This window comes from Indicator indicator, chromosome 5, assembly GCF_027791375.1.
Source record: "Indicator indicator isolate 239-I01 chromosome 5, UM_Iind_1.1, whole genome shotgun sequence".
NCBI lineage: Eukaryota > Metazoa > Chordata > Aves > Piciformes > Indicatoridae > Indicator > Indicator indicator.
The window spans coordinates 23,310,616-23,454,794 of NC_072014.1; the positions used below are offsets into that span (position 1 = coordinate 23,310,616).

Below are 144,179 nucleotides of genomic sequence, written 5' to 3' on the forward strand. Positions count from 1 at the left end.
TAGGGATAATTATTTTGATTTTTTAATTGCCTTTTAATGTTTTCCTGTTAGTGTGCACACACAAAAATAATCAATACATAAGTTATTGAAACTTTCGTACTGCTTAAAAACCTTTCTTAACAGTAGCACTACATGATGTTCTTCATCTATTCTTTGAGTACCTGTATATAGTATTTACCTAGCACTCAGATTAAGCAATACTTTTTGTGAACTAGATATATTTTAAAAGCGCCATCAGCATGTAGTCACTTACTGATAAAGTGCAAATTCCATTTTTGCTACTTAATGAAATAGAAGGACTTTTTTTCACTGGGAATATAACAAAAGAATAGACAGCTTTTTGACTTACTCCTGTAAAATATTTTAATTCTAAAGCAGAAGAATAACACACTTACAAAACATTCTTGTGTCTGAGAGCATCTATTTATAGATTAAGCGTTGAATACCAAAATGAGAATATGTATTAAAAATGCTTCATGTTACATTTTCTCTCTTTTGCGTTTCTTGTCAAGACTATATATTTTGTGGAGGGGATGGAAATATGATCACACTCATGATGAAAAAGATTATGGATGCATGCTGGGGTATTTGCCATATTAAAATATTTTCTTGCTGGACTTGATTTAAATAAAAATAATTGTATTTAGTTTCTATTCTTTAACAATATATTTATTTTGTACTTCAGAGACATTCTGTAACAGTTTCTGAAACTGATCTATATATGCATTTCAAAGGGTTATTAGTGGTTTGCTGCCAGGTTTTTGTGCAATAATTTTAAAAAGGTCTTACTACTTTTCTAGTACAGAGTCAATTATTGATTACAAATAACAGTGTTAACTTGATGCTGAAACCCTTCAAGGAATGTTATAGTAAATAAAAATTAATGAAGAGAGATGATGAACTTCTGTTCATTGCTTTTCTCTCCTGTTTTGTCTCCTGTATCTTAGTTTTCTGTCAATGTGTTTCAGCATTTCCCTCTCCTATTTGTTCTTATGTGCAGTCAAGGACTATTTCCAAGGGTGGAGGGAACCCACACAGAAGTTTAAAAAAATCTATTTCAAGGTCTGATTGCAAAAGAACACTTCATCTTTCACTTGAAAATGGTGAAGTAGAGGAGGGGAGGGCCTTTTCTAGTTTCTATCTGGGACTTACATTCTAGGTTTCACTGTGTCTAAAGGAACAGACTTGAAAATTGTAACTTACTCCAAGGATTCTAGTGTTGTGTTCATTGTCACATTCGAAGTCTGTGTTGCAAGTGTTCCTATACAACATGCTGATCTGTAACTGACACAGAGAGGTTGCACTGTGAAAGGAATCTCCTTTTGTGTACTTTGGGTGGGAGTAGATTATGCCCACATACTCAAAGCTTGGTTCTCTCTGCTAAGGAGATAGATAAGACAAATTTAATCTCCATCTGTGATAAGACAAGTATACTATAGGACAGGACTACTGTTTCAAACAAATTGGTGGAGTCAAATTACTCTGGTTTGGAGGAAAGTTCAAATATCTGTGTTCTGTTGGGATTCTTAGATTTTTTTTTTTGTTTGTTTTTTTACTACAAAACTTTGCTGCTCTATGTTACTTAGTCCCATACACTAAAAGTGCATTGCCCTTTCATGTGAACTGCAGAAGGGAAGTACCAGCTTATGTAACAGATTAAAACTAAAAATGCCTTGCTTCAATTTTAGGGTTTCTTGTCTGTGTAACTGAACTTGCTTGATAATTACCCGAAATGTCTACATGTGCTATAGTACTGTGAAACTCTTCATTGAGATTTTCTGTTGGCAATATTGTTGAGCAAAATTTTCTCTTTCTCCCTTCTTCCAACATATATATGTAAGACATTTTAAAATCTTGCTATTGTGTATCTGGAGACTTATTTTTTTCTTAGACTCTATTATTAAATTCTACCCAAAAAAACTCTTGTTGATGACCTCTATGTTTATTGATTGTTCAAATGAGAATACATTTCTGTTCCAGTAACAAGTAAGTATTTCTAGCAATGTACTAGCCCACATTAGTAGTGAAGTTTGGTTGTGGATACCTTACATGCAGAGAAAGCAGAATTTTGGGAGGGATCCAAGAATACTTGCAGTTAGGGCAGCCTGTATCACAGATGTCTTCCAAGAGAAGGCAACTAGTTATGCCATAGCACTTATAATCCCTTTGCTTTTGAAAGGCAGTCAGTCAGGGTATTGCAGTAAACAGAATCAGTGTTATTGTGCAGACAAAATAGCAGACCCCATTAAAGGTGTGCTGTGATCAGAGTCCAGGCTTTTCTAAGTAGAGGAAGGTGAGGGGAAAAAAGAAATAGTAAAAAATATCTCATTACAGATGATATAATTTTTATTTATTCTACAGGAGAATAAAATTTAAGATTACAGATGTACTTGGAGAAGGGAGTAGTTTTGCTGGAGACCATCACCAGGTAATATTTGGAAATATTCTTGTGACAGAGTTTTTAAGGCCAAGATGAGCTGAAAGATGTTAACCCACTGGATGCCTCCAGTTTTTTTTGACATGTGTTTAATATCAGTGCTCTAATTTTTCCCAGCTCTTTGTGATTTGTGACCTAGCATACTGTAGAATACAATACAAAGATTTCTGTGCGGGTGCTTATTAGCACCCAAAACGAATGTTTTGAGTCATACCTGCTTAGAATCCTCTTTTCATACACAGCTGCTGAGAAGCTTCAAAGTATTATTTTAAACAGAAAAAAAGAAAATATGCTGTTAAGCAGTAGGGTGTACATCCTTGAATGCTTGATCAGAGTTCTCCTATCAGGTGTTGGACAAGTACAGTGAGATCGAAGTGTAACTGTAAATGACTAAATTGATGATTTGGTAGCCAAGCAGAAGGGAAGAGGTGTCTTACTTTGCAGAAGAGAAAATATGTCTTCATTTGCCTATGTCTGTGTTAACAATGCAAACCTAAAGTCAAAATAATATGTTTGGACCGGAGCTGCCATCTTCATGAGAGCTAGCGTTGAAGTGAAAGAGTCTGTGAACACTTCGTTCCCCAGTCTCTCTATCACCCTGGAAAGACCACTACAACCGTTAATGGACTTAGTTCTTCCTAAAATATTCAAGGTACTTAAGAGAATAAAATTAATAGGAGAGGGAAGGAGAAGGGATGAAGAAAAAGCAATCTGCTTATCTTGGAGAATTAGCACTTCTTGAGGAGAGGCAAAAGGATATTTCTGCTCCTCATTTAATGCACAGAGTAATCTTCTATAGGTAAATTATCAGTTGAGGAGTACCTTCACATACTTCCCAGTTGAAGGATGTAATTTAAATACACCTTAGAGCAACTGGTGAAATGGATGATGAAGCTGTAGGGAATTTATTCAGAGTGGAAGAGTAAGCATTTCTGAAGAACATGGTCTCTTCTTGTCTTGCATTAAATGTGACCCAACTCTGAGTAAAAAGTGGGCCTAAAGATGTGGGGGAGGTTGGACTGAGGAACAGGAAGCTTCAAGATCCATGTAGTCAAACTTCTCCAGAAAGACAGAACTTGCTGATGGATGATTCTTTTGATCCTTCCATTCAAGAGAATAAACTGAAACACCAAAAATTCAAAGCCTTACTCTTTGTTTTCATTGGCACGATTCTTCATAGTATAGCAGACTGTGTCATATATTAATTAAGTATCATATTCCCTTAGTATGTAGCAAAAAATGGAGACAGATCACCATATGAAATATTCAAATGTGTTTACATAGCAATCAAAGATTTAAGCTTATTATCTGTCTGCATTGTTATGCAGCTGTGGTATCCAGTTGCATCAGACTATATGAACTGTAAAGCTGTAAAAAGTCTGTCAGTTTACTGTGAACATAATGCTCATTGTGCCTATAAATGGTCATTAAATATTTTGTCAGTCTTCAAAGTTTCAACTTAAATTTAAAAAACAGATCAGTTGTCAGTACAGGAGTTCTGCTTCTGCTGTGCCGTGCTCAGAGAATGGGGCATTGCATGTTTAGTTGGATGTTTTCTTAAATCTGCTGTTCATACTGAACTTGAATGTTGAACAAATGGGTAATTGTTAAAATGTTTCAGCATCTTTAAGTGTGAAAGATGTTGAACAGTATATAATTAGGTGGACCTAATCATTTATTCATTAATGAAATACTGTCATGTAAAGTATACAGTAGCCTCGATTAGAAGCATTCCCTTATTAAATGGACTAGGACAGCATCTGAGGATGACTACACCATGTCAGTGATTCATGAAATAGTAAGATGTTCCTGGTTTAGTAGTTATGGCACCTTTGCAACTGTCTTCAGTCATTTTTAAGGTGTAAATTCAAGCCTGCTCTAATTTATGAATGAGAACATGGTGTGTTGCTCTGTAGCTAGCTTAAGGAAGTAATTAGTTGTATCCTATATGTGAGTTGAAATTTAACTTTGTTATTACAAATTCTGGACTTGATGCAGAGATTGCTGCATGAGATAATACGGTATGACCACTGCACAGGGCTAGTTCGTCACTATGGTACTCTATTTTAATGTGACTGTGAGATACCTGAATTGTTACATGTAATAATGGGGGAGAAAAGAGTGTACTCTTATCAGTACACTGTATTGAGTTTGGCTGAGCTGGAGTTAATTGTCCCCAGAGCATCTTTCATAGTGCTGTGTTTTCCCCTGTCCATCTAAGGGGAGTGAGAGTGGCTTTGGTGGGCATCTGGCCCCCAGCCAGGGCCAATCCACCACAACATACCAGAAAATTTTGTTAGTTTGAAGCTGATGCAAAAGCAGGAAGAGGAAAATATAGGACATAGTGATGTATTACAAATAGTGAGATTTAACTAAAAAGACAAAACATGGGGTTATGTGAGTACTTACAGAAGTCTGCCAGCTGACAGTTTTCTGTTCCAATAAGGATTGGAATGATTTGAAATACTGAAACTAAAATCTGTGGATAATTGTTTTGTACTTACAAGTCAGATATAGACTCTAGCATTAAAGTGTTGTAGAAGTTTTTTGCAAGTGTCAGCTGTGCACAGAGAATTTAGTTAATTACAATATAGTATAGCTAGAGAGCAGATGTTTCCACCTCTACAGAACTGATTTTGTCATGTTTAGTGACTAAACAGAGTTCTTAGTCCTTGTGTCCTGTTTTTTATGAACACATTTTAATGTAGCAGGGGGTTCTAGTATTGCTTACCAATCTGTAACAAAGTATATCAAAAAGCAAAATAATGCAGCACCCTCTCTTGTACCACGTGGAGGGTAATGGCACTTATTTAAAGTATTTTCTCTGAGCACTAAGCAGGGCTGACCTTGCTTAGCCTGTGGTATTTGATACTGTCATAGCCAGAGCAACAAGAACAGGCTAAAATGCAGTACATACAAGGACATTTTCACAAGTGACAGAACAGTTAAAAGAATGAGAATGTTAAGGAATGGGCTTGCATATGTGACAGTGAACATCCAGAGGAGTAAAAGTGTAGAAATATACAACAAGCTCAGGGCAGGGGGAGAATTAAGTCCACAGAACCTGCACTTGGAACAGCTGTTGAATCTGGCTAAGAGTGGCTATTTGCAAGTACATAGTGTACTAGTGCTGGTATACATTAACCACTAGTGGTTAATATATTCCTAGTTGAAAAAATTAATAAGCTATAATTGGGCTCAGAACTTCATTATTTGCCCCCAGCTAATGTGTGTACGCCCGTTTGTTTACTCTCTCTCGTTTTTTGTTTTTTGTTTTTTTTTTTTTACCCCCTTGTGTGATCCTAGGTAAGAACAAAGACTTGATGGCTACAGTCTCACTTTACAGTAGTAAAGCAAAGACAACTGAATTTATTTCACTGCTTCTTAAGGCTTTCTTATAGCTCTGATTTATCAAAAATACAATTTAAAAAATCTTTCAAAATACTTATGCTGATTGCGGTTTTCTGCGTGAAACACTCAAACTAAACAGGAAGATGGGGGAGGGAATATGGAGAGAGCTGCAATTGGGCACCTTGGTTAAACAGCATGATTGATCCCATCAGCAGACACTGTTCCATTTCTTCAAGTGCTAAAAGCTAATTAAACACTTGTGTTCTGTAAACTGAAGTGTATTTGACTACACAAATGTGGATCACATCAGAGGACACCTGCAGCTACAAAGTGCATGTACCAAGCAAGTCTGTCTCTAAGGTATGCATGCCAAGCTCCTGCAATTCTAAACTCTAGTACCTAACTGATAAAAGCAAGGGCTGAAGAACTGGATTGCAGACTTCCTTTTTACATTGTAGGGGACTGAGAAAAGAGATGGGCACCCAGGCAGCTGCTCAGTTAGGAGCCTCACTTTCAAGGAGTACAGTTAACCCTAATTAAAAGCTAGAGTACTGCTAGGGTTTGTTCCTGAATGGTCAGAAGTCTGTTGGGAGACAGCTGAGATGCAGTCAAGCTGCTGCTGACACCTCATACAGCTGGCGTGTTTTAATCATCTCCAGAGAGCTGAGGACAGAAAGCTCTGAGGCACTTTATCTGGTCTCCCTTTACCAAGTGTCCTGGTTTTAACTTAACTGGCAGCTGAGTCCTGGCAGTCCAGTTACAACAGAGAGGTTTTCTCCTTCCTTCCCGCCTCCCTCTTTTGTGGTCACTAAGATAAGGGGCTGAAAATGGAGTAAGGAAAGGTGTGCTAGACCATATTGTCAGGAAAGGAAAAAGATGGATCTTCTTTTGTGTAACTATTATATTAATTTAAAAACAGTTTGATGGTGATGTGAAATAAAGTTGCCTTTGTCAGTAGGGAAAGCAACACAGCAGAAATCAAACCAATTATTTTGTCTCAGTAAAAAGACCACACAAACCAAAACAGTTTAAAGCAGCAGATACTTTGCCCTGAGTTCTGGCTCTTTAGATTGACAATCTAAAGGTGGAAGGCAGTCTGGACAAGAAGGAGAATAAAACAAGTTATAAGACTTTTCTAAAACATGTCAAGAAAGACTAAAGGAATTGATTTGGTGTAGCGTGTAAGAAAAACCCAACAAACAAACAAACAAAACCCAACAAACAAGCAAACAAAACCCAACAAAACACAAACAAAGAACGAACTCTGGTCAAAGTGACAACCCTGTTTCAACATAAAAAAGCTACTACACCAGGCAAGTGATTAGTCATCGTATCTTCAAGCTTGTCTGTTCCAGCTTTAGACCATAATTGAAGAATGGATGTACTGGGTGAAACTGCTATTTGGCTTTTGACAATGGTCAAAAATTCACGTGTAGGGAAAACTAATAAAATACACAAGTAAATCTTGCCCTAAGCCTGCTTAGCCTTCAACAACTTTTAGCTCTGAGAATGCCTAAGTGATATTTATGTGTATTTCATAGTCTCAAATAATCTTGTTCAAGAACTTGGCCACTTATTCTCTCAACTGTAAACTTTGAGCAGTGACAATACTGTGTGACAAAGAGTTCTTTGACTTAATGCAACCTAATCTAGTAGGTGTCCCTACCCACGGTGAGGGATTTGGAACTAGATGACCTTTAAAGTTCCTTCCAGCTCAATCCATTCTATGATTCCATGATTAATGACACTCTTTAATCCTTCTTCTGAAAGGCACATTAACTTATCAATCCCCATTCATGCTCTCTATGCCATTGATGTTTCTACATAAGGAGTTGTGTCTTAGGCTTTTGAGACTTGTACACTTTTGCCATTTTATCTGTCAGATGTCATTGAGATTTGTCAAAACAAAAATGTAGGTCTGAGCATGCCTTAGAATTCACCCTCTTCCCAAGATATCGAGAGGATTTTTCTCTTAGTCACATTTATTTTCCAAGTCTGTTTCCCTTTGCAGTTATTTGCTGTAGTGAGTCACCTGCAGGATACACCTATCTTCTGTACAAGATCAAGAGTTTGACAGAAGTTTGTTACATGTCTGAGGTAATAAAAAACCCAGCTGAACAGAAATTCTAAATCTTACTTATTCACAGATATGAACATCTTGCAATCAGATGATCTCTTCAGTTCTCCAGTCAGAGAAGAGTGTTTAAAACCTTGAGGATATGATGCATAGATTGCTTAGTGTGATAGTTGTTTCTAGTTTTAACTTAAAATAATGAGATTTCATTGGCAGCTGAAATGTGCCACTTTTACATGTAAAATTTCAATCCATTTTTTGTGATGGGAATTTCAACTGAAATCTACTAGGAGCATACTATGTTTGGTTAGAATTGCCCATCTAGTATGTCCAATTCATCCATCAGCAATTTTCCTGGGAAGTTACCAAGGCACAAATAATATTGCCAACAGTGAGATGAGAAGCTTAAGAACACCAAAAAGAAACCCATGCAAAGCAAGCATACACGCTACTTCCCACCTGAGCACTCCCACCTGTTGTTGCTCCCAAAGGGATCACAAGTGAGAACTCTCTGTGGTAACACAGGTGCCCTGCTGGGCAGAGCCATGTTCCATCATCCCTGAGTGAATGAACAGGACAGGCTTGAAGACGGCTGCTAAGGTCAGCCAATAGTTAAGATTATCAGACAAATAAGAGGAAAAGTCCATGGCTCTAGGTACTGACCAGCAGGTTAATGACTAGACACAAACCTGGATACAGCAGGAACTATAGCTCAAGTGGGGACAAAACATTACAGCCTCAGATAAAGAGCAGCTCCCCAGGAAGGGGACATCACTGAATACAGCCTCCCCAGTGAGCTCTCTGAAGAGCTCTTCTCAGGGTCACCAGCTGCAATGCCTGGCCTTGAGCACAGAGAGCCAAACCCACAAAACGAGGATGTGCCTAGGGCCTTGATGCCCTGCTCTGATGGAAAGTATGCCCCTGAGTGGAAGCAGTTACAAGAGAGTAATATGTGAGATATGCTACAGTTCATCCATGGAAAAACATTTTTCTAGCAGGTGCTCACCAGTCCTTGTACGAAAAGCAAGGAGTTGTGGGCATGTTACTAACACTGCTGTGGTTTTCTCATCTCCTTTCAATTCCCATCCACCAACGGAATGCAGTAGGCTATCAGGCTGTAACTCATACTCCTCTCCCCACTTTAAAAATCGTATTTCCACTACAGTCCATCACTGTAAAACTGATGCAGTAAAGCATCAGTTGAATGAAGACCATGGCACTTGTATGATGAACACTTTTGCTTGTAAATACAGGTATCTGTCCAGAATTCTGGAACAGGGGAATATTGGTGTCTTTAGTCCAAATAATCTAGCCAAGTCTGCAATCAACCATAGTGTTTTCCCCTGAACTATTTCTACTGATTCGTTATTAGCTTATTTTGCATTGCAATGTTTCACTTTAAAGAGTTAAAGAAACATTCTTTAAATGAACTACCTTTGTGGCAGTATATTTAGATGGGGTTTTTTAATGCCTTTTTAATGGTATGTTAAAACTTAATGAATGCTGAGTAACAGTAGAAGCCCTATGGAAGCACATATGGCATCTACGTTAATACTGAATGAATGCATAATGATCAGTAAAATTCTGTGATTTCCACATGAATCAACAGTGATGAGCCACTTAGTGTTACACTCAATTACATAATGCTTAATTTATGTAGCATTGTTTGGACATTATGTTTAAAATGTCTTTAGTAAATCATTGAGAGTCTAATTGAGCCTCCATTTCAGTGACAAATTGCCCTGTAAACACTAAATTCAGTTTTTTACACAACAATTAATTTACGTTGAAGTCTTCTTGCAAAGGGTCAACAATTTGATATATTCTCACTGTTACTACCTCAAAAATGGAATCTTACTATTAAAACTTGTTAAGTTATATCTGTTCCATTCATTACGCAGCAGCCAGATACTAGAAATGCATTAGGTCCTTGAACTCTGGAAGAAATAGTAATACCTCAACTGCTTTCTCTATGATTTCTGCTAAGCAGTTCAGAAGACCTGTTCAGGTCAGTGTACCTTATCCACTTCTATGCAGCAGATTCAGAAGAGTTCTCCACAATGCCTGCTTCACTGCAGTGTCACACCACCTTTCATGTGGGAGAAGTGGTGGCCCTTGAGTATAAGGGCCAGGAATAAAAAGGAAAGGTGGTGGAAGGCCCTTCTAGCACATCTATGGAGTCATAGCACAGTAAGATGGACCAAGAGCTTTTGAAGAGTGGCCATGCCACCAGTCTGCCAGAGGTAGCCAAAGAGGTGGTGAGGCAACCTACATCAAATGCAAACATTGTCTTTTAGCTGTTCTTACATCCTGTGCAGGACTGAGAAGCAAACATCTATTCCCATGGCACTGATTGCCTAACAGCCCCTGCAGAGGCATATAATCTTGGCTTACTTCCAAAACATTACGAAACCATGAGGACCCACTACCTCACTTCATCTTTCCTGTTCTACCTTGTAGCACACTGAACACATGCAGCTGGTTGCATAGGCCCTGGGGCAAAGGCTGTAACCCTCTACTGACATCTTCCACAATAGCTGCTGCAGCAACAGAATTGGGAGTGAAACACAGCAGAGACCTACCAGACTGACTCCAAACGAAGACTAGAGATGTGCATGTATCTGATCACAGTGAAAAATAATACAAGTAAATACACTTTGTAAGGGAGAACTGGAATTAAAGTATGCTTACTTCAAACCTCCCTAAGAACTTCCACTCAGCTTTCACTTTTTTCCTGAGATGCTTTTAGCAGATAAGCTCCTGATGAACTGTTTCAATGAGTGTCTGCTTAAGTTGTTTTTGGAGGTGTTCCATAACAGGTCTGTTAACATTCATTCAGAAAGTAAGACTGGTGTTGCCTATTTTACTCAATCAGCTCAGTTACTTGTCTGACTTCTCTCTCTCCTACTCCTGCAGAAGAGGTCTTGCACTCCATTTTCCCAAATTGGTCCTCCTCCCTGGTAGTTTAGGCCAGCAAGGTCTTACCAAGTCTTTTGAACTTTAACATTCTTCCTCAAATACCTGTTCAAAAGTAAGCTTGAGAGGTCTAGTTTTAGGGGAGTTTTTAGTTGTGAGATGTTGTCTAGTTCAGTTGCCTCAACATGGACTGGAAGAAAAGAGAACTGGGTTTGGTGACAGAATCTTATGAACTATTTACAAACAAAGCCATCAATGTATTTTTAGTGTCTGCAAATTTCCTGCATTAGCTTCTAGCACTAGGCAATGCATCCAGCAACTTTAGACAGGATTTACCATCTGTGAGTACACAAAGCTATCATTTTAATTTGCTGTTCTTTTTGATCTGATGTGAGATTATCTGGTTAACTGGCAAGGCATCTAGCAAACAGTTGACCAACAGCTTTGTTAGAAGATCTATAGATAAAGAACTTGATAATGATCATAACAATAGCTGCTCTCATTTCTCTTCATTTCTGAAAAATGCAAATTTAGACCTTTAATAATTGCAGCTCAGGATTTCACTTCTGGCAGTAAAGGGAGAGAGGAAAAAAGTCTTTCCATCCTAAAATGGATATAAAAGAGGCTATCAGCTTTTAAAAAAAATTCACTACATTCTTATTAGAAGAATTTAATAAATGAAGCATGAAAGAGAAAAGATACTTATGGAGAATCTTTTAATTTTGCTTTAAGAAGTCCTTTTTGGTTTATATTGGTAATTTCAATGCTTCTCATGATTCAGGAGTTCTATGCTATATTAACTTAATTCATCTTGAATTTGAATAAAATACTGGCTAGCTTGCTGGGTATGCTACAAAATGCAAGTAGTGCTTAAACGAAGTGTTTTGAGATATATAAAATAATCTGAAGTATGCTTCTTTTCAATGCATGCCTAAGCAATATGGTGGTGTAACTACTTGTAATTTGTTGCATAGCTAAATATTTGTAGAGCCTGCCATGTAATAATACTTTTTAAATTTAGAGGTAATGAGGTTATAATTCTACTGTAGCCTTTGGAATAACACCAATATAAGAAACAGTACAAGAAAATAATTGAATGTATGCCTTGAGCTACATGATGACTGTACAAACAGACTTCATGGCAAATTAGATTTCCTTGACTAATGTTGTGGTTACAGTGATATAATTCATGTTTCATAACTCTGAAGAAATAATGGAGACATTGTAACCAGAAATGTGTCAATTTGAATAAATTTATGATGAATTGCTTTGGTTCTAAAAGCTCCCAATATGTTGTAATAGAAGCCTACGTTCTTCAGAGCCAGCCAAACCCTCTGTAGAAAATTGAATGGGGTTTAACCCATTTAATTTGTCAGTTAGGAAGTTTCATGTATCACCTTCAGCTACACATTCTGGCTTTAACATGATTTCTTGGTCAGAGGTTTGATACTGGCTCTGAGGCCATGGCTTGACAACATGCTAAAATGGGCTTGAAGCCTTGAAGAATTGTCACAGGAAGTAGAATCCTCAAACTCATTCTGTTTAAATTTTTTTAAGAGATTTTCAGTGGATTGAATTTTTACCAGTAGGCTTTTTGCCACATCAGATATTGTCTGTCCTCCCACAACATACATAAATTCAACACAGAGACGTGAAACTGCTATAGATTCTTTATCGTGTGCTGTGGCTAATTTGACAGAAATGTCACTGTGTGTTTATTCTTTCTGTGGAATGGGCAGGTCATCTTGAGTGATCCAGTAACACAGAAATTGAGTCATGAGAAAGAATACCAACTCCTGTGTCTAGTGCAGCTTTATAAAAATCCTGGACTTTATGAAAAGGGAGTGGTTGTTCTTGGATGATAAGATGAAAGTTCAAGCGGGTAAGAAGTCTGAAATTGCTATTGTTTTATAAAATAAGTTCAAAGACTGTAAAAGCAACAAAAAGTATATTGCTTTCTCATATTTGGATTCTCAGACAATTACAATGGATTGAGCTATATTTGTGGAACTGACGTTGGGCACTGAAGGTTAAATTTAAAAGGGTTGAGTGGCTATCACGATTTTCCTAATTTTAGATGTGATCTCTGTTGTACTCCTGCTCCTCAAATGACAGGCATTAAATTTATTTGAAGCCAGATGCAAATTACTTATGAACTTGTTCAGTACCTAGCATTTCTCTCATTTCCTCTCCCACCCCAAGGGAAATTTTGTAAGACTTTCTGACTTTTAAGTCGAATTTGCAGGGCCACTTTGTGTAACACAATTGTATGGAATGATTTCATACATTATTATTCAGGTGTTGTGTAACGTCTCCTTCATAAATACACAAAAGTGAACTAGAAGGTTCCTGACTTTCAGTGTTACAAAATTGTTTGTCAATTAGGACTATTAGGAAAAAAAAAATCACTTTTTAAATGAAGTAGAGTATCTACTAAATAACTTCAGAGTACAACTTCAGTAAACATGAAATCAAAGGAAAAGGTACTTTCGCTAGCTCAAAGGTGAAATCTGGACCAGATTTAAAGATGGCTTATTGTCAGGAGTACTGAAGTATTAATACATTTTACTTTTGTCATTTTTAGAAACAAGAAACCTTCATTAATAGTTACAAAGGACAGCCTGATTGGCCTGATTTTGGACTTGGAGTTTGCATTCCTCACTCAGCCACAAATTCCATTAAATCTTGAGAAAATCACTTAGTAAATTATTTGCATTGTCTAATTTTCAACAGTGAGCTGAGATGCTGAAATCAGAAGACAGTTCTTCCTAGGTTTCCCATGTAGTTAGAGGAAACAAAAAGTTATTACGGCATGGCTGTCAGTGCTAAAATCCCTATGTGTTTTTTAGTTGATCTCTGGAGTCTTCTGTTTCTTTCCAAGCAAGTTCTATGCCTTTGTGATAAAGGGCCAGCCTAATTTGGTACGGTGTCTCAAGTCAGGTACTCCAAATACCAACTTAGGGTTAATTTTTAAACATGTTTAGGCACATAAAGATGTAAACATTTACTTACCTGCATGAAGGGAATAAATACATTAAAGTGTTTGGTGCACTGGTGTTGTGATAATTAGATTCATAATAAGTGCTGAGACTGTTGTTGTTAGGGTTCCTGGATTACAGACATTTGCATTAATAACCTTTTGATATAGTAACTTCCAAGTTGTTAGCAGAATGCTTTTAAAATGTGAATGGTAGGTTGGTTTCTCAAAGGGGTATTGAATACAGCATTCCTTGAATGTAGATTTCTTGGAAACGCTCTTGAGAGAACCCTGTGGGATTAATTCATTCCAAAGAGTACTAAATGTCCTACCAGGTGATGAATTAAAATGGTGGCAGATATGTGTTAAATACAGTGGCACTACCTTAGGAATTCCAGCTGGCCAGATAAGCATTTGTTTGTACTACTTTCTATCATTTGGGAGGAATGCAATGACTCCATCATTAAGGTTCATCAGAGCTTTCCATTTCAGAGCCCATTTTCAGGGCATTTGAAATTGCACGTGCATGGGCAGATTGATTTGGAAATTGCTGCAGTGAGGGATGGTGCAAATTTGGGAGTGCAAATCTGAGCTAAGTTATTCTAGTGATTTTGGAAGAGAGAAATTCCTCCTCCCCTTACATGTATGCAGATCACATCTTAAATTTGTTACTATTCCCCAAATTAGCAAAAAACCTCCTAAGATCTAATGAAAGCTTCCAAAACCCAATTCTATATGTCAGAGGTTACTAGACTTTTATTTTGTTTCCTAAAGTCATGGATAGTCTAATGCAAGCTGCATGTTACAGAAGCGGAAAAGAAATAGTATGAGTGAAAATCAGGCACTTAAGTTCAAGTGTCATATTTAATGTCCAAGGATATCTGAAATAGCCACACTGGGCTGTCACAAGTCACAGAGGATTAACAGGAAAGCCTAGCCTTCTAGCTAGAACAGGTATCTAAACTGGTATTAGATGCCTGCATTTATGCAAACAAATTTCTATACATGATTTTTTTTTTAATTCAGAATTCATTTTGTCTTTAGATTTCATGTGTAACTGATAACAAAAGTGGGACGCTGCCTGCCTTGAGTCTGACCAGGTATGTGAAACACAAGGAGTACCTCATAGCACAGTCATCTGCAGCCTTCCCTCCATAATAATTACAAGTTTGTATGCAGTGTTCTGAAGGTATGTGTTACAAATAAAGGGGTGCAGGCAGGGAATTAATAAAACTACATATTATTTTATTAATTTAGAAATCCCTCCACCTATGTAACTGATATACAAATTTAGAAAAATATTATTTACAGTTTCATTGCTCGGTTGTACAATATCTCCCAGAGTACAGGAACAGGTACAAATGGTTAAAGATCAGTATTTGGAAAAAGAACCCAAAAGCAGTATACTGCCCCTACTAACAAGAGAAGGTATTCCCCAGAAACTTAGGCAGATTCCAAATATACTCACAACGCTGGTTCCAGTTGTGGGTAGTCCTCCTAGTGCCTCTGTTTCTTGAGGAATCCTTCTGGACTGCAATGTGTGGTCCACACGTGGGGGGGAGAAAATCCCAGGAAGAGCCTCCAGTGCTCTCTAGCAAACTCATTTTATAACAGCTCCTGGCCCAAATGTCCTGTGTCGCAAATGCCACAGATCATATTCCACATGCCAAAGAAAGGCAAGAAACTGATCAGCATCAGATTCTGCATTGTCCCAGGCATGTGCTGGCCCCAGGGGTCTGCCCCTCAGATGTGACTTGAGGGAAGAGGCCCAGGTGTCAGCCGACACGGCCTTGTAAGGGGAGGGATGTGCCTTCCTCCTTACCCCTCTTCCCATGCTTCCTGATCTTCACCCCCATCCCGACTCCATGGGGGCGGATTTTGGATGCATTGCCACAGTATGTAAGGTCACAATTTATATTCCTTGTGTGAGGCAGAGCAAAAGGGCTGTAAAAGGTATGAGCAGTACTCTGCTGTTGTGAAACATCACCTGTTAATCTAAACATTTTATCACTTAAGTGATGTTTAAAGTTATCCACTTTTCACTGTAGTTATTTCAGAGGAACTAATCATTAATTATCACAAATATTCAAAAGGGATTAATAAGAACAGAGAAAATTGTTAAAATAAGCCCATTTCTTCCATTGCAATACTATCATTACAAGTGTTTGGCACTGCTAAATCAGTTCCCTGAGACTTAAAATATCACTTCCACAAATAACTGCAGCAGTGTACTACCCCAGATGCACAGAGTGGTAGGGGTTGGAAGGGACTTCTGAAGATGATCTAGTTCAACTCCCCTGCTAGAGCAGGATCACCTAAAGTAAATGACACAGCAACATGTCCAGGTGGGTTCTGAATTCCTCCAAAGATAAAGACTCCAAAATCTCTGTGGGCAACCTTTTCCAGTGCTCTGCCGCTCTCAAAGTAAAGATTGTTTTCCCTGTGCTCATATGTGTTCCAGTTTGTGTGTGCTGCCCCTTGTCCTGTTATTGGACACTATGGAGAAGAGTGTGGCTCCAGCCTCCTGACACTCACTCTGTAGATTTATAAGCATTAATGAGATCCCCTTTCAGTCTCCTTTTCTTCAGGCTAAACAGCCCCAGGTCTCTCAGCCTTCCCACCTAAGGTAGATGTGCCAGTTCCCATCATTTCTGTGGCTCTCCACTGGACTCTCTCCAGTAGTTCTTTGTCCTTCTCGAACTGAGAAGCCCAGATCTGAATGCAGTATTTGAGAAAAGGCCTCACTGGGGCAGAGCAGAGGGAGAGGATAACCTCTCTCGACCTACGAGCCATTACATGGTTCATTCATCCATGACTACCCAGAATCACAGAATGTGTGGGGTTAGAAGGGACAGTTAAAGGTCATCTAGACCTACCCCCTGCAATAAGCAGGGACATCCCCAACTAGATCACGTTGCTCAGAGCCTGACCTTAAATGTCTACAGGGATAGAGCCTCCACTACCTCCCTGGGCAACCTTTTCCAGGGTTCCACCAGATCATAGTAAAGAGCTTCTTCTATTTATTCCAGAAAACTTAGATCCATTACATGAAGACCTAGCCACTGTAATCCATACATATCAAATATTCAACCTGGACTATTACAGTTCTTTCTAGGACAGAACTTTATGACTTATAGAAGTTAAAGGTTGACCAGTGCAGATCACATCAGCTAATACACATCTTATTATAGATTACAGAATCACAGAATGTTATGGGCTAGAAGGGACCTTGAGAGATCATCTAGTCCAACCCCCTGCCATAGCAGGATCACCTAGACCAGGCCACACAGGAACTCATCCAGGTGGGTCCCCTGGGCAGCCCATTCCAGTGTCCCATCACCCTCACAGTGAAATAATTTTTCCTCCTGTTTCCGTGGAACTTCCTACGCCTCAACTTCCACCCATTGCCCCTTGTTCTGTCATTGGGCACTGCTGAGAAGAGCCTGGCTCCATCCTCTTGACACTCACCCTTCACATATTTTATAAACTTGAATGAGGTCACCCCTCAGTCTCCTCCAAGCTGAAGAGCCCCAGCTCCCTCAGTCTCTCCTCAGAAGGAAGATGTTCCACTGCCTTAATCATTTTCATGGCTCTGCGCTGGACTCTTTCAAGCAGTTCCCTGTCCTTGAACTGAGGGGCCCAGAACTGGACACAATATTCCAGATACGGCCTCACCAGGGCAGAGTAGAGAGGGAGGAGAACCTCTCTTGACCTACTGACCACACCCCTTCTAATACAACCCAGGATACCATTGGCCGCCTTGGCCACAAGAGCACATTGCTGGCTCAACCTTCCATCCGCTAGGACCCCCAGGTCCTTTTTCCCTTCACTGCTCTCTAGCAGGTCAGTCCCCATCCTATACTGGTACATGGGGTTGTTCTTTCCTAGGTGTAAGACTCTACACTTGCCCTTGTTGAACTTCATTTAATTTCTCCCTGCTCAGCTCTCCAGCCTGTCCAAGTCCCTCTGAAGAGCAACACAACCTTCTGGTGTGTCAGCCACTCCACTCAGTTTGGTGTTGTCAGCAAACCTGCTGACGGTGCTCTCTGTGCCCTCATCCAGGTCATTGATGAATATGTTGAACAGCACTGGTCCCCATACTGACCCCTGAGGGACTCCACTACTTACAGGCCTCCAACTAGACTCTGCCCCATTGACCACAACTCTGACTTCTTTCCTTCAATCAGTTCTCAATCCACCTCACTACCTGATCATCCAGACCACACTGCCTCAGCTTAGCTGCAAGGATGCTGTGGGAGACAGCATCAAATGCTTTACTGAAATCAAGATATACCACATCCCCTGCTCTGCCATCATCTATCCACCTGGTTATGTCCTCATAAAAGGCTATCAGGTTGGTCAGACATGACTTCCGTTGGTAAAACCATGCTGACTGCTCCTAATGACCCTCTTGTCCTTGATATGCCTAAGGATAAGTTGCTCCATCATCTTTCCAGGGATGGAGGTGAGGCTGACCAGTCTATAGTTGCCCAGGTCCTCCTTGTTAAGCTTTCTTGAAGATTGGAGTGGTATTTGGCCTCCTCCAGTCTCCAGGCACCTCTCCTGTCTGCCATGACTTACCAAAGATGCTGCTGCTGAATGATTGATTTCATGCAGCCTTAGTGTAAGAGAGCAGAAGACAGTATGTCACGTTGTCTGACCTACATCTCACAAACCCTATATGCCTCCTAGTCAATACTATGCTGCATCTAATTATTTGGTTTTAGCTACAACCTTTCAGGAATCATAAGCTCATGGTTTAATTTTATTTGATTGATTTAAAGGGTATCATTCTTATTCCAAAATCTGCACAGACTTTAATTCTGTTGTTGTGTTACAGTTCAAGGCAAAATTCCAGAAGGGGGATGTTCTGGGCCGAGGACAAAGCTGTCACAGGGAATCACACAACTTGCTATTCAAATAGCAAACACTGTTGTCAAAGCTAGCAGTAGAATCCATCCCTTAACTCAAGTTTCTTACAAAAGTATGCTAAAGCAGTCATGCTTTTCAATAGCAAAAAATGCCAAGCCCAAACCGAACACTCCAGAAAACACAGTGCAAATCTGCTTCTTGACAGGAAATGCAGAAAAGGAAAATCAAGTCAGGAGAAACATCAGAGTGGTTTAAGTGCACAGAGAGGCAGTTACAGATTAGGTTGAAAAGCAGCTTCTGGAAACAAATGAGGCTGGTGGGAGTGATTTAACCTGTTGGAACATTTTCTTTATCTGCCATAAAAGATACACATTTTAGCAGTAATTCTAAACTTAACATTCAATGCAAACTATAATAATAGGAAATACTCCTCACAAAATATTCAACCACACATAATTTTCAGAGAGTTATGCTCAACTACCAAGCAGTTAGCTAGTGATATCTCTACTTGTGCTTATTGGATAAATTTGGCTCTCATGAAGTACTGCCCAAAGTTAAAAAATGAGCTTCTGAAGCGCCCAAGAAGGTTCAAGAATGCAGAGCTCATTGCATCAGGGCCCCAAGATGTTGCCAATATATTCTAAGTACATTGAGGTAATAAATACACATAAATTAAAAATTCTGACTTTTATCTTGGGGCATGCATTTTTTACTGGAGAAATAACTATTTTCTTAACATGATCCTCTGCATCATTAATTTAATGCAATTTATTTTGGGGTGCTTGTAGAGAAAACATTGTATTGGTAGACAGGAAGCTTGGTTATATCCTTGCAATGGGAAAACTAGCAACTTCTGTGGCTTCAGTCTAGTACTTCAACAGAGAATTATTTTCTCTGGTACTGTGGCTATGACAAGATGGTGTAAAGGTGTGATATTAGTTCTCTTAGTGTAATCATATTTAAGAAATTATAGTGAAGCCTTATATAGTGAAGACATTACATGTATAAAACCATACTGAAAATATCTTGATAAAAGCAAGGGGGATGTGTGGAAAAGTGAAATAAAAAAATCCAACAAAAGCCTTTACTGTTTTCAGAGATAATCACAGACAGTTTGGATTTTTCAAACGTTCACTTTCTCAGTAATAGCTGTGAAAGTTTACTCTAATTAAAGGCATAATTTTCTCATATTAATCAAGAGCAAAGGCTTTTGAGAATGAGCGAGCTTGATTTCCTGGAAGTGGGGTGCATACTGAATAGCTTTAATCCACTGGGGTTTTTTTTCTCAATATGTATTTTTTATTTTACTTGATAAACAGCTGGACCTGGCTAGGGCTAACAAAGATTAAATTAAAAGATAAAACAAAACTACAGAGTTGAGAATTGAAGAATGCCCACAAAGTTAGTTTTAGGGAAATGTTAAGTCTTAGAACAATGACCACTGTGCTGTGGAATCATAGTGAGTATATAAAAACAGACTAGAAAGATTTAGGTGTATTTATGAGAAAAAGGAAGTCAGGTCACACAGTTCACGAAATATTTTGGTGTCAGGTCTTAGCAGAAATCTCTGTCTTTAATATTAACACAATTAATTGTTCACACATGACTGCATTTGTACTTGTTCAAAGAAAGAGTGCAGTTGTGTAAAAACTAGCTGTGAGCAATGAACAAATCCAGTCAATCATCTGACATTATGAAATCCCATATATATTTGCCAGTGTCTCTGTGTAAGAATGGTTAGTCAACTTGGACTTGCACTTCTGCTGCTAGCAAGAGGACAAGGAAACCTTTCACTGAAAATAAATGTCCTGCAAAGTCATCTGTGACTCAGCCAAAACGAAACCTGCGAATATTGCTTCCATGTCAGAAAAATCTTTCTCCAGAACTGAAATTTTGGCTTGTGTGTGATGATTCCTTCAGCTGGTTCAGGAAAACAGCAAAGCACACGTTCTAAAGCATTCTGTATTTTCATCAGTTTGACATCTCAATTACTGTCCTTGAACAGTCAGAAGGTTTCTACATACAGCTGGTTTTAGTGGGGGCTGGGCTTTAATTTTTTAACTTTCTATCAAATTGAATTATTTGATTTTACCCACTCTGCTTGGTCCCATCATTAAACTGTTTGTCATACAGTGAGGGGCTATTTTTTTTTTGCAGTAGGATTGACACTGATAACGGTGGCTATGGAACTGGCTCTTAGGATTTTGTGTACATAAAGCAGGGCAGTGGCTGGCTTTCTCAGTGGCACAGGCTGCTGAGGAGGAGCCCAAGGCACAAGTAAAAACCCTTCCACTTCTGGCTCTCCTGGGAGCTGGGGCTAAACGTGAGTCCTGGGCCCAACTGGGCAACCAGCTGCCTAAAGAGCTGTTCCCTGGCCTCGTTCATGCCTTCTTTCTCCAAGGCATAACCATAAATTCCCGACCTCACCGAGGGATGAAGCAAATTAGTTAATGATTTCTCAGGCGCTTAGACAAGTGCCAGGCCCGTTCAGCAGCGAGCAAGATGCCGGCGCCGGTCAGCCCGAGAGAGAAGGTTACCGGCCAGGTCCGAAGCCGGGCAGCGTTACATCTCTGCTCAGGCCAAGGGGCGAAGGTATAAGGCGGACAGTGCCCAGGCCCGCTCTAGCTGCCTCCTGAGAAGAGGCATGGTGGCACCCCTTCCTCATAGTAGCATCGACACCCCTCTCAGGCCCGGCCCGACGCTACGAGCTGGCTGGGTGACACCGAAGCCTCGGGTCCCCAAGTCGCGCACCTGCCAGGGCCCACCTTGCTCTGCCTCCAGGGAGCGGAGCGCAGTACTGCCCTCCGCCCCAGCGCCGTGCAGGGAGCCAAGAGGGCACGGCTCGGCCCCCTCCCGCCCCGTGCTTCCTCTCCATCGCATCACGGAGCCGGCGGCCGCCCACCCCCGCCGCCTCCCGCGCACGTGTGCCGGGTAAGGCGTTCGGTGCTGCTCGCCACCCGGGCGGCGCTTCCCCCCGCCTCCCCCATCCTCCGCAGCAGGAGCGGAGTGCAGCCTCCGCCTGACACGCCCGGCAGCGCCGGGGCCGCTCGCCGACGTGCCTCCCGCGCCGGGCGGCCGCGCAGCCAGGACGTCGCCGCCGCCGATGGCCGCGCCACTGCCCGGTGTGCCGCGCGGCGCAGGACGGACGGCGCAGACCGCGGGCGGCAGCCTCCGCGGCGCGGCGGGTTCCCCCTGCCCGCTGCCCCTGCCCACGGCGGGGGACCCACCGCCCTCGCCCCCCGACAGGTAAGGCCAGAGCCCGGGCGAGCGCCGCCTGCCCTGCCCGCTCCCTCAAGGACCCGCCTGCTGCCGTCTAGGGGCTGGCCGGCTTCCTGCGGGCGGGAGCGCAGGGCCTGAGGGTGCGAGTGCCCTACGGCTTGGTCGCGGCGGTTTGGGGAGGGGGCGAGGCACAGGAGGGAGCGGCCTGGCCCAGGACAGGCCCACGCCTCCGTGTATCGCAAAAGTTGTTTCCCGGCCCTGGAGACACTTCCCTCAGCTGCGGATGCATTTTCCCCCCCGTGGATTTTTGTTTTGCTTTGTTTTGTGTTTTTTTTTTCCCTCCTGAGGTTTCCTAGTTAGAGGTGAACAGAGACGACGTTGCCGAGCCTGCCTTGTAAAAGTGAACCAAGCCACTACTTTGTCATTGTAGTGTCTTGCTTATAATGCTCGTGAGTGAAACTGCTTCCCTGTTAGGGATGCCACTGTAATAGCTGTCAGTGACATGCACTCTGTTTGCTACCCCTCAGGCTGTTCTTAACGGCATTGGTCTCTATTCTAGGTAAATGAAACTGTGAGCTAGGTTTTTCATGAAGCGTCTGAATTTCGGTAGACTGAAGTTGACAAAATCTTAAAATACTGCATACAGGATTTTTCACTCCTTAATGTTAAATATCACTTTAAATTAATGTTTGGTGAGGATTTCCAGAAAGCAAAGCGTCTTCATTCTGCATCGCTGGTTTTCCCCACGACCAATTAGTATCTGAAATCTGCAATGATAATAATGAAGGTAATGAAGCTAAATAATAAGCTTGGAGTCATCAACTTGCACATGTAGAAAAATGAGTTTATGTGTTGGCAGACTCAAATAGTTGAAGTGCTTTGTGTGGTACTCTGAATGAAATCAAGTAGACAAAATGCTGTTCAGTATTTTATGTGAGAAAATGACGCACTGTAATGTACACAGCAGTCTAAACAACCACATTATTAATGTGATACTTAAAATCAGTGCATAACTGAGCTCTTCAGCAAGTACAGTAGTGATTATCTTCACTGCTCTTGCAAATGCTGCTTAGTGATACTTCTGACCCAATCAGATTTAACTAGCCAGCAACTACTAAGACATTCATTTTAGATGAAGCTATGGAGATTCTAATGCAAAAGTAATTGAAAACAGAAATTAGTGTATTGCTTTATACTATTTTGTCTTGTCAGTTACTTTGATTCCTGATTCTGGTGAAGAAAGTTTCCATTTGTTTAAAATGCAGTTGTGATGTCCTCAGGAAATGCTACTGAGAAGTTACATGCATCCACTGTTGTAATATGTGTACACAGGGAATGCCATGAACACAGGGACAACAAAATATTTACTAATGTCCTTAGGAGCCAATATAAATATATCTGTGCTCTTGCTCTGCAAACTTACACATATTCAAACAATTTTATATTCAGAGCTGAGTACTTGGATTCCTTTCAAGCAGTGTTAAGTTCTTGTACGTTAAATTCAGCCTACTGATTAAAATAAATAGCTGTACAAAACCAGCTAATTGCTGCAACCAGGAAGTATCATGGTGTTAGTGTCTTGTAACTTCATGCATTGTATTTGGATATTGCAATTTTAACAATTGTTACAGTTACCACTTGATATTATGTATTTTGTTGAAATAGGAGAAAAAAGAAAGATGACAATATTTTGGAGATCACATCAATTCCAAATCCTTTTCCTGAGCTGTGTTGCTCTCCATTTACATCAGTTTTGACAGCCAGTCTGTTGCCCAAGGCAACTTCAAGAAAAAAGCAGGTAAGATGTATGAATTATTATTTAATAAATTCTAAATTGGTTTCATGAAAGTTTGAGGGAAAGCTCAGTTACTTACAAAGTTATTTTTTCTAATAAAGGTGTTCTATATTTCTGTAATTTGGTGAAATTTTCTCTGTAGGTCATTGTAGAAAATGAGGTTTTGGAATCTGAGTTAAGATATGATTGTTCTTTCACAGTCTGCTTGTGACTGTGCAAATTTTTTTGGGTAAAGCTGAACCAGGAACAAGCAGGCAATACTTTATGTTCTTAAATGAGAAGTTCATTTGTTTCTTCCCTTCCTCCCCACCTCCAGTTACTGTAATCGATGCTATAGCACAGAGGGTTTTAACAGTCACTGAGCAGCTTCTTTTGTCTGAAAGTCTAATTTTGAATAAAACCAACACTGATGAAGGAGAAAATTCTGTGTACATGGCTATATTTTATGTGCATGTGTGTTTATCTGTGTATGGCTGATGCTACTTTATTTCCAATAATACCTGAAATTGTAAGCTAAAGAAAGTTCTGAGTGGGCTGACAGACCTGGAAGTGCTCTGTCTTAGTGTTGTTCACACACACAGTGTATTTGTTATCCTGAACAGGGGTAAAAGTTCAAGAGGAAGAGTTTCCAATTAATGGAGATTACTGGTGTTGAAGATCGGGGTCACTCTTTGAAAGCTTACTTATTTCTGTTTTCTTTTCTTGAGACAGGAAAGAGTTCTTACAAGGAATACCTGTGGGATTAAGGGTACTATCTTATTCACATTCTCTTTTTATGATGGTCTGCAAGATCCCTGTCTTAACAGTTTTAGAGGTGATATTCAAGGTGTAAGAAATTATATCCTTGCTGCTTATTCAGTTTTAGATTTGCATGAAGAAATTGTCTGAAAGTTGAAGTTTCTTGTAGTCATATTAACTTTTCTGAAGCTGATCAGCCATAGCTGTTACTCCACACCTGCAAGCAAACTTCACTAGCAAAGTCTTGGCCTGCACTTTAAGGAGGAACCTTCTCCCTCCTTCTCCAGTCACATGCAGTGCAGTCTGGAAAACTGCACTGATTGTTTGTTATCATATTTTGCATGTTCTCTAAAATTAGTTATGTCTTTCTGGACTACTTTTATTGCCTTTGTTTCTTTCTTTCAACAGCAATACTAATCTGAAGTGTTTCTGGTTAGTGTGTAAATGTTGCTAATACAGTGGGGTAGAATTGTGCTAGTTTCTTGGTTGGGCAAGGTGAAAGAACTGACTGTCTGCAGAGGCAGGAAAAACAGCCAGTTGGTAACATTACATTTCTGAATGTAATGATGAAAAACATTAAAACACTTAGTTTAAATTACCTATGTTGCTGTCTTAAACTGCACTTGTGTTAATCATTGTGCTTGCAATTGGAAAGTAGATTTCCTAAGCATGATTTAACACACAGAGGTCAACTATCAGCTCTTATGACCTATCGTTTAAAATCACTGACTGACATGATCAGTTAAGCCAGCTAACTGTTAGCTTCAGGCTTTCAGGAGCTAAACCTCATAGCTTTGCTGGCTTCACTTGTTTCTTCATGTAGGCTCTTGTCATGCCTTCTGTGACAATTTCTCCTTCCTTCCATTTCTCCTGGTTTTCCATTTAGGAATGTATGGCTTTCTCTGGTAACAGCAGGATCAAAAGCGAGTGGTATACTGAAGGAAGTGACTAAAATAATGATGATAGTCTATTCAGAGCTTCATCCATTTTCCAGTTCTTAGAAAAAATGAGAGGAGTCTTCCTGTTATTTTCTGGAGGCATTATAATAAACTCATGTTTTCTGTCAAAAAGCCTTTCACCTAGGTGTCTGTTTATGGATGCACCAAAAAAATGGTACTAGGCTAAGCAGACCTTTTCTCAGACTCAGCATAATGTTCTTACATTCTTTATCTAAAGTTACTAAAGGTTAAGGCCAAATGGCAACCGTTGAGTTAAACTTTTATCTTTGACATTCAGATTGAAATCTACTATGTTTATAAAATTACTTAGATTTAAAAAGGAGAGAGAGAAAATGCTAAGCAGGTATGTAAGAAGAAGTGAACTGGCTGTGACTTTGACTTCCCACAGTTGGCTGTGGAGGCTGTGCTTGGAAATGTCATGTTTCCACCCTGTATTCTTATTTTGCCAACATTGTAACAGCTCTGTCTGCAAATATACAATCCACATACAAAAATTTTATTGAATATAGCCCCCAAGTTCATGACTGTTACTGTTACAGTTCAATAGTTTCCTAACTCTAAGAGAAATCAGCTACACTTAAGCACTTTTTTTTTTTTTTTTGGGTATAGTGTTGACAGATGCCAGAATTTTTTCCATTGCCTCTCTGATGATCTGCATATGTTTTCAGTGATTCTTCTTTTAGATTGCTTTCTTTCTCATTTGGTTTCTTCTGTGTTTTTAATTTCAGGAATACTAAAGAAAAATTTCAGAATTCCTGCTTATGTCTAGTAGGTAACTATTCTTAAAATGGGTGTCTCTAAAACAAAAAGAAAAAAAAAAGGGGAAAAACCCAAAAGGTAAAATATAGGGAAAAAAAGAAAAAAATAAAGTTATACTTTTTCTGGCTTGTTTTTCTCTCCAGAAAAAAAAAAAATTGGATTTCCAAGGAGAAGAAGATCATTTTCACAAATCTCAACTCTTTTATCATAGCACCTGTGAAATCTTTCCTCTTCTGAATAGACTATTAACATTATTTTGAATTCCTGTTTTTCAAAGCTGAACTTCTTACTATCTTCTGATGATCTTTTATCAATAGCCTTTCAAACCATTGCACATGCTATTTAAACAGCACATTTGTTTGTGGGAAGTAAAATTATAAAAGGAGATTGGTGAAAGCCACTTAGCAGAATGATGAGTTGCCTCTGTGCTTGGGAAGTAGGACATCTGTGTGTCTGAACATTATTTGGACTGCCTTATCGACAGAGCTGTCCATCTTCTTTCCCCCCCTGCAGTTTGGAATAATTTTGTTTTGTATCCTCACAGACTCACATATTGACAGTAATTAGAACAAACTTTATTTAAGAGGCAGCCTTGACTTCTCTGGTTTTAAATTAAAGAATGAAACGAATCATAGAATGGTTTGGTTTGGAGGGGACCTTAAAGATCAGCTCTTTCCAGCTCCTGTGACATGGGCAGGGATACCTCTCACTAGATCGGGTTTCTCAAGGCCCCATCCAACCTGGCTTTGAACACTTCCAGGGTTGGAGCCTCCACATCCTCTCTGGGTAATCTGTTTCAGTGCCTCACTACCCTTGTGGTAAAGAATTTATTCTTAATGCCTAGCCTAAATTTAGTTTCTTCCATTACCCCTTGGTCAGTATGTCCTGTCAGTACATGCTTTTGTAAGACATCCTTCTCCAGCTATCCTGTAGCCCCCCTTCAAATATTGGAAGGTCTCCCAAGAATCTTTTCTCCAGGCTGAACAACCCCAACTCTCTCAGACTGTGTTCATAGGACAGATGCTCCAGTCCTCTGATAATCTTCATGGCTCTCCTCTGGACCTGCTCTAACAGCTCTGTGTCATTCTTGTGTTGGGGACTCCAGACCTGGGCACAGTACTCTGGGTGTGGTCTCACAAGAGCAGAGCAGAGGAGGAAAATTGCCTCCTTCAACCTTCACGCTTTTTTTGATGCAGCCCAGGATACAGTTGACTTTCTGATCTGCAATTGCACATTGCCAGCTCATGTCAAGCTTCTCATCAAGCAGCACCTTCAAGTCCTTCTCTACAGGGCTGTTCTCAATTCACTCATTACCTAGCCTGTTTGTGCTTGGGACTGGCACAACCCAGGTGCAGAACCTTGCACTTGTCTTTGTTGAACTTCTTGAGGTTGTCATTGGCCCACTTCTCAAGCCTGTTCAGGTCCCCCTGGATGACATTCCTTCCCTCCAGCATGTTGATTGCACCACACACAGCTTGGTATTATTGACAGTCTTGCTGAGGGTATGCTCAATCCCACTGTCCATGTCACCAACAAAGACACTAAACAGCACCAGTCCTGGTACTGACCATCCCTCTTTGAGTATGATCATCAAGAAAATTCCTTATCCATTGACTGGTCCACTCATCAAATCTATGTCTTTCCAGTTTAGAGACCAGGATGTCATAGGGGACAGTGTCAAACACTTTGCACAAGTCCAGGTAGATGACATCAGTTGCTCTTCCCTTCTCCACTAATGTCGTTTCCCTGTTGCAGAAGGCCAACAGATTTATCAGGCATGATTTGCCCTTGGTGAAACCATCTGGGCTGCCACCAATTACCTCATTTTTCATGTGCCTTGGAAAAGTTTCAAGGAAGACCTGCTCCATGATCTTGCTGGGCACAGAGGAGAAGGGAGGGGAAATGATGGGGGTCAAATTAAGAAGCAAAATTCTAGGCAGCACAGTGACAAATTTTATTATTCTAGAGAGTGAAGTAGGAGCTTGGAGAATAGAAGGAACATGCTTGCACTGAGCTGCTGAGAACATGCAGACTTGTGCCTCAGATAACCTGTTCTCAGTGCAGCATTTCATAAGGTGTCTCTGTGGAGCTGATGCTACAGTATCACACCTGTGTTTGGGAAGGTGGAACTTTGAGATGTTTCCCAAGTGAGAGTGAAATTATGTATTTAACATCTTCATCCTCAAGTGAATAATATGGAGATGAAATCAACAGCTGTGCGTGTGGATGGCAAGGCGACTTTCTGAATTGCATAATCCGCTCTGTAAGAAATCATCATTTGGCATCTTTGGAAGAAGTGTAGGAGGGAGTTGGGTGCATTTGGCATGCATAATGTTATAGTTATATATATTCAAATTAACTGAATTTTATGCTTCAGGATGGAAGATATTTATTTGCAAAGGCCGAAAAACCCAGCTTTTCCCTCATGTCCAACACAGCATGGTTGACTAGGTGCGTGGTGAGAAATATTGCATTCCTCTGAGGAATTGATCTTTTGCTGTTATTAGGTACAATTTGTGAACTCATGCAGAAAATCTAATTGTGTCTTAGAGTATGAGAAGTGACAAGGAACTGAAAATATAAAACACTTTGTACTTTTGTTTCTAATTATGATCAAAATGGGTATTAGTATGGAAAACTGTTAACTGTAAGAAAACATGTTCTGTTCTTTAGTGTACTTTTGGTTCTCTTGGTCAGATGAACTAAAAATAGGTTACTATGGTTTTATGAAAGCTTAGTTTTTAAGTCTTTTTGAAAACAAAACCAAATTATTTGCACTGGAGTGACAGTCCTTGCCTTGCTCAAGGATAAGCCAAAAAGTGTTTCATCACAAAAGTAGTTCAAGGTAATTAGTGCCTTGTTTCTTTAAATTAAATTAGAAGTGCAAAAATAAAACTGAAGTAAGTCTCAAGGTGAAGAACATTCAAATCTCTGGAATTTTATCTTGCCTCTTTTGTCTTTCTCCATATTCTAAACAAGTAGATATTTTTATCATTTAGAAGCCAAATATACTCCCACAATGTTCTTTCCAGGAAATCAATTGTATAAAGAGACCTCAAATACACATTTGATTGTAGTAGAACATCACTTCTCTTTTTGCATTAACAAAGATTTTCTGTAAAACTCTGTGACAAAGAAGGACTGAGAGGAACTTAATGACAAAGAACAGATATTTCTTTAAATGTGTGCTATTCTAAGTTTATTAATAATATTAAGCATTAGTTATAATTGGACTATCGTTTTACAGCAGTAGTTTAGCATCTACTAGAATGCCCACTTGAAACCTCATTCTTAAAAATTTTGCATATAGTTCTATTAGCAGACATAAATGGCTAAGTATCTGGTACTTAGACTTTTTCATGACAATTTTTTTTGGCCAAAGTACCTATTTTCTCTTTACTTTTAAACAATGCAAAAATGAAAGAATTTTTTATGGAAATGTATTAATTAATGCAATTTCCAAACAATTTCCAAGGGTTAAAATACCATTTCCAACCAAAATGTGACATTAGTTGTACTTTGTAATTCCAGTCTTTTTCTTGAAAAATTTCTTTCCAGGTTTCCATACCCTCCTTTATCAGATCTCAATCTTTTTTTTTCCTTCCAGCTCCTAAGCATATATCTGGGTTTCCTGTATCTTCCCCTTAAATTACACAAAAAAGACTTTGATTTTGAAAGGCAGAAGGGAAGAGAAAATGTCTTTCCAATCAGCTTACAAATTAACAGAACCAAATTAAAGAGATCAAGGTTTTAATGTGAAATCTCCAGTATAAGACTTGATTCAGCTGGACTTTTGTGGTGCCTCATCTAGTGGTCTTCTGCTCTAGTTACTGTGCTGTGTTCTTCATTTAAATGGCTGTATCCTTCTACCAAGTAGATTAAAATTATTTAAAGCCTTACTAAAATTTGGTGTTTTAATGTATGTACCTTTGTACTTTGACTAGACACTTCAACAGTATGGCAGAAAGTCACAGGTCTATAGAGGGAAAAATTAGGAGGCAGAATTGAACTATCTCTCATTTTAGCAATACAGAATATCTCCTGGTTTATATTGAGGTGGCCCAGCACCAGCTCTCTGATACATTAACCTGGGGAGCCTTCAGAATAATCATCTGTGTCTTTTCTTTTTGTATTTTCTTTTATCTTCTTTACATTGATTAATTTGTAAATACGTCTTTCTTACAGAGAAAAGAAATTGCTTTCTTCCAAACTTCACATCACTTTCAGTGTTACTGCATATCAACTTGGTACTTTGTTACTGTCCAAAAACAACCCAAGCAAAGACTCTAAACAGTCTAGCCTCACAAAAATAGCATGGCTTTCCTTTTTTTTTTCTTTCCTTTATTTTCTTTCCTTTCTAATGAGCAAGAAAACAAGGTCACTCGAACTTTTCTGGTTACTAAGATATTGCTTCTGCAAGCTTGTTGTTTAATTTGCTTACAGCAGGAAAATATTAAGCTTAGATTTTTACTATTTGTAGCTATATAAAATTAAAAGACAGTATTGTTAAAGATTGTGGTAAACATTTTGTCAAATTAGGATTATTTCAATCACCATTTTGAGTGTTTTGGGCTTCATCAGGCTGGAAGTCAAAACTGAAGTTTCTTATCTTTTCTGTTAGGACTGTTTTCTCAATACAAGAAACTGCCTCTTCTGTGCCACGCGAGAAGTTACATTTGGAACAGGAAACCTCTGATACACTGCAGTAGTTCTAATTCTTTCTATAGAAAACCTTTTCTGTAAATTTTGAAACCTTGATTCTCCAAAAAGCAATTGTTTGATGCTGATCTCTTGTATTCTGAGTTGACTACCTGGTGTTTTTGGTGCTGTGAGACCTTTATAGTACTATGCAATTATGAGATGGCTAGAGCAGACAACGACAAAAACAGTCTCCGCTTCTTCGAATATATAAGAGATTTGTTGGTTAAAGCCAGCTGAAACTGTAGGAACTATGGGGAACTTCTGCTCTGATGTTGCTGAGTCACTTTTGAAAATGTGATTTTATTGAGTTTGACTTTAAAAGATTAAACTCTGATGAATGGAACTTGAATCCTCATAATTTTCAGAAGGGAATAAGGTGTGATAGATACGTACACTATTCTGGTTCATAATTATTCCAAGGGATGGGTGCATTTGTTTAGACTGGAGAACTGAGGAGTTTAGGTCGTTTTGTAGCAGCTCCATACCTGCCATAGACAGATTCATGATTAAATTAATATTTCATTGACAGATTTTCTTTTCAAGGTGGCTTCAGTGGAAGCATTGTCAATAATTGATACTGTGGTAAGTGGGAGATGCAAGATGTCAGTATTATTAACAACAGAATGCTATTGACATTTTCCGTTTACTGACCACTGCCTGAACTGTCTTTAGGTTGAAAAAGATAAGCATTCCCAACTGACTTCCAGGATCACATTGTCTAGATTAATGAGAATAGTATTCAGTAACATTCATAATTTCTATCAATTATTCTAAATTATAATTCGTATTGAAGAAATTATGTGGGTTGGTGTTTAAAGGCGTTATTAAGCTAGAAGACCCAAATTCTGTTGCTTCTTGAAGCAGTTATCCTCCCAAAGCACTGAAAGCTTTTCTGTTCCCTTACAATCTTGAAATCTTAAATGACAGTGCTTTTAAGCATGTACATTTCCAGTTCCAAGTTCATGTTTGTACATGTGTGAGAGCTCCACAGATAATTTTCTTGGTTTGTTGCAGTTTTCATTTTCAACCAGATAAAAGGGAGACCAAGCTTTATGCATTTTTGTATTTATTTTGATTTTTTTTTTCTCCATTTCATTTTTTTCTTTGAATTTCTGGTTTCGTAAAATCTCTGTGCTCTTCTTCTGCTCTGCTTTTGTCATCTCATTGTCCAGTTTTGTAAATACCTGCTTTGCTTTGTGTTCTACTATTTTTATAACATAAACCATTTCATAGTCAATGTAGTAGTGAAGGAGATGAGAGCAGTCAACAAGGAGTAGCTAAATTACCTGAAATGCTATGGGCTTGGTAAAGCTGGCAACTTAGATGTTTCTCACTGAACGTTTACGACTTTGACCTCTTTTGAATTAAAAGCTGTGTAACAGATGGTGAAAATACCAACTGGTTTACCATATATCTTACAGTACTTTAACATAAAATGATCAGAAATTTTGATTTTTTCATAGTAAAACTTCATTATCCTAGTGTTGGGGCATTAACATTGAATGGAGTTCAGGCTCAGACTGATGTTCTATGAGTTATAATTTATTCAAATAAGAACTTGAGAACTATAGAGACAAACAGGGGAATATCCACATCCTTCTGTGCATAAATTCTGCTTCAGTAAGACTAATTTAGATTTTGCATGAGCAAAGTGTACCTCTGCATAAACATCAACATTAAACCTGGTTAGCTTTCACCAGGTTGAATTAACTTGATCATACATATAAAATAGTCTTAAATATTTGTGATCGGTAAAACAATTTTATGTGTTGTACATACGTATCTTCTTGTAAGTTATTTGCAATAGATAGCTGAGGACTTACTTGTTCTTTCACATGATGATTCCAGAGCCACTAGTACAGTATTGTTGTTTGGGCTTTTTTCCCCAATTTTTGCTTTGTGATCTTTTTTCCCTCTTTGCAGTTGTAATGTTTATGCTGTTCTAATGCACTGAAGAGATCTGGCTAGATTTGTAACAGAAATAGGTCCAACTGGACTACTAGGACATAAAAAAAGGACTTCTCATGTTTTAAGTTGCCTCCTTAAATCTCTTCTGTGCTTGACTTGCCTTTGATTTCAGGATGAAGTTTCCCTTGTGTATGAAAAAATACAGAAACTGACAATAAACATTGAGATTACCCCCCTCATTGTTCTCTCCACCCTATTTCATACAGTGTGATAGCAGACAACTGATATCTGTGTCTTGACATCTGCAGATTACTTAGATTAGTATCTTTAGGATAAGAGCAGTCTTCTGTTTGGTACTTGCATAGCAGGAACCATGATGGCCAGGCAGTGGAAGGACATCGGAATCCTGTTAACAGTTGGTGTTGATCTTGTGTGTGTATGCGCATGGAGGCAAGAATGGATACAGCTTCCAGCTGGGGATTACAGGGCTCAGGGATTCCAAACTTTTGTAGCAGATGAATATTATTATTATTAACAAGATGGAACGTATCTCTAGTAAGTGGTAAAATCCTGCAGTGATTAGTGGGAGGTGACAGCTGGCCACTGGCTGCATTTTACATGTTTGACTTCAACATGTTTAATACTTATGAGGGAATTAATGCCTCTATGATTACTGTTTATTTGGGAATGAAGATAAAGGGAAGCCTCTGAGACAGCATACTTAAGTGTGTCTCTCACGTCAGAATCCTGATGGGAGTTACCTGAAATGGGAAGATTAAAAAACCGTGCTAATCAGGCCAAAGAAATTTTTCAAGAAGGGCAGTTGTGGGAGGAGGAATTAAGAGGGGGAAGAAATTAGACCTCTCTACTCTAGTAACAGCATGAACTTTCTTCTGTTTCAGTCACAGAGCATTCATTTGCAGCAAGTCAGCTCACATTTCAGTGCACCACATAGCCCACTAGTGTACATGGTATTTATTACTTAAGGCTCTAGAGAGGAATGTATATTGGTTGTCTTAGAGGTGTGTCTGTGTTTCTATTTAGGGTACTGATGGATTGTTCCTGCCTGTTTCTGGTATGTATGCATATGCTGCATACTGGTATGTCTATCTTTTTGCTTCCTAACTTCATATTATATCCACAGCAAAAAAAGGTCCATTACCTTGGATCAGAATTGGATTTTTCAATCTTTGCGTTCACAGGCTATAGATAGCCTTTTTTGTATTTGTTATGTTACGATAACTTCTACTACCACTAAAATTAAGACTTGAAGTTTATGAACAGCTGTGAGTACTTGATAATGGCACAGAAATGGTATCAACTGCTGAGAAACAGGCTGGAAGTTTGCAAGGATTTACTCTTAAAATCACTAGAATTTACTGTTGTGTAGTGAGAGGGAAGCCCATGCAATGTGAGAGTTTTCTTATAACTCAGTTGACAGCACTTTGTTATCATTGCACTTTTCAGTCAGGCTTGAACTGATTGATCGTGAAAATAGGTAGCTGAAAACTGCAAGGAGTATGTGTAACACGAGTTTAAAATCTCACAAGTTTGTGAGGAGACTTGGTGAGGATGTAAAACTTCATTATGCTCTTTGATACTGCAAAATTTAGAGCTACACTGAAGAGTGGTGTTCAGCTTTTTGCTGTTGTTCTTGCAATGTGAACCCTTCCATGATCAGTTGAGGGGGAAATATTCCTGTTAGCACTTCAGCCGTAGCTAGCAAAAGCTTATGTAAGGATAGACTTTATGGAAAATCAGAATATATAACTGCTGTGTCAACCAAGCTGCACAGAAGACATAAGTTATTCTGAAGTAAGAGGTCTTTGGAACAGCTGAATGATGAACTCATCATGATTGGTGGTTGATGAAGATTTATCAAATCCTGAATGAGTTTATAAACCAGAAAGTACTCAGCTTGTCAGGCCCAAAGGAGAGACATTTCTAGGATAACTACAAAGAAGCAATGTCTAAGTTAGTGGAGAGGACTGTGTAGGTGTAGACCTTTTTTTTTTCATAGAGGTATTGTGGAAAGGTAATAAAAAATACTCCCAGTCTTTGTATCTGAGGTTTGTACATTGGTGCAAATCTTATATGAATATCTTTTAATCTCTTAATAAACTGTTTCAGCACCATAACAGTTTTGAAGTAGGGATTATACTTACCTAATACAAAAATCACAACCTGTGAAATTATTTGTATAGACATGCCTAAAATTTAAGAGAATATATATTTTTGTGACTCTGAGATAAAACACTTTACCAATTCAGTCCCAGCAGTCTCAATATACAGTGAGTCAAAATACATGAATTGTGGAGTTCTGCTTGCATGAGGAGTGGAAAGACAACTCAGTCACTTTGAAACCTTTCTTTAGTGGGGTGATTTTTAAAAAGAGAGAGTTATTTGCCACATGTATGCAGCTATATCTGTGGAAAAACAAAACAAAACAACCCCAAATAAACAAACTACAAAAAATACATTGATGGTATTAACTGGCTGTTCTTCTAGTGAAGAGACAAAGTGACAGTCTGTGCCAAGCAGATAGAAGCACTCTCTCAAGGAAGTGCAGGTAGTACCACAACTTACCTGACTTTACAGAGTCAGAGTCATTTTAGTTGGAAAAGATCATTAAGTCAATCCATTATCTGGCCGCAACAAGTGTGATGCTAAACCATGTCCCTTAGCACCACATCTCTGCACCTTTTAAACACCTCCAGGGATAGTGATTCAATCACCTCCCTGGGGAGCCTATTCCCCTCTGAGTGAAGAAGTTTGTCTAATACCCTATCTAAGCCTCCCATGGGGCAATTTGAGGGCATTTCCACTGGTCCTATCAATTGTAACCAGGGAGAGGAGACCAACATCCACCTCACTACAGCCTCATTTCAGGTAATTGTAGAGAGCAGTAATGTGTCCCCTGACCCTTCTCCTCTCCAGTTGAAACAACCCCAGATCTCTCAGCTGCTCTTCGTAAGAACTTTTCTCCAGACCTTTCAGCATCTCCATTGCCCTCTCTGTACCCACAGTCCAGGATCTCAATGTCTTTCTTGCAGTGAGGGGCCCAAAACTGAACACAGTATTCAAGGTGTGGCCTCTTATGTTTGACTTCTGTAATAACCTTTAATCTTGCATCTTAGCTTAAAGAAAAAAACAAGTGCAAAAAACAGCATCAAAGTTTTTTAGAAACCTGAATGAATTTATACTCTGTAGAATTTATTTTCATCTGCAGAATTATTTTCATCTGATGAGTCTGATATGTTCTTGTTAACCATAAACACCCATATTCCTGTGTTATGTCTAGCAGAGCCAGGAATAGGTCATCTGTTGTGCCTTCATCTACAGTATCTTAAGTACACCACTGACCTTCCTCTACTAGCAAGATACCTCTATTCCATATGTTATAAAAACCTTCTTTGGAACTACTAACTCTTATTAAGAACTTTTCAGTTGTTGCTGACTCCATTTAGTTACACTTTCTTTAGTAGCAAGAAGTAGAAGTGGTTTACATTTTGAAGGATCTAAAAAATACCTGCACAGTGTTTACAGGACTGTATCTGGTACTCAGTGACAAAAGTAAGAGTGAAAAGTTGCATGAACATAGCCATTTTACACAGCCCTTGAGTAAGTGATCTGGATCTGATTTTCTTCCTGTCCACCAGCACCAGCAAAATTCTTTGCGAACCTGCTAAGGACAAGTCAAATCTTTTTGCTGTAGAAAAAAAAAATAAAGTGATAATAAAAAAAGCGGTTTTATATATATTTCCCTGAAGGCATAATTGGCTTTCAAAGCCTTTCTATATGTCACGTTTATCAACAGAACTCTTCTTGGCTTTCACATGGTAAAAGGATTCTGCAAGGCTTGCACTTAGAACTTGAGATGTATTTTATTTTCTATTTTATTAACTAGGTATTTGTGAAATGTAAGAGATGAAAGTATTCTTCAATGTAATTTTTATTACTCTTGGGTGCAACTGATGTGTACTTTCGTATAAGTAAATTACTTTAGTATTTTTTGTTTTAAATCAACTATTATCTGAATATTGGATTTTTATTAGAAAGTCAAACACAACACTGAAGTTTTTGCTTACTTCCTAAATAGGTCTGTATATCTGATTGAAGAAAATATAGATGCAGATAATCTCAATGAGGAAAATAATCCCCTGTTTCACCTTGCAGACAATTAGGTCTATATTATTCTTAGAATAAAAAGCCACATGTGCCTTTCAGGAGCCAAGGACCTTTAATACCCAGGGGTAAGGAAAAATGGCTTGGGTTATTTTTGTTTCTTTCCCAATAAAACCACTAATGCAATGCACCAAGATTTACAGTTAGCATTTTTCTGTTAAGATCCAAGGTAAAAAGGTTACAGAGAGAGTTTTTTGTTCTGGTGGTGCAAATGTGCATATCTAATGTTGAAGTGAGTAAGATGCCTACAGAATCAGGCTACGGTACCACAAGTTGTTTTCAGAATTTTAAAGCAGAATTTTGAAGCTATATTATAGAATTTTGAGAACCTACTTCCATAGGAAATAAAAATTGTGTGCTTAAAAGATAAAAACCTTGACATTTATCATAGCTGTCGCTCATAGAAAAAGATGTTAATTGCAAATGTTACAGAACTAATGCTTTAAACTTGATTCTAGAAAAGGTTTTTGTTCTTCTGAATACTCAAATTTCGTAAGAATTTTGGACTGGAGCTTAAGAGAGAAAATAAATGTAAATAATGTCTGAAACCTAGAAGAATTGTTGCTATGGATCTGTTGCTGCTATAAACTCAATGTAAAATGAGTCAAAGTTAAAACTGAGTATTTCTGAGTGAAGGAAAGGGGTAGTATCTGCGGTGTCTTAACTGATTTTATGGCTTTATTAAAAGCTCTTGTTTTAAAGCTAACTGGAAAAGGATTAAATGGCTGTCTCCAAACAAATTCTCTTTGTGACTTGGCATCACTTTGTTATCAGATCTCAGTCAAGGACAGCAAGCTTTGAAAGTTTAGGACAATATTTATCTTTACTTCCTATTCCTTGGCAGTATTTTATTACTATTTGAGAGCTACAGGTAGAATGCATGTGAGTTCCAGGTTTTAGTTTTTGAGGGGGAGCTATATGTACTCTTTTTGTAATTATAGTGTTCTTATTCAGGAAAGTGATTTAACAGGAAAATAGATATTTTGAATCCGTGGATTCTGAGGTATCTTACTGGTACCAGTGACTGGTTATGCAGATGCTAGTTAGTACAAATAATTTTCTGTGGAATTTCTGCAGTCTCCGTTTATGGTGAGCAACGTTTCTGGGCAAACTTCTTGTTCAAGAGTTACAAAAGAAATATCCATTATAAGAGTTTTAACATCTGTATAACAATTTGGTCTACAACAGGATTATTGCTTAGTCATGCTGCATAAAAAGAGAGTACTGTTTTTCTGCTATTAAGCATGTAATGAGACCTTTTAAAAAATTATAGCTTGCGTTATCATATAAGCAATGCAAATTTTTACCCTTGTTGACAAAGAAGGAAAGAAAAAACCCTGACTTTCTCAGTAGAGCCACATTGATGAAACCAGGCTTGTTTATGCAGATATTTGATACATAAACTGAGTAAACTGAGTGTGGGTGATCAACAACTTGAGTTTATAAAACAGTCTTAAATTTACTTAATTTGAAGCATTTTACATGCCACCTTTTCAGGCCTTTGTTGCAAAGGTAAAAATGGCATTACTTCAAGTAAAAGGAAAATTTTGCTGCTGCTTTGAATAACGGTAGTGAAGAACAACAGAATTAAACTCTATGGGTTCAGTGCATCTTTTCTTATGTTTAGTTACTTTCCTGAAAACCTAAGATCAGAAGCACTGAAGAATGTTTGCTGGAAAAAGCCTGGAAAGAAAACCCCAACACTGTAACCAGCGTACAGTGCTAGAATACAGTCTTTTAATGATTTGGGGTTTGTTTCTGTTTTGGCAGTGAAGATAAAGTTCTGAGTGATAGAAATGCCTATTTTTATAGCCAGAGATATCACTATGGGCCTTTCCAAGGACAGAAGATGAATTTTCAAGCTCTTTGCTTGGCTGATTTCTAGTTAGTCCTTCCTCAGTGTCTTCTCTAATTGTCTTTGAGTGGGACCGGGTTCACATGAACAGTGACATATACTGCAATCTTAGTCTTTTCTTTGCACTGACTCTCTAGTGTTTGGGTTATGAAAAGTTAGGCTTGAAGCAATATTCATAACATATTATCACCTGGATGAAGATTGATGAGTTCTGTGAAAAGCAGACATGAGTTTGTCTTCAAGAAGAGTTACGTTGCCTGCAGTTACACCACTAACTCTGCAGAAATGGGTATGGCATCTAAATTAGTCTTGTAATTCTGACTTTAATATGGGTTGGCAACACATTTGCTTAGTGTAAATAACATTTGAAATAAAGAGGTGTATATTTAATTTTTTACTTTAAAAAACTCTCTAGTGTAACATTTTTTATTTTCTGATACATGTAGATTAAAAAAATCAATGTAATATTCACAAATATATGAGTACATAACTGAATATTTGTTACTGTGCTTTTTCCTCTGATACCATAATTCTGTATCTTGTGCAAGAAATTGATTTTTCTTACAGGTTAATGTAGTTTTTTTTAATATAAAGTATTGTAATTGCAAAACAGAATACTAAAATATGCCTCCGTAGAATGTGTTTATACTATTCCTAATGGAATATTGTTTGGGTTTGCTTCCATAGGCTTTGTATCAGCCTTGAACACAACATGCTTTTTCATCATCCTCTCTGGCTTAACTTTGGCTGTTCTGACAATATCTTGAACACATGGGGTTTTCTCATTTTCATTGCAAATATCTACTATGCTTTGTCCAAAGTTAATTCATACTTCTGTTTTAAAATGTACTATGATGTACTTATCACAGTTGTCATGCTTTATTCTTCAGTAGTATATTTTTAACTAAAGCTACTGAGACTTGTTTAGATTCCAAGGAGTCTTTTAGCACTGGCAGAAAAATTGCTTGCTTAATCAGCATGGGAAATTATGCATATTGAGCACTATTAGAACAAGATTTATAGTGTGTGTATAGACTAGACATATGATTAATCCAACATGGTTAGAATGTCTTATCTTTTGTATGAGTAACTTTGTATTCCTCTAAAAATGTTCTTAAGAAATTAGATTTAAAAGGTCATAACACATTCAAAATATTGTTCTACATCAGTTAAAGACCAGTCCTTTATTCAAGATAAACACCCACAAGACTAGCAGACCTGTTGTAGGCTAAGTAGAAGAGTACTTACACACCTGACATTGGATGAAAACTGTATAAATGGTGAGAGCTGTAGTTCTTTCTACAGCAGCTCAGACCTTCATTGCCTACTAGCTCACATGGTGTTAAAAGCCTTGGGTTCATAGGATGTATTGCATGTATTGCAGATTAATCATTTCCAGTGACTCTTGAAAAGTTTGCAAAATGTCTTTTAAATGGAAGAAATATTGATTAGGAAATGAGGGTGTGATTTAGATTGCTCAGATCTAGGACTAGTATAAGATGCAAATTTCAAGATTCTCTTGCAACTTTATTCAGTCTGTTTTTCTGGCTTGAAATCATGTGTGGCTTTAATCAACATTAGCCTAGAATTCAGTCATCTGTCAGTATTAAGTTACCTACTTGTGATAGAGGCTGTTGTGATGCTAGAGATTCAAATTGTGGATGCTAGGGAAGAAGGAGGGTGGCAGACTAGCATTTTCTGTCACTATGGAAGAGGTTTGGTTAGGTCCAGGGTCTGTTTAGGAGAGACCTACTGAGAGGGCCTGCTCTGAGGAAGTTATTGCAGGACTTTTCCCTTCCTGATGATGTTGACCAAATAAATCTAGATCTGATACTATACTTGAGAAGGATTCTAGGGCAAATTTTTGCTTTGAATATGTACACTTTATACTGAAGCAGGCACCTAAACTGGATGCTGGGATAGCAGTTTTATACTGGTTGGCCTGTCATATTTCCTGCTTTGAATAACATGAAACCAGTAAAGCATCCTACCACTTTTTGTGTTTAAAATGATCCCGCATATATAAATGAAATAAAAATTGGACTAACTTTAGCAGCCCCTGTAGTTCAGCTACTGAGGTTGAGAGGGAGTTTTTTTTTTATCCTGTGGCATGCCAGTTCTAGAAGCAATCAAATTTGACAGAGTATTTTATACACAAAATGGTCAACGATCTTGGAATTCAAAATGTATACAGCACTATGCTGTATAGTTTCTTTGAAAGGTGGATAGGGATGCATGTATGTGTGTGAAAGGGTGAGTAATAAGTGCACAGAGCTTTAAAAAAAAATTCTTTTAAAATCTCAGTTGTTTAATATACTTGGTCATTACTTGTACCTTGTGTACTTTGACAAGGTTTAGTGGCACAATTAACATTGCACTCTCTCCTCTCTGTTTTCAGTTCTCAAACACATCTTTGATGTTTTTCAGTTTCTCTTGCCTTCTTTGAGCATCTAACATTCTTCATACAGTAACCAAGGAAATTGGCAGTGTTTAGTGCCTTACTCTGCTCATAATCCTTTTCTGTTGGCAGAAATCCTTTGGGAAAAAAAAAAACAGCTTTTTCATCAATTGAAAAAAGTGCTTGGCCATTTTCTAGCTTTTGTACTTTAGTCTCCTCTTGGATAAATTAGGCTTCAAGAAGTCAGGACTTGACCTCCAGACTGCATTATAGCCTTCAAGTATATCAAGAGCTATTGCTGAATAGTTATTTCTGCTGGTAGTAAAACCCATACTGATCATGCTGCATTGCTGTCTATGCAGGGACAAACTCAGCAAACTGCACACAAGGTGTTGGCATCAGTCTTATGGGAAAAATCAAATTTTCCCTACTTGCTTTCTCTGTGTTTCTTTCAGTGTGCTACAATACTTAAACAGGTACCTGAAAAATTTATTTTATTTACTTTTTATAAATTGAAGATATATTAATGAATACAAAGAAAATTCTTCACATTGCACCAAGAAATTATTCATATTTTAAGCTTGCTTTCTTCCCCATGCTGTTGCTATGGGTACTAGCCATGCCCTCTGCTCCCCCAGTCCTTGTTTTTCTGCCTGAGGGTCAGTAGCAGAGGCAGGACCAACCTAACAAAATGCCAGCTGCCTTAAGGACCTAAAAAAAAAGTAGTTATGACCATATGATCATGTATTATATTTACATGGCAAGGCTTTGCTAGCAGAATGGCTACAGGAGTGGCTTCTGTGAGAAGCTGCTAGAAGCTTCCTCTGTGCCCAATAGAGCCAGTACTAGCCGGCTCCAAGCCAGTGAAAAAGAAGGGGGAGGAGGGGCTCCAGGCACTGGAGCAGTGTTTCCCTTGAAGGCTGTGGTGAACACTATGGTGAGGCAAGCTGTCCCCACGCATGGGGGGTGGGGGGGGGTAACATTGGAGCAGATATCCACCTGCAGTCTGTGGAGGATTTTATGTGCAAGCAAGTGAATGACCAAAAAAAGCTCTGAACCCATGGGAAGCCCAGGCTGGAGCAGGTTCCTGGCAGGACCTGTGGTCCCATGGAGACAAGCCCACACTGGAGCAGGTTTGCTAGCAGGACTTCTGATCCTATGTAGTAGACATACTGGAGCAGGACTACACCCTGTAGAAGAGACCCACACTGGAGCAGTTTGTGAAGAACTGCAGCCCTTAGGAATTACTCATGTTGGAGAAGTCTGTAGAGGACTGTGTCCTGTGAGAGGGAGTGTGAGGTGTCCTCCCTTTGAGGAGGAGAGAGTGGTGGAGACAGTGTGTGATGGACTGACCACAACCCCTATTCCCCAGCACCCTGTTCCACTGAGGAGGGGTGAGGAAGTAGAGAATTCAGGAGTAAAATTGAGCCCAAGAAAAAGGGAGGGGTGAGGAGAAGCTGTTTCATGATTTGGTTTTATTTCTCATTATCTTACTCTGATTTTGGCTGGTTTTCTTGTGATAGTAACTGCTGAGTGATCTCCCTGCTCTTATCTCAATCCATGAGTCTTTCATTTTATTTTCTCTCCCCTGTCCACCTGAGAAGGAGCGTGATAGAGTGGCTTTGTTAGGCACATGGTGTCTAGCCAGGGTCAGACTTCTGAACCAATATAATTCCATTTTAACAATGGAAATCTTATCCTTGTTCCAGTCCATCTTGGTCTCTTACAGCTGGTAGTGACTTCCTAAAGTTTTTGTTTTGAGGTTGTGCTTGTTTGGTTGCTTTCAGCCCTTTATTTATGTTTATGTTATTTCAAGGCAACTTGTTTCTCATAGTTTACAAGTTACACAAGAACAGATTTATTCTGGCACAGTATAGTGCATAGTGGGTACCTAGGGAACAGTACAAAGCAAGGAAAGTCAGACTTCCCCTGAATACATACCCAGCTTCTTGAGCTCGGATTAGTTGGCTCTCATCATACTTCTCATATTCCATCCTGTTTCTCACAACATTTTGTCTCCTCTCTCTTAGAGATCCTAATGGCCAACACCAACATGATTTGTTTCCTTTCTATTTGGCACTACTGAAACTGTTCTGAAGGACTGAAACATGGGAAGAAGTGTTCAGCTGACACCCTTAACACTTTTCCTTTATTTCCTGCTAAAAAAGATACTTTTTTTTCCCCCTCCACCGTTCCTCAGCATACTCTTAGTTCTTCACAGTCTTTTTCATCACTCCTGTTGCATAGTGTATCCTTTCCACCTCAGACCTTTGCCCTAACATAGCATTGTGCTTTTTTCTTAGACTACTTAGGCTGCTTTTTGAATTATTTAATAATTTTCTCTAAGAGGTTAGCAATTAAATGGTGTCTAGACTGAACAGCAGTTGGGACCCTCTCCTTGTCTTGATTTAGCCCAACAGTCAAGCTTAACTAGCTCATCACATTATCCATGAGCCGTGTATACAAGCCCTCAATGTTGTCATTTTTCCATTGATCCTACTGATTGTAACTTGTTGGATTTGTGACTGCCACCATCCTTTTGGGCATGCTGTTTGGCAAGAATTTTAGGATGATCCTAATACAAGACTTTTAGGATGATCACACAAAATACATACATTTAAGATGTGTGAACATAGTTTTTGTGTGTTGAAGAGAAGCAGCAGCCAGACAACTCATATGAGCTCTGAATGCAGGGCATCACAGCATGTGTAAAGATGGGAAATGTGCTACTGACCTCTCAGTTTTTCTGTATGCCAGATGCTCCTGGTATTTTTTTTTTTATTGTTACTGTTACGGTTTGAAATCTGTAATAATGTGACAGTATATAGTTGAAGATTTTACATGGTTTGAGTAGACTTACTAGATTTATTGCAGGATTTACTCTTTATTTGGATTTTATGATTTGGCTAGAGGGAGCAATGCCATGTGAATGAAATGAAAGACAAGTTGAAAAGTGCTGAAAGTTAAAATGTTCTGTCAGAATAACTATTCTGCAGCAGTTAACCCTTGCTGCTATATACCATCAGTGACTAGAAACAGATACCCAGAGACAGTACTGGGCTGGAAGGATGTTGTAGTATGACCCAGCAAAGCAAGTTTTTCAGTCTTAACACCGAATGAGAAAGTGCTTCAGCATTCTAAACTGTTTACTTATTATTAGTGGGTTAATCTTCATAGCCTCTGGTCATTCCTTGTACCGCTCCAGAAATTCCAAGAAAATTTCCAAACTGTATTTTCTTTAGCTAAAAAATCTAACCTTTTATTTTAGTTTTAAAGAGTCTACATTATTTTCTTCTTTAGTGACCTCTGTGGGAATACATAGGTGACAAAGGTGATGACAAAGGCACATCTTCTACTCGAAGATGTGTTATAGTTCAAGCAAGAACTTCTGTATAAAATTGTGAAAGGACTTTGTGAGAAAAAAACCCGTACTTTTTCAGTTTGTTTGTTTGATTGATTGTTGGGGGGTTGTTTGTTTTTTTTTTGGTTTTTGGTTGGTTGGTTGGTTGGTTTGGTTTTTTTTTTTAAGATTTATTTTAGAACTGCTGCAAAGGAAATACAAAACTGATTGGTCTCTTAATGGTGTCATTCATAGACATGGTCTTTCTCAGCTTCAGCAAGAGATTTGCTCTGCTGAAAACACTGCAACATAGAGTGAAAAACTTGGTAGAAACAATAGGTACTTCTTTTTATAGCTGGTATCTCTTCAGAAACATAGAGTGCAGCCAGAACAGTAACAGATTTGCTTTCTCTTGAGCTGGAACACAGCATTCTATTTGCCTCTGACAAGCAAGAATATGTTGGACAAACTGCACTATTAAATACAGAAAGCCTCATTTAAATAATGTTAGTGCTTGGACATAAATAGGGACAAGCTATTTAAACATGAGGCTGATAACATTCTGCTCTTAACTTTGTTGTACAAAGAAAACAAAAACCAGAAGTATATTTTACTGTCTTTAAATTTCTTTCTCCCTTGATCTTTATACATGACTACTTTATAAAGTAGGGACAAAGAACACTGGTTCACTGGGAATATTTTTCATTTTCAATTTTACAAATTCTATTTTTTTTTAATTGAAATACTGAATTTCCTCCAAGTCAGATTCTTTGAATCTTCTATTAGGGTTTTCAATCCCCTCCCTCTTTTTAAGTACAGTTAGTCTAACTGGATACTTTTCCATCAGTAGAAGGTTTGGCAGTTTAGGCTGTGTGCCTCCTGTTACTGCCATATAAGTTACACCTCCAGTGTCCTCAGTGTATGATGAATTTTAACAATGTAGCTGTTAAATAATTCTCCAGTTACAGCAACTCTTTTAACAAAGTATCATGTAATTATAGTTGTCATACCTTTAACAATAATCTCACTTTCTAAAAGTAGTTGTAGTATGAGTTAATTGTCCAGAATGTGGAATTTTCTTTCTCTAGACCTTGCCTTGTGTTCATTTTTATACAGAGAACTGAACTGTTCTGTAACACTTTTATTACTATTTATAGTGGTATTTTGCTTCTTTTGACCAATATTGAAAATGTTAGCATATGAAATTTAGGATTAATTAATGATATTTATATTTTAACTTTTCTGTTTTCTTTCCAACTTTGTTTCTCTTCAGTTTTACTGACGTTATCTCTTGCCTGTCAGCATTGTCCTCATTCTGCCATTTTTCCTAATACCATAATGTGATTGTCATAACCTTCATTTGAAAGAACTTTGCTGGTATATTTTTGCACAAAGCTTATTATAATTTGGAGATCTGCATAATTTAACCTCCTTTTTTATAATACAATATATTTACACATCTAAAGCAGTAATCATATGAGAGAATAGTGCTTTACAAATATTAATGAGTTAAATCTGTTGCCCTGCTGTACAGGAGCAGTTTTCAGTTCCCCTGCCCCATTTTACAAAAAGGAAACTGAGGGACTAATACTGACTTGACTAAAGTCAGATGGCAAATACATATATTAAAACTAAGAATTACAACTTTTATGCCTATAGATAATCTCAAATATACTTCTTCACATTGCTCTTTAGTTAATTTGTGTGGTTTTTTTGTTGTTTTGTTTTGTTTTCATTCATGCAATGGTCAATCTTTTGTGGATTAGATAGGGCACAGATTCCAGACTAAGAGTGAGGGAGGGGAGTGTCTGCATGGGCTACAGAATATATACAATTGCCATAATGTCATAATAAACTATCAGAAGAATACTAGAGAAAATAAATAGAAATTATTTTAGTTGATAATGTGCACATACTGTTACCATGAAATTAAACTTTTTTTTTTTTTTTAAGTATCTTCTAACTATATTTCTAAAATCTTCATTGGGTTTTGAGTCAATAAATTAATGAATTACTAGAGAAATCTTTAAACTGTATGCTGGGGTATTTAAAGGACAAGTCTTGCATTCACACATGATAGTAAATTTTACTAAAAGGATTATGTTCTTAATCAGTTGTGAGTTTACTTGTACTTAACTTTTTCTTTTATAAATGCAAAATTTTGCTGATTCTCTCTCTAGAAACTAAGACAGACTGTTGCTACAAGTCATAAAATAGTTCAAAATGCTAGAAATGTCCAAGTGCAATCCAAATACACTCCAAATTCCCTTATCCTCTGCCAGTATCAATAAACAAGAAAAGTTTTGTCTAACAAGGGGCAGGGTTGGAAGCTGGAGAACAAAGGCAAGTAGCCTTTCAACACTGAAGGCAGAGGCTAGCACAGTATCAGGCAGGTTCTCAGTGGTAGTGTGGCACCTTGGAGCATAAGAATTTTTAAGGTTTTGCATACAATAACTGCATTTATCATAAATGTGTCTGAAATTGTAATGCTGGTACAAAATTGTAATGTTTTGTTGATGGGGAGAAATAATTGCATAAATGATAAATTAAAGTTAGGTGCTTGTATATCTAGAAATAAAAGTTACCTGATTATTTCTATTGATTTTTTTTAAGATGCTGACCACCTACTGCCTTGAAGGCTATATACAAATATTAAGAATTGTCTAAGTGCCAGGTCATTTTGATGTAGTCACCTAAACACTGACTCCACGTCCTGAGTGATTCTTTTTCTCCTGGATCTACCTGGCATTTTTTACATTAGGACTTGGTTTGAAATTCCTTAGTGCGGGGTATGGTCGTTCCATATGTTTGTGCTGTTTCTGCAGATTGGAATTTCCAAAACAGATGGCTTGAAGATACTGAAGAATTAGACTTGGACATCTCTTTAAATTCTATAAAACACATTAATTACTGTAGTGGAGATGACAGTTGAGTGTAGAAGACTTGAGAGAGTGTAGTCCAGGCTTCTCTTGCTCCTCCCTCCTCCCACAATGATTACCTTATGCGTTCTTAAATTTTATGTATTCTTTTAGTTTCCGATATTTTTTTGCTCCTTCTAATTAATTTTTAGTATAAAAGTCAAGGTGTTCTCTTTCCTTTTCTGTGCTAAATACTTCATTATATTTGTTGACATTGTTTTTTACATTCTGAGTTCAGATGATCAATGAAACAATAATAGTTTATTGTGAAGCAACACTTCTTATCAAAATAATTTTTTGAAGGAAAAAGACATATTGCACATACTTCTGGGATATTGATTGATTTGTAATATACTGAAAAATGGAAAGAGGATGCTTAAGAAAGCTGTACCTCCTTACCTGCTCTCATGGGCAGTGAAAATGATCAATTCTTGTCATGCTCAGCTTGATGCTTTTATATGAAGATGTTGGAGCTGCCAATTTCTTACCTCCAACAGCCGAAATGGAAGCTGTCTAAAGCCTCTTATTTATAAACTAGACAAGCAAGAAGTTTTGAGCACTACTGAGGCAACTTTTTTGTCTACTTACAGGTATAGTGAAGGGAAGTTAAATAGCTGGAGAGTGTATGGTAATGAAAACTGTAATGGCAGCTTGTTCTCGATTAGCAGCTCTTTTCTTGTGTCCTACTTCTCAGACAGATTTTCAGGGGAAAGAATGGAAGAAAGTGGCCAGCCTAATGCATGATGATAATTGCTAATAAAAACATAGTAGTCATCAATCAGGCTTCCTCATCTTTGTAGGAGATCAGCATAACTGCATCTTTAGTGTTATCCTGCCACCCTTTATTTCTTGGAGCGTCCTCTACTTCCGGGAAGAGAAGTATCTATTGCAACATATTTTCAAGGAAAAAGTAGGTTTGAATTTATCCTTTATCATCTGATCCAGTTCTCTTGGAACATATGTTTCCTGCAAATCCTACAAGAGGCTTTGCTTCCAACACAGCAGAAAGCACAGACTGAGCAACTTTTTCTAATTAAACCCCCCCTCAAAGGTCACTCTCACTGATGAGATCTACACCATCACATTCAATTCATTAAACCAAAATTGTGACAGAAGTTCAGAAGGGCCTATTAGGTAACTGTCTGTCTGTTGTCTTCTGCTGTATTTGAACCCCTTACAAGGAAGAGAAAAAGGGCACAGCATTTGTGTTTTATAAGGTAGCACATGCCATGGCTGTGAGGGGTTGTCTTAGACTTGTACAGGATTTATTTCCCTGTACTGAGAAAGCTGATTGAGAATACTCATAGAGAATATGAACTGAGAGGGTTTTTTTCCATTGCTTTTTTTTGGTGTTGCTTTGTTTTGTTTTAGCTGTGCTCCTGTAGTCCAAGGCCACCACCAAGGCTTTTCACTCCCTGAGTTGAATGGCTGCAGGCAGCTCATTATCATGACTTGTGTTGCTGTCTTCAGCATTTTAAAAAGTCTTTTTCTATTTCTTCAGCAATATGAGGTTAGTCATCTGCACTGTGACTCCTAACCCTTTTAAAAAGAATTTCTGTAAAAATCATCTGTCAAGGGCCTCAGCATGGGCTGTACGTGCTCTTGCTCTAAAACAAGCTCACCACCTAACTTAAATGAGTACCTGGAGGAAACTGTAGTTGCAAGTACATGCTGGCAGGGTCCCTAGCCAGCATGCTGGTGTGGATTCTCACACAGATTTTGTTTCAAGAGTATTGAGAAATAGAACAGTTCACTTGGAAGGGTCCTACAACTATCATCAAGTCCAATACTAGGAAAACCATTTTCATTCTCTCCTTTCCCCTTCTCTACTGTCACTCTCTTTTCTGGCACATCAATCTGTAAAATAATTTAAATTCAGCTTAATATAAACTTGCTGGAGGGGGAAGTGGAGCTGCCCCTGCCCCTCAGTGCTACCCAGAGTTGGACACGTGTTAAGGTGATAAGATGTTGCTTTGTCTACTCGCCTGTATAGCCCTCCATCCCATTCACAGCATACTCTCTCAGAAGCCTCTTAATTTCATTTTTGAATCCTTGTAAATGCTGCAAGAATTTAAATAATTCATGCTGGTTTATCCTGAACTGCAGAACAGCCTTTCTGTGTGACTGGAGTGGGAATTTCAGTAAGTTGTCTGTGTGGAACAAGACGTCACTGCAAGCAGGCCACGTTGATACTGGTCTCACTTGCTTAACAGTGGGAACAATGGCATAGCATAGACATAAAGCCAACCATAGCCATCAACTATGGCTGCTTTGGCAGTATTGATCTTCAAATTCAATATCAATGTGGCATTTTTGCTGTTTGTATTAAACGTTAACTACTGGGCTGTAGCTAAATCATGTGAAAACTTTGGATTGACTTCCTCCAAGGTGTGCCAGTTTTCCCATGAAGATTTTGCTTTGAGGTGACTCATTCATCACCAGAGAGAGATTTTCACCACTTTAGAAGTGTGATTTTAATGTTTGCTGTATCCTGGATATCAGTGTTATCTCAAGGAAGGTTGAACCTGATGTGGAACTCTCATCATTATTAGCTAAAACATTGTCCTAAGTTTGACTAGAATAGGGTTAATTTTCATGAGAATCTGGGTGGGGGCCACACCCGGATGGTCAGCTGAGACAGCCAGTGTGGTATTCCATACCATATTGATGTCTTGCCTGCAATACAAGGGAAGAGGTGGGTAGGACTCACAATTCAGTAAGGTGCTGCAGTCAGGGCAGGGCCAGGCATCAGGTGGGGTGAGTGCTGTGCTTTATATCACTTGCTTTACATATTATTTCATTAGTATTACTGCTGTTCCTGTTGTCTCTTCTCTCTTTGTGGTGTTCTGTTAAACTCTCCGTATCTCAATACCCACAGTATTTTGCCTTTTCCTCCTGATTCTCCTTCCCATCCCACTGGGAGTAATTAAAAAAAAAATTGGATTTTTGCCATTAGTGGGAGGGCAGCAGGTGGCAGAAAATAGAGTTGCAGCTCCATGCTCACTTTCCTACCAACTTCAGCACAAAATGGGGAAGGAGCTGCTGGAGCATGTTAGGGCAGCAGTATGTTGAACATTAATTGTTTATTAGATGCTTGAAATGAGCATGTGTTTAGTAAGGGAGTAATCAAGGACTAACTGACAACATGCTCATTTACCTTCAAGTAAGAACTTAAACTTGTTTAGTGAAGGGTTTACAGTGGTATTTAGGTTTTGTGCATAAAGTTTGTGTGATCGAACAAACTGAGAGGAGGACTTTTGAGATAAATCAAAAACATCTTGGACACCCTTTGTCTTGAGGATGTTTGGCACAGACATGGTGGGCAAGGTATTTCATCTGTGTTGAGTTCCTTGATGTTGTGGCCAGACTGTCACTAGCAAGCAAGCTGCTTCACCTTTTCATTTGTATAGTACACACCAGGCACTGCATCAGGTTTGGACATTCAGACTTCTACTGTTTTGGGAGAGAGGGAGTAATGTTGCTTGCTGTTACTTCACAATACTGGAAAATGTAAATATTGGGGAATAAATTCCATTCTTACAGATGAGTTCATATATTCACTTCCTAGTCTCTTGACATTGAGTTGTTTCTGGGTGAAAATGCTTGCTTGAAAATACAAAGAGTAAAAAAAGACTTAGAGATGTTTAACGTTACATCACATCTTCTGTACTTACTGCTCATGTTTACCTCCCTGTTTGTTCAGATACCTGATTTATTTTAGGAACTCTGTTACTATTCCAACACACAGTACCACAGACAAGAGTCTATCCTTGTGTCAGGAGCCTAAATAATTTTCACTTTTTCTGTTTTGTATACTTTTAAAAAGTGAGAAATAGAGGAAATCCAACAGAGTGTTGAGTTTCTTGACTCCTGTGAGGAGTATGAAATTATTTTCTGTTCTTATACAAAAAAGCCCTTCTTTGTTGACTTTGATTGGATCAGTCACTGTGCAGAGCTTTTGAAGATAAAGTACTAGTGATTTGCATCAATTCCACCCAATTCACTGATTTGTTTGATTAATTCTCCTTCAGAGAAAGAAAGAAAATACAGGAAAAAACATAACCAGTGCCTTCTTTCAAACAGTCAATATGCAATAAGACTTTCTCAGCCCCTAAATGTAAGCAGGCTTAGCTTTGTCTCTTCGAGAACATAGTGGACATCCATTCTGCAGGACTCTAAAATGTGGATCGATGTTGAAAAATAAAATTTTAAAGCAAAATTTAAAAGTGAAAATGACAAGGATGTTATGAGAGTTTGTATTGCTCCCCCTGCCCCTTCCGTTGTCAAAATTTGAAACAGCTCTGTAGCATTCCCTGTTTTTACTGCCTGTAGGATCGTGAGCACCTCAAATCTGATTGCTGTTCTCTAAATTAACTAACTTTATCAATTTTTTCTCCAGTTAGAGTTCTTGATTCTCACTATTTATCCTCTGTGGTTTCTTCTTTAGCTTACATAAGAATGTGTAGTTTCAGTGGGTTTATTCACCTGTCCGTTTTTTTAAAGTAAATGCACCCATCTGTCTAGGGTCCTGTGGCAAGCAGCCAAGTTTAGAAGTGGGATATGCTTTGCTCAGCTGTTTTACTCTGCATTACTCCATTGAACTAGAGAGAAATGGCTGTCTTTAGTATTGCATCCTGTGTGTATAGGTTCTTGCCTCAGTCATGAAGCTGAGAGTGGGACGTATTTGGATTAACTGAATCAAAGATTACACTTCCAGATGTTTAACCTTTTTTGTTCATTGCAGGTAATTAAAGTGTATAGTGAAGATGATACAAGCAGAACTTTGGAAGTACCAAGTGATATAACAGCCAGGGATGTATGTCAACTGTTAATATTGAAGAACCATTATACTGATGACCACAGCTGGACTCTGTTTGAACAGCTTACCCACTCAGGTTTAGGTAAGACTATGCAATACAATGGCATAGAAGTAAATAAGGTGTTTGGTTTTCATTTTCATGTAGAAGTGCAATTGTAATAGAAAGACTTGGATGCAAAATGACAGGAGGGCTTGTATGAATTTCTTTGTTTGGAGGTTTGTTGCTTCTGTTTCTCTTTTTTTGAAAGCATTGCTATAAAGTACATTTTGTTATAGTACATTTTCTCACACTGCTTGATCTGCATCCATAAAAGTGATTTGGAAGGCACTGACTATTAAGGTTTTCCCTCATTCTTCCTTGCTTTTCTTTGGCAGTTCTTCCTCTTTTATTGGTGTTTCTTGCTTATCTTTAGTGAGACTTGGATTGTTTTAATTGCAAATAAAGTCTTTGTTCTTCCCAAAACATCTGAATGAAATCTTTGACATCAAAGGCAGAACATGGTTACATAGTGCTACTCTGTCTGGACAATATGCTCAGTCTTCAGAAACAACATCAGAGTAGGCTGTCAGTATTTTCCTTCAATACAGTCAATTTGGGTAGATTTATTGTGGACTCTGGGAAAGGACTACTTAAAAAGCGTAACAAACCCATTCTTCTAAACTTCTAGTTAGGTACCAGTGAACTGTTGGATTGACTTTATGCATAGTATTTTAGATTGCTGGAAATGAAATGCTCAGAACTCCTACATCATCAGTGTTCCTCTAGTCTTTTTCTATTGTACAGTTAAAAAGGTGTAATCTGTGGTATCAGAACACAACTATAACTTCTGGTCTCTGTTCCTTTTTGTGTTATATGGGTGTAATTTTGCACTATGAAAACACAGTGAGACAAATTAAATATAGGGAGAAAGAGGATGTTTGCAGAGATGTAAAAAACCCACAGAACAGAGGAAAGACTTCACTCAGCAAAAGATGAATTTTGAAGCTCGCTGCTGGGATGTAGTATTGAACTGATACTCTAGTCTGACAGTCTTACTTCCTTTTACAGCACTACTATTCAGTACCACATTGTGTTTGATTTTGATAGGGAGTTATACCAGAAGAAGCTACTAGGAGACAAATGCTGTAAAAATCTGGTTTTAATTTAATGTCACTCAAAGTTCCTGTTTTATTTTGGAACTTTGGCACTGTACTAGAGTTACCAAAGATAGTACTTCTTCTGCAACCTCAAAGGCAGTTCCAGCTGTTAGTGCACAGTGTGTCTTAAGAAAGAGGATATTTTCATCCTCTTTCTCAGGGTACCTTTCTATATTCTAAAATACATAGAAAAGTCCTTGAGTGTTTAATTGTCAGAAGAGACTGCTAGGGTACCTGGTAACTCCAGTACTCTTGATTTTAGAAAAAGCACACACCACTAACTAAAAACCCACAAACAATCCACATGCACACCATGGATATTTGTATATGGCTACAAGCTGTTCAACTCCCTTTCTGTGTATGAATCTAGGCAATCTGGACTTGGGCATTTGTGTAAAGTAAAGTTGACTGTGCATCTCTTAACTGTATTAACAGATGTATTTTAAAAATGAACTACAAAACCACAAACCATTTTCTGCCCTTTTTTGCTCCTTTATCCTACAAAAGCAGCCACAAACAGTTTTCAGGGTTTTTTCCCCTGTGCTTTGTAACATTTCAAAGATATTTATAACCTTTTGTGCTGAATGTATCAGTTGTAAGATGCTTCCGACTTGGAGTAAGGTCAGAGTTAAATCTGAGTTGAGGCTGTAAATGACTGACTGCTACAGAAGAGAAGGGATAAAAATGGCTTTAGACAATACTACTATATAAACAGTAGAGATATTTTCTATATTTTATAGTGTGGTTGGTGATTAAGTAGTATAGTAGCTATTAAGAAGATACTTTTGACAAACTGTGCCGGAACAATAGTGGCATTGTTTCTCCAGGTTTATTTATTTGCATGGTACAGTTTTTGTCAAACAGTGTTTGCTTCAGTCTGAAGGAATCCTTGGAAGATTTCAATATCAGGTTGTTAGTGAAGGTGCTTAGTGAAGATTGTGAAATTTTCCAAATTGCTGGCATGCAGATCTGAAGGCCTGAATTTGTCATGTAGTCTTCTGATTGCTCCAGCTGCTTGAGGTGTAATTTTGGAAAAAGGTGAATTGTTAATGTAAAAACTAGAACTATTTTCTAGATAACTACTTTTCAAAGAATGATTTAGTTTTGGGCTATTTGCTATTTATTATGTTGTGTTTTACCCATGGAAATTGGGACAGTTTTCTTCTGCTCCCAAGTTAAATGAATGGGTATAAAAAGAAGTACATTGAGTGTGTGTGTCTATGTAAATTCCAGTATGATGGGGATTAATAATTCATTCATCAATTAGGGAACATTTTCTTTAATATCTAACAGCTGTCTGAATACTCCTGAATTAGATATAATTGCATGAATTGTTGAAAGCTGAGCATAGTGTTCTGCTTTTAATCAGCACAGACGTTAATTACATCATTGGAGTGTGCTTTCATGTCATTGTGGAGATATCTGCATGTGAAGGTTAAAAAAGAATAACAATTTTAAACTCCCACCTAAAAGAAAGCATAAGCCCAGAGCCTGTATATTCCAGTTTTCACAAACTTGTGCCATTTAGTGTGGAGCTATGTTTCTGAACATAAAGCATGGCCGTGTCCTAACTGCATTGCATGGCAAGTGCTGAGCAGGTGGCATTGACTCGGGGTGATAGGGCTCTATCTGCACTGCTTTCCTGAGGTCTCAGCCAGCACACCTCATCTGCCTGCTGTGGGACACCCATGCTGTGCACACCCCACTGCTGCTGCCTCATCTCCTGGGGTGCTCAGCCTTTCTGCCAAAATTTTGCAACAGCCTGGGCTCTTCGTCAAATATCTGAAGCATGACAATTATTACAGCACTATAAATCTCAATGTATTTCAGAACTGTATGCTTCTAGTATATGTCCTCTTTGTTCCAGACTATTGAATTAAACAAAATTCGTGGATGTTTTTCACCTTGTCTGAGATTATTGGAAGCCTTGCCTTCGATAGCGCCTAGATTTGGATGATACCGTGTCATCCTTACCACCAGCTACCTTGGTGCTGGAGTCCTATAGTTCCACGGCAACTGCCTGTAGAGGGCAGGCTGTGAAAACAGAACAGTTTTCCATAGCTGTTCTCTTCAAGGAAAGTACTGTCTTAATCCTGAAAGGCTTGCTTTTTTAGTGAGAATTTTTTATGTTAACTGTAAACAATTCTCCATTCACTTCTGCAGCTTGACTTGTACTAGGGTCCTTCTTTGAGTAGGTGATAGTGCTCGGCCAAACACACTGTTGTCGTGTTTCAGCCTCTCATTTTTACTCACTAATTACGCTCTTCTAGGCAGCCTGTGTGAAAGCTCACAAAGCACTGTCTGTGCAACAGTACCAGGCAATGGCTTTTCTGGGATTTACTTGGTTTATTTTTTTCCCCTGCTGCATGGCTAGAGAGGAGGTTACCTGAAATGTGTTCTCTCATCCACTTCAATGTTAAATCTTCTTTCATGTGCTTTAGTTACTTTCTATACTTAAGGATACTCTGTTTTGGAATGTAGCAGATACTCTTCATGTTAGAGGTAGTAGTAATAAAAACATGGTAGAGAGGAAGGTAGAAACTTTGCAGCCTAGCTGAAAGAGAAAAGTGATCTAAACTGAATCAAAGTGCAAATTTTGCATGGCAATGTTTAGGAATTTGATTACGGGGCTGTGTTTTGGAGAGCAGTAACTCAGTGTTTCATTTCCTTCAAGAGAGTAAGTTGAATTAATTGCAAAATATTCTGTGATGTGACACCTTGAAAATAAAGAAATACTAGCATCCTTACCCATCCATTGGGGCGATGCAGAATGTCTTATTTTTGTACCAAGAAGTAAGTCCTGAGGAAATGGTCACAATGGCAAGCATTTAAGACTTTTAAATGTCATCCCAGAGGAGTACTTTTTCTCTCTAAAACTGAATGGGAAAACAAATGCTAGTTTTGAGTAATAGTTGTTTAGTCTCTTTACTTTACCTGGTACAAGATGTTAAAATGCTCACTTTTCAGAGTTTGTTTTGTTTGATTTCCTTTTGTTTTGTTGTTTGCCTTTTTTTTGTTTTGGGTTTTTTGTTTGGGTGTTTTTTGGTTTTTTGTTTTATTGTGAGGCTTTTTTATTTGTTCTCTGAATTGCTTTGGGTGTTTTTGTTTGGGTTGGGTTGGGTTTCTTTCATTTGATCTGGTTACAAAATGTGAGCTTCATGTGGCATCCTTAGTCTCTGTCTTTGTGAGCTCAGGAATGGATTAAATTCAATGAAGAATGGAGTAAATTAAATGTCAGTCTGACTTTTCCCTCCTTTATCTATAGATTATGAGAGTGCTTTGTTTTCTGCTATTTGTAAGCCTGATATTTTCCTGATGAGGTGAAATGTATCTGTATGAGTGTATCGCCTCTAAATTTGATACCTGGAAACTTCTTGAAGAGGTTTATGGATTTGCAGGCTACAGTAAAGCTGTAATCCACCAGATTGGACAGTGTGGAATCATGAAGTACTGACTGGTAAAAGAGGTGGTGGTCAAGGGTTAGGGCTGGGCTGGTCTTTAAACGAGTGACAGATGCTCTCTTCCAGCCCCTCTCCCTCCCCCAAAGAGAAAAGGGGCTAAGGGAGAGGGACTTATCAATTGGAAAAGAAAAGTAAAACAATTTTAATGAAAATTAATAAAAAGTATGCAAATGTATAGTGGTAGAGTGGGGTTGCTAGTTGGACCTGATGATCTCAAGGGTATTTTCCAACCTGAATGATTCTAAGATTCTATATACAAACCCAATATCAAATCCAAACCCCGGATGGCAATTAGTCACCATCACCACTGATGCTGTGGGTAGGCACTGGCGAAGCCCTAGACAACTCAGTGGCAAATGGGAACTGAATTCTGAAACTGGATTTAGGAACTCATGGTTCAGATCAAAGGCAGAAGAGTCCTCTTTGGACACTGGCCATTGAAGAAGAAAGCTTGACCCTCATGATCCCTCAGATTTGTACTGAATATGACATTTATGGAATGGAATACCTTGCTGGTCAGTGTTAGGGTCACTTGAACTGTCTGCTCCTCCTTGCCAGTGTGGCATTTTACTTACTGCAGCCCCAATGTGATTCACAAAATTCAGCAGTGACCTTGGCCTCCATACCAATCCTTGGTACCAACTAGAAAGGTTCTCTATTTATTAATGATCTGGATGAGGGGATTGAGCGCACCTTCAGTAGGTTTGCAGATGACACCAAGCTGGGTGGCTGTGTCAACCTGCCAGGGGGTAAGGAAGCTTTACAATAGGGTCTGCACAGGTTAGACTGATGGGCCAAGGCTAATTGTGTGAAGTTCAACAAGGCTGAGTGCAAGGTCCTGCACGTGGGTCAAAACAACCCCATGGTAAGCTACAGATTTGGGGATGTGTAGTTGGAAAGCTTCAACTTGGAGAGGGACCAAGGGGGTATTGAATGATAGGTGACTGAATATGAGTCAGCAGTGTGCCCAGGTGGCCAAGAAAGCCAATGATATCCTGGCTTATATTAGAAACACTGTGGCCAGCAGAAACTGGTGATCATCACCCAGTACTCAGCACTGATGAGGCCACACCTCAAGTATTGTGCTCAGTTCTGGGCTCTTCACTGTAGGAAGGATGTCGAGGTGCAGGAGCACATCCAGAGAAGGGCAGTGAGGCTCATGAAGGGCCTGGAGCAGATGACCTACAGAGACTGTGTGAGGGAGCTGGGGTTGTTCAGTATGGAGAGGAGGAGGCTGAGAGGAGACCTCATCATTCTCTACAACTACCTGAAGGGAGGTTGGAGCAAGAAGGGAGCCAGCATCTTCTCCTCGATGACAAGCAACAGGACTAGAGCAAATGGTTACAAGCTGCACCAGGGGAGGTTTAGGCTGGATATTAGGAAATATTTCTTCACAGAGAGGGTTATCAAACATTGGAATGGTCTGCCCAAGGTAGTGGTGGAGTCACCATCCCTGGAGGTGTTCAAGTGGCCATGTGGACCTGGCACTTAGGGATGTGGTTGATTGTTGACTCTTCAGTGCTGGGTCAGAGGTTGGACTGGGTGATTCTGAAGGTCTATTCCAAACAGATACATATTCTGTGATAACATTTGCTTTACAAATGGCATATTAGAGAAAGGAGCATTAGAAATACATTTCTGACACTTGAGACAGGCTGGGTGAATGGTTGAAGTAGTTTCTTGCCCCATGTGTCACAGCAGAAACTGCTTGGTTTCTACAAGGGAAACATGCATTTGGCCAAGAAAGGGAATAAAGCCTTCAGCTGCCCCTGTAAAAGAATAAGAAAAGACAAACAAGAAACCCCACATGTGACCTGCGGGGTGGAACAGTAATTTGGTGTAAAATGAACCTGATTAATGGGCTGTGTTCAAATTGCTCGTTTTGTGTTTTCTATTGATTTAAATTAATTTAAATATTTTTATTATTTGACCTTGATGTTTTCACATTCTACTTTTAGCCTCTTGGGTCCAGGCCACGTTTTGGATTTCTTTAATTTATTTGGTTTGGGTTTTTTTTTCAGGAAGAGCTATAGAAGACCACGAATTAGTAATGGAAGTCCAGTCAAATTGGGTAACGGAAGAGGAAAACAAACTGTATTTTAGAAAAAATTATGCCAAGTATGAATTTTTTAAAAATCCACTGGTAAGTCCTAACATTTTGTCTGTGAAGTGGTGCAATTTCTGTTTCTGCAAAATACTCTTTTCTCTTACACACAGATAGGCTGGTAATGCAACATGATTCAAAAGGTGTGCTTGGGAGGGAATATGTAGGATATAGGAATATATTGTAGTCATGTAACTGTAACTGTTGGGCAGTCCCTTTGTTGCAATTGTAAAACATACTTTTTTGGGTTTGGGTGAGGGAGGCAGATTTGGATTTACCTTTTTTGAAGTTTGCCCATGGACCTGTGACAAAATGAAAAATTTTGAAATTGAGTGGTTTCCATCAAGTAACAACAAAATATAAAATGAAGCAGTGTGAGGAGGGGCATCTGTAGCAGAGATGATTTTCTTGTTAAGTGAAAAAGAAATCTTATGGCCCAGAACTGCCTCAGGGCAGCTTCTCGCAGCTGCAGCTAAATGACAACTGACACAAAAGGCCTTAAGCGGGCATCACCTATTAGGAGTCAGTGAAAGTGAACCCAAAGTTTGGTGTATGTAAGGAATGGAAAGGAGTAAAAACAACTTGTAACTCAAGGATGTTGCCAAAGGTTAGTGCTGCTGATTCAGACCTTGGCTGATGGCAGAAGCCGTGGAGGCAGTCCTGGCTTAGCAAAACAAACTCACCACCTGGTTGCTCAAATGCATGGTGTATTTGGATCACTCCTAATGCTCTTATAAAGCCAACTTGTTTCAGATGTCAAAGGGAGAAATAGCAGAAATATATGAGGACTTGAAAGTGAGAAATGGAAGGAAACTCAAATTACCTACCTGTGAAAAAGATGAAAAGGTAAATATTAAGATACCAAAACATATAAGTGATCGGAGGGGTATTTTTCTTGCTCCACATAGTGGAGCTCACATAGTACATAGTGACTCCTCCAACATGGAGGTACTACTACAGTAGTGAAAAATTCTAAGCTTGAGATGGTCTATAACTAGTAGAGAAGCTTTCAAACAATGTGTGTGTTTGTGTGTTGCTTAACCAGTGAATGGAACCAGCTGTGGAGTGTGGCAGACATGTAGCTGTGACTAGCATCAGCAGTTGCAGCTAATCAGTGTCCTTACTGTTCCTGTTGAGTCATTTTCCTGGGTACTGTGGTCCCATGTGTAGCAAGAGTGCTTTATCAGAAATAAGTTGATATGAATTAACTCTACCAGTAGTTCAGTTTTATTAAAAATGAAGATCAAGGGAATATTAGCTTCAAACTTGTCCAAGCCTAGCAATAACTTTATTCATAATGGTGAAACTCATGGCTGGTTTATACCTCCATGACTATATTGAATTCTCCAGCTGCAGATCTGGCACATAAATTACCCCTTAAGCTGTCTCTGGTAATGAAATTAGTGTTTTAAATATGCGCTTCTTAGCCATAGTCACATTTTGATGTTAATTCATATTCATGTCATACAAAATGAACAATTAAAAAACCCTGAGAGAGCTTGCTCTCCATTAATGGAAATTCTTCCAAAATATTTTACTAGGTTTCTAGGGTACTGAAAACAATAGGAAACAATACACTTTTCAGCACATTGATGTATATCCTCCCTACTTTGTAGCATATTGAATCCCCAGGTGAGTTTTATATGTCAGTAGCAATAGAAATTACTACTAGACAAACAACATTGAGGGCCAAGTACTAAAATATGACTTGGTCTGATGTGTGAAATTCTCTTGCTTTCGAAGACCATTGATATTTTCTCAGAATTCTATCTTTTTCAGAAAATAATATGTAGGATGTCACAAATTTAGAAATGATATTAAGGTAAGCTAAATTATTGGATCAGAGAATCTGCAATGTTTTGCACCACATTGAGAGCTTAGGTCCAAAAGAGAGATAGTGAATTTAATATTTATTGCTGTGGAACTTTGATACGAATTATTATTGTTACAGAGATTTTTTCCAGATCATATGATATCTTTTCCAAGTGAGACCAATGCAGCTGTAAGACACTCTGGGATATTACAGGTATGCAATCTTTGAACTAAATTTGAATGAGGGTAAGCCAGCACAACTCAGAATTTCCCATTGTCTGTGCTATATGAAAATAGTTCTTTGTCACTGCTGGATCTAGTGATGGGTTTTGAATAGCACAAAACACGGTTAGTAATTATTTTTTCCTTAAGAGTTGTGAAATGATGTGTCAAATTCAGGCAGTTGTTATATGTCAACACTTAGAATTTCAGAGTCAACAAGTGCCAAACCAGACAAAAGGCAGTAAAAATGGTTAATACCTTTATTGGGTATTTCAGGTGAAAGACCCTGTCTCTGTAAAAAGGGGAGTGCTGCAGAACTCGGCATATACTTAACAGCAGGCCTTTGTAGAATATTGAGGAACTGTTAATGTAATACAAATGGATATTAAAAAGAACGAAATGGTTAAACTTAATGAGTAGAAAACTTAGACTGACTAGTATGATTTGTTAGCCTGAAGGGTACTGCAGTCTTTGAAAAAAATATGGTAGGTCACTCAGCGTTAGTCATCTTAGGCAGACACGAGATTTTAATTTACAGTGGGAGTAATTTCATAGAATGACCATATCAGAGATCATCATCTTACTCTCAAAGAGGGGAAAAATGAGTAATAAAGGTGGAAACATTCACATCATTCTTATTTGCTTGTCACTAGAAAAATTAATTAATAGAAGAACTTTCACTGATCTTAAGACAACAACCCTGCATGTGAGTTTCAGGGGTAAAGAATGACTGGAAATGCGGCATAGTAACAAAACATATTTAAGGTAGAACTAAAAAAAAAACCCCAGAAATTACAAAAATTGTTTTGTATCTATATAATAAATATATAATCAATACTTTAGCATTCACTAGTAAATGAAAAACAGTAAAGAAGTAATTCTCAAAACTTTCTTGTATATTAAATAGTTAAATCTGTATAGAAGTGGATGTTAGGAGGTTAAGATTATTCTAAATATAGCAAAAAAATGTTTAAAATTAAATATAATTGGCATGTGCCACATATGGTAAATAATTTTTACAAAGCTGAATAAAAACTTCTTAACCTCAGAAGAAGCTGCATATCTTAACGAAATGATTCATTTTTGCTACCTAAATAGCAGATAGATTTTTGCAGTCCAATGTAAACATTTAATTTAGAAAATCATGGTTGCTGTGTTAACAGAACTTAGTATTTTTTTGCTAAAAACGCAATGAAATACTTAAAAAACACTTTGGAAATGTTTTCCATATACTCTTACACAGAACTTCCTTAAGCCCATATTGTGACATGTAGAACATGTGCAGAGCTTGTGGGTAATATTAAAATTCATTCAAATATATATAGTGCATCCCATTCTGATAGCTTGAAAAATTTGTTACAAACTTCCCTCAGTTACTATTTTGTGTTTTATTGTCTGTTTAGTTTTGTTTAATGAAATAAAACTTATTAGGCACAAAGCAGAGAATACCTTTGAGAATTGTGCTGCCGTATGCACGTTTCAGCAGAAGCTGAAAGTTGTTTACAGCGAGTTGCTATTTCCTTGGAAACTTTCATTAAGACAAGTTAATGGGCTTGTGTTATTATTTGTGATGTGCTTGGTCAAGTATCAAGAGAGACATTAGTTTTAACAACTCAGTGCTTACAAGTGATTAAAAAATCACTTCTGACAGTTTTATAGCTTTTTTGTGAATTGAGCTGTAAGCAAGTAAAATATTTATCAAGTGTGTTTCTCTTGATTTTCATACAAGGTGAAATAGTGAGTATTTTGGTTGATGGCTTTTAATCACAGTATTTAAATAGCCTCAAAACTATGAAGATGGCTTGTCTTTTACCCATTTACCGTGTGCCAAGTAAAATTACCAGTTGTGACATATACTGAATGTCTATGTCTACAAAAGAGAAAGGCTTAATCTCTGCCATGAAGATCTTCAGCTTTAAAAAAAAAACGTGTGTCACTTTATTGTTCAGAGTGTGGCTGCTCTGGGGTAAATGCTGTGTTTACATGTCTTAGTGGTAGGCAGTATGGATCATTTTGAACTTGCTTTAGGTTTTTTTTTCAAATTGAATCCTTTAAAACATGCAAAAAATGGATGTAGTATGAAGATTTTAATGTGAGCCCTCTCACTACAGTAATGAAATATCTGCTATTTTCAGAATTTGGAGGGGGTTGGTTGGTGGTTTGTTTTTTTGAGAATTAGCATTTTTAATAGATGGTCAACAAATTAATCCACTTGATCTCACTGGATGTGAAACTCTTGCTAAATGTTATTTTAAATGGGTCTTGTAACTTGTTTAGAACATTGTCTTCTTATTGGAGCAACTCTTAGATGAATTAATGTACATACTAGATCCTTTTGTATTCTTATTAATGAGAGCATTTCCGATGACTAGACTGCACAGCATAGATAATATTGACAGAATGGAGTCCTGAGTTAGTAGATGAAATCTTTGCCTCACTGAAGTCAATTAATTTTTTTTTAAATTACTTTGAAGGGTCAAAATTTTATCCTATATTTCTTTCCTTTTCTTTTTGCTCGTGAATAAAATTTCTTTAATTTTGTAATTATGGTTTTTAATCTTTAATTTTATTTGTAGGAGCTTGTTTTTCACTATGCACTGTATCAGTGTTGTAACAGTGATGCCTTCAAAATAGGAGGTTGAAGTTACTTGGGTAATTACACTTCTTTCTGCTTTTGCTTTAAGAATAGATTTGTTTCCTCTTCTCCTTTCTCCCTGTTTCATAGATGCAGTTGATATTCAGGTTCTATATGTAGACTTGCCATTCAGAGTTCAAGTCTTTGACTGACCAAATTTTGCGGCTTGTTACTAATAACTATTTAAATATAATGCAAATACATTAAAAAAAGGTGTTATAGATAGCACATATCCAGGCCATCTCCTAGAACAATGTAAAAACCCTTGCACCTGATGTAGAACATACTATAGAAGGGAGCATATGTCCTTCCTAAATAAACATAAAAATGAATGTTATATATACAAAGGATTACAAAAACAAACACTCCCAATTTTGTGAAAAGTGGAGTTACTGCAGAGTCTTTTCCTTTTGCCCTTTCTCCGTTGCCAACTCTTGCCCCATGTTTTTCAGTTCTTCCCATTATCTGCCATCACAGATTTAAGATTCAAGCTTCCATTTATTTAATCTCTCTACCACAGAAAGTATTGTCTCCTATAGAGAGCCAGTATCAGTTCTTCACTAGAATTACTCGGTACCCCCAGAATTTATCAGCAGATCCAGGGGAAAGTCCTGTGCATTCCCAGTAGCACTGGCCTGGATCATAACTGGCTGTTATCACGTCTTCGAAGATATCAGTCATCAAATGCAAGGATCATCTAGTTGCAACCCCCCCTGCCGTGGGCAGGGACACTTCATGCTAGATCAGTTTGCTCAGAGCCTCATCCAGCCTGGCCTTAAAAACCTCCAGGGATGAGGCTTCTACCACCTCCTTGGTTAACCTGTTCCAGTGTCTCACCACCCTCATGGTGAACAATTTCTTTCTAATATCCAACCTGAATCTATCCATTTCTATTTTTGCTCCATTCCCCCTAGTCCTGTCACTACCTGACACCCTAAAAAGTCCCTCCCCAGCTTTCTTGTAGGCCCCCTTCAGATACTGGAAGGCCACAATAAGGCCTCCTCAGAGCCTTCTCTTCTCCAGACACTCCCTTCCCTCCAGCGTGTCTGCCACACCACACAGTTTGGTGTCGTCGGCAAACTCAATGCCACTGTCCATGTCGCCAACAAAGATGTTAAACAAGACTGGTTCCAGTATTGATCCTTGAGGGACTTCACTTGTCACTGGCCTCCACTTGGACATGGACCTGTTTCACTGTAGAGGGCAAAGGGTGCAAGCTTCTTTCTGCATATTATGTGACCAACAATCCCTTGTCTGCAGCATACCATCATTTACCTCTCCTTACTTCTTCTTCCTATATTGAGGACTTTTCTTATTCTTCTCTGCATAAAGAGGGATCCATTTCCCACTATAATAAAATTGCATATAGCTCCATTAAAAAAAACAAACAAAACCTCCAAAGCAACAACACCTCCAGCCAAAACCAACCCACAGAAAACCCAACAAACAAACAAGGCAGAAAACGTCCTTGGTGTTTTTTATTTCTTCTTTTTTTTTTCCCCGTTTGTGTTTAGTTTAGATGTTTGTTACAGGCATTCAGTTCTCTGAAATGCTTTTATTGCTCATTCCTTCTGACAGTTAATGGTCTTGACTACAGCTTGTTTTTGTTATATTTTCTCACATGGTTATCAGCTGTCTTGGAAAGAAAAAGATGAATCTAGGATTGCCTTTTTTCCTGGTATTATTGCTGCTTTATTTTAATTGACAGTGTAGATACAACAGTGACTGTTGAAGCCGAGCTTTGTATTGCTCCTCCTGTTTGCTGAGTAACAAAAGCGTTCTTCATGGCAGCTCTTCTGGTTTGTAACCTTTATGGCAGAAATTGTGGGGAAGACAGTTGTGAAGTCTAGGAGCCAATCACTCATTTAAACTTCAGAAGAGATACTAAAGGCTAAAAAGATGCTCTTTTGTTTTTACGTACATTAACTCTTGTAGATTTTCCTAAAGCTTCCATTTGACTTTGTTTCTATGGTTAAAATACTTATTCAAATATGTATTTTCTATATTCACCATCAGTAAGCTTGTTAATATGTGGCAAATGGGAAGAGTACCAGGCTGGAACACCTACCAGGACCTCCTGGTCTGCTTCAGTGTGGACAAAATAGCTGAAGCTACATTTGCACATGGCTGTGTGCTGTCAGCTCATATAGGTAGATATATGTATTCTTACCGTAATTTAACTATTCAGGTGAACAGCAGTGAAGCTATTCACAATGCCTTCCTAGCTTGGGCAAGAGGGCTCAGCCCTGCTGCTAAATGAAGCTTGCCCATGTGGGTGCATTCCAATCAGCTGGATTTAATTAGCTCAGGTTGGTCTACAGGTGGTACAGTGGATCTGACTGGAAGGTGGGAAAAGAGGAGTAAACAAAACCTCATGTATCTTGGTTCGGCTGCATTATTTAGTGGCCAAAGAATTTTGGTGTATTTCCAGAATGCTGTTCATCATTTTGCTGCAATTTGGTCCTTGCCCGGTAATCTGTTGCTTTGTGTGCTCAGATGAGATTTTCTGCAAGTGGCAGTATACAGGAGGAAAATGTAGCAATGAAGTCTGCATATGCCAAACAGAAAATCCTTTGTTCTCTACCTCTATATAAGCCTAGATGGTATTTATGATACTGCAGGCCAGCCTGGGGCAAGGTTCATTGAAGAGCTTTGAAATAGTAGAGATTCCTTTGCTTATATGGAAATTGAAGAATTCTAGGTTAGTATGTTTAGATGAGAGTCATAGTTCTGAGTAGTTTTACTGGAAAAAAAGAGCAATAACAATGAACGCATCACATGGAATTAGAATAAAGTTAGCAGAGTTGTCAACTTTTGCGGACTGACTGTAAGTGTGTACTTGGTCTTAGCAAGATAATAGCTGACTAAAAAGAAGCCATTGAATATCCTGAGTGGAGGCAGGAGCTGTCTTAGTGATTGGCCTAGCCTCTTCTGGTTTTAGTTCAATTAAAACCCCTAAAACACTTACTATAGTATCACTTCTGCCCCCAAGACCTTAGTTCCCTACTTTTGAAAAGATTAATATCTACCTGACATGCATGGGTTTACGATTTAGATTTTGTGGTTTGTTTGCTGAACAAACTTTTACTCTGATCAGTCCCCTTATCTGGTTTGTAACACAGAAGCAAGGGAGTGATGGCATTATTTTTCTTCTGTTGGTAGCATTGATTTGCATTTATGTGTAAATAGGGTCTGAGGCATGGGATGAGAGCTTTTTACACTGATTTCATTGCTAAAGTCAATGTCTCGCATAACTAATACTGTCATTTCAAACCATATGGTCCATATCAATATGTAACTTGCTTAGTGTACTTTGGAGTTGTGTAACATTCTACAAAGCTTAAACCAGAGGTGCTCTTTACTAGGATTAGATGCAATCATAACTGAATTACTGTGGTGTGATAGTGGATTTAGTGGTTTATTCCCCTTATTCCTGTCTGAGTATGTTAATGAAACAGAATGCTGGTTTCAGGTGAAAAGAAAAATGCGTGTCTGATACTTTCTTTCAGATGTTCCTAAGCTCTGGCACATATCCTGAGATTCATGGTTATTTGCATGCAAAGGAGCAGGGAAAAAAATCATGGAAAAAATGGTACTTTCTTTTAAGAAGATCTGGTCTTTATTTTTCCACTAAAGGTACATCTAAGGTATGGGGAAAAAATGGGAGAGGGAGAACTATAAAGTTAGAGCATATGTGTATATATTTATCACTTGTTGTACTTGTAACCAAAGTTTGAATTTCAACTTACAGTGATAATAAATAGATTATTTTTTCCCTTTTTATACATAATATGTAGAGGGTTACTGAGATATAAAATTGAGAAAGTATTGTCTTAGAAACAGTAATTTATTTTTTCCTGATAACTTTGTTTCATTCTAGTTAATATTTTTCCCCTTCAAAATGGATTTAAAAATAGTAGTTAAAATTCTGAAGTGTAAGTAGGTACTCTGAAGGGTGGACACAATACTTCATTATCTAAAATAGACAAAAACCTACTAATAAAAGGAATTTACAGGAAGATTTTGAGAGTTCTTAAATTTTGTCACTAGACAGTTTTTAATTTAATTACTTCACTTTTTCATGACAGTAGTTTAGGCTTCATTATATCAGACAGCATACATTGGAGTTGAGACACCTTCTAAATAAAACACTTTAAAAATGGTTTTATTGTTCTGACTTTTATATGTTTAACTGCTAGAGTATTCACTAAGCTGTTTCTCTATCCTTCAGTAAGTTTCTTTCGTTTGGTGCCTGACTTAACCTCAGATGATGAATATAATGGTTATGAATAGCACTGGACAGTAATTACTACAGTACCTTGTTTTTCAGATTATGAAAGTATGTTTTGTTTTGATGTTTGAAATGCATGCTGCTCTCAAAACTTGACTTTTACTCTAATATTGTTGTGGCTTGAATTAATGTATATTTTCCTAGAAATTCTATCACTTGTACCTTGATTTTTCTCCCTCTCTGGAAGAATGAACTCTTTGATTAGAGTAAAGTGTTTTTTCCCTGCAATATAAAATTAGTATTGAGTTTTCTCTAGATTTCCTGCTGTCTCAGTTCAAACTGCAGAATGGAAGACTGTATTTTGGAACAGGATAATCAATATAGTCTTCTGAGCTTCTTATCTGGAGAGGTTGGCTAAAAATAGTCTAACTGTATTACATTGCTCTTCTTTATAGGAGCCAAGACATCTGCAGTTTTTCTGCGAATTCAGCAATAGTGATATGTACATGTCTTTGACAGGCAAAAAGATTTCTGGAGCACCAACAAACTATGGATTCTGCTTTAAGGTACAAACTTACTATTCTGATACATATTAAAGCAAGCCACAATAGGTAAGCTTAAGTTTCTTTAAGGCTTTTGAAAACAATATTCAGCTGTCTATTATAAAATAGGAGAATTAGTGGCTTTTATTTCAACAGGTATTATCTTCAAGATATGCATTAATGCTAAAAAACTGTGCTGTGGCCTTCTAGCCTAACAAATCAGGAGGAACGAGAGACCTGAAACAGCTCTGTGCAGATGATGAACAAAGTAGGACCTGTTGGATGACTGCAATTAGGTTGCTTAAGGTAATTTTTCTGTGCCAGGTTAAGTTCTTGCTTAAGTTTACTGTGTGAAATTTGATACCATGTGTTAGGAATGTGATGTAATTCTAGGTTCCTGTGCAACAGAAATACCCAGTTTGTACTCTGAAGTCTTATTTTTCTTCATCTGAACAAACACAGAGAGACCAAATTATTGGAATCATTATAGGGAATGGGACAATGTCTCGAAGCCTCAGTCTTGCAAATACTTACCATATGCTTATTTTTGACCAGGTTGAAATCAGAGCTTGTTGAGAAATGTTGACCAAAGGCAAGAATACACAAGAAGGGAACTTTATAATGTGTTTTTAAAATGTGTTTGTGGCAATAGGAATAGGTCAGTTGGTCTATTAAATGGGTAGTATTTAATGCAGAGTGTACATATATATAAAGGCAGCAGCATGATGTTGTGCATTTCCTCATCCTAACAGCATTTGTCCCTGGTCTGTTTTTTTTTTTTTAATTTTTTTTGTAGCAGTAAAGAAAAGCATGTGTTATCTTTTACACCTTGAAAAAAAATTACTGGCTTAGGTTTGTAATTTAAAATGCTAACCACGTTATTTTCTGGTTTTAGTATGGGATGCAGCTGTATCAGAATTATGTGCAACCATATCAAGGTAGAGGTGGCTGTAGCCTGTTGAATGTAACACCTATGGTACGTACGTTCCACAGTAGCTGCATGAATAAATACATTGTTTCTGTCATCATGCTATTTTTAAGTAAATTATGTCAGCTGTACTACTGATCTGATCTGCAAAGCTTTGCATGTGCGAAAGCTTGCTGAAATCTTTAGGGCTGTCAGGCTTAAACAGAGAGCTAATGAATTAATTTACTTTCTTAATACAAATGGGGTAGTTCAGAACAGTTAACAGGCTTTTCCCCTTTGTCAAATCTCTAGTAATTTGGTGAGTTCATTGGCTTATTGTCACTGTCGAAAAGAAGAGAAAGAGGATTTTGAAAACAGCTGAATTATAAATGTGTTAAAAAAGAAGCAAAATCTTTAAGGTTACACAGGCTGTGAATGATGAATAAGAAAGCTATAACAAATCCTTTTTGGTATACAGTAATACTTCCATTCTTTTATTTTTTAAATACAACATATTAAGTATTTGAGATAATTTTAGCTGCTGTAATACTGACTGGACTTCAGTGGAACACTATACCTGGAAGAACTGGGTTTTGAAGGAACAGCATCCTGTGCTAGGTCTTATGTCCATCCCTCAGTCAGATAGTTGGGATTGAATCAGGTTGTACCTTCCTTTAATGTGTTACCCCAGTCCTTTATGAAACTTTTGATTTCATACTCTCTTGTGAATGATTTATATCACTTCTTTTTTGTTTTGTTGGCTAAGTAGGGTAAAAATCACTTGCTGCTGGCACTTGCCACAGTGATTTCTATGTTGGATTTTTTTTTTAGCTTTTGTTATAGTTCTTCCTGTTAAAATGCCTAAATAATGCATTTGCTATTATAAGTGTTCACAAAAATAATTTTCAGTGATATTACTAATGGGCATTGCATCAAAACAGTGCTTAATACACTGACTGTGTCTTTGCTTTCTGCTATGTGAAGCTATTACAGTAGACAACTGCTGCTTTCATAAGGGACCTGGGAGCCATTACTGGTTCCCTCACCTCTACATTGATAAGTACATTTTATTTCATATAGCTTCCAACACAGGCAGAATCTATAATCAGTAGTAAGCACTGTTCTTCTAGTGTACAATTCATGAATTAAAAAGCAAATTGGATAAACTTGGGAATGAATTGCACAAATTCATGTTTCACATTCCTCAGTTACAACCAGCCGCAAGAGTTCCCTCCACTTTAGTAAAGATGAACATTTTGTCTTATTTTGCCCTTATTATTTTTACTTTTCAAAGGTCATTACAGGTTACAGCTACTCAGGCAGACCTTAGACTACCATGAACCAGAGAATTGCTGTCTTCTGTTTCTGGCTAAATTTGTGCTTACAGCCAAACAGAAACAAAACAGAGCTGCTTTGGTTTTGGAGTAGGAAGCTTTGCTAACAGTACAGAAATCTGAGACCTTGATGGTACGGTAGCACAGAGTGCCAGAATGTTATTTTAATTATTTGATATTCCAGTGCCTGGTAATATTTGAGTCAGCACCATTGAAAGTATTTAAAAAATGTGGTGCTTAGTGACATGGTTTAGTGTTGAACTTAGCATTGTTCAGTTGATGGTTAGGCTTGATAATCTTAAAGGCCTTTTTCAACCTAAACAGTTCTATGATTCTATGATTTGAGTCACTACAATCTGTATTAAAATTCATTTTGTAAAGTTTGGGTTTTGGGAAGAATTTTGGTGACTTTAAAGATTTTTTTTTTTTTTGGCCAAGCTTTAATGCTATTTATTCTATTGTTGCAAACTTGATCTTCACTGGAAGAAAAAGACCCAAATGTTTTTTATAACAGATCATACAGTTTTTTATTCTGTGATACAAGTTAGAAGGAGGTATTAAAATAGAAGTTAAACTCCATAGAAATATCTGGTTTTAGTGCTTAAATCCAGTAAACTGTGAGTGAATGTTTATATACATTTATGACATATTTATAACAAAATATGTCAAATCTTTGTTAATTTGATGGCTATTTATAAGAATTTTGTATTTTATCTACTTTTTTTTCTCTGTAACTTGGGCGGCTTAATAACAGTTTCCTGACTTGTTTTGACATGCAAAGGGCTAGTTATAGTTAAAAATATAAATAGAATTTATAGCAAAGCAATGCGTTTATCATCCATTACAGTAATGCAAAATGTCCTGCCAGCCTGTAAAATCGAGCTGTACAGCAGCATACTGAAAGGTAAAATGAGTTTGATGGGGCACACTGCAGATACTTGAAATGCCACTTACAAAACAATGTTTTCCCAGGAGCTCACTTTCAAATTATGGATCTTTTAAGAGATGCACAAACTAAATTTATTTTTCTTTGTTGCAGAGAAGCATTTCAGAAAATTCTTTAGTAGCAATGGATTTCTCAGGGCACAGAAGCAGAATTATAGAAAATCCAACAGAAGCCCTTTCAGTTGCAGTTGAAGAAGGATTAGCATGGCGGGTATAAACACCTTTTTGTTTATGAGCAGTATTTCCTGATTTTTGTTCATTTACTTTTTTAAACAAAAAAGCTTTGAAATCATGTTTTTACTTCTCTCTCATACAGAGACGAGGGTGTCTACGACTCAACTCACATGGTAGTCCTGTTGCCATGTCTAACATGGGTAAGTGTATTAAATCATTGCTACAGAAATGCAGTAGCTGATTCTTTCAATAAAGGCAAAACGTTTTTAATGTTCTTTGCTTCTACAGCTATACACAGATCTCAGTCATGGTTTCATCACAAAATTTCTAGAGAGGAGGCTCAGAGACTTATTTTGCAGCATGGACTTGTAGATGGGTAAGTTAATTCTTTATGTAACTCTTTTGAGATGTATTTCTAGTCAATAGCTACTATTTTCGTGTAAGTCTTATGGGGGAGAGATGGAGGAAGGAAGGTTTTGCACTTACCTAATAGAAATAAAAAATCTTTTATATAGTGCTGTCTGGGGATCAATTGGTTTCTATTTTATATCGTTTGGAAGCAATAAAGCAGTGATCTAACACTTTGATTCTGTCACTGACAGATTACTTATGTCCGTGCAGAGCCAGGCACTTGAGCTCTGTATTTGTACAATATTCTCTGGGAACTGTCAACTTTGGCGCTGGTGTCTTTTATATCTCTTATTAGAGCTGAAAGAATGAAAGAAAGCCTGAAAACGGTATTCTAAGATAAACTGTGCAGGGACAGTCATTGAAAAAAGTATGCTTTTCCTCCTGAAATGACTAAAAATTTCATTATTCCTTAATGGTAAACAATAAATATTAGGACAAGACTCCTGTTTTTCTCTAATTTAAATACTAATTTTTAAAAATTACAAAGCCAGTCGATATTTTATGTTCGAATCCTCCTGGGTTTAATTTATGTTTTGGGTTTGGTGGGTTTGTCGTTGGTTTTTTTTTTTTTTTTTTTTTGTGTTGGTTTTTTTTTTTTTTATTCTTACTGCTGTATTAGATGTAAAGTTGGGCCTCCTTTGTTCATTCACTGAGTAATTCCGTAACAGTCTAATTTCTCTGAATCTGTTTCCAGTTAAGTATGTGTGACATCAAATTACTTGGTTAAATTCTTTCAGTTCAAGGTAATAACAGTTGTAATACTGTTTTCTATATCTGCAGAGAAGACTCTAGGACAAAAATTAAGTGGTGGAAGGAAAGGGAGACAAAAATAGTCATACTCAGCAAGGATAGCCAGTTGGGCTCCTTGGTTTTTTGTTGGCTTTGTTTTGTTTTTAATTTCAGAGGTCTTGCTTTAAGACTGGCTAATCATCCTGAAACGGCTTCTGTAAACTGTGTTAGTTTTGGATTTGTTACATGAGAATAACAGGACATGGGGTTGAATCCAACATGAATTTCTGAGCAGTACATCATTCTAGGGCTGATGAATTTTCCAGTGTATGGAACACATACTGTTAACTGAAATCCAGTAGATTTGGCAAGTCAGGAGCAATAGTGTTTGAGATGAGGAAGTGAACACCTTGATAACGTTGGTTTAGTACAGTGTTGTTTATGTTGTATTCTTGGATCTGTTTACAGATAAGCATTATGATTTTGGTGAGTGTGATACTCTTGAATCAACTGTCTGGAATTGGTGGTATGAGTGCTCAGATGTCATCAGATCTGTGTTTAAGGTTACAATGAAGTCAGGAATACGTTACAGCATGTGACAAATGCTGTACTTTGTGACAGGCTGAAAGAATTAATTAGCACGCAAAATACAGAAGTTTTTTCATGAGAATAAGAAGATTTTCGTTTCTGGGGATGGGGACAGAGAAAATAATCCATATTGATCCTTTCAAGGTGATCCCAAGCAGGGAGATCTCCTGCATATATGACAGATATACCAATAACTATGCCATGTACACTATGTTGTTCATAATGGTTTCTAGAAGATAAAGGGACTGTTATGTAAAGGATATACGTTAGTCTCAGTATTTAGATAACCCAATAATAAAATTGGGGAGAGCTACAATCTTAAGGTGAGTTATGAAAGAATAAAGTTTTTGGATCTACTGTTCTGGCATAAAACCAGCTTTTGTCAGGAAGTTTATGTGGCAGCGTTATCGATTTCATACTTCAGTCCCTAAAGGACATTTGAAGACTTTTCAGTGATAAATGGTTAACAGGATTGCAAAGTGATTGGCATCAGATTGATGAATGTTATTACCAAAAGGCTCATGACAAAATGCAATTAGTCATTCAGAGAATTCCTTATAATTTTATGAAGTAGCAGTTGTTTGGAGTAATGCAGCATGTCTAAAAAGGTCCCTTCCAGCAACATTTCTAAGATTCTATAAGCTGCAACCCTTTTTTCGTAATAAAGTTTTTAAAGGTTCTTTGACAATTGAAGGAAGTCTATCATGATAAGATTAGAAAAGAGTAAAGGTCTTTTTTATGTGAAGGAGAACAAATATTGCTTATGTTAGCTGTTAAGGAAACAACTAAGTAAATGGACGTCAAAAGAAGTGATGAATGGCAACATAAATCCTAATCAACCTGTATTTTCTTTCCTACTCAATATGTTCACTTTGTGTATTGTTCGATGTGGATCCCAGTATTTGGGTGCAGAGACTTTATTTTAGATATCTGCAAAGAGACACATTATTATAGTGTCATTTTTTCCTGAATAAAATAGAATGCTACTCATTAAGGACAAACATACACAACATTTAAGTTTATTCAGAGGATCTATCTGTACTCTGAAAAAAACTCATTTATGTCCTGGAGAGGGTGAAAGGCCACTAGGTGGTGAGAGAGAGCTTGTTAGGAGAGCCTGAATGTTGAGAAGTTGATGTCGTTTTACTTGCCACGCGTTTACTAGCTGTACGCTGGATTGGCACATAATTGAATTTATATCAGAGCTCCGAATTAGACTGGATTTGGAATTTAAACGAATGTTAATGGTTACAGGCTCCAAATTCCATCATTCCATGTTGACTTTGAGGAAGAAATTAGTAGTTTGTATCCATTCAATTAGTGGAAATCCACTGTAAGCCCTTGCTTTGTTCTCCTGAAATCTTTTCTTTTCATGTAGTAGTTTTGTTCTCATTCCTGTCATGTGCTTGGGCAAAAGTAGGTGGGCACTAGTGCTCACTTTGTTGGTACTTGCAAGTTCATCTTGCCTATTTCTTTTGTATCCTGGAAGAGGAACATGCTTACCAATGTCTGTCTATTTCCTTTCCTGGCTTACTAGTTAGCTGTTTCTGTTTCAGACCTGCACAGCACAAACCAATCACACTCTCTCCACTACAAACCTGCCCTTTGTCCTCCAATCTGTTCTCTGCTGATATTCCAAACCCAGTGGTTCAATGAAATCTGTCTCTAATCATCCTTTAATTGTACCAAATTATTCTACCAGGGTTATGGCAAAATTATGTCTGTTGGTAACTTGGCCGGAGTAAGTTATCAGTGAATTAGTTGTAGTGATGTTGTTAGCCACTGAGAGTGCTGCGATTTGAATAATGACGCCATAAAGCGAGCAGAGTGTATCTCTCTCTCAGTGGCAATGTTGCCAATGTGCAGAAGTAAAGTGTGCATTTATGAATGCTGGCCAGATGTGAAAATCATTCTGGTATGTCTTGCATTACCTTTTCTGTAAACTTCCCATTGAACTACCTTTTGAATGCTTGTTTGCAATTTATGTAACTGTTGGGGTCCAAAGAAAAACTTTGTTCAAAGCACAAACTCTGACAGTGCTTTTCTGTCTAAAGAGATGTGTTGTAATTCCATGCAGTGTAAAAACTGACACCTACAGTGTCATTTGTTCTGAGAATGCATATTTTTCACATAATAGACAAGGTGAAGAAGAATTTCAGAAAAAGTATTTCCAGTGACACATTTGCAAAGCAATACTGATTAAAAGCATAACTTACGTAATTAATATTGGTTTTGCTTTTTCAGTAATATTTGCTGTAATTAATTTACGACAGTTTTAACTGGATGTTTAAAAAAGGCTTTCCAGAGAGATCTTACTGGGAAAATTTTCAATCTCTTTCAGGGTATTCCTGGTACGTGATAGCCAAAGTAATCCCAAAACATTTGTTTTGTCATTGAGTCATGGATTAAAAATAAAGCATTTTCAAATTGTACCAGTAAGTAAATTTTTCAGTTTGTACATATGTTGTAAGACAAAACAATTGAATAATTGTGACAGAATATTGATCGATTTGTTGGTTTTTTCCCCTTCTGCTGCTATATGGAAGATGCAAACATTAATACCTGTATCACTAAAAAGAATTAGTATTACTGAGTGGTGTTGAACATTTTTGAGCTCTGCTGTTTGATTTGTTGTAAAGTTTGACTAATATTACAAAATCCTAAAGAGTGTCTTGAAAAAAATGGACAAATCTATTTGAATTAAATAGAAGCAAACCTTGATGGCATGAAAATCACATGTTAATAAATGTCATATTGCCTTTTCATTTTCAATATCTGCACAATTTCTATTTAGACATCTGTTTAGGTGAACTGTCTACATTGTGTGTGTGTGTATCTCACTGACTCATATTCAGGAGGGTTTCTCTCGGTATTAGTTGTCAAACTGTTTTTGCTGACCTCTATTCTTGATTCATTTTATTGTGGTATATTCACGTTTTTGTCTTCTTCAAGAGGAAAATTTTATTTAAAAAAAAATATTTATTCTAGTTACTTATAGGTAAACTGAAATTTCCTGAACTGAAATCATCCTTCCGTTATTTTTCACAGAAGGTATCATGCAGCGCTTCTGCCAGAATGGCCATCTTTCCCTGTTACTCTCCCCAGAGATGGCTGTTTTCTTTACAGGCTGTTTTGCTGAGATGAGAAACTTCAGTATTATGTGGTTTAGGCACAGATGCCTGATATAACTGAGCAGAACTATATTTTTTTCTTTTATCCTCACAACAAACTTTCCTGCAGACCACATAGTACTCTAGCTTTCATGCTTCTTTCTGCTGAAGTTTCTAGGAGATTCTGCTGTTTCTCAGTAGAAATGAGCATAGTGGCATTTTTTTTTTATTTCTGGTGATCCCCTATGATAGTTGACAAATTTCTGTAGGCCTTACCTAGGGCTTGTAGCTGATAGCCTCCCCTAAAAAAGTTCCTGTTGAAGAAAACAAACATTTGGGAGGAGGAAAGGACTGAAACAGTGTTAGTTGGAATTGCCCAGGATTTTAATTGTGTTTGGGTATAAACAGTGGAGGAGTGCATCTAAAAGTGATCGGAATCCCAGATGTAAGAACTCTGTAATGCTAGTGACTGTGGACACTTTTGTATTTACTTTGAGATAACTGTTGTGTGGTTTAAAAAAACCTTCTGAACTTGTAACAAATGCTATATGATTTTTTAATTGTTTTTAAAGTAAAGCAATTTATCATGTGTTAATTACCAGGGAGGAAAAAACAAGCAAACAAAACAAAACAAACTGTAATGAAATCAGTTTAATCCAGAGAGAGAACATCAACGTAGAAACTGTTAGTTGCTCAAATGTAGGCATACCAAACAAGTATTTAAATTGGAATAAAATACCATAGCCAAATGGGATTTTATTTTATCCTGTTTTTCCATTTTTACAGTTGGAAGATGATGGGAAGCTGTTCTATACCCTTGATGATGGTCACACCAGATTTACTGATCTCATTCAGCTAGTGGAATTCTACCAACTTAATAGAGGAGTATTACCTTGCAAGTTAAAACATTATTGTGCGCGAATTGCTTTTTAACTGCAGCATTTGTCGTCTCATCAGAGGGAAAAGAAGATAGTGGAATACTTTTTTTCCTGTAAAAGCAATTTGTATAGTAAGAAGTTAAAAAAGCATTAAATTGTAAAGATTCTGTGTATAAGCTGCAAAAACAGAAATTATATTCTATATAGATCAGAACTTTGCTTTGTGATTGCAAACTTAATTAACTTCATGGTTTAAAAAAACCCACATTCTTCACGTTGTAATTCTTTAGTGTTGTCTTGGACTTATTTTTTCCACCCTCGCCCCCACCCCCCCCCCTTTTTTTTTTTTCCAACTAAGAATAAAAACATTAGTAATTGTGGAACTCCACAAAAATATACCTGAAGCGGCAATCTTTGTTCGTAGTTTTACAAAACTTTTTGTCTCTTCAAATGTTTCTCATATCTATTCATTACATAGAATAATAGTATTTACTGTGGTGAGGATAAGAGGCTGAACTGCACATTTTACTTGTAAATAAAATGAACAAATATTTTGCACTATATTTTTGAATGCTACTTTGAGGATTATCATATATAAAAAGTGAAAAATCATTAAAATTGCTTATAACTGATGAGTTTTATTGAATTATGCTAATACTGTTGTAATATTTTACAGGATTTTTTTCTCTAATGACTAAATTTACATCTTTATACAGAGCTAGCGTGTCACTTGGATGTTATATGTATAAACATACATAAAGTATCATGTGCATAACATGGTTTAGTGTCTACAGTCTCTTAAAGCAGAGGAAGAAAGAGACCTGTTAAGTATTGTGGCTTGTGGCAGAGTTGGGAAGGGAGTCAACTTCAATTACCCTTAAAAATAAAGATAATATTACAATATTTACAATACTTCCAAAGAAAGGTAAATATAGTAAGCTTTACTTATCGCTGAAAACCTGGTAAAGAGTGTATTTGCAGTCAATTCCTAGCTTATTTATCACAGAATAAAAATGTCAGTGTAGTCACCAGTCTTTAGAGATTACCAAACATCTAACACTCCAGCCAAAAAGAACTGTTGCAGTAGACCAAGAGAAACTGTGACCATAGCATTAGAATTGCTTTTGGTGTCTGTGTTTTTGAAAGAGAAATGATACTGTCGCATCCTTGAACAAAAACTGGAGCGGAATGGTGCTTGGATGCAGAGCGGCATCCCTGTCCTGATGCTTTGCTGTCCAATAGATTTGATCCTGTTATGACGGTTCAGGATGTGGCCTTGGATATCCTTACTTGGAGTAAAGGCTGGACTGTAATTTAGTGCATTGGGATAAGCCATCTTACTGAATATGGCCCCTCCCTCCTTGGGCTTGCTTTGATGTGACTGTCAGACATACCAGCTGTTTTGCTGTACGAGTTGGTGGGGAGAGAACGTCAAGGATACCTGGGCAAGGGATGGGGTAAGATGGACCCAAGACAGCATCACTAGTGTATGTGAGCAGAGAAGGTCATGTAGATGAAAGCGCTGAGATAGCATGGTAACTATAGCCTCTGCTTTTCTTATTGTGTGTCTGTGGAAGGCAATCGTAATAACATAATACTGTGATACTTAATTTACTGGCTTCATCCTCAGAACACTGACCTTTTCCTCTGGTATGCAAATACAGTTTATAAAGCTCATTTAAAAACCAGCTCTTCATAACATGTACCAAAGAAGCAACATATGTGGTGTGTAAGCTCATTACAGTAGGAATGCCTTGTAAAAATCTTCATAGTCTAATAAATTTAACTCTAAAATCTCAAATATAATTTCAAATTGTAATTACAAAAATATGGTTTTAATTAAAAGCTCTTCAAATTTAATAATATCATTACTTATCAGACCTAGTATTATTTCAGAGACTGGTATAGAATAAGGAGAAACATTCTGGTCTGCATCCCAGTTTTTTTGACCATCTTCTGACAAAAGTAATTGTCTACTGTAGTACATTTCTACTTGGACATGTGAAAGCTTTGCCGTAATTTGATTTGTATTTATGTATTTGCTAGTGTGCTTGAGAGAAGCTAACTGTGCAGTGAGAGAGTACCTGTCACCTTTGACCTATCAGAGAAGAAAAGAGAAGGTGGGGATTATGTCATATGGTAGAGAGATATCAATGATCAAGAAATTTTGCTGGCTTTTTCAGGTTTTTTTCGCAAGTGAAATTGAAAAAATGCCCCACACAGTAACATCAAAAAAACCCCAAGTAAAACAAAGTACTGCCTACTGAGCATGCTTTTTGTGCATTTACATGTTTTTAACTGGCAAGTATTCAACACATTTTTACTCTGTAAATTGTTGCTTCCTTCATTTTGATATCTTTCTTAATTAAAATCTAAAGAGAAATCTTGCTGAGAATACAATTTTTTTTTTTTTGTATGGTTGAGCATCCATTTCCTGAACTCTGTGATTGCTCATGACTATACTGTAAAACTGAAGCCAATGAAACTAACTAATTCTGATTTGGTGTTTGAATGACTTACCAGGCCTCCTCCTTGTTTGAATATTACTGAGGAACATGCTAAGTGATACAAGTGCTTGATGTACGACTTGCAAGATGATTGGTAGTAACCAATATTTTCTTGTCAGAAAAATGGCAAGTATTTTTGTGATACCACCTGTAAAGTTCTTTAGGGGTGTAATTAATGCTATTTAAAGAGAATTAAACAGAACTGTGGCTTCTAATTGGGAATACTACACTTTGGTGCCCACCTTCTCAAAGAAAATTGGCTAATCAAGAGTTGTTAACAGCTCAGGGAGAAGTAAGTGCTATTTTGGGCAAGTCAGTCTATCTGTCTCCAATTATTTTCTTCTCTACAAAATATGGACAGTTTTATATGTACCTCATAGAGCATTTAAGGACAGATTTTTTAAAATACTGCAATTAAAATCTGTATTATTCATATAGAGGGCTTTTTTATTACATACATAAGGAAGTGATATATTTTTACCTTTGGGAAAGTCAGAATCTAGAGTCTTAAACTTCCTGATGGAAAGTGTCAAAGCAACTAGGTTTGAAGCATGGTATTTGAAAAACGCTTTATACTTTCCTCAGACTTAACGTCATCTCTGTCTGTGAGTGTATGTGTGCAGTACAGCACCAGGAGGAGAAAACTTGAGATTGCCATGCAGAAATACCAGAAGCAGTATAGCTGTACAAGCCTAGCTTTCTATCTGGGGTAATTAGCCCCGCAGGGGTATACTCTGCAAGATGTGAGCTATTTCAGAGATTGCTCTAAAGCTCAGCATTGTATTTGTTGGCATGCCCTTTGTGCCTTAGTTTCCAATCTTAAAATCTTCTTGGCTCAAAGAAGATTAAAAGTTAATTCATTGGTGTTTCGTAATGCATATACATACACGACCAGAATTAAGGTTACATGGGCAGCCTTAAATGGCATTTTTAAACTTCTGAGTCTTTTTACTTAACAATCTTATTAAGTCACTTAATGAATTTTTTGAAATGTAGCAAGTCTTCAGTTCATCAAACTAAATGTTTTGAAAGAGAGCTTTAACCCATTAAATAAAAGAGGATTTACGTATGTAACTAAATACAAGTGGGATCTTTCAAGGATAATTGAACTTCTGTCAAATGTTGTCTGTTACATCCTGGTTTTAAGCATTTTGTGCTTCCCTGGGGGTTGAATTATTCTGCAGTGTAAGTGGGTTTGGGGTGTCTTATTTTAAAACACAAATCAGCTTATTTTAAGAGAATAGCTTTTTTGTCGTTGTTCTTGTTACGTTGTTTGAAAGCTACTCATCTTCATGTAAATAACAATCACTCAGCCATCAGTTAGTTTCTACTGTTTAAACCTGTTTAATAGATGTAGCTTGCAAATCAGTCTAGCATTTGTTAGTAATAAATCTTATACATAATTTCTGTTACCTTTAGTTTAGAAAAATACAGCTTAGAAAAATACAGCTTACATCAGCGTTCCTGTTTGTTTAGTAAAATAATTATTTTTATTACTGTTCTGTTATTTCAAACTACCATTCCTTAGTACTGTAATTTCTGATTTCTAATTTCAGCTTTGTAAATGAAGTTTTCACTGAAACCATGGAAGATGGGACATACCCCATTACTTGAATATACTTGCAAGCTTTCAGAGGTTAAACACTATGGTCTATGCATAATCAATGTGTATGGTAGTGCAATTAATGTTAACTTTAATGAAATGCATGAATATTTAAAACTTAATGAATCTGGCTTTACATCCTGGTACACATGTGAACAGTATTGACTGTTGGCCTCTGGATGTCAGCAGTGTATCATGAAATTCCTGTAATCAGCTGCTGTTTTCCTGCTTCCTCCCAGAAATATCTGTGACTTGTGGTCTCTGCACACCTCCAGAAAACCCAGTGCTTTTTCCTCTTATAAATTATTCACTTACTCTGTACCAATTAGTTCTACCAGTTGCTAGGTTTGTTATCAAGTTAAGCTTCAAGACAAGAACCTGAACTCAATGAGTGATTAAAAATTTATTACCAGAGATGATTAAATATGCAGATAGTCTGTGAAGCTTGTTCTTGAAACCATTATATTACCTTTTTAATACTAATGATTTGTATAATTAATTTTAAAAAAGCCTGAAAGTCCTTTTTTTTTTTTTTTTTTTTTTTTTTTAAATCAGAGTAGGACATAAAAGGGAAGAGATAAATGCAGAGGAGGCAGTGAACCTGAGCATTAAACCAGCTCATTCACATGTATAGGCAATAAAGTGATTTCCTTACAGGAATAGTTTGTGGTTTTTTCCCTGTCTGCTAAGTTGATTATTTTATTAATCTTTTAAGCAATTTGGAAAAACTCTATCCACTAGTGAGTCATATTTTCAGAACAGAGCTTTATGTGATTAATGCTGATAATACAGGTGATTCCCCTATACTAAGTTAAAAACTAAATCATATCAAGGTGTAATTTGAACAACATTTAAGCATATGCTAGATTTTAGGCGTGTGTCACCCCAGGGTTTCCATGGAACCACTCAGGTACATTAATACCACCAGAGAACTGCTGGACAAGTTTTAGAAGGCAAGACTGTGCCCTACATGAGTTTTCTGGGACTGTCTCCATGTGATGTGGGTGTGAGAAAAGCCATGTCTTCACAGCTATGCCCAAGGCAGCAGTTAAGCAGACCTGAAGTTGGGAGCAGGTGGGACCCTCTGGAGCTCAGGGTGAGCAGCCTGCTGCTGTTGAGCCTGCAGGACTGGCTCCGGAGGAGGTGAGCTTGCCCTACCCACCAGCCCTGCACCCTCCCTCCCATCCTGCTTCCCCTCCAGTGGGGGAAAGAACGTGAATTACTTTAGTACCCATTAAGGGAGTAGCTGTAGCAAAGAGGCAGCTCTGGGTCTTGTCTTTTTCTTTCCACTTCCCTGACAGAAGGAAATGCTCACGACAGCACAGAAGTGGCCTGGAGATCAGAGGCAGGAGGTATCAGCTGTGGTGCAGAGGGAGCTGACATTGCTGGCACTTGCCAGCACTGGTGGCTGGCTCAGCTTTTGGCATCTGCTCATATGTGGGCACATGATGTGTTAGGTGATGCCTCTGTGAAAGGGTATGGGAGGTGACAAGACCTGGCTACACACTGGGTGCTGGAACTGGGCAGAGGTGTAGGGGAGGCTTCAAGGTGAGCTGTGTGCTGCTATCCCTCTGCACCAGTGCCCTTCAAGGCAGGTAGGACATATGGTAGGCAGCACTCCTTAGGCTCTGCACTCTGCAGCAGGGAGAGCTGGAGCTCACTTTTCTGGTCCTTCTCCTTCCAGCTCTGTCTCTGGCCTGCCTGGTACAGTACTACCAAAGACCACTGCCAATGGTCCCAGGCACCCCATGGGAGTGAGCTGCTGTGGATGAGTCCTGAAGGAAGGTGAGGGCCTGCCCCAGCTTCCCCTTGGGCCCCTGTGCAAAAGCAGACACAGGCAGCCCAGGAGCTGCTACTGAGCTCTTTTCCTCCTGGAAAAGGAGTTACCTGTCAGATGAGATTGATGAGTCCCACCAGCTGGAGAATGTCAGAGTTAATGAGTTGCCCTTAATAAATACATGTGCACTGGATCTGAGTAGTAGGTGTGTATTTGGAGGATGCATGCTATGTGTTAAGTTGAGGTCAGGATGAATAGTGATTGAAACTGTTTATTTTCTAAGAGGTGGGGAGGAGAAAGCATAAGGGAAGGTTGTTGTATAGTTGTTGAGCTCTGTGTAGTTTTCTTTTGGCTTTGCTTATGTGAAGTGCAGTGCTTGTTTCCAGCCCTGGCCGCAGTACAGGAAAGAAATGAAGCATAGTCTTTGCTAAAGTGAGACTCAGGGAAGGTGTTTGTATTGCCATCACCACTGAACTTGGACAGCTAGGATCTCACTGTGGGGAACAAGTCTTAAGAAAAAATAGTTCTTTATCCAAAATAGCAGGTGCAACTCTATTCTAGTGTGAAATTAGGCTCTGACATCAAAATTTTATGAGATGAATATAGTCCCAGAAGGATTTTTCTAGTTCTCTGGGAGATCATAGAATGGTTGGGCTGGAAGGGACCTCCAAAGATCATCTAGTCCAACCCCCCTGCAGATGGTACAGACATCCTCCACTAGATCAGGTTGCCCAGAGCCTTGAGCCTGCCCTTGAACATCTCCGGGGCTGGGGCCTCTATTATCTCCCTGGGAAACCTGTTCTAGCATTCCACCACCCTCATGGAAAAGAACTTGTTCCTAACATCCAACCTAAATCTCCTCTAATTTAAAACCATTGATTTTTGTCCTATTACTACAGGCCTTTGCATACAGTCCCTGTCCAGTCAGAAGGAGATAGGGCTCCTTCAGGTACTGGAAGGCTTCTTTTAGGTCACCCAAGAGCCTTCTCTTCTCCAGGCTGAACAGCCCCAGCTCCCTCAGCCTGTCCTCATAAGAGTGATGTTCCAGCCCCCCCAGTCATTTTCATGGTCCTGCTCTGGAACCACTCTATCAAGTCCCCATCCTTGCATTAAGGGGTCCAGAGTGGACACAGTATTCCAGGTGAGGTGTCAGCAGAGCAAAGTGGCAGAATCACCTCTCTCGATCTGCTGGCCATGCTTCTTTTGATGCAGCCTAGCATGCAATTGGCCTTCTGGGTTGTAAGGGCATATCATTGGCTCCTGTCCAGCTTCTTATCCACCAGAACTCCCAAATCCTTTTCTGCACAGCTGCTTTCTATCACCTCATTCTCCAGCCTGTATTGATAATGAGGATTGTTCTGACTCAGGTGCAGAAGTTTGTACTGGGTCTTATTTGACCCAGTCATGAGATTCACCTGGGCCTACTTCTCCTGCTTGTCCTGCTTTAGCATACCAACAGCACCACTCGATCCCACTGTTTGTGTCATTGATAAAAGTATTTAACAGTACTGGTCACACTACAGACCCCTAAGGGATATCATTTGTCACCAGTCTCCATCTGGACTTCAAGCCATTGACCACTACCCTCTGGATGCGACTAGCCAGCCAGTTCCTTATCCACTGAACAGGTCACCCATCAAATCTGTGTGTCTCCAGCTGGGTGAGTAGGATGTTGTGGGGGACCGTGTCAAAGGCCTGTCAGTGAAAACTTCATGTGAAGAAAAAGTCTTAAACTTGGAGAAAGGATATATATATACTTTGAATCTTTTTACAATGCAGGAGGACGGAGGTGGGAGCAAAAGCACATAAAGTTTTCACAGGTTGGCTTGTTTGGGTTTTTTTTATTTGTAGTTTGTTGTATTTTTTAAAAACAGAACTCTTTCTTCTGTTGAATTGTGTGGATCTCTGCAATTGCCAAATCTATAGCTTATGCTAAATATTTAAGTTCTGGGAGATAACTCGTGGAAAAATCTCTCATGATGGATGTGAGGTCAGCTATGTAAACTAAAATACTTTCTCCCCAGTTACATAGTATAGGGCTGTGGTGCTCAGACCATATGCATAGTTAGTTATTTTTAGGCATTTAAGGAGAATGTAAAGGAGGTGATATGTGTAGGAGGGTGGAAGGGTAAGGAAGGAATTTTAAAAGAGATACAAACACTTGAAACAACAATAGATATGCTACTGGAGTGATTTTCTTCTAACCTGTACATACCACATCTGAAGGGCTTTGGTTCTGTACTGGACAACGAATAACATCCTCATTTCTCTAATTACACATGTGCTTATTTGTGTGATATACATAATGCTATGGATTTCTGTGTGTTTAAGATAATATACGAAAGTGTTGGCAGGATCAGAGTCAAAGATGTCAGAAATAATTTAGAGGGCTTGTGGAAATTCACAAAGTGTAATAAGGTGATATTTCAATTGGTGCTGAAGTAGAAATTCTAGGTGATATTATATTTAATGATGTACTGTGGTCCCTGGATTTGCTGTCACTGAACAATATCCATCTCTATTTCTGAGGTAAACAAAAAGCAGTATATGAAGTTGCACTAAGAATTAAGACTGTTTTTCCTCTTTAGTACTTGTACATTGATAATGCCTTTACTGTTCTATATTGTGTTTAACAAAAAAAAGCACCAAAAACCCAACCAGAAAAAAACAAACACCCTCATTACAATAAAGGATTTGCAGTAGGAATCTATATTTTAAGTGGCCTTGGCCTTGTGAAAGTGTAAGATGTATGATATTTCAAAAAACCAAGTTCCTCCTTCCTCAGCTGTGTACATTCAGGAACTAAGAAAGAAATATGGGAATGATCTAATTATTTCTATTTCTTTGCTAGAAATAAAACTAACATGCTGATTCAAAGAGTGTCAGCAGTATACTCCTCATAGTGAAGAAGTACAGCTGAATTGTGTTGTCTCTCTGCCTAAGATTACAGGGGTTTGCAAAAAAAATGAATTCTAGGTTGTCTTGTGATGAAGTGAAATCTTCCTGTGTCTGCAGAAATGTATGTTCCACTTCTGTTCCTACTTCCACTTGAAATAAGGACATATCACTCTGAATTTAGAAACGCTGGAAATGAACACTTTTGCCATCATAGGAGCTGTTGATTCAAAGAGCTGTAAGAACAATAACTATTGACATTTTTCTAGGTGTTCAGCTTCTCTTTCCCTTGTATATATAATTCTTTCTAGATTACTTTTGTTTGTTTGTTTGTGAGCAGAAATTAATATATTTCTCTTTGATTTTTTTTGTTTGTTTTTGGTCAGTTATTTATCTTCTTTTAATTTACTCTGTAGAAAAGAAGAAAATACTCTCTTTGCTATATAAAGAGCATTGCTGGTTTGCAGTTCTTTAGCAAGTTTATGTCATCTGGAAGTAGCACTGGTTCTGTATCTGCAGTTGCTGAATCTAGTACAGAACACGTGATACTGAGTGGATCAATTCACATATTATTCTCTTCAGGATTCTTTCAAATCTGTAACAATAGGAGAAAAATATATTTGATATTATGCAGACTCCTCACAAAGAAATGTGGTGATGGAGAAATTTTGCTATACTAGGTTGTACGGACAAAAAAAAAAAATCAGACTTACAGTAACAACATCTTTGTAGTGAAGTGGTTTGACTTTATAGCTCTTATTTCCAGTTAGTAACATGCCACCATTTGGTGATGACATAGTTTTAGCTAAAATGCAATTATATCATGGTTTTTCTGGCTTAGGTTTCATATGCTGAAGATATGGATCTATACAGTCATTACATGAAAGTTTCATTTGAAGCTGCCTGACTGAAACATTGCAATAATTGAATGTGCTGTAAAGTTTTAAAGTAAACTTTGCTGTGATCTCTCTGCTAAAGAGTAGTGTAGATATTAAAAAAAAAAAAAAAAAAGTAGAAAGGTGGAAATCACATATGTAAGCATGTTAACTTTTAATAAAAAGAAATCATTCCAGGAGACCTCATTAAGCCAGGACGATATTCTAAAAGTGATTATACATGTTGACAGCTACACCCATAAATTTGAAAACTGCAAACATGTTCAGCATAAAAGCCATTTTTGAAAAAAGCTGTTGCTCTGCCCTTGTACTAATTTAAGAATTGTTCTTTCATTCTGATTTTTATAGTTTCTTTTCACATGTATAACTGGGACAGTTTAAAAAGTACTTAGAAGAATCTTTCATGATGTCACAAACTTCATAATGCAGATGATTATTTTTAAAAATGCACACATTATGTAATGACTCAAAGTATCAACTAAGCTCGATAGTGCCATTCTTTTCCTTTTTAAAGAAATAAAATGACCTGTCCATAGTCTGTACCTCTGTATGTTATTCTTGCAGAGAATTGCTCTTTCCCAGGAGTAGGGATATGGATTTAAATCTTGTGGCTCCAGCACTAGTCTTGGTGAAGAGGTTTTCTTCTATTATACTGTATCTGGACACATAACAAAGTCACCATGAGCACAAGATGATCTTGGACATACTCTTCTTTCATTGCCTTTAGAGTACATTCAAGGTACATGCACATTTAAATTGGTTTCAGTAAAGTAGGGACCTAATATTAACCCAGCGTGGAGAAGGGTGACTGGTACAGAGAGACTTGAGTATTCTACCTGGGGATGCAGACTCTCAGGAACAAGAAACAACAGGTCAGAACCTTAGGATTGTTTACTTATTGGTGTGGGAGAAAGGAGAACAATTCACTTGGTCTCCTCTGTGGGTGGAGATAAGATGGTATTCAGAAACTGCAATAATACTAAATGAAGATAATTAATGAGAAATACCATCACAAAGAAGATGGGAAGGTGGCATAAAGTCATCAGGTGATTGAGAAGATCTGAGCAAGGAATCAGACCTTGGGTTGGAATTCTTCTTGGACATTAAGAAACAAAGTGTAGAACTAACTTTTTTTGTGTGTGTCTTTTTGAATAAGTAGGATTTTTTTTTGGCTGCTCTTCATATCTAGAATGCGTGTGCAATCTGATTACTGGTATTTTGTCATATTTAGCAAATAGCTTCTAGGTTTTATTATGGTATTTATGGTAAAGATTTTGATATGTTGACTGAACTGTGTCATAGTGTAAGTGGTTCACAATGTTTGCTAGGTAGATGGTATGTTTACTTTGATAATAAACGGAAGACCAAGGTAGAACTAGGAGGTGAAGTCTGAAGGATTCACATTAATACATGCCTGTTCTAATATTAATAAGATTCCACTTAAAACTTTGTCTTAACAGCTACAAAATACAGTTTTTCTACAGAAAGGCTGTCAGATATGTTGTACTGCAGAAATAAAATCTGCGCAAAGTAAAGGAAGTTGTAAAATCTACAGAGTTCCTGGGCATAAATAACACAGAATCTTTCTAATGAAATTAATTGCTGACATAGCTGTGCTGTTCCTGGCCTCTTCCAATGTAACTGAGCATAAGCTCTCCAAACAGGCTTTTTATTAGTGAATATTAGTGGAAACCATCTGGTAAAGGAAAATCTGTTGGTGCAAAGTACTTTTTCATTTTTAATTAGTGAAATCTCAAACAGATTTTCATGTCCTTGACAATGTAGGTTTGTGTCATTTGTGAGCATGAGGAAGAAGAGTGAGAGTAGGTTTCATATCTACCTCAAGTGTGTCAGCAGCAGTCCTCTCTCAGTCCTAGGGCATTACTACTTTCCTTTGTCTTGAATTTGACTCCTGAAACAGTTTTACGTGTTGTAATGTATTCTGCAGAGTAGCTTTGGCATAAGTAGAGGGAGGGAAACAACCTCCAATATGAGTGAATAAAAAATTGTATGTGATAAATTAATAAACCACCTTATGTATCCAAAGAAAAGGATTCATGCCTAGGAGATTCTTTAAATAGTAAAAACCAAAGAGGTGAGCCTTCAAGGAGTAGTGGCTTTGGCACTTTCTCTACTACAGACACTTCAGAAATCATGTAAGGATTACACCATGGATTTCCAATAGAAAATCTTGCCTATAATTTTTTCTTTTTTCAAGGTTTTTATGATAGAGTCAGTAGCAAGGCACAACAAGAACAACTGACAGTTTTGGAAAAACAATTGTGGCCGAGAAAGCACTCTAGTGATGCTACAGGAGGATAAACACCTCTGGTACTGAAGAAGAGAAAGAAATCAATGCACATTACAACCAGTAACACATTGTTAGTTTGACATAAACACTTCTGCATTGGCCAGTGTCTGTGCATTATATCAAGCTATTAAATGTGGAGTAAATATAGTGACCAAATTTCTTACTTGTGTGAGTTTTTTATTTTTCCTCTGCTGACTGAACAAGGTTAGAGTTTTCTGCAGAGGCAGTAGAGAGGAGGAGTATGTGAACCTGTGGAAGAAAGTACCAAAGAACTAGGTGCTTGACATTTAATGTGTCTTCCAATTTGTAACCTAGTTATCTGCCAATTTACTTAGTGTTGATCCTAGTGATAGATGGAAAAGAATCATGCCAGCATGATGCACAGCAGTCAGATAAGGAAGTGCATTTTTGTTGTTTTTTTGTTGAACAATAGCTAAACTGTTTTTAAGATGGCAAACTCAAAATAATTGCATAAAATTTGTTCAAGTGTTTTACTACTGGTACACAGCAGGAAATGTTTTAAAGTGTAACCCATGTACTATACACATATCAACAGTGAATAGCAGTGTAACAAATTATCAGTGTGCTATTAGTACATTTAATGGCTTTCAGCTGTGACTATTATTGCATAAAGACTTTATTTTTTTTTTTTTTTATAGTGCAAAACAGATTATGTCTTTGGGTAAGCAATCACATTCTAGTTTTATGCCAGGTAAAGGAGTTATTAGTCAAAGAAGAAAACAATGGTATTTATATCTGGCCTAACAAATTTTTAAATGATGCATTATACCTAGAAGAATAGCCTTTCATTTAATGATTTGGGGGTTTTAGTGCAACACAAGCTGCTCTTACATTGGAAAGAAAATAGATGGAGCTGGGCAGCTGAGCAAATAGACCATATGGCAGCATATCCTAGCATATCTTTCCAGATTCTGCCGTGGCAGCAGTAGCAGTAAGACTCCCATGTTATAAAATAGCTTCTATAACCAGGCATTTTTCTTAAGGACAGTTTAACAAAACATAAACCTTGCAGTATTAATTTCATAGCCTAGTCAAGACTACATACACATGTACAGTTCCTTGTTAAACCTCCTTTTCCAGTCAGCTTACTTTCATTCTTCAATTTCTGACTACTTTGGAGCTACAAGCCCATGCAGATTAGATGAAGACTATAATTTCCTTTGGGTCAAGGAATAATTTTGATGTATCCTCTCTCCTGTGAAACCTTCTGCCCCAAATTCCAACACCTGGGAAACTGCTAGTGATTGCCAGAGGTGGAAATATAGGCTGATTAGTTCTGTATGAGACTAAGAAAGCTCAATGGAACACTGGAAAAAAACAACTAAAACTAAATAATTTGAAAAGACAAGTACCTTTTACATCTAGGAACACCTACTCTGTGATAGAGGATTCCCCTTCCCCTTATGTCCACAGTACTGGATGAAGTGGGGACATGTTCATTATGATTTTTGTTGACGTCTTTGAGGCAACAGGAAACAGGAGGTTGCACATCCTTCTGCAACAGACCTGTTTTTGGAGGACTCCCTTGCAGTAGGCTGCATCTTGTCCCTTCTTAGTCATTACTGGACTGTAAACTATTTTCAGCTTTGTTTGGTCCCATTTGTACTCTTGATTTCCACCACCTCTCCAGCTGAGAGCTGCATTTCTTCTTATGTAGAAGTTCTTTGTAGATTTTTAAGCATGCTGCTTGGTATGTCTACCAGATGTTTATAAGCAACAAGTAGTGAGCAGATTCCTCATCATAACCTTTACCTTACCATTGTTCATTACTGTATAGACATGGGCCCAACTCTGCTGGGAAAAAGACTAATTGAAGAGTTGAACTCTCTCCCTTTTGGACATGTTCTATATTCCTGATGATTCTTTTTATGCTTTTCTGAACTCTCTGCTTTCCTTTAATGAGGTTATCAGAGCTATACTTAGAGTGAAACATCTGGATTTATGAAACCACATAATTGATTTTTGTGTGTGTGTGTGATTTTGTTTGGCTTTGTTCAAGTTTTCGTTTCTTTGCAGTTTTGTTTGTTTGTTTGACTTTTTGTTTGTTAGTTGTTTGTTTGTTTTTGTTTTTTTCCTGACTTCTGAGCACTTACCTGAAGCTTTTGGAGTGGAAATATCTAACTTGTGGCCAATCAATGTATGCACATGCTTCAGGTTATTCTTTCCCATACTTGGAATTTAATGGCACTTTAATGAAAGTAGCATGTGGGTATATGTGAGAGAGATGGTATCATCCTGTTGTCTGATGTTGTCCTCGGTTTTGTTCGGCATGACTTGAGTATTTTAGAAAAGAAGCCATAAAATTTGGGATTTCAGTATTCTGAAAAAGTCCAATAAGGCAGCAAAGATAAGACTGCTGGACAACAAAGACAAGGCAAATTAAAAAGGATTTCTTGGAGACAGCTGGCTGGGCTGGCTAAGTGAAGAAGTGTAGTGATCTTGAAAAGAAAGTCTGACAAATCTAGGACTCTCATGAAGAAAGCAAGAGCAGCATGAATGAAACAGTATGATCTTTGGCTGGAAGGAAAGTGGAGCGAGAGACAGCTTGGTTACAGAGAGGTCTGAAAGTACGAACTTTTTTCTAATTTGGTTCATAGAATAATTTGTGTATACTTTTACAAATGACCAGTAAATTAAACTTCTGAAAATTGCCATTTGTAACTATTCCAAACTGCCAGTTTGAATGGACTGCAAAGATATCTTTCCATACACTCCACTTCCCCTGCCACTTTCAGTTAAGATTGGATCCTGATGGATAGCATCATTTTGTCACATTGTGGCACTTTATAAATAACATAATGCAGTGATGTACAGTGCACTGACAATTGCAGCTTTAGTAGCTATTGGGAAAGGTAAAAATGAACATTTTCCATAATCAAGATCGTTTACTTTGGCTTTTGGGCTTTCTGCACATCTCCAGTCTGTATTCCCATAAGATATTAAAAAAGATGTGTATGTTTTTATTATATTGTGTATACACTTTGGTAGGTGTAAAATAAGTTTACATTTTAAATGCATTTGTGCTGCTATCAGAGAAAAGCAAAACAAAATAAATTGATGCCAGGGGAAATGTCAGGCATGCAACGCAGATTTGTTAAATAAACATTACTGTGTGGCATTAGCTAATGTTATTACTTTGTTTCCCTAGTGGCTCTTTTTTTGATTATCTATATTTCTAAAGACTGTGCACGTTTCATACATGCTAAGAACAGAGTACAAGCATTCCACTTACATGAAGAGCCTTGCAAAAGCTACAGACTGTGATGGCATTTTTTTTTTTTTTTGTTTACAGATCTGCTAAAAACATGCTTACATTTTTGTTGCGGAGGAGATAATGTGAAAAAATGTTGCTACTGAACTTTTTTGGAATATATGAGAACTTAAAAAGCAAAATAGAATCTCAAGAGTTAAAATGAGTCAAAAAGTCTGTCATGCTTTCCCTGAATATATTGCAGAGTGGAAACCAAAATGAAAGTCTAATTTAGATTTTGTTTTAAGTAGTGGACAAAGGGTGGCCTAGATAGGCTTGTAACTGTGGAAGGGGATTTTGTAGCTTCCACTCAGCTTTTACATTTTAAGTGCCCCTTATTCATAGAACAGGGCTGTTGAAGCCAATATGCAATATAAGTAATGTTCATGCATCATGTAAATTTGGGACATCTCATGAAGACTTCTGTGGCTAATTTATATCCAAGGGCAGGACACTGGAGTACCTGCAGTGCCACTGCATGATTTGTTTAAACAAGCTGGATTTATTAGCAAGAATTCATAGTAATACCAACTAGGGGTTGGCCTGTTTGTGTATTTGCTGTTACAACATTAGACTGGATAATGTATGTGTATTTACCTGAAGAGTATAAAGCTCAGGGTTTGCATAATCAGAATATCTTAAGCAAGTCTGGTGCAGAAATGTGACTGGGGTAAAATAGAATGAATGTTCTTACCATCTGTTCAATTTAATTCACATACCATGTTGCTGGTCTTTGTCCAAGTCCAAATAAACTTGTCCATACTGCAGCTGACATCAACTGGCCTACATTTTTTGCTCTTGGTAGATGAGAGGGAAGTCTGATCTCAAGCTTGGCTGAGACACATCAACTAGAGCATTTAGAGGGGAAAGCTTGCACTGACAACTTCATTTGAACTCAAAACAGTAGGTTGGACATGTGTAAATGTCAGTGCTTATTGATGTAGTGCTTCCTTCATGTTGAATGTTGACTTTGCAACCTAAATGCTATTTCAGTATAATTAGTTGGTTTTGATTATGAAGTATGGAATAGTAGAATACCTATGTGAGGGATAAAAAATTCTCTCTTGGACAATCCATCTAGTATAATCTTCACTTAATGGAGTAACTTGTAGAAATACCAAAAAGAAGTAATTTAGAGAATAAGATTAATTTCCATTGAACGGGAATGTAGAACCTGGGGTTTGGGGATTTTTTTTGAGTTCTATTTTTTACGTGTGTGATTTATTCTTAGTATGTCTTTCTGTCCCTTTCATCTGTTAGACTCAGTCTTTTGGCTGCTGTTACTTTCACTTTATGGAAAGAGGACCAACAAGCATTAGTCTTGCTGACTCATGTTTGACTTTCTCATGGAATCATAAGATTGTTTCAGTTGGAAAAGACCTCTAAGATCAAGTCCAACTGCACTCTCCCCTTCCCTGATATAATGTATGGGTAAAATTAATCATCATCTTGGTTTTCTTGGAGATTTCCTGCCACCAGGAAAACAGTGTGGCTTGGGTCTTACTTCTCTAGACCCCAGTACGTTCAGAGAAAACGCGCTTTCAAGGGGAATTTGACTGCCAAAATATGGCAGTGATCGTTTTGGTATGTGCCAACTAAATATAATCCAAAGCCTTTTAGCTTTGCCAGAACAGATGGAATTTCTGTGTAGGTTAGGGCAACTCACTTCCCCAAATTTCATATTTCTCATGAGAAAACAGACTCCAAAATGAAAGTTGGTTGACTTGTTTCTTTTGTTTTCCTTCCCATAAGTTAAGGTATTCAAGCAAGAAATTATCACCACGGGAAGAACGTGATTTCAATTAAAATGATCTTGTGAGGATATTATTTTATGATGGAAAATGAGACATCTAACTACAAGTATTCTTTGTCTTCATTAACTATGTTACAGAGTGTATATACACCAGAAAACCTGCTGAAGAGAAACCCTCTTTTTGGGGGGGGGGGTGGGGAGGAGAAAGTGGCATGCCTCTATATACAGATGTCAGAAGTTCATTGTATAGTATACTGAACCTGTAATAGGTCATCTTAAAATGAAAACTTTAAAAAACAAACCAAAACCACAAAACTTCTGAGCCTGATCAAGTTGAAGATGACAGTTGGTATACCATTCATTAGTTTAGGAGCTGCATCAGCTCCTAATTTATTCCTCCTTTGTGACATAAAACTGAAAAAGAATAAATTAAATGAGTTTTGCTGTAGGTATAAAACTAATTGCCACAACTCTAATTTCTAGGTTGGTTTTCAACTCTCTTTTTAAAACTAAACTATAAAAATAACCCTTCTTGTTATTGTTAACCCTATTAATGGGTTCTATCACCTAGTGGTAGGACTTTAATCCCAACACCCACCCTTTTCCATAATATTTCTGAAATCTGTCATTTGCAGCATGTGACAATGCAGACACTTAAATAGTGACATATATTTATCCTTAAGAAGCAGGTTTTGCTGGGGTTCATGCTTGAGTCCGTTTTTCTTATCTTCCTCAAATGGCCAAAGTTAACTGATTTGAAAGGGCCTCATTTTAAATTACATTCGTTCAGTGAAAACAGAAATTAACACTTAGAGACATCTATATGCTAATGATTGTAGCTCAGGGAATACCCTTCTAACCTTTTCAAAAGGAGTTGGTAAAAAGCCATTTCACTTGAAAGCAACTTAGTAAAAATGGTAGATTAATTAAATACAATAAAATTTCCCTAAAATCTTTTTTCCATTTATCACATATCATTATTTTTCCCTTTTCACATCTGGTAATTTAGCTCCAAACTCAATGTTCCAGGATGCATTTATTAAAACTGTTTTTCTGTTGACATCTATTAGATGCTGAAAAACAGAGGTTAATAATGTCATGAGTTTTAGGGATGGCATGCAATCAGAGGTGAAAAAGCAGCTTCATCTATCACAGTACATAAGTATGAATTTTGGCAAAAGGGTCAAAAATGTGCAGTGGAAAGATTTCTTTTAGCCCTTCCAGATGCTAAGCAATGAGTGGAGCAAAAAGATCTCAGGCTTTCAGGCCTTTTAAATGCTGAGTATCTGCATCCACTAGAGGGTTTACTGTAAATGCAAAATATGACAGTTGCCCCTTAGAGGCATATTTATTACAGGTGCAGTCTATGTTTGTTGACTGTAGGAGGTCAGAATTCCCGAAGAGAATAAACTGAGCGTTGCACATGTTAAGCTGCTTGTGCACCTTGGTATTCTAGCTCCTAGTACCCGTGTTACTGCCTTGTGTGTAACATTTCCTGGGTGAGGGTCACTGCTGTATATGAGGACTTACAGGTCCTTGAATCTATTTAGAAGAAAAGGAAGAACTTGTGGAAACGGTTACTCTGTTGTTCTTACAATGGCTACTATTCATGTTGTGTTTGTTCTTAGAGGAACAATTTCTAGAGGCCTGAAAAGCTAATGCCAGAAGATTATTTTTGAAGCTACCCATCTGATTAGTCTTGTAGGTTCTGGTATGAAGTCAGTCTAAGGTCAAATAAAGTATTAAGCCCTAGAGTAAGTTGTCTGCCCTAAGCTAGAAGCAATTTGCGACTCATACTTGGTTTTAATTTAATAGCAGTAAAAACCCTGTTGAAACAAACTGCAATTATTGCACTTGAAATTCCAGTGGAGAAGAAACTGGAGGATGGTCAGAGATCTTTACTTGGTTTACTGATGAAAATCTGTAAAAGTGATGTGAAGATCCAAAAGGATCATAAGCTTTAGTAATACTTACTGAAGCAGGTGTTATGGAACAACTTCCTTTCCAGCCAAGCAGAAGTAAAGCCTAGAGGCCTTCCCGGTGTATCTGCAAGCCCCAAAGAGGCAGGTGCGGAAGACTGCATCCAGCTCTACCTCAAGAGAGAATCAAATGCACTGGGCAACCAGACAAGAGAAGATAGGTGGTGACGGTTCCTAGGCAGAGAAGGGTCCTTGTGATTGAGGATTTGAGGGTGAGATTTTTCTGCAGGAATTAAGGAAGAAAACTAAAAGACTGGGTGATAGCTACCTCCTACACAGCAAAGGAAGAGAGGCTGAGAATCTTTTGACGAAGGGCTGCTAACAGGTAATATATGATTAAAAAGGAATAACCGTGCCTTGAAGACACACCAGAAGAGTATGTGGGGTGTGAGCAAATGGCTCTCGCAGGCTTTATTACCAGCTGAACTGTACTCTAGGTTTTTTAGTGTTATCAGAAAAGTAATGATCTACACTGCTGTGTTTTCGTCCTCTGGACTGCAGAAAGACAGTTTTTAAGCAGCTGTTGCCTAATGCTACAAAAAGCTAACATGACCTGGGATCAGAGCAGTTATGAACAATAGGATCTTTGTTTTTCACTCTTCTAAGAAAGAGCTGTTCTCTCTGCACCTACAACTTCAGCTTTCCCCTAGGTTTTAATCAAAGTGGTCTCTCTTCCAAAATCTTTCAGAGAGGGGAAAACACCCCATTTGACCTGGCAGCTTTTAGTGTGCATGCCTAATACACACACATATTTACAATGCTAAAATGTCTCTCAGTCTGTTGTTTCTCCTCCCACTCTAAAAGACAACTGTTACAATTGCAATTCTTAATCAGTTTGGAAAGCAGCACTTACTTTTTTCTGGCAGCCTCTGAATTGCTTTTCTGCATTGCTTTCCCTCTAGATAAAATATGATACTTCATTAATTCTTGTGGTGTAAGGTGGTCTCCTTGTTCTTGGACAGTTACTACTCCAGGTTCTAGATTGGTCTAGCTAGATAAAAGCTCTGCTGTCTTGACTGTTACATGAGGCACTCCAGAACTGTTAGAGCTGGAGAGGCAAAGCTTTGTCCCTGTTCTCTTACACTTCCCACATCAGTGTGCTGAACACAGCAGGGAAGTGTAGCATACTCTGCTGCTGGTCTGCAGTCTGAAACTGGCTACAGGCTTTCAGCACTCTTCTTGAAAAGGCAGGACTTGGAAACCAAATATCTGACACCTAAACCATTTTGTATGTTGTAAAGCAACAAGGAAGTGCTTATACAGTCCATAGCTGAACAATAGCCACAAGTTCAGAGGTCAGCATAGTTTTATCATCATTGCACTGATTTTTGTAATGGTGGTTAATATTCTCAGTATTCTCTGTATGTTTATGATTTGTCATGCTCCTTAAGCTTTGAGTGCTATAACAGCAGTTTGTATGTTGCAATCATAGTACTTGTGCGAATGCATGGAATTGAAAAATAATAAATTGTATAACCCCCAGAAAATTAATTCTTTCCAATACATTGTGGATTTGGTTAACCATACTCTGTTGCTCTAAATGAAGGCTGCCATGCAGTTCTTCTGTTGGTCCAAGAGCATCTTGCAATGAAGAATAGGTGGCTCCTGAGGTGGTGAGTTGGGGGGTGTGTGTGACTGCTTAATCAAAAAACACCAACCCAACCAGCCAAACAAAAAAACCCAAAACCAAAAAACAAACCCAAAACCCACCAACCAAAACCCCATCTCAAAACCCCACAAACAAAACTCATTCATTGATTCTGTGCAGAAAGTAATAGTTACAAGGTTCATAAAATATTGCAGAGAGGAAATAAAAAAAGTTGCTTTCAATGTCCCTCCCATGAAATGCTGATACCTGTACCACATGTCCTGGGTTAACAGCACGTTCTCACAAGCTCATTTCCCTTCCCACACAGACAAGAGGGGAAGTAACATATGAATGTGTTACAATCTGAACTTCAAGACCCATGATACTTTACTCCAGTCAGCCCTTTCATTTTGAAGCTGGCATGACACTGGTTGTGGAGTCTCCTTCTCTGGAAACATTCAAAACTCGCCTGAACGTGTGTGGCCTTTCTAGGTGATTCTGCTCTTCCAACCCCTGTGGGGTGTTCTGTGATTGTGATGACTGCAGCATGGCATTGAATATCATCATCAGATTCAACTCAACACATGGCACTGTGTTGATCAGATTCTGCACATATTCTTACACTCATCATCTCACTTCATGTAGAGGCAAATGCTATGCTTCAGACATTCTATTGGAATAGAGCCTGGTCCTCAATTTGCACACTTTGTGAAAATACACAGTAAGGTTTCTGTAAAAAGCAAAGAATAATTTGTTTGTGTATGGATGTACATTGGGAAAAACTTGTTTAGATCTTGTGTGCTAAATGTTAGAGTTAATTACTGTACAGTTTGTGGATATATTTCTTAGTTAGCAAATCACTGATAAGAGCGTACTTTAGTATTCAGTGTTTCTGGACCTACATGTGTACAATTTATTTGTAGTTTATCATTTTTGGTTATTTGGAGACACCTTACTGAAGTGATGCTTGCTACCTTCACAAAATCCTAATAGTTTGTTTCTTACTCATGACTAACTTAAACGGGAGCTGACTGTAGGCTGAGGAGAGCAAAAGCAGTGGAATGGAAGGATGTAGGACAAAGGGCTTAATAGTACTTTAAGACCTGAGATTTTTTTTTTTTCAGCTCAGTAATGACTTGAAGAGTGACCTAATATGCTGGCAAATGTCCTTAGGTTGAGAAGGTTGAGAAAAGACCCTTGTGCAGTGGCAGTGGGAAGTCAGGAGCTGCCAGAGTTACTTTTTGAGTTAAGAGGCTTGACTTGTCCCCTGCCACAGTGAGTCCCTGACAGTGGGGAAACTGGGAGTCTCCATCAGTAGGACTGATGTTGTAGAGCTTTGAGTTCCCTGGAGGTAGTATGGGTAGGTGACTGACTCTACTCCGTGTACCCTGAGAAGACTACCTGTGTCTGTCACTAAATCTACCCACTTCTGATTCCTGACCATCAGTGTGCCAGACTGGGTCATTTTCTTGGAGATGACAAACAACTGCTAGTCTTCAGCCTATGGTTTGTAAAAGCAAACCCACATATAAATCCCTCTGGCACTGTAATAGAAATAGATTTGCAGGAGTTTAGCAAGCTAAAGCAGATCCTGTAAGGTGTGCAGGTATAGATTTAAAGCATTGGAAAAACCTGACTGGGGGAATTTCGTAAATCCTGTTTACTGAATGCATTGGTAAGCCAATTGTTTGGTTTGCTATGGTACGAAAATGTAGTTAGCTGAGATAATTATCAATCTTTTGAAGGTTGTACTCCCTACAGCAAGATCAAAACTGACTGAAGTTGATACTGTTTTTTATGTTAATGAAGATATTTTAAAATGGATAGCTATATTGTAGTTAGCAATTGTCATGGTTACAACAGAAATAAAAAGTCTGTCAGAAGCTGTCTGGGTGAAGACAGAAGCATAAAATTTCAATCATTTAATAGTTTATTATAGTACTAAAGCAAACCTTTCTTAGTGAAGTCTTATTTTCAGTTGCTGATACCCTGCTTTACTGTACTTGCACAGGTTGTGACACAGACTTCTAAGTCTAGAGCACGTATAGCCTATAGCTTGGTAGGAAGAAAAATATTCTGTGGTGACGTAATTATCAACCAAAGTTACTAGTTTTTAACAAAATTATAATTTTAATTGGAATGCTGGTTTTCAGGCTTATTTGAAAGCTGGTATTAGAATAAGATTGTAACTGCATCATTAGCATGATCTGAAAAAACATCTTCAAAGTACTTTTCCCTTACCTTTTTTTTTTTAATTTTTGAACTAGTACTTCAGTTGTAATGCTGTGAATTTTGTCTTGGTAGTTAAGCTATTGAAAAACATATTACTATTGTAAATCCCCTCTTCAAAATGCAGTACCTAAGTTCTTGTGCATCCTTTTGTGAGTGAAAGGTGAATTGCCATAGGGTAGATTCCTTCATTACCTGAACTAATGTTGATATGAATGAAAAATTGTAATAGTAATGTTTGACAGTATATAATAGTATAAGTGTCACTGGCATCAGATTTCATCTGCATCCAAAAGAAGCAAAAAAGATAATGCATTTAATTCTTGGCATGGTGGGGTATGTGCTTAGATCTCTGAAATTTAGATCAGAGTTGAAAGTACATTCCTGTCTTTTATACTTTGCTTAATCTATGAAACAAAGTAGAATTTTACATTGTAAATACTTCTGTATTTTTAAGATGTTTCTTTCAAATATAAACCCGGTTTTTTGTAGTCAGTACAACTAGACTTCTGATATGGCTTGTAAGCAAGTTTAGAATTGACTTTTTTCTCTGCATCTTGGTTAAAGAAACATCCATGTTGAATGACATGTAATTTCATTTGATTCACTTGAAAAGGAGAACAAGTAGTATTCTTTGTCTCCATTGTACATAAAACTATAAAATCCAAGAATATGCCTACTATAAGCTAATTGTTTCTCTCTGTATGTATAGTGTAATGGAAATCAGCTTGGGCAGGATGATGCATGTTAGACTCAAGACTAAGCATGCAGTTACCAAAACAAGGAGAGGAAAACGGTTTCCTGCATGCATAAGCAATGCATGTACATTATATAATGTAAGTACAGGAAGATGTAGATTTAACATTAATGAACTTCTGGAAAAAAAGTATTGCCTGATCTGTTGATTTCTACTTTGTCTTTGCTGGTAGAGATTTATGTGTCTTTGCACTAGGGTTTAGGTATTCTGTTCCTATAATAAGAGCACAGCAGAGCCATGTAAGGACAAGGAGAAGCCCTCTTGGGAGGAAAGAAGGACACAAACCCAGCTTTGAAGGTCTCCTGTGCTGTAACCAGGCACAGAGCCAAACATCCAACTCATATCCAGTGAATCACATGCAGGGGTGACAAAGAGTTTGTAATCCAGCCACAACAACATTAGTTAATGACATCCTGAATTAGAGCAATCTGTAATTTTAATAAATGTCTTGTGGAAATAGATCCTTTGAAGTTCAAAGGATTTAGTGTTTTCATACAGGAACATGCAATAAGTTAGTCAAGCAAAGCACAAGCATGCACAGGGTTTTGATTTTTACGTGTGCTGGATATTTGCACTAGCTTTGTGGGACTGCATATCATGGATAGTTGGATCTTGAGGCTCTTTTGTCAAGCTGTATGTGTAAATTTTTTGAGTGTCCACCCCTGTTCTCTTTTTCTACCCCTTTCACCCATTTCATCATCTCGCCCACTTCCCTCCCGCCTGTTCATCTCCCCCCCAACTTCTTCTCCCCAAACAAACCTTAGAGTTATGATCTTTGCATATGAGCTTTGACTTCTGAAAAGGTGCTTCATTCTGGCTTTGCTTATAGTGAAACTTGCTAACCATGGATTTGATGCCCTTAAAGAACAAGGCCGATTACAGTAAATGGAAATTGTCTTTTTTTATCCCCATCTTTGACTCATCTTTTAGGATCTTTGGACTATACTGGGATTACTATTTGTATGAAACTCGTGAGACTCGTTTCCATCTGGCACTTTTGTACTTCACTTCCTAGTCCATGTACTTCTAGTTGTGGAACTATTTAGAGGTTACCAAATATATTCCATTTAACAGCCTTCTCTGCAGGCCTTCAGAACTAGAAAATACAGGAACAAAAGGATGCATAATCCATTGGATATCTGCAAAATACTTCCTGTTATTCATAATAGCCTAATCAAATGAATCAGCAAATCTAATTTTTCACATCCTTCTCTTTAACCTTAATCTCATCTGTGATCTGAAATGAACAGGAAATCTGATGTTTTGAATGGGCAAAAGTAGCTGTATCTCTTAAGACCTTGCTGACATCTGCCAGTATTCTACTTGCTTTGTGCCTCACAGGATGAAGCTGAAAACAGAGATATTCAGGATATTTTGTTGTTTTTTTTGGTGGGGTTTTTTCCCCCTCTTTCTTTCTTTTTGGTTGTGAACTCTTCTTCTGTTGCGATCCATTCTGATTTGTTCTGTGATTCTATCATTTCTGATGGACATGCTTTTGCAGTTTTGGTTTGAAAACAAAACATAGGTTTTTGAATGGCAACATATATCTTACATCCTGGTTGAAAGGAAAACTGAATATGGTTTTCGTATATAATAGAAAAATTCTTCAAAGTCTTTTGTCATATGAGGATATTGAAAATAGAAGAATAGATCCTTATAGCACACTTCACTTGTCCTACAGATGTGAGATCAGAAAGGAGCTCTCTGTTACCAGATTCACAACTTTGTATTTTGTATTTCACAAATGCACTTCAATTAACAGAGATGTGTAGATACACTGAAGTTACAGTTTTGTCTATCTGGTCCTACTCTGTGATTCATTCTATAGTTTAATGCCCCCTTTGCCTGATTCTCATAGCATTAGACACCATCAAGTGCTAATGTAAAGGTAGCGATGGTGCTTAGGCTGCTTCTGGGTAAGCCACTCCAGATACAGTAACAAACAGGAACAGCATCTGTTTTACAGCTCATATATTTACATTATATTGACATTATGTGCTGTGGTGAACAGTGTGTCAATGCCCAGTCTACTGCTGCATTGTGCTAAGAGGGTGCAACCTGTGCTGGCATATACACACAGTAAATGGCATTCTTGTACCTTGGGGGGAGGTGAACAGAACCTTTTTGGGCAAGAACTGAGTGGAAGGAAACAGAACATGGAATAGCCAGTAAAATGTGTTTATAATTACTCAGGCTTTGTGGATTGTGCTCCTGACATAGTTCACAGAGTTTTGATACTGATACTACCTTTGGTTAGAAAGATCATGTAATATGATGCTAAAAAGAATTTGTTTCCTACTCTAATTACAATAGCAGCATTGTTCTTCAATATATTTGCAATGTATTTTGGAAACTTTGTAAGAATAAGCAATGTAGGTAGTAATTTTCTCATCTCACTGAAGAAACTGAAGAAAATATAGCAATGGATTCATATAAGTGATGTCTTTGGCAAAGAAATTACTGTTAAGTATATAGGATGAAAAAATAATTTTCAGGTTGATTGAAGCTCTGCTACTGTGTAACAGTCTTGAACTTTTAACAGTCCTGTATCATTTTGGTAACTGTGGGAACTGACAGCCTAATGCAGGCAGTTCCATAAAGGTGGTGTGCACTTTAGCTTCCACAATTTTTTACATTTTGTTTTTGTTTGTTTGTTTTGCAATTACTCTGGTACTCTATGATGTTACAATTAGAATCTAAAATGTTGGTGATAGTCTCAATAAAAAAGCCAAAGTTATACTTATACCTTTGGATTGTACTTAAGAGGTTATTTTAAAACTGGTGGTTCTTATAATCGAAGATGACTGAAGGTACCAGGTTCATCTTTGTCCCTTCATTCATCTGAAAGGTTTTCTTAAGGGGAGAGAAAGTAGTTGTCAGACTCAGCTCAGACATATCTGTGTATTAGTGCAGGTAAGAAGTCCAGCACATAATTCCAAAAGGTGAAAATTGCTTGGCATCTAGGAAAAAAAAAGTTCCTATGTGGCTATAATATATATTTGTAACACAAACAATGTGGATATATTTTTCTTTTTTCCTAAACTCATCTGAAATTCTACATGTTTTGCCTAGGATAGTTTAGACTGAAAACTTTAATTAGTTTTGTAGGGTTTTTTAGTATTATTTTATCTTTGTTCATTATTTTTTGTTCACTCTTTGTGGATGTTCTGTATTTTCATCATCAAATAACTTGCTGGCTATTTTTGTCAAACAAGAACCCTGAAACCATCACACTGGAGTGCTGAGCCTATCTGCCCATTCTGTCAACAGGATGAAAGTGAATATCAAGCTTTTTTAATTACAAGGATAACATGTTCGCTCATCTAATAATGAAGATGGTTAGCAATTTTAAATTTTAATAATCAATTACTGAAAGTAATTCTCCATTAAACCACAAGAGAGCCATTAAATCTCAAAAGATGGAACATGCTGTATGTAACAGTAGCAAAATTTCTATTTTTAAATATCATTAGGGAATATCTGATTTTCATTTCTCTGCTTTTCTTTTACCTTCTTCCTCATGCAGACCATCTCATTTTCAGCAGGAAGACAGCACATGATCTTATAAATAATAAAAGAAAACCCTTGCAAGACTTGATCCAATGTGTGAAATATGTGCTAAAAATCTAATTTGTTTCAATCCAGCATATTTTGACTGAATAATAAGGAAAGTGACTAATTAATATCTTAATATACCGAGGGCTAGGTGGCATGGTGGGCTTGATACACTCTCCTTTCATCTTGTGAGACCTGAGTTCAGATCTTATTGATAGTACAGATGCTGAACAGAGTTTGGTGGTTTCTCTTTCTCTTGCCGCTGGTATATTTACTGTCCAAACCAATTTCTAACAGAAATAAAATCACCCCAAAGTACTGAGGAGGGAGGGAAGTAGCAGATTAGTCTTAGCCCAGCTGCAAAATAGCTATTTTTCTTTCCAAGATATTTGACATTGAAAGCTGCAGTAGCGATTTGGAGTGGTTTGTTGATAATGTTGGACTAACTACTAAAACACATAGATAATAGTAGAGTGTGACAGATGTGTAATATGAGTTGCATTGTGTGGTGGAAGGACCTAAAGCACCAGTACCAGTTTAAGGGAAAAAAATAAAGCTCCAAAATGAAAAGCTAGTACAATGATTAGCTTCAAAGTCATACTTGCTTTTCAGTTGTTTTTATTACACACAGACCATTGACAATAGAAAGCACATGCATCTTTCCAGTAGATAGTTGAGTGTATTAGAACTTGCATAGTTCAGCTTGATTCTTTGGATCTCACCACTGAAATATTGTGTCTCAGCTTGCCTGATGGCCCTATGCTGGAACAGAGTTGAGGGACTCATGTTAAGAGTTGGCATCATTTCCTTGTACTCGGAAGGGAAGGTCAGTCTCTCTGATGGCTTGGCTTTAAAGAAGGTCTGATGACATCAACAAAGACTATATCAATCTTTTCAAAGGAGCTAAGATACCTTAGAAACCAAAGTTTGTTAGAAATAAGGTTTAAGATTGTCTTATTTTTATTTATTTAGTTTTTTAATCATAGATGTACCACTGACACTTGGAAAACACACTGTGTTTTGCTTAGCATAATGCCTGCTGCTGCAGCTGTGATAAGTTTGGTTTAGACATTGAGGGAAAGGAAATTGGCTGTACATGGGAATCTGCATCAGACTTAGAGCTCTTGTTATTGCATGAGATATATCTTGTTCTTAGCTTGTATTTTTATTGATCTAGAGCTATGGAAAACTATGTGGTGCTATCTTCTTTTCTTCCAGAACTTCAGTTTGCAATATAAATTGACTGTTTAGGTAAAGTTCCCAAATATCCAAGGGCTTAAGTAAGGTAATAATGGTATAGTTTTCAGGTGTGGTGTTTTGTTTGGTTTGGTTTGGGTTTTGTGGGGTTTTTTGTTGGTTTGGTTTTTTTTAACAAATTTTATTCCCTTTGTCAAACTCTTTGGTAAGACTGTTATGAAAATGACTGATAGTAGCTGCAGTGTTGGAGAGGAGGGGCAAACAAGCTTTTGAACACAAAGCCATTCTTAGTGTCTGAAATAGAAGGGAAAAAAACCCTTTAAAATTAAATATAGGTTGAAAACAATTGCTCTGAGCTTAACTTGATTATGTTCATCAGTTAGGCAATTTGAGAGAAAAGGTGATTGGACTCATGGAGCAAAGGGGGAGGATTAACAAGGAGATGGGTGACAAGGTCACTAACCTCCATGGCACAGAGAAAGAGACAGATAATTATCATTTGTGGAACAGTAAGGCAATATTTAGGAGTTGAAGCATGGTGAATAAACTGTAATATTAAAAAACCCCACATTGTCACTACAGTTGTCACTGCAGAGCTATGAATGATAGTTCCAGTCTGTTTTCTTACTGGATTCTTCATTTCTGTGGCTATTCCTCACTTCATGGATGAGAAGTTCAATGTGGAATCAGTTTGTTAATTTTTACTCTTTGGTTGGGGTTTTTTTTGTTGGTTTTTTTTTTTTTTTTTTGGTGGGTTGTGGTTTTTTGTTTGTTTGGAGTTTTTTGGTGAAAAATTCTCTGTGGTAATTTAATATTTCTGTCCATTTTATCAGTTCTTTATTCTCACTCAGGTTCATAGTGGATGTTAGGAATTAGCTGGAACCACAGATAGCTTTGTAAGAGGCTTTAATAACTTTAACATGGTGTAAAGATGGCAATTAATAGCCATCTTCTGTCTTGACTGCTCTGATTGCCTGCTTCCATTAGGTAAAAGGATGGCTTGTGTGGTGTTTGATTCCAGTGATTGGTTTGCTTTAGACTTACAGGGTTTGAAGAGCAAAAGCAGAATCTTCTACTGTGAGTGAATGCCTTCTGAAAGATGATATTCTAGTGTAAATTCTAATGGCTTAATAAGGCTTTAAGGCTGGTAGATGGCAATCTAGGATATAGGTGTATTGGGCACTTTATCTTGAGCATGTGCATAGTAGATCTTTGAAGGAGGCACATGTCCTTCTAGGGGAGTTAGGAAACTCCAAAGAGTCTGGGTTAAAGGAGTGTCTTCAGGGTTTCCTTGGGTTGCACAAGGTGTTCTGAGAACAAGTGGGGGCACTGTTTGAGATCCTGTCTTTGTCCGTTGCCAACATTTCATGTGTTTGGAGGCCTGGGGCTTTTGTGGAGTGTTTCTACAGGTGTCTTTATTTTTGCAGCTCGGGTAGAATGTGCTTTTGATGCTATTTCACAAACTGCTATTGAAGAGAAACTGTTAGAGGGATTAGATCATCTCCAAATTAATCAAATGAAACTTAAAGTGGTAGTTCTCAATTTAGAAACAAGTCAAAGCATCTGAAGAAGGGCTTCTGTGCATGAAAATTTGTCTGTCTTCTTACTGTTGTTGAAAATCCAATTTTATGTTGTTTGATTAAAGATATGTTTCAAAGAAAGTTCATCTCTTCTACTTACAACTGTAGAACATCATCAATACAACAGCACCACTGTTAGTGAACAGAAGTGTATATCTGGAGACTCAGATCTTCTCAGAGTTTAGTCTTGTGCATGAGGGAAATTTTCCTTCTGGACATCCTGACTTTAACTGGCAATAATGTGGTACTGTTAGTGGGCCTGGAGCAATGTTGTGTGCTGTTACTTGCTGCTTTATTTCTCTGTTCACCACAACTTCCATTGTTTAAGTCTTCCTATTTTATTCTTCTGAAATACTTCTGTCTCCTTTCTGTGGTATATTTATGGTTTGGTTTGGTTTTAGTTTTGCTCAAACTGTACTATTTCTGTGTGATTTTGAATTTTTATGACATTTTCCGAAACTTGAAATTCATTGTGTCTAATGTCCTCTCTTCTCTGTGGAGTTTCCCTACTGGATCTACTAACCTGGCTGGTGACACAATCATTGCCTCTTTAATATCCCCAGTCCTGTCCTGCTGTGCTTTCAGTGCTTTTGGCTGTTTCCTGCTCGTTGTAGAGCGAATATAATTTTTCATAGTACAGAGAAAAGCTTTTAAGTATTGGCTTGCATGTTGCAATGACAGGAACCCTAGAAATACTTAGATATCATGCAGATAAGCAGAAACACCACAAAGTTTAGCAGACTTTCACATCAGTAAGTGTTGCCCAACCTTTGGCAGAACAATCACATCTCCCCAGAGTTATTGGTTGTACAAGCTGCCTTCTGACCGGCAGCAGGAGGGAATGATTAAATGCTTGTTTAATGATGACTGTATGGAGATGTAGCTATTGGCCAAGAAAATCAGCTGCTGTCCAGGACTACATATAACTGTGGTGTTGAGAGGTTTTTCTCATGCCATAGATAGGCAGTGCAAATTTAGTTGAATTGCAGCTATATGCAGTATTGTGTAAATATAGAAGGGAAAGAAACCAAACCCCAAATCTACAGATGCAGCAGCATAGACTGTTTCTATCAGCTAAACAGGGACTTGTTTGTTCATTTGTTTGTTGGCTTTAGTGTGACTAGAAGGTCTTATGCTACAAAGAAAAACTTTCCTTATCTGATTTCCTCCTACTGTATTCAAAGAGACGGGATTATGTTCTGTGTAATAAACTTGACAGCTGCTAAGAAGAAAAATATGATCAGAAATCCTCAGAAAGAAGTAAAGAGGGTATCTTCAGTGACCTAGGAATTGCCTAATTCCTCAGGCCAAGGAAGTGATGTGTTCTAGCCATTTTTGCCATCCCATCTTAGTCACAATAGCAAAATAAAAGTAGTTTGGATAAAGAAAAAAAAACAACTCTGGGATGTGTGTGGTGGAACTGACTTTTAAAGAAGAGTTTATAAATTAATCTATTGTAGTCACATATAATTTGGTTAGACAAATATTAGCCACAGGAAGGGCTTGAGAGCAAGCAGCAAGAGGAAAGGGAAGACTTCAATATTAGCAAAAGGCTGCAATTAGGCAAACAGAATTTGAGCCAATGTTTCTGAAAGCATTCAACAATAAAGCTGAAGTTGCATGTATATTTAACTTTGTGCAAGTTTTTAAGTCCTGCTGAAGGCTGCTGCTGCTTAGATGCTCAGCTGAGATAAGACTTGGTGGTATAAGCAGAACTGAAATAATTTTGGCAATGGTAGGGACAGATTTTGAGGAAGACTAGGGAAGAAGGACTGGTTTTGAGGTCCTGACATAGATAGAGTTGTTGGGGGAACAAGTTTGTTTTTTTTCTTTACTTTCATTTTCCCAGGATATCTGAATCTATCCCTCACCATTTCCTCAGATTGTGTATTTATTTTTTTACACCAGGAACCTGTTTACTTCTACTCCTATATTCTCTTTGCAAACATGAGTTCTGGCACTTTCTTGTACTGCTGGGAAGAGGGGCAATGCTGGCCCTTACTAGAGGGAGAGGAAGGGCTGATCACAAAGTGAGCTTTGGGCTGGAAAGCTTTCTTGTCGCTCTTGCTGCCAGAGTTTGGGGAGAGGAATTACTTTGATGTGTGACAGCTGCCTCTTGAGGTAAGACTTTAGTGTATGTTGAGTCCCACATCTTAGGACAAGAAGTGATTATTGGCATGGAATGACTTGGAACTGCTGACAATTGTTTTCTCCAGCATGGATAGGATGAGAACAGTTTCTGGGGACAAACTACTTGCAGGCAGTTGTAGTGTGACATATCCCTTGCTAAAATCTAAGTTCTAGTTATTGCTAATGGCCTTTTTTAGCTCAGGGCTCAGGTGTAATAGAAATGGTGAATGTCAGTGAATATGTCTTCCAGATGGGACAGGAAAAAATAGGCTAATGATCAGTCTTGCTTTTGTGTCAAAATCTGTGTTCAAGAGTTTGAGTCTCATCTTGTAACTCTGAGGCCTGTTGTTCAGCAGACTAGATTGGTTTATCATTGAGAGGTTGATTTTGGGCATTGCAATGATGTATGGTGCTCAGTTACCACTCAGGACTTGTTGAATAAAGCAACTGAAAAACCTCTAAGCTTCATCCCCCCCTTCCTTGCCAACTGAATGACTCTGAATATAAAAATAATTTATGCAATCAACTGCCTTCATCTTTGGCCCTCATATGCTCAGATGCTGTGTCTCAACAGTGTCTCAAGCTTGCTCTGTTTCTTTTTTGATTTTGTTTATTTCTTTTGATGAAAAGTGTTTACAGTTTAGAAGTTCGGGGATTAAGATTTTGTTAGGTTTTTTTTCTTTTTTTCTTGATGTTTATGTAGAAGAATTACTTTTCTGACAGCTCAAGAATCTTTTTCTCTGCATACTTGTATAACTCACTTCAGGTCTTTCAGACAAGATGCAGATTTAAGGTCGTGACCACATATGGTCATTGAGGACTTCATGACACTCTTTTTTTTTTTTTTTTTTTTTTTTTTTCAAGATGAGAAAAGTTAATACCAATGACTTGGCCAAATTTCAGCTCCAGCAATTACATTCTCCCTTTCTGAAAATATCTTTGCTGTTTCCAGATGGTAAATTTACTCTTCATTTTATTCCCAGAAATACTTCCTGGTGATGTTGAGTGCTATAAAGACCTTCAGTGTGGACCAGTCAGGTTTAAGCATAGAGTCAGGCAGTCACCATTTGCTTAGCTCTCTGTAGAGCTGTTGACCTTGTGCTAAGCACTTGCACGCACACCAATAGCTAAAAGGAATTCCGTGCAATTCATAGTTGAAGTTTGAATCTCAGCATGTTATAGCTTCTTTCATGATGAAAGCATTTCATTCCTCAGAGGATTTTTACTATTTGTCTCATGTTTCTTTATATAGAGTTCAAAGTATTTTTTAAGAATGTTTGCTACTCTTCTCTGTAAAGTTTCTCCCTCTCTCTTCTTTTTTATTTTTTCCTTTTTTTTCTTTTTTTAATGTCCAGAGAGGGAAGGAAATAATATTTAGGAGACATTTAGAAATCTAATATCACTACTTGGTCTGTTTTGTCCTGTTCTTGGTTATGTGGACAACCACCAAGATATAATCTCGAAGTACCAAATGCCATTTGTGTATGGCCCTTGTATTCACCAGTGCTAAAAATAAAAATCTTTGTTCTTCAGTGTTTGTCACCAGTGCACTGCCATCCACTAGCCTGTTGCAATTTAGTGTACACGTACTTTGGTAAGGCATTTTCTGGAGGTTTACTTTTATGGGTAGGGAAAAGATAAGACTATAAGAGGAGTGATAAAATAGCTTTATTCAGTTCTGCTTTGCATTTAAAGGCAAGCCTAAATAAACAGCAGATTTCAATTAATTTAAATTAATATATGTACTGAATATCTTTTGAGCTACGTAGCTAATGATTAGGCACTGAAACATTTGCACAGGAGTATAGCTGTGTAGCTCTCATGATCTGAGAGTTGAGAAGTGGTCTACATGGTGTGCTGGGATGAGCCAAGGGGAGTACAGTTCATCTGAAAAACTTGATAAATGTTTTAGAATTTTTCTACCCACATTGGTCTAGTTTGTTTTGCCATTTTGCTAATGAATTCCCTGTACACTGTAGCCTTCCAAATAAGATCAGTTTCACCATAAGCTGAATTTAGCTCTCTCCTTAAAACCACACACAATAAAAATTTAAAGTAATACACTAGGAGTAACCTCAAAGTTTGTACCCCTTGTGTGTAATCAGTGGGACCTACTGAAATGCTTGACAACTGGACTTCTTTTACTGTATTAAAAAAAATCTAAAAATAAGAAAAGAAAATGAACATGCATATTCAAAAATATACATGCCATTTCTCAGTGTGATCATGGGAAGACATAATTTCTTACTGCCATGATTGCACTTCTGTTGAGTAGAACTTGAAAAAATACACCACCACAAACTTTGGAAATGCAGTTTTAGCATTGTTCTGTGTTCAATAATTAAGTACAAAATGCAAGAAGTTGCCTTCTTGACTTTCAAATCATACTTTTGCCACATACAAAATGAAACACAACTGCAGGGTACTAATAAAAGTAAGCATGACTAGGCAAGGTAATTTCCTCCTGCATTAATCTTAAATTCTTTAAGAGTCATCAGAGTTTTATTTCACTGGTTCTGATTTAAATAGCTGAGTTTAACAACACATTAAAACTTGCACTGGTGAGATCAATTTGAGACAAATGCTCCCTTTGCAGTTGTGTCTGTATGAAGAAAAACAATCTTCTGTTGATCAGAAATTCAGTGTACTTTAAATAGCATTTGAAGGAGCCAAGTGACTCTTGTATATGTTTTAATAGGGCTGGATGCTTGATGTCCACTTGTTTTGTTAAGAGTGGTTTAATTTTAACAGCAAGCATTAAAACAGCAGTGTTTCCTTCTGTTCTGAGACACACTGAGCACAGAATGGATGAGTAACTACCAGCAAGCAGGTTGCAAATAACCAACCCCAAAGTCCTGCTGTGCAGTAGATCACTCATAAGCAAAATTATTATTTTTTTTTTTTCTTCTAAGTGGCAGTGTTTAGCTTGGATCCCTAAGAAATCAAACACGCTTTTAACCTGATTTGCAAATTGATTGTTCTTCCCTTCTGGCCTTCCTTTTGCTGGAGAGTGAAGAGATAGGAAGGGCCCCAGTGTCATTGCCTGAATTAACAAAAATTCTTTAATGGACTTTTCTTCTTACTCATTCTCTGTGTTATGAAGAAGATGGCCTTACTTATGCTACAGTTTTAAAAAATAAGGCAAAGTAAGACTGTCATGCAGCTTTGGTTCATTTCTATAATCCTAATATGAATAAATGCATAGCCTAGCCAATGGAAAAGAGCACAAGACAACCCTGTTGTACACTGTGGACATTGTCTTATGCCTTGGCATTTGGAGATGATTTGAGTAGTGAAAACAACAGGAGAGAACTAATTACTGGAACAGCAATTGCACTTCTGTTTAAATAGTTCTAGTGAAATCTTTGCAGCTATTTATGTGGGGTAAATATAGTCACAATTTAAACTTCCTGATTTCTGAATTGTTTTATCTGGTTTCTGGAAGCAGTAGTTGAACCTAGCAGCCGAACATAATTAAACTTTACTTCTGTTGCTTAGCAGCATGTGTATAATTCCACATTTTTGTTTAATTTGCAGTGATATTTAGCTGACATCAATGCAGAAGTACTCAAGTATTTTTGAGGAAGACTAAAATAGCTCTTGCTGAGTTTTATGTTGTCTTTTGGCCTTGACTAAGCTATTTGGTGGCTGACAATGCTTATGTGTCAGATACCTCTGTGTGACAACTATATAGATATGTCATTAACAGAGCTGTTTCTTATCAAAAGACATGGGCTAAAATTTATACAGATCTCGTCCTTGGAAGGAGCTTGCAGTCTTGTATGGGAGGATTTTTTTTATTCTGTTTTGTTTTGTTTTGTTTTACACCTTGTTCAGGTTTGTATTTTATGGTTTGGTCTCTCAGCTCCAGGGCTTCCAAGTATTGTATGTTTTATCAATCACAGACGTATCTGCTCACCTTGTGCATTCAGCAGGCTATGGGTGAAGTCTATTTATTTTGACTAGTTTCTTATAGGTTAGTAAAGGGTCAATTTTGTGAGCAACAATAAAGTAGTTTTATATTTCCCTTCTAGATTCCCCAACATATTAGGTATATTTGGGTTTTTCTTTCTAACTTGGAAGCAGTAAAATTATTATAAGTAGGAAGGAAAGACAGTTCTTCAGGGTCTATGAGATACTATTCCTAGCTGTTTTTCCTCATCAGAACTATTTACTTACCATCTGTACCAGACAACTTAGTAATAATCCTACCTTAGTTGACCAAAATGTGCCTGTGTTCTCCAGCTTCTCCCTTTGTTCTAACACTGGCAAGCATTGACTCCTGCCAGCCTCTGGTATCCTTAGCACTGAAGCAGCAAATTTCCCAGTAACTACAATAAGTTGTCACTGATTATTTTCAGACAACTTTCAAATATGCATATTAGGTAATTAAATTTGCAATGAGTGTCACTCTGTTATGCTAATGTTAAACATGCAACTCTTTTCTTGTCCTTCCATATTAAGCCTTTTCTAAACTGATGTGTCAATAACTATTTTTTTCCTGCTGTTCTCGATCAACAGTTATTTTCTGAACTGTGATGTAAAAAATATGAAAATGCATTCAACTCATTTATACTCTATACAAACAAAATGTAGAACCTTCAAAAGTCACTTTATTGCATTCAGGCATCATAGTCTAGCTTCTAAATTTGCTTTTCTCCTTTAGTACCACATAGCACTTAATGATATAAGGTAAATGCTTGTATAGCTTCTATTCTGGGCCATTGGAGTCTGACAAGGTGGAAGACAGACTTTTAACCTGGAAAAGAGTCTTAGATCATTAAGAGACTACCTTGCACCCAGAAAAATCTACTAACTGCAAGTAATTAAAAAATATAGAACTCTTCCCTTTTAACTGTCATTTTTATTCCCTTTAAATAGTTTCCTAAAAATGAAATTCTTTTTATTAGAGTTGGGGTGGATCAGAGCTCAATCTTGTAAAAAGGCTGGTTTTTTGAGGTGTTTTGCTCTTTAGATTTCCTGGTATAGGACTCTGAGGTTATTACTTAATTCTCATGTCTTGTCTCCCAAATGCAAGACTTTAACAGTTGTACAGGCAGAGAACCAGACTTCATATATCACCATTTTTAATGGTGGACTTGGCAGTGTTAGGTTAACAGTTTGAGTCTATGATCTTAAGGATCTTTTCCAGCCTAAATGAATCTATGATTCACCACGATTCTTGTAAGATGCCCAGCCTGCTTCTGCATTCCCCCCTTTAATATTCCTGGTAGAAGCAGTAACATTTTAACACTTGTTCTTTTGTCCTTCCTTGCTACATAATTTTACATAATAGATAAAATTCCAAGTCATTGTACTCAGAACTGAAGATGCTTTCCTAATGAGAAACAGAAGGTGGTGGGAAGGTAAACTTCCAGGTATTAGGGGGTCAAACTGTACCCTTGCTTAAATAATCTTCAGTTTACTATGTGTCATGCACTCTTTTCATCTCTAAAATGGAAAGTAAAATAATAATTGTTCTACTTTTTGACTATGACTATTTGTGAAAAGCAAACTTAATTTCTTTTTATTTTACCGCATGGTTCTTAAAACCATGCCTATTAATGCATGTTTTGTAAAACCTCAGATGATCCTAGTAGGGTTTTTTCAGCATTGGTACACCCTAAAGATGTAACTCCTTCTCTTTTGTGGCAAGCGTATAAACTTAAGTGGAAATCATGGTACAAATTTCTTTCTCAGACATCAATGAAGACTCCCTTAGATGTAATAACAAAAGTAGGAGGAGGTAACAAGGCATTTGGCAGAATGAAAGCATAAAGCAGTTGCTTGCACTTGGTTTGCTATATTCTAGAATTGTATTTCTTATTACATGTGTACATTCTGTCTGGAATGTCTGCATAGGATGCTACATGTGCTTACATATAGAAAATATGTATTACAACTGTAAAAGGGACTGCCCATAAGTACATATGCATCAGGAATCAGTGCTCATGTAGTGTGTGCGATCTGAAGCATCCTGACTTTTGAGTTTTTCCCAGCACAGTCTTAATGGCAAGTCCTGCATCCCTGTCAGATTTCAACTGGCTCACCCAAATGGGCTTAGACTTCTATCATGCAATTAATATTGCAGCAGAGCCAGTTGCTTTCAACAGATCAACAAACTCGGGGAGTGAAATATCTGCTGTCAAAGGACTAAGCTCTTCTTTTGGGAGTTTACAACAGAAGTTCTGACCACACTTAAACTGGTGCAGTGACAAGGTGATTACATGCAGTCTTGATGTCTTTCTCAAGATGGGAAGTAGAACATGAATAGTTTGGGGTTTTTTTGTTTTGTTTTTGGTGCAGAAAGGTGCTGAATGTTTTTCCATGTTAGTATAATTTAAAGATCCGTATGTGCAGAGAACTGTTCCAAAGGAAAAACGATTTGTAAAGATAATTTGCTTTGCTGTACGTATTTAGTATGCAGAGGATGAAATTCCTTTTTCTCTTCTTCACCTATCAGCTAAAATACAAGAATACAAAACTCTAGAGTTACTTTTAAGTGAAGTTGTTATCAGACTTACCCAACCTTACAAGATGAGTTTACAAAGAACGCATAGATAACATTGTCATGGAACTTTATAGGTTGTTGAAAACAAATGTACCAAAAGCTCTCCAATTTTTACTTTTTGTTGCTATATTTGGTTTTGTGATTGCTTTGCTTTTGAAGTATAATGAAAATTCCTGTCATGGCATAAGTCCTCATTTGCAAATAAAGTTCCATGACACAACAGAGCTAACATGAAGTTATCCACAAGAGATTCAAGGTGAGGTTTGAAGTGCTTCCAAGTCTTCTGTATAGCCTGCACAGTTAGTTGTGTGTTGGGACCTGCAGATATACATGCCCTTAAAGGGTCACAGTACAGCTGGTATGACACTGGATGTAGCATTACCTGACATTTAAGGGCCTCGTTTGCAACATGAAACCTCTGCTTTGGTTTCTCTGATTGACAGAGATTTACTGATTGCATAAACCATCAGATTTACTGATCTCTTTTATGCAAAGATGCTTATAAGGCACCCATCTAAATGAATCAATAAGAAATTGTGATTACAAGCAGTATTGAAGCACTGCATTAATTTTTCAGAGCTTGAACATCAACCTCTGTGATATTTATAACTTTAAGTTCTCTCTTGGTACTCTTTCTTTACAAAAAGCAAAACAGGATATTCTTTTCCTGAAAGGAATTTCTGTCCACTGCTATGAGGTGTTCAGCAGGAGGAGCATTGGTCAGAGGAGCATTGGTTTCTCTTCCCTTCCTTTTTTACAGAAAAGATGCATTGACTTGAAGGGAACAAGCAGGGCTCCTGGCTTGGGCACTCTGCTAGGAATGAGAAATCTGTCCTTTGCTTCTTGTTTCAGTGACTTTGTGTTTTTACCCATTAACCATTTCAAAGTAGGTTAAGTCTTGTTTATAAAAGCAGATATATGGATACATGGTTGTTCAGTGTTCAAGAATAAGATGATGCTTTGCATGTTTAGAAGCAGAACAAGAGAGTAAGTCTTCATAGTCCAGTGAGTGTTGAGCTACAGACTGAAAAAAACCCACATATTATCTACGGCTACTCTGTCTGTGCTAATCACATCTCAAGAAAGCAAATATGGTTAGACTGTTTCTCCTACCTGAGATGCCATGGGAACATTATGGGCTATTGCTGGCTGTGTCAAAATGTAGATACTTTGTGCTTGTTCAGACAGTCTTGAAGCATTCAGCGTATCTACATGTGGCTATAAAATGTACTATGGAAGATATAAAAGTTTTTAAAGTGGCAGCTGGAGACCAGACAAAATACTCCAGGATTCCTACAAAAGTTCTTGTAGTGGGGTACAACTGAATCCCATTCCTGGGAACAGCTTTGGAGATCCATGGATATAAGCAAGCATCTAGAGGCTGGGACTGTTGGACTGCCAAATGTGAATCTGCCTGGTCACACACTAGCCCATCAAGTACGTTTGCTGATTCCCTAAAGCAGGGGAGGGAATGCATAGACTTGGGTTACTGGCAGATGGCTGAGCTGACCTCTGGGAAGGAAGGAGGTATGGATTTGAACCTTGTCAAACAGCAGAGGAAATTGATACCTTACCCCAATTTAATAACATACTTGAGTGTCCTCTCAAAAATGCCTATTGTGAGTGTCTGAGTTGCAGAACAGATGCTCTCCAAGGAGCAACTTGCAGCCTTATTCTGTGATTGTCTAAACTGAATCCTTCTGGACTGACTGTGAACTTAACGTTCTGACTGAGAGGATGTGTCCAGGGGGAGCCTTCTGAAGACCACTCCAACCTGTAATCTGAACAGAGGCATGCATATCTGGGTGCTAGCAGGTACAGGAAAATGTTGTCATGCAGTACTTGTGCAGCTAAAATGCTTAAATTATGATACTTGTGAAGTCTTCTTGTGCTGCATTCTAATATTTTCTTGTCTGTGAATATAGACAAATCAGACACTTTTGTATTTAACCTAGTCTTTGATCAATTTATTGCAGCATCTTCATACACAGAGCATGCAAGTTCTCCTCCTTCTTCAATACTTTAGTGTAATAGAATAATTATGTAGTTTGAAGTTCAGTTTATAGAATGAAAAAGTAACTTTCAGAATGTTATTCTGTGTTTTGCTTCAAGCTATTCAACTTTGAGCTCTTTGGAGCAGTCAAATCTTTGCTATGTGTATGGAGAATACTTCACATGACAAAGACTCCTGTATCCCTGGTGTTTGAGTGCTATTTTGAAATAGGAAGTAATTATATTGTAGTCACAAATTGTTAGTGAGAATGGGAGGGAATAAAAAAGCTGGATTGTAGATTTACAGTAAAAGTAACCTTAAAGATTTGACTTTCCACTTTCTGTTATGCTTTTTCACTGAAGCGACACATGCAAATACAGTTTTCTCAAGCTGAAATTATATAATTGATATATATTCTCAGGATGACCCATTTTCTTAATTTTTTTATGTTGATCAAAGTTAGCAATTATGATCAAGTAAGCTTCAAATTGTCTGATCTGTTTGGGTTTTTTTAGCTCCCTAGTACTTTATGAACCATGCATTCAGGCAATAGCTATAAATACATAGTGGCAGACAGACTGTGCTGATGAACTCAGAGCTGTATGTATGAAAAAGAGGGTTTTGCACTGGTTAAAGTTGAAAAAGGAACATTTTCCTGTGATATCAAAATACAGCTTTATTGAAGATACGCACAGGCATACAAGCACACACAATTACTGCTTAAGCTTATGAAAATGTAGCTCTTAATATCTGTTCTAACCTCCATTAGGAATATTATAGAGCTGCAGTCTGCATCTATATTGGTTATTTAACAGTGATAGTGCACAGTGTAATTGATCTAGATAAAGATGTTAGCATAAAGTACGGCAGATGTGCTTAAACCTTATGTCCCTATGTAGTCATATTGGCCAATGATGGCATAATTTTCCTTTGAGATAAAATGTACAGCTCCATGTTGTAGCTTGGCATATCTTGTAAAAGAAAAATTCCTATGCATCTTCATTTAAAGTGACAGAGTTTTTATCAAAGAATAGAGATAATTAAGTGCTGAAACAGAAAACCATCTCCAAGTGCAGATTTCTGCTGATTTTTTTTTGTACGTGATTGTTTACAGATTTCGTTCTCCATTTGCTCCCAAAGAATACACTTAAACACTCAATCAATGAATAACCTACAGCAGTTTGTTGTAGATTCAATAATGGGGAATGGTGCATTGTACCAGGATAGTCAGATATACCCATAGGGAGTGTCAGTGGTCAAAATGCTTCCATTGCCAGAAGGTAGTCTGAAAATGGTCTAGAAATTCAATACAGCATTGACCCTACATTGTATACACGGTCTGCAGTCAGTTTCTCAAGCTTACTTGAAGTTTTAAAAGCAGCCATTTTAATTCAAGGATTTTATAGATGTATATGAGGAATATATTCTAGATTAAAAATATTCTCTAAATTAGTAAATTTAAGAGGTGTGGTGGGTTGTTTGTGTTTTGTGCATTTTTTGTTTGTTTGTTCCCCCCCCCCCCCTCCTTCTCTATATATACCTTCTTGTTATTTTGTTTTAGTTAAAACAGATTTTCTGACAGTGAAGCTTCTGAAAATAGTCTTAAAAAATTACACACAGCCTCCCCTTCCACCTCTCCCTTGTCAGATAGTTCTACCTGGTCTGTCTGGCACCAAATGTTTTTGAAATACTTACTGATACCAAATTACAGACAATATGCATGTTGCTAGACTTACTGAAAAGCCTTAGCTCTTGTTGATATGAGAAGCCGTCTTGAATTAGGAAATTCACAATTCTGTTATTTAATGTAGAAGTTTATTTAAATATTTCAAACTCAAAGAATTATTAATTACTCTTAAAATTATAAATTGAAGACTGTTTCTTAATTGGTTTACCACAGAATTATTTTCTATACAGAAATATTTTCTATTGTATAAAAGAAAACTAAACCAGTTTCCATCTATGCATATTTTGTTTCCACTGGTTTTGTTTTGAATTTTTTTTAGATTGAGAATAAGAAGTTTCTGAATAATCCTACCTGGTACCCTGCTTACTCCCAATGCCCAAATGGCATCTGCTGTGAATTCTTGGATGGAACAAAAACTTCCACCTTGTTCCTGTCTACTGACCATTCTAGGGTGGTTAAACACTTTTATCCTACAATGTGAAAGACTTTCTATGCTAAATCAAAAATGTCCTATGTTTCAGACTAATGCATATTAACTGAGCAATACTACTAAATACTTAGAAAAACAGTCATTGGAGTTACTGCCTTGAGTTATGCATATGACCATGAATTGAGATTACACCACTCACAATTTCTAATGTCAGGATTCATACAGTGTCATAGACCAGTTTTCAGAAAAGAGTGCACAACTTTAATGTTTGCTTCCCAAATGGAAGTCTAATTGTTCTATTAAAATTGCAACCATCACCTTTTGGTTTAATTAAGATTTTTTTTTTTTTAAAAAGATCTTTCTCTCTTGAGATTATTTGCCATGATGAAATATTTCTGATTTAACAGATGCAAATGTTTCATAAAAGCCAAGATAGCAAAATAACCTTTCAGCTTTTTCTGAAGCCTAGAAGTGTTTTGTTTTGCCAGCTGTCTATGAAAGTTCAGTGCATAAAAGGTTAGGAGCCTGACTTTTTTCTGTCTTGTATATCTTTGAAAAATTGGTTTATGGCAAGTCATAGATCATGTAGCTAAGACATATGGGAATAGTTAAAGATTAAGGTAAATGGACAAATTGAACTGCTTTAAATCATTTTTCCCTGTTTCACTTTTATGAAAGAGCTTATGAACAAAAGTTGACATTAAGCAATCACAATAGGCTATTCTATATGTTTTAGACAGTGGTAAAGACTTTAGTGTCAGAAAGTGTTGCATCACTGATGCTTATATCAATTTGATTGGTGTCCAAGTTTTAAAAATGTTACTTTGTCAAGTCATAACCTTTTCTAAGTCTTTCATTTGTCATTGTTTTGATTATTATATCTTAAAAAAAAAAGGAAAAAAAAAAGGAAAAGGAAAAAAAAAGAAATTATCTATTTCAGGAATCCTATCATAGTTCATAAGACTTTTCTTATCAGTTTCTTAGATACATTTAGCGCTTTTATCTTTCCTGTATAATATGATTGCTTAGATGATTTGGTATAAATGCTTCATTTTAAATGCAAAGAATACCAATTTCACTTAAGAAAATTGTTAGAAATGTATTTTCATAAAGTATCAAAACACAATTTGTCTTACAAAAGTCACAAATGAGATTTTAGTCACACAGTCATCACACTCTGACTGTAATTGATAATATTTGCCATGAGCTGGGGCCTTCCAAAGCAATAGAAAAAGTGTCAGCTGACAAAGCAAGATAATTCAGAGTATGAACTTGATATGAACAGTCAAGTATTTTTGTTCTTGTCTTAACTGGTCCAACAAAATACAGATATTCTGTAGACACTGAAAAACTGAGAGAGAATGGATCTGTGTTGCCTACTTGTTTCCTTTGAGTCTTTGTCAAGAATTAAGAAATGAAGAAACAATAGGAGTTGGGATTTAAAATGTCATTCATGGTTTAAAGTGTTGTTTTCTTTACTTTTGTGATTTCAGAGCAATTATTTGTGGTCTTCTGAAGGGCTGGGAGCTGGCATGGGTGTTCAAGATGTTGTTAAGATGAATTGTCTAAATATTTCTGTGTACTATGGGAAGATTTAGTGGGAGATCAACCAAGCTGCCAGTAGGAATTTTATTCAGATTGCTTGCAGACAGCTTAGCCAAGTGATGATTGTTGTCATGCTTTTGGTACTGTTGTGGATAATATGACTACGTAACTACAGGCAGTTTTACTCCTTTAGAATATTTGCTTGCTACTTGATGTAGGAAGACCATAGCAGTTTCTCTGATCATCTTAGAAACTGATGGTTATATCAATATGCTTTATATAAACCCCCAAAGTTTTGAATATATATTCTTTTTGCATAAGGTAATTTTATTTCCAATGCATATGAGGGACAAAAACATTAAAATAAAATTTAATGCTCTTCTCTACAGCAAAATAACATTGTTTTGTAGTTATTTTGGATGGGTCACTTCTTTTGAGTTAGAGGATGTATTTGGACTTTCTCTGTGCACTATGTAAAATCCAGACACTGATTATTAATGCAGGTTTAAGTCTCTGTGGCAAGAAAGCACTCGTTCCTTGAAATGTCTTGCTATCTTGCCTGTCTATTGCACCATCTAAAAATAAGCAACCAAACAAAACTCTACAATATTATAATAATTCTTGGGTGAGTTGTAGTCCTTAAATTAATGGAGAGAAAACTCTTCAGTTTTCTAGTTTAAATTTGGTTATTAACCTTGACTATGGGATTGCATTACTATGCTTTAAGTTGAAGAGATATATTAGCACGATTTTCTGCTAAGGCAACTTCTCTCTCCTTTTCTTAATGTTTGCTACGGAAGGAGTGCCAGTAAGCGGACATCCAAATACAGCTGCTTAGGTAAGGGAGTTTTGACATCTCAATCACAAGAGGGAGCTGTTGGAGCTAAAACTACTAGAACTGCACACTTGCACATTGCCTTTTTAATCGATACTGCTCAGTTCTAAATATTTAATGAAATACATTAACAATTATTAGTTTCCACCATCACACCCTATGCCTACCACTGACATGTATTTTCTAAGAGAAGTGTGAAAGCAGTAATTAAAGTGAATAAACCTATACATTGGTAGAAATGTATTTGATGTGTGTGGGAACATCAGCCAATCTCCTCTCCTTGTGCTCATGACAAGCTTAAATCCACTTCAAAACAAACAGTCTTGTCAAGCAGTGAAACATTACTTTTGTTATAGACACCTTTGTTACTCATTTATGTTGTTGTGTATAAAAAGTCTGTGAGTGCAACTTTTCTAGTAGCTCTGGTAGGAAATTGAGTGCACACATGAATGTCATATGGTGAAGAATGTCAGTTTATATGAAAATTGAAGAATTATCTGTTTTTCCTCTGCAGTTATGCACAAAGGCATCATTGTCAGTTGCCTTTCTTAGACCTTCCCTGCAGGCATGATCAGACTCAAGCAGACAGCTATTTTCCTTTAATTTTCTACAGCAAGCCAGTAATGCTTATGATTATTGTGAAGTCAGGAAAAGTTTAGTTTCATCAAGTGACATGTAGTGTTGCAATTAGTTACTTAAGCACTTCTTATAAAATTTTCTACTATGGTATCTAGCTTGTCAGATGCAGCTAAATATTAGCATCTTGTATTAAACAGGAGGGTAAAAACTCCTAGCAGAAAGCACAGCTGACAGCTCTCAACATGAGCTGAATGATCACTCACAATTGTAATCGATTCTGTAAGTACTGAACACAAACCCCCAGGCAATTGAGGAAAATAGGATGATGAAGGACTGCAAACTAATACGTTACACATCTCCATTGATTAGTCATTGATTAACCATTATTTTTCTGAATGACAAACAGCTAGTGGTAAAGTAACTGAAGCTGATGATTTATTTACGTTAGACAAGATAACTTCTTTATTCAGCTGATGGTGAGCTAATGCAAAATCAGAAGACAGCAACAGTTTAAGAATAGAGACAGGCCTATAATCTTTTTTGACAGCATCCCTAGATTCAAAATATTTTTACTGGAAATTTAACTAGACTTTCAAGCAACACATGAAATTCAAATGCAGATCATCTACACTGTGCCTGTAGTATAACTACATTTAAAGAGAAGATCGCTTTATAGACTTGGTATTTACAAGACTATTGATCAGTGTTTATTGAACTTTTAATTTAATTCTCTGTTTTGTTCAGTGCCTCATTGGCAATTAAACACAGGTGCAGAAATAGCAGAATAATGCTTTGCAATATACCTACTATCTTTATTATTCTGAAAATACCTCCAAACTCTATCTTTGAACACCCCATGGACTTAGAAAAAACACATAATTAGGAAGCTGTCTATGCATTTGGAGATCAGTTTTTTTCTTTAATACATTACAAGCATCTAATTATAATCAACTCCTACCAATACATTTTTGAAGTAAATCTGATTGCATTGGAAGGTGGTGCAAGGTTGGAGTGAGTTTTCTCCCAGTCCAGTGGACCTTTCTCCCCTCTGTTTCCTTTTGTACCCTCTTCTTTTTTTTTTTTTTTTTTTCCTTTTTTTTCCCCCCCTCTGCTTTCCCAATGAAGGAACAAATCTATTCCTACTGAACATAGTGCTTGAATCACTTTAAGGAAAGAGGACTATGATACTGTCTGAGAAGCTGTCTGGTACTTTAGCTGTGAAAGTATTGTGAACTATGCCTGTTACTTATTACAGATGAATTGTTAGAATTTTTCACTTTTTGTTTTTCATAGCATTTGTAAGCAAATCGATATGTTTCTTCTTAGGAATTATGTTCTCAATTAACAGTGATTTAATGTGGGCATAATATAGTGTGCTAGTGATCCATGATGTATACTACCCAGTTATCAGAGAGTTTCAGTGAAAGATGTGTGCTTTCAGGAAATATGAATGTAGAATAACTATTTAAGGGAATTTCATCACCATTGCTAGATTTAAAGGTTAATTATCTTATCATATATAAATTAAGAAAGAAAGATGGCAGTACACCATAGGACTGCAGTTTAAGTTCCAATATGCTTGTTACTATCTGATAACCATTCCATTATTAGTCATAAGATTAGGCAATTCTGCAGTCTTCTGGTCTTAACAGTTTTCTAATTTTGTAAACTGAGACATGAAAATATTGCTGCAATTCTTTATACATCAAATTCCTTCCCCCCCATTTTATGGCAAAACCTTATCATATACCCTTCTAAAGACATTTAGTATCTTCTAAAGACATTTAGTACGAACCTCTGCTAAAGTGTTAACTTTACTGTTGAAAGGTTTGTCAGCTGGCCCTTGAGCATGATCTTATTTTAGGGTTTAAGCATTTTTTTTAACATTAAAAGTAATAAGCCCCCTTGCTCTTTGATTTCAAATTTGTAACTGGCTTGCAAAAGATCTCTGAGAGAGTAGTGAATGTATGCCATTCATGCCATTATTTTTGCCTTTTTTGCTGACTATTGAACATTTTGCCCATTTGGACGTCCAGTGGTCCCCTAGTTTCAGGAGTGGGTTTAACTGGGCAGCAGAAGCATTTTACCAGGCATCAGGTTGCTGCATGCTGGGCTGTTTTGTGTTACGAGCCCTGAAACAATGGTACATACCGGTTTGACACATCTTAATTATAAATCTCTACCTTCTCATGGCTAATCAGCCCTGCATGTTTCTGAGGAACCTGCAGCACTTTTGCCCTCCCAAGAGCTGCCTTGTGCTGCATGCCAAGCATTTACAACTGGACAGTGCCAATTGCTTTAACAAGTCTGAAAAATAACAAAAGAAAAACGCTCTTGTGGTAAAACCACAAGGAAAAGCCTCTAGGACAAGCCATGAAAATACACAGTACCATTCCTGTAATTTCAATACTTATTTCTTCTTCTCTGTGTAAAAGTGAGTAAGAAAAACAATGAATCCTTACAAAATTTTGTGTGTCATACTGTTTGTGTTACCCATTTAAATTGCCAATTAAGGGGACTATTCACATGAGTAAGAGTGCGATGCAGCCTACTATGTAATGCTGGTACATACTTTGAAGTATTTTGGATTTTCCTTCGTATTCTTTTGAGTGCAGATACATTATCATAACTACACATGGGGTAGAATATGCCTCACTGTCTTTAAGCATATTTAATATCTTTAAATTTTTAAATGAAAATGTAGCTGTCAATTTTAAACTAATTTGGATGGACAGCAATAAAATGCAAACCTCACTTCAAATTAGAATTTTCAGTGAGGATTTCTAATGGAAAGTAATTGCTGACAATAGGAAATGACAAATTACTAATTACTTAGTTCAATTAGACTTTTGTGCCTTTGGTCCTAAGTGGCAAGCATACAGCAAATCTTGCACTTTTATAACAATTAATGACACTAAAACTATTTAAACTGCCAACAGATGTGAGTAAGAAGACATGAATTGAAACTTACTTAATTTACATACTATCACAATTTTATATCAAGTAAATGGTGTTTAAGTTTTATGTTACAATTAAATATCACTGGCAGACTGGAATTTCTGCAGAACTTTTCAGAATAAAATAGTTTTGCTGAAATGCTACTGCTAATGTTTTGGTTTTTTTCCCCTCTTATCACAGCACTATTTATCTCAAAGTGACCCTAAAATAAATAGGGGCACAAAATGGAATATAGGGGGTTTTTTAATGTTTTAATTTTTGAAGAACTTGTGCTAGCAGTTTTCCTAAAGTTGGATGTAAAACTGCATCATATAGACTACTGTCATGTAAGAGTTCAAATTCTGCTTCTTATTTGTGGGTGAATGCAAACCTTAATCCAGTGTATAGCATTCAGAACCAGTCAAATGTTCTATGAATATTTGCCTCTGAGTATTTAATAAAATTATAGAATCATAGAATGGTTTGGGTTGGAAGGCAGCTCTAAAAGTCATCTAGTCCAATGAGCAGTGAGCAGGGACATCCTCCACTAGATCAGGTTGCTCAGAGCCTTGTCCAGCCAGACCTTGAATATCTCCAGGGACGGAGACTCGAACTGCCTTCCTAGGCAACCTAATCCGTTGTTTCACCACCCATTGTTAGGAAAGAACGTGTTCCTAACATCCAATCTACATTTACTCTTCTCTAATTTAAAACCATTACCTCATGTCTTACCGCTACAGGCTTTTGTAACCAGTCACTCTCTGGCTTTCTTGTAAGCCCCCTTCAGGTACTGGAAGGCTTCTATTAGGTCACCCTGGATCCTTCTCTTCTCCAAGCTGAACAACCCCAGCTCCCTCAGCCTATCTGCATAAGAGAGGTCTTCCAGCCCCCTGATTATTTTCATGGCCCTTCTCTGGGCCCACTGCATCAGGCCCATGTCCTTCCTGTGTTGAAGGCTCCAACGCTGGATACAGCACTCCAGTTAAGCTCTTACCAGAGCAGAGTAAAGGGCAGAATTAATCTGCTGGCCATGCTTCTTTTGATATAGCCTGGGATGCAATTGGCCTTCTGGGCTGCAAGTGCATACTGTTGGCTCCTGTCCAGCTTCTCATCCACCAGAACTCCCAAGTCCTTTTCTACATGGCTGCTTTCTATCACCTCATTCCCCAGCCTGTATTGATATTCAGGATTGCCCTGACCCAGGTGCTGGACCTCACACTTTGCCTTATTGAATCTCATGAGATTCTCCTCAGCCCACCTCTCCAGTCTTTCCAGGACCTTCTAGGTGGCATCCCACCCTTCAGACTTATCAACCACATCCCTCAGCTTGGTATCATGTGCAAATTTGCTGAGGGTGTACTCAGTCTCATTGTCGATATCATTGATGAAGATATTTATCAGCGCTGGTCCTATTATAGACACTTGAGGGACATGGAGCTGTTGACCACTACCCTTTGGATGAAATCATCTAAACAATTCCTTACCTACTAGACAGTCCACCCATCAAATCCATACATTTCCAGCTTAGAGAGAAGGGTGTTGTGAGGGACTGTGTCAAAAGCTTTACAAAAGTCCAGATAGATGACATCTGTTGATCTTCCCTTGTCCACTGATGTAATTTCCAGGTTCCTCCTTTTCATCTTTTTTCGAGATGGGTGCAATGTTTCCCTTCTTCCAGTCTCCATGGACTTCACCTGACTGCTAAGACATATCATATATACTGGAGAGTGGCCTTGCAAGTACCTCAGCCAATTAGTTCAGAACTTTGGGATGCATCTCATCGAGTCCCATAGTTTCAGGTATGTTGAGGTTCCTCAGGTGGCACTGAACCTGATCTTCCCTTAGCAGTGGGAGGGTCTTTACCATGCTGGTCCACACCTAGTGGGAGAGGGACATAAAAAGATTTCCAGTGAAGACTGAGCCAAGAAAGTTATAGAGTACCTCAGCCTTGTCCTCATCTATTGGCATCAGCTCTCCATTCTCATTCCTCAGATGGGGTATGCTTTATTTAACCAGTTAATGTATCTGTAGTAGCCCTTTCTGCTATTTTTTTGCATCCCTTGCCAGCTTCAGTTTTAGCTCTGTCTTTGCCTTCCTGATCTCATCTCTGTATAACCAGGCGGTGTTCCTATACTACTTCCAGTTCACCTGTCCCTGCTTCCACTATCTGAAGTTCTGTCTTGCTCCTTATTTTTAGGATTCTGTTCAGCCATGCTGGTCTCTCCCCATCCTTGCTTGATTTCTTACATTTGGAGATTGAGAGGTCTTGTGTCCTAAAGATAGTATTGTTAAAGATCCGCCAGCTCTGCTCTGCTCTGCTCCCTTGGCCCTGAGGATCCTTTCCCATGGGGTACTACAGACTAACTCCCTAAGGAGCTGGAAGTTTTCCTTCCTGAGTGGCCCCTGAGTGCCAAGTCAGCTCTGGCTCGCTTTGCTGATGTTTCCTGTCTAGGGCTGTGTGCTTGAAAACCCTGCCTGCCCATTACCAGAAGTCTCCTGTCTAGCTCAGTCTGGCTTTAATCTAGCACACAGCTCTTAGCAATGCTACTTACAAGATGTTGCCTTGACTGCTCTGAAAAGAATCCTTCTAGAATTTGAATGTTAGATATTGTTTCTTCATTAATATTATGTTGGTTTATGCCATCTCTTTTAGTAAAGGGTGGATTCTTCATTCTTCCTCATGTTTTGCAGTTTAGCTCTTTTAAATTGCTTCAAAGTATGCTTCTACTGAATATGAAGAGTGGCAAACCATAAATTGACTGTAATTGTTTCTGTATGGTCATTAATATATTTATGCACAGGCATGTTTTCCTTGTAAAGTTTACCATAATTTCTACACCTCCAAACTTCCAGTGTTGGATGCCTAAAATTAAATGCCCAAATAAAACTTTTATGCCTGCTGGCTTCTTTTCAATGTATTCTGTGTGATCATTAAGATTTCTTCAGATGTTTTATAGTCTTTAGAACTGGCCACTTCTCTTTGGATATATAAATACCTAGCTTTGGAAATATTACCTAGTAATATATTTTTAGTCAAGAAAAGAAGGAAAAGATACTAAATTGTGAAGATATTAATCCAATAAAATTCTGTTTGACTTTACAGATTATTTTGTGACTTCCTCCCTTAGACAAAACAAAAAGCAAGTTAAGGGGACCATTTAAAAGAATCTATTAATCAAATAGTAATTTTGGCTACTTAATTTTCCAGAGGAATCACCCTGTCCTTTTGTTTTGTAGAAAGACATAAAGCAGTAGAGGATATCATAGCAATGGGTATTCCTGCTGAAAAGATAGACGATAATATTCTCAATATGGCAGTAGAAATAGGACTGTCTTTATAAAATATAAATGAGAAGACTACAGGAAAATTAAAATGTAAGACCCAAATCAGGAAAGGTTTATGGAAGTGCCTATGTTTAGTTTCAAGAACTGTTTTGAAAAAGAGGGCATTAGTATGGAGCATTGTGCAGGTGTGTAATTTTGGTTTGCAAAAGAATATTAGTACCAATAATGTAACAACAGCCTTAATGCAACATACTTTAAGACAGACTAAGTATGAGACTGAATATAGTAGTAAAGCATTTCTTCTTGGTGTGTTTTTATCTGACATCTTTGCAAATGACTGTAAATTAGTCATCACTTTCCTCAGTCTTCTTACTTTATATAGTGCTGCAAACAATATAATAAAATTCACCTTGATTTTAAATATTTGATGTTAGAAAAGCTGAACTGCATAGATGCAGAGGGTATATATATTACACATGGGGGTTACAACCATACAACTATATACTTGAAGAACTAGCTCTTTACATGGAGTATGTTAGCACAGTTTTGTTGTTAGTAGAGATGTTTCAATCTACATCACTTAAGTATAGCGATTTCATTTGAGTGTTTTAATCCTGTAAAAAGCAACCACACAGTGTAGACAGTCTGTGAAACTCCTAGCAAAAGGATTTCTCTAACTGTATTTTCCCAAGGGATTTGTCTTCAGTTTTGAGAGTTGTTGTGTTTTTTTTTTTTTTGCTGTTTTAATTTTATTTAATTTCTAAATTTCCAGTAATTAGGGAAATTATACTATTATCTGTGAACAAATGAAGCTGATAATTGAATCGGCAGCAGTAGTTTTCGACAAACCTATGTTGTTTCACAACAGCTGTAGTTTTCTCTTCCCAAAAGCTCAGGGAACTTTAGAGGCAGAAATATAAGAGACCATACCTCATAATAGAGGAGAAACGAAAAGCTTAGGCAGGGGGTAGGAAGCCTGGGCAGGGACAGAGGAAAGAAAGACTTTCACAAATCAGAAAGGGGCATGGGGGGAAGTGGCATTGGTATTGTGCTTAGAAAGAGATAATGTGAAAAAAAAAAAAAAAGTGAGAGCAGGGACAGAGGTATACCAGCAGCAAGAAGGACATTTAAAAACAGAAGTGGCCTAATTAGAAGGAAAAAAGAGAGAGAGAGATATGGGGGGAAGCAAAAGAAGGGTGGTTCACATATACCATGCAAAAAAAAGATGAAGCTAAGGAAAACTAGCAGGACAGATATGAGGCTAAGAATATGGTGTCTTCATTCATGGCACAATGAAACATGAGAGTAGAATGTTTAGGCCGATTTAATCATCCATGGAGTGTATAATTTCCTTTATAGCTCCATCATAATTATTGAAGCACTGGCAACAGATGAAACGTGCAATTCTCAATTGTTTCGCCTGCTGAGGAATATGAAGATGCAAAGGACAAACAACAAGAATACAAATATATTTATGTTTAGTTATAGTTTGAATGAAATATAGGGATATAAGTCTACATACAGCTTATATGAAGTGATACTTGTATCTCTAGTGATACATGAATATGGGAACTAGATTTCTCATGATAGTGTCCTGTCAACTAAAAAGAACTGAGAGAATAATAATTTACTTCAGCAGCAATCTATTGTTTCAGTAATAAAACCTACTGGGTAAAGTTAAGTATCCAAGATGGACTAATACCGTTATTGTTTTAAGAACTGCCCTTAGGAAAATAGTAATTTTTTAATGTTAAAAAGGTATATTTATAGGAATTGGAATACACAAACACCAACAGTCCTCCCCACACTCACCCTTCACATATTTATAAACATTAATGAGATCACCTCTCAGTCTTTTCTCCTCCAATCTAAAGAGATCCAGCACCCTCAGTCTTTCTGAATTCATAAGGGAGATATTCTACTGCCCTAACCATCTTCATTGTTCTGCAGTGGACTCTTTCAAGCAGTTCCCTGTCCTTCTTGAACTGACGGGTCCAGACCTGGACACAATATTCCAGATGTAGTCTCACCAGGGTTATAGTGGTAGTAGAACCTCTCTCAAGCTACTTATCTCACCCCTTCTAATACACCCCAGGGTGCCATTGACTTTCTTGGCCACAAGAACACATTGCTGGCTCATTGTCATCCTTCTGTCTGCCAGGATGCCCAGGTCCCTTTTCCCTGTGCTGCTCTCCAACAGGTCAGCCCCCAACCGATACTGGTACATGGGGTTGCTCTTTCCCAGATGCAAGACTCTACACTTGTCTTTGTTGTATTTCATTAAGTTTCTCCCAGCCCAGCTCTCCAGCCTGTCTAAGTATTGCTGAATGGCAGCACAACCTACCAGTGTGTCAGCCAGTTTTGTGTCATCAGCAAACTTGCTGACAGTGCTCTCTGTGCCCTCATCCAGGTTGTTGATGCATATATCTAATAGAACTGGTCCCCTGAGGGACCTCACTAGATACATGCCTCCAATTAGACTCTGTCTCATTGACCACAACTGTGGCTTCTTTCCTTTAACTGGTTCACAATCTACCTCACTACGTGATCATCCAGACCACACTTTCTCAGTTTAGCTGTGAGGATGCTGTGGAAGACTGTGTCAAATGCTGTACTGAAATCAATAAAAATCACATCCACTGCTCTACCATCATCTATGCACCTAGTTATGTCCTCATGAAAGCCTATGACATTGGTTAAACATGACTTCCCCTTGGTGAAATGTTGACTGCTCATTCTGTGGTAGCACTTTTTTTATTTAATTTTGTGTGTGTGTGTGTGTTTGTTTTTTGTTTAAATGCAAAAATGTAATCTAAAGATTCAATGATTCTTTGAAAATATTAGAAAGTGGAGAGATGGCAAGACCTTGTTCTTAGACTGCAAGGAGAAGGATCTCTTACATTCCCCCACTGAGAAGTTTATTTGTCAAATATTTCTTTTTTCTCAAAGGTGAGATAAGTTTAGGAACCACAGGCTGTTGCTGAAATCTACTTTTTGTACCACAAGAGCGTGCATGCTGGTACACCCTAAGCCCAGGGGAGAGCTGCTTAGTAACTCAGTGTGGTGCAAGTAGCCTTTTCAGTTTTTCTAGATTCTTGCTTAGTCATGAAAGGTAGTTTAACTCTGACTTTAGTACGATCCACAGGGTTTTGGCAGTAGTCTATTGATTTTTGTGTTTTATTTTTTATTTACCTCTCTAAATTCCATATGGCTTTCGATTTAGTTGTTCTGGAAAAGGACAAAGAAAAATCCCACTCTGGCATGTCAAAAACTACACTCTGACTCAATGGGGAATGAAAAGGGGTGAAGTACATGTTTCTATGTGCTTACAGAATGCTGTAATTGTTTCAATAATACAGAAAACCACTGGTGTTTATAAACCATAGTCTTGTACAGGGACACAGTGTATACAAATGCAAGGAAAGGACAGATTCTCTCCCTGTGTGATTACTGTCTGCCTATTTACCTCCTATAGGTGGAGAGTTCCTTAGCTTTAATTTATTGATAGGTTGGTTTGTTCTAGCTTATAATAATGTTAACAACAAAAAAAGAATTTCCCCCACCTTTTTTTTTTTTTTTTCTTTCCCAGGCAGGTTCATTTTCTTCTGGGTCTTGTTGTCCTTCATCTGTTACTGAAACAGCTTTCAGTTTCCAGGCTAGCTAGCTGAAAGAGTGTTTGTGGCTATAAAGGAGCCAAACCAGGGCTCAGTACATGGATCTGAGGAGGATTACTAAGGATTCTAGGGCATTTTGCTTCTGTCCAAAATTACTTTAAGGCATAGGTGTCAGATAGCTTGGCTGTGTATGATGGATCAAGGGGACAGAGTGAGAGTGAGAAAGAGAGGTGAAAAGGATAAGGAATGGATTGAGGACAAAAAGAAGATCAGAAAGCAGTCTGGGTAGTGAAGGGAAAGACAGGAACAATATCTTCTATTTCTAACTCTGTGAATACCTAACACGATTGAGAGCATTTCTTTAGACATATTGACACAAGCTCATGATAGGTGGTTGGCTTTAAAATTCATCACTGATTGTGAATCATCTACATCATTTTAAAATTACTTTATTTGACAAACTTCAAAAGTGTATATCTTGTTTAGAATAATAAGTAAAAATGAATCAAGTGTTTTTCACTGCAGGTCTATTTTCTCTTGATTTATCTTGTTTTGACAGTTCTGGCAAGAGTTGTTCTGGAAACCTTCAAAACCACAACAAGCAACATTGTATGTCAGGGCTGCAGCATGTTTTGTAGTGCTACGTTTGACTGTGCTGTGTATGACTGTGGGCACTGAACAGGCTGGCACCTGTGAGCCTCCAGTGCCTGGCACGCTTTCTGCCTGACACTGTGTGCTTGGGTTAAAGTCATCCGGGAATCTATTACCAGGACATCTGCACTGTAATGCTGATGGGTTTGGATCTCACTTCCTAGCTTTGATTGCTAGTACCCAGTACCCTGGCCTTCCTAGTTCTGTGGCCTTCAGGACATGGTGCACAATTTTCTGTGTTTTCTTTAGAGGCAAGACGTGAGTAGTTTTGCAAAAGCCAAAGGGTTGTGAAGTCTCCCCTAGCTCCATTTTTTTTTTTTTTTAACTAAAACTAAGACATTCTTGTTCTACTGTAAGTGTGCATGCACTAGGTGGCCAAATGTGTGGAGTGTGACTGGACCAGTTCGTAGAATCACAGAATGTTATGGGTCGGAATGGGACCTCCAGAGATTGTTGAGTCGAATCCCTCTGCCAAAGCAGGATCATCTGCCACACAGGAACTTACCCAGCAGTTTCTGAGACCTGTGAAAACCCTTTACTGTGGTACAGATATGTGTATGTATAAACTACATATACTGGTATAATTATATCTTGCATTTGGTTGATTTACTAGCAAAAAATTGGGATCAAATTGATATAATAAAGAAAGTTGTGCATAGTTGTTTTCATTTTATTTCTTTTAATTTTTTTTTCATAATCCTTTATTTTTGATCAAATTGCAGTTTCATTGCTGCATAATATGGTAAAAAGATTCATTGTAAGGGTTACCTAACAACATTGGTGGTGTTGATGAATAGTTGCAATTAATACATTCCCTTAATTAGTCTGATACCCAGAAGATGCACCTGGCAGGTCATTTTAATGCTACAATTGATTTATTGCTGCTAGAAATTATTTTACTAGCTATCTTCAGAGAGCACAATTAGAGAGGATTTCATTTTTTTATGCATTTTCACTGAGGAATAAACATAAAAGGTCTATGTAATTCAGAACAAAGCAGCTATAATGTACTAATGGTTTATGGATTTTATTAATATTCAGCTAACATTAGAGGCAATTTTAGAGAATAGCAACCTATTTTCTGCATGAAGTATTCCATTTTTAGTATCTGAGTGCTTTATTTAAAAAACAAAATCAGACCATGATGTTTTAAATGAGTTGCTATTATATATGTGAAATCTCATAAATGGTGTAACAGTAAGAATGCATCGATAGACATGTGTTTGTCTATGTTTTGTGCTACATGTGATATGTGTCAGCTGTACTGAGAGTCAGGGAAAAATATAAATTATGTACTATTTTTGAGCCATGATGAAGTCCCTCTAAAACAAAGAAATGTTTTTCTGAGGTTACTATAACAATGCAATTACATCAGTGTCAGCTTAGACTGTCATAAAAGTATCAAATTCAATCTTTATATTTGTACATCTGTTTTTAAAATTGTTCTTGAAAATAGCTTCTTCTGCTCCCCCACCCCCTCCTACACCTTACTGTATTTTGCTTCATTTCTAGTGCTGCAGCAGGCAGCATGGCTGCCTTTTGTTATCTTGCCTGTGCACTAGTACTACTGACTGCACTGCGGAAATATCCAACCAGGTTCTTCTTACATCATAGAATAAAAATTTTCTTCAGTTGCAATCTATTAATTTATAGGTGCTTAAAAATTACTTTTTTTCACCTGTTTTCCAAGTGGCAAAATACTTTCCCTTGACAAGGAAGGAAAGAACTGTTCAAGCTTTGGGCAAGAAATCTAGCTGCCTATTGATTGCATGCTCTAAGTTTGAAATAAAATCATAGGGATATTTTTCACACTGTAAATGCAAGTTTACCCTTTGTATCTTCAGCTATTCTGGATTCACTTAAGCTTTGCCTGTCCTCTGAACACCATTGGTTTTTCCTGGGAGTTGGCCCTGAAGGGCCAAACCTCATTTGCATGGTACATCTCTATGATCCTTAACACACAGGTATGTGTGGGCACAAATTGTTCCCTCAGCTGTAGCACCTTGAGTTGAGGAATCTGGATTTGGAAGGGAAGTTCTGGTGTTTTTTTTCAAATTAGAGTGCTAGTAGAATAACTTTCGACCTTCCAATAAATGTGTGAGAAAATAATTATCGTTCATTATTTATGGGTGGTCTTTAGCCTCATGCATTGTTTTACATCACAACAGAGTGCATGCAAGTTACTGCATAGAGAAAACAAGAAAATACTTCTCTTCACCATTGGATGCTCTGATCTATCTTCATTGTGATAAAAGAAAAAAATGGCACAAAGGTCTAAAATCAAGTAGGAAATTGTTGCTAAACAAGGAAATAATTTATTGCACAGTTAAGACTTGGCTTAACTCTTCCTGAAATCAAGGTCCAAGTTTGGGATCTTCACTCTAAGAATATGTAGCCCAGCATGCTGGAATTTCTCTCTTATTATGCCTAAAATGTTCTGGGTCCATACACACATTGCTTTTTAGTAGAGTTACTAGACAAGAGTGCTTGACTTGAGAATCTGTTAGCAGCCTCGTAAGCAACTAGTCTAAGGACCAGGCAACTACAGAGCATGACATAGGGAGACCTTTTGTTAGCAGCGTGCTTTCGAACAGCTCATAGGTGAAACGAGAGTAATTTTGGGATGACAATAAAAATATAATAGCAGGAGATTGTCTACAAGATGTCATATAGATAATGTCAAGACTTTCAAATGTTGTGTCTTGATATTGGGGGATCTCATGGACACATTAAAAATTGCACCCGTGTCTCAGCCTGGGTTTGTTTTTATTTCTGAGGTCCAGGAGGAGGGAAATGCTCTGCATTTTTGAGGAAGCCCAGAGTAGATGAAGATGCACAATGATCAGTGATTATGAGTGACTTCAAGGAGTTTCTGCTAAACAGAAATAATTTCCTTTCTGTTTAGATGACAAGAAAGCTGCTGGGCGATAGAAATATTTTGGAATAATAAGTCTGGGATACAGATGCCACACACAGGAGGAACAGGTTAAAGTTGAAACAGAATTTAAAAAATGAGTTAGGTTATAAGTTAAAGTAGCAGGAAGATAATAACTCTGGATGGTTCTTTTTCAGGAAAAAAAATTCTGTTGGCGTCTTATATTTTCTTTTTCTTCTTTTTTTCTTTCTCAAATTCTCATTAGATTTGATACCTAAGGTGTAACACAAAGCCCTTAGATGCCATATACTCTAGAGGCTGTTGAAAACTGTCTCAACAAATATTTCTGTTGTTAAAATAATGTCCACTTTTTTAACCTTTGTGGATGACCCAGAGGTTTTTCCATAATTAGAACCTAAATGAATTGATTAGAAATATTGTAGGACAGAGTGCAAATATAATTTAGCTTTAGTTTTTTCAAGACCTAAAATTACTTGAAATATGGAAGACTATAAAACAGTAACAACTGATTCAAAATTAAATAATTCCAAATATTTAACGTAGAACAAAAAGAACAAGAACCTTTTCAGTTGCAAAGTTAATGTCAACACATGTGTAGGATTTTTAGTTTTGTTTTGTTATGCTTTTTTTTTTTCTCAGGGATTTTCGTGAAGATTTACAATTATCATAGGACTCGGTGCAGTTTGTTTGCTCCCCACAAAAGCAGAGATGATTTTTATTGACCAATCTTTGATCCGAGAGATTAAAGAAAGTACTGTAAGAGCAGTGAAAAGGATAACACCGTGGGGGTCAATAGGCTTACTGCTACTTGGAAATGAAAGTGAAGCATTCCATTGGGAGAGGGGGTAATTTAGCGTTCTTACTGGGAACTTGAGAGTTTTCCTTTTCTTTTTTTTCTTCTTTTTTTTCTTTTTTCCTTTCCTTTTTTTTTTTTTTTAAGGAAAAAAAAGTATTCATTTTACTTACAGGTTTCTCTGTGACTTAATACCATGGCCATAATATGAGGTCATTTAGAGGGCACTAGATTCGTCCAGCATAATTCTGCACAATGCTTTTTAGCCCAAATGGCCTGGCTGTCACATACTTGCACTCTTGATTGAAATGTTTCTGGTAGACTTTTGGAATGCAGTCTGAGGGCTTAGTGACTCAATTTTTTCAACACGAATACATTTCCTATCTCATAGAAAGTTTCTGTGAACTACTACAGAGTTAATGTGTCTTTCCGTTGTTTCTTGAAGTGCTGTGAACTTTACACAAATCTGGTAAAATTGCATGACTCAAAAGGAAATGAAAGTCCTAGCTCGATACAGTTTTATTTTTTATGGCACCATCATCATCATAGCCCTTCTATATGACAGTGTCAGAATGCCTGCTGAAAACCAGATTTTTCTTTCTTAAAATAGCCATTAATACCCCTTTTCCCTGTTGTGTAGTGTTTTGCCTTTCTTTCTTTTTTTTTTTTTCCCCTCTCTCTTGTCCAGGCAGCATGATTTTTGCCTGCCTTTTCACTGCAGAGATTAAGCGCAGGAAGAACAACAGCTGGTATGACTTTGGGGATGCGCTGAAGTGCTTTTGTTTACAGAATATTCACAGAGACACATGAGGTCTGGCAGACTCATGTCAAGCTTCTTCCTGGCTTTGAAAAATTGCCAAAGAAATCCGATAAAAATTGGCCAGTTGTATTTATTTTGCTGTTGCCAGGGACAGGTTCAGAAGCTTGAAGCATTTAAACATTTTATTTATTTTCCTGCAGGTAAGTAGTAAGAGGGAATTGGGCTCAGAAAGTTCTCAGGGAGCATCTTATGTCCTATAAACCTATGTAAGCTATTACTTAAAGAGCACATCCTATCATTTCACCGAGGAGACTGATTTTTTTTTTTTTTTTTTTTTTGGTCACAAGGAATATTCATAGGGACTTACCTGGTCACTTTTCTGCTGGCACAATGTGTGATAAAGATTCCTTTACTTTACAATCAGAAAAGACGTGGCTCAGCTTCTAAGAGTCTCTCAAAAACACTAATGAAAATCTAATTCTATCAAGATCAATGACAGAATGCCCATGGACTTAACAGGAACTGTGATTTTTCAATTTTTATGTTTTTTGGTAATTTCCTGAAGACTGGTTACTTTGGGTACTTTGCTTGTCGCATGGAAATTAGACTTTAAGCTGATAAATAAAATTCATTACGTGTCTATATAAAATTACTGTTTTGTTCACAGTCAGGTGATGTGTGTTTTTAGAGCTCATTTACTATTTACAAGGGGTTGTTGGCAACATTAGCTAGGTTCTTGAAACTCTGTGTTATCTCTTTATGTACCTAGATCATGTTAGGTGTTCTAGAAAAATTATCATCAGCCCTATTGTCATTCGCTGCTCAGTCATGCCTGGTTGTAGGCTTTCTCGTGTTGTTTTTTTTTTGTTTGTTTGTTTGTTTTTTGTTATTTTTGTGTGTCCCTGGCCTCAAGTATTCAGGCAATTATAGTTCTCAGTTTTGTTAATAAGTGATGTAGCAAAGAGCATTTTCAATTAGAAGACGATGAGAAAAATCAATCTTTCTGCAAGTTTACAAGACATATTTACTCCTTTCTCTTTTATTAATTTTTAGATTTGGTGCTCTTGGTGGCAAGGTGGGCAAGAGGAAGGCAGTGGAGTGCTTACTGATTTATTTCTGAAAACCTCAGCTACCATAGGAATGGGATTATATGTAAACAATCACCAGACTCTCTTGTTTTGGTTTGGTTTTTTTGTTGTTGTTTTGTTTATTTGTTTGTTTTTTCCTAAATAGTAGAAGAGCAAAATCTAAAAGTGTAGACTTGACCAAACTCTAAATCTTCAGAAACTAGAAGACAAATACAATGAATCCTAAATGTGGTATGGAAAAACAAAGCCCTTTTGATATGGAAGGACCTACCTTTCTTATGCTGTTCTCTTGGGGTGATGTTCAGTGAATCTGGCACCATTGCACAGTGATATATTCAGGACCAGGATATAAAGGCCCCTAGTGTAGCAACAAAGATTAAGGGTTTTGCTGGTAATGACGTAAAAATGAAATAACTTTTGTAGTCAATGCTGCTTTTGGGTATATTGGACAATAAGTGGTATTAACTTTGTGTCCTGAAAACATGATATTTTCTCTAACATCTAAAAGGGGGGTTTAGAAAGATTTTCTTTTTCTTGTTGTTGTTTGGGCATTTTTTTGTGTGTGGTGGTTGTTGTTTTATTTTGTTGTTGTGGGGTTTGGTTTTTGTTTGTTTTTTTTTCAATTTTACACTGGAAACAAACTGTATGGAAGTTTGTGAAACATCTATGAAAAAATTCTGCTGTGTTTACAATTAAATGGGATGGGTTTCTTATTTGCAGTGCTTTAAAAAAGGAGGAGAAAGAAAAGGAAAATAGGCAGCATGAATTTTTCTGAGTAATATTGTTGATTTTGAATTTGCAGTTCAGGGTTTTGGTTTTTTTTTTTCATATTTTAACTTCATTAATAATCTCACACTTGTGCAAAACCAAACAAGCCTCTTTTTTACTGTATTTTGGGATTAAGACACATAGTTCTTTCTTGCCAGCAACATGTAGGGCTTTGGCTACAAGAAGCAGAAAGATACACCCAGTGCTATCAAAAACTTCTCTTCTTATTTTTTTGTAGCCGTACAGAAGAGTGAGAAAAATGTTAAATTGAGCTACCTGACCATTGTCAAATTGTGAAAGACATAAAGCAGGTTAAGAATGTCACAGAAAACAAACAAAAAAAGATGGCAAATAGACATACTGGATTCCTCCTTCTGTGTTGTTCCAGCGAAATATTTGGGTAAAGAAGGATTGCAAGTTTTAAGTGTCAGCAGCAACTGACTTAAACTCTGTCCTTGGAATCTATAGTCTGGTCAGTTTTGGTCCTCGTATTTAGACTTGCATATTTACGCTCAGTGGTAATGGTTTGGCTGCCATCATTCATTTCATCTTAGTTGTTTTGTATTTCATCATTAGACTGTCACCAAAAGTAATCTTATGGGGAGTGAGGGATACTATAAAAAGGTCAAACCAGAGTAACTGGGACTGAACTTAGAAATGTATACTGATTATTTCAGTTGACATGAAATTTCCCAAGTTGAAGAGGAGGTTTGGGGTGGTTAGTTCTTTTCCCAGCAAAAGAGGAAAATAGATTGGGTTTCTTGTTTTCAGAGGTATTTCTCTTAAAAGCAGACTGTACTGTTAAGTTTCCCTAACAGTATGGTATGGTGCCATGTGTGCGTTTGGCAATTTGGAATTCACTTTAGTATCCTAGGTCCTTTACAAGGTGGCAAGGAATTAAAACAAACATTCCTTGAATGACCTTTGCAGGACTATGATCTGTTAAATTCTGTCAAATTAAATATATAACACAGAAAATATTATAGCAAATATTTCTTAGAGTTAACTCTGTGGAGTAAGCATGGGGTGAGGAGAGAGGAGCGTTGCTGCTCAGAAACCGAGCCCCTTAGGGTGTCAACTTCAACCAAATTAAAAAATGTGTGCCAGCCTCAAGTTGGCATGCTTGAGTTCACTTCACTCCAGTCAATGAGGGACCTTAGCGCAGTAAGCACAATAGAGACAAAGAGATGCCTTGCAACTGACAGAGAGAGAAAAGAGTCCTTTGAGATGAAATGTTAACATAAGAAGTGAAAATGGTTTGTGGTAGTCTCAAGCTGGCTCTTTTGGGTTCACTTTCCTATAGTTACTGAACTATAGTGCTGTACCTTAACAGGGGAGTCTCAATAAAATTAGAAAGATATCCTAAAAAGGACAGAAGACGAGCGATGGTAAAAGAGGGGAGAAAAAGAAAAGAGAGAGAGGGAGAGTTCTTTTGATAAGAAGCTTAACAAAAGTGGAAAAAAATGGTTTATGTGAATGTTAGTTTTCATGGCAGTTTCAAGTTGACACTTGGGTTCCCTTTGTTACAGTCAGTAAGCTACTTTAGCAAACAAAGAAAAATGGAGAGAAGGATGGCTGGAAACAACAGAGAAAAAGAGAAAAAGAGGAAAAGAATCTTCTTTGACAGCATCTAACACAACATCAAATCTCTGCCTCTGTTTCCAGTTTTGAAACATTTTCTGTGAGGCAGAGAAACACAGCTGAACGTTTGTAAAGATACTTATAGATAATTAAACAAAATAAATACAAAGATTTTATATTTGCTTAAACAACAGAGCACTTAATTGTGCTCAATTACAAGATGAGACAAAGGCTTTGAACTGAATTCTTACTTCTCTAAAAATAATTTTCAGTATGTCACTTTCAAATATTAATAAATAGCATCCAATCCAGGAAATTCTACCATAGTTCAATCCATTTAAAATCCTCTTCATCTGTGACAATATGTGGGGGAAAAAAGTTACCAGAATTAGGGAAGTGTGGAGTTTTCTGTACAGTACTCAGTAGTGCTGAAAACAGGCTTATACGTGCATCATGTGATTGATAAACAAGTCAGCCTTTCTAAACAAGTAAAAGAAAAATTGTTAAATCACCTTTTCTCTTTATATAATCAAGTCTTTTGAGTTTTAGGTATTCAATTTAGTCTATTTCAAGTTTTAGGTATTGAAGTTCTGGCTCTGACCTCTAGTTCTCACTCTCTTTGGAAAGGAAATATGTTTGATTAGCTTCCACAAATTTAAGATTTGCAAGGTGAGCATGATAGTAAAAAAGACTTCAGGCCTTTTGTACCTGTTAGGTAAATATATGAGGTAAACTAAACTACTCATCAAAGCTGTAATTAAAAGAGCCATGAAAATTGGCATATTTTGAACATCATCTATTCACTGCGAAATGAGCCATTAGATATCTGGCTAACAAATGTTTTCAGCTGAACTTAATATGCACTGATCATACATCATCTGCAAATTCTGTAGAGGCACACTTTGGAAAGGAAGGGAAGTCACAGTCACAAATTATTCTTGCCCTCCATTAGGCAAATTGTCAACTTTATAGAATCAATAGAAGATTCTTCATAATATGCAAATTGGTATGCATCCATGAGCAAAAGTAATCGGACAGCCAGGGATGAAGCTGTATTAGAGCAGAACTTGCTCTTGACAATATCTGATATAATGAAGATGCATTTCTAAACAAACAGCTTTGAAGCTTCCAACTTCTTAACCATTTTGTAATTTTAAAATCCATGGCATTACAACTATACTCATATTTTAATAATTAACAAAGATAACTACGTTTCTAAAGGCATACTAGAAGAATGCAATAAAGTATCAAACACAGTATTTTTAGATAGACAGGAGAGGAAAAAAAAAGTGGCCGAGTGACCAAATTCCAGTATGTGCTTTCAAAAACTTGTTTACATCAGCCTTATGTTCTTTTTCATATTGCATGAGTACTCATTGAAGTTATAGGACACTTGTTCTGCTCTATAATGGGCTAGTTAAAAATGTTTGAACATTAGTATAAGAAAAAAATAGCAAATTACATTATTGAACAAAATAAAAATTAATTCATAAGTCATGAAAATTCTGCAATTCAATTTTTTATCAATGCCTTGCAGTGACTCCAATATTCAAGAATCAACTTACTGATATTACCAATTCTTATTTAAAAGTATTTTTTTTTCATTAGTATAAAACAAAACAAAACTCTGTTTGATCCCTCAGACCTAAATTTCTGTTACTTTGTTCTGTTGTCTCTTTGAAAGCCTTTGTTAAATGCTGGGACAGCTGAGAATGGAGTTCTATGTTTTAGGTCATTCCCAAAGGATTACAAATAAGTTAGCTTATATTTGTGTTCTGCAGAAGATAGTGTTTCCTGTATTTGCAGCTTGGCCAGTACTAGTCAGAAGAACATGGGGAGCAGGTGGACAAATAGATGAAGATGACAGCTTATCTTTCAACTTTGAACATGTGTTCTTGTGATTCAGATTAATAATGTCTCTGGGTTTTATGACCGACAGTGTTCTCACACTACTATGTGGCTAGGAAGCAATGTTCCTGACTAGTCTTCTCTCGTTTGCTTTGTTACTAATCTCTTAAATTGTGTCACCACCCTAAATTACTTTGTATCATATTTTTTAGTGTTAAAAATATATTGCCACTTATCTTGTGCTGGATGAACAAACAGGAGTGGAAACTACAGCATAAGAATGCACAACTGTTCAAAAAACAATAGAACATTGGAGAACCAAAAAGTATCAAATTGGAGAACAGTGAAACAAAAGAACAGGACCTGATGAGGCTGGAGAAGGAAAGCAGAAAGATGGCTATCACAGACAAAGAGAATTTTTTTCAATCAAGCCTAACAGTGCTGGTTCTGCATTTTGGAATCCCCCTACATTTTATTGCTACTCATTTTAACTTGAAGAATACCTCAGTCCGCAAGTTTAGATAATTGGAGAGAGTAAATCCAAAGCAACCAAATTATTAACTACCTGTGATATGAAAAAATCAACTTTAGTTGGTGACAGTAAAAACAGGTGGCAAGAATACACTTGCAGCACTAAATTAAAATATTCTTTTTTCTGCCTTGCTAATGTGGGTGTGTGAGAGAGACTGACATCCATCTGCTTGGACTACAGAGACTAATGTGAACAAACGTGCAGCATACTAAATGTTCCCCACAACCCCTCAAGAACCAGCAATTCTATTTAGCATTATTGTGTGCCATCCAGTTTTGTAAGCTACAGAAATTCCAACTTACCCCCAGACAGTTCATGTAAATTATGTTAATGATCACTCTTCAGTTTCTGCCAAGAGCAGTCCTGATGCTGCTACC

The 144,179-nt window shown here is 37.5% G+C and overlaps 1 protein-coding gene across 1 annotated transcript; it reads left to right on the forward strand.

The window, feature by feature from the left end:
* Positions 1-21,730: 21,730 nt before the first annotated feature.
* Positions 21,731-77,496, forward strand: GRB14 (growth factor receptor bound protein 14). The gene is made up of 14 exons (XM_054381229.1): positions 21,731-21,873; positions 23,512-23,644; positions 52,147-52,303; positions 58,841-58,962; positions 60,875-60,949; positions 67,102-67,239; positions 68,279-68,389; positions 68,576-68,671; positions 69,261-69,341; positions 71,646-71,762; positions 71,868-71,925; positions 72,014-72,101; positions 75,795-75,888; positions 77,350-77,496. The coding sequence occupies exons 1-14, from the start codon at positions 21,731-21,733 to the stop codon at positions 77,494-77,496; spliced, it is 1,560 nt and encodes a 519-aa protein (XP_054237204.1).
* Positions 77,497-144,179: the final 66,683 nt, after the last annotated feature.

What these genes read in the sequence shown, in the direction of transcription:
- GRB14 (XM_054381229.1), top strand. Translation starts at nt 21,731, where the DNA reads ATGGCCGCGCCACTGCCCGGTGTGCCGCGCGGCGCAGGACGGACGGCG. An exon ending in CAACTTCAAGAAAAAAGCAG is followed by an intron (nt 23,645 to 52,146) that starts GTAAGATGTATG and finishes TGTTCATTGCAG; the next exon opens with GTAATTAAAGTGTATAGTGA. An exon ending in CAGCATGGACTTGTAGATGG is followed by an intron (nt 72,102 to 75,794) that starts GTAAGTTAATTC and finishes AATCTCTTTCAG; the next exon opens with GGTATTCCTGGTACGTGATA.